The 141,689-nt window shown below is 53.3% G+C and overlaps 2 protein-coding genes across 20 annotated transcripts; both read right to left on the reverse strand.

Annotated features, from left to right (window-relative positions):
* Positions 1–14,624: 14,624 nt before the first annotated feature.
* AAR2 (AAR2 splicing factor) lies at positions 14,625–24,376 on the reverse strand. Of its 4 annotated transcripts, none has more exons than XR_010466677.1 (4): positions 23,546–24,376; positions 21,841–22,070; positions 17,523–18,908; positions 14,625–15,029 (listed from the first exon to the last, which is right to left on the reverse strand). XR_010466677.1 is itself a non-coding variant. In XM_005512215.3 (3 exons), exons 1-3 carry the CDS (start codon positions 24,303–24,305, stop codon positions 18,741–18,743), a joined length of 1,158 nt encoding a protein of 385 aa, XP_005512272.2. In that variant the 5' UTR covers positions 24,306–24,375; the 3' UTR covers positions 14,625–18,740. The 4 variants fall into 4 exon arrangements, 1 of the variants encoding a protein (XP_005512272.2); XR_010466675.1 differs by having other exon boundaries at positions 14,625–17,222; XR_010466676.1 differs by having other exon boundaries at positions 15,242–18,908.
* Positions 24,377–25,188: 812 nt separating this feature from the next.
* EPB41L1 (erythrocyte membrane protein band 4.1 like 1) lies at positions 25,189–96,703 on the reverse strand. Of its 16 annotated transcripts, none has more exons than XM_065032738.1 (26): positions 96,547–96,703; positions 87,225–87,274; positions 56,416–56,611; positions 55,550–55,714; positions 52,353–52,457; positions 52,232–52,274; positions 51,496–51,571; positions 51,005–51,223; positions 50,812–50,899; positions 50,392–50,544; positions 49,555–49,652; positions 49,231–49,406; positions 48,667–48,809; positions 48,046–48,081; positions 45,967–46,158; positions 44,560–44,658; positions 37,007–39,691; positions 36,339–36,446; positions 34,755–35,153; positions 33,242–33,328; positions 32,732–32,812; positions 32,496–32,558; positions 31,485–31,580; positions 30,417–30,497; positions 29,341–29,457; positions 25,189–28,228 (listed from the first exon to the last, which is right to left on the reverse strand). In XM_065032738.1, exons 3-26 carry the CDS (start codon positions 56,590–56,592, stop codon positions 28,220–28,222), a joined length of 5,496 nt encoding a protein of 1,831 aa, XP_064888810.1. In that variant the 5' UTR covers positions 56,593–56,611; positions 87,225–87,274; positions 96,547–96,703; the 3' UTR covers positions 25,189–28,219. The 16 variants fall into 16 exon arrangements, with proteins under 16 accessions (XP_064888810.1, XP_064888808.1, XP_064888811.1 ...); XM_065032736.1 differs by having other exon boundaries at positions 33,218–33,328; XM_065032739.1 differs by lacking the exon at positions 48,046–48,081 and having other exon boundaries at positions 33,218–33,328.
* Between the last annotated feature and the right edge of the window lie 44,986 nt (positions 96,704–141,689).

Genomic DNA, 141,689 nt, shown 5'->3' on the forward strand with positions numbered 1-141,689 from the left:
CAGGCGTGAGCGTGGGCCTGCATGACTCTTGAGGTCTTTTGCATCCTCTCCTGGGGCAGGAGCTGGCAGCATCAATTCGAGCCTTGCACTTCCATTCAGAGAATGGAAATGAGATTTTCAGGCACTATTCAAGACCACTGGGAGCTACAGGTCCACTCCGTCCTGCATTCAGAGACACAGCACCATATGGTTATTTTGGGTTGACCACCTGCCTTCTCTCTTCAGTAGCAGCATCTCTTTGCCAAAAAGATTGCAATGGAAGGGCTGCAGGTAGAAGGCACCCAGCCAGCACCTCGGTGGAGAAGTGTGCCTGGTGCCCAGGCTAGTGCCGCCTTTGGCCTCCTGTCCCTCCACCTCTGGCTCAGCCCCACCTGCACACTGTGGCACCCCCAAGAAGAGGATGGTCCCCAGGCCTGGGGCAGCAGTTGTCCAGTTGTCCTCTCCTGGGGGCACCAGGAGCTCCAGCCAGAGAGCCAGCTCCTGGCAGCACACAGCAGCGCAAAGAAGCAGAACAGTCATCAGCAGCTTGGACAGCCCTGGGCACTGCACAGACACAGTGCTGGCCAGGACATCAGGATTATCTTTTTCCATTAACTAAAAGCACTATGGGAGTGCTGGCATCCACCTGGAAAACCATCAGGGATGGGCACAAGGAAACCTCATCAAGAAGGGCTGCTGCTGCTGCTCAGCATTTGCTCCTGGGAGTCTTTTTGCCTGGGACCCATGTTTCTCCTTGAAATAACAAGCCTGTTTATATTAAATATCTTTATGCTTAAAAGGAGGGCAGAGGACTTTCAGCTTGGACTGCTCCCAAGAAAGTTCATTTGCATACTTCACCTTGCCTTGGAGTGCTGGAGTGGTGACAGTCCTGACTGCAGAGGGCTCAGACATACAGAGAACAATGTCTGGCAGCAACGAAAGGAGCACAAAGATGCAATAAAATGGACTCAGGCCATCCTGACACAGATGACCCCTTCCAGATGCACCCTTGGGTCCTACCCTGGCACCCTGCAAGAACACTCGAGTGTGTCCACCTGACATTGGTCTACAAGGCTTAGAAACACTCGCTGAGCTGCTGGCATGCTGGTTCCCGCAGCAGCTCACACCACAGAGGACTAAAAATGCCAGCAGCACTGGAAATGCCAGGAGGAGCAAGCAAGCCCTGTGGTGAGCAGGAGGAACATTTCCTGCTCCACCCACAGTGGCTCACGCTGGGGCAGGACTGATTGCAAACCCAACCGCCTGAGTTCCACTGCTCCAGAGACACCCAGGCAGGACTGGGCCTTTCTCCTGCAAGGTGAGCAGCAGGACTGCGTCGGGGCATGAGGGGACAGTCGGCAGCATGGCCAAAGGAAGGGGTGTAGGAGATGTGTGATGCAAAGAAACCTGTTACAGAGCAGAGGTGGCACAGCTGGATGTCGGCTCCAGCCCTCTGGCCACCAGCCCAGTGCTGCCGTGCCTGGGCACTGAGGTGGCACTGGAGCAGGGCACCAATTTGCACCCTTGCCACTGCCCAGCCCACACAGGGTCACACATGTCACTCCTGATGCTATGTCCCCATGGGGCAGCCCTCAGCACCCGCAGGCAGTGCCTCTGCAGAGCTGCTGTCACCAGGCTCCACGGCACAGCCGTACGGGGCTGCGAAGGCTGCGTGGGGAGGGAAGGGTGACCTTGTCCTATATTTTAAAGGTCACTCTTCATCTACAAAAAGCAGCCAAATGAGGGCAGCAGCAGGGAGGACAAGAAATGAGAAATACAAGGCAGCCGCGAGGCAGAGGCAATGCGTCCATGCTCAGCAGCGCTCTCCCCACTCCCTGGCACAGTGGCTGGCTAAAAAGGGGGTGCCCTGCTGAGCCCATCTCTGCTTCCCCTCCTGTCCTGCCCTGCTCCATGAAAGCAAGGGTGTTTGTGGGAAAGGAAGCTGTGGGGTGTGGGCTGTGCCCAAAGGGGCTGAGCAGGGGTGTTTGAGTGCAGACCCATGGCTCTGAGACGGGGTCCCTGAGCGGCCTCAGGCAGGGGTCGGTGCAGCTTCCCCCGCACCCCCTGCCAGTGCCACCGAGTCCTGTGCCAGTCTGCCCACCCTGCACCGTGTCTCAGACAACATGGCAGTTTCAAACACCATTAGCAGTGCGAACCCCAGCACCTCCCATACTCATCCTGCATGTGGCAGTCCTTATTTTTTCAACAAAAGGTAAGAATTCTCTGCAAGATCACAAGGTTGGGCCATCACAGGCCAAATATGTCCCCAACCCTGATTCAAAACATCAGGAGAGAAATGGAGAAACCCAAGGGCATGGTCAGCTTTGCCAGAGAAACACAAACCTGACTGCAACACACAGTCACCTCTCCACCCACTTCCCAAGGGTCCTGGGGGGACATGTGTCCCTGTGAGCAGCGCGAGCCCCAGGCAAGGGGCCGGACTGCGGCCCGGAGAGCAGCGTCCCGCTGTCCCACCTGCTGGCACAGAGCTGGGGAAGGAGAGCTCCTCCGAGCATCTGGTGGGGCTCAGCCTTGTGCTGCAGCTGGGAGATTTCACTCCAGGCTCTGAAAGCACTTCAAGATATTCTTAAGCATTTTGCTGCTTCAGAGCTTTAATAATAGTGCATCACTTGGTTGGCAGGAGCTGAGAGCTTCCCTCCTCACGACCGAGCATTAGCAGAAGAAAGGCAGGCTGTGTTATAGGTTGATGCTTTCCATTCAATCTCCTATTTTCTGGGAGGAAAGATTGCTCAAGTGCATCCATTAAGGAAGGTGGCAGTTCCTGCATTCCAACCCCAAAACTGGAAGGCTTAGTCAGGTTTAAAAAATACAAGTTTCTAGAAAAAAAGGCCAATGTATCTGCAGAGAGGAAAGGACAGGGAAGGTCAGAGCAGGAGTGCTGAGGCGACACAACTGTTTCAACTTTAATGCCTCTGACAGAGGCCAAACATTGCTCTGCGCATTGCCAGCGCCCAACCTCATGCACTGCAGAGCCCTCTCCATGCCTTCACACAGCTTATGTGCAGGTACACAAGTGTGTTAGAAGAGGCAGCTGAGTGTCAGTCTGGCCTGGCCTTCTGCCTTCTTGGTGTGAGGCAACTGGTGCATTATCCTTCACGCAATCCCTCCCTCCTCCATCCATCTCCTCCACACTGCCGACCTGTCCTAAACTTTGATGGTGCCACATCTTGAGACATCTTCTCCCTGGCTGCTGGGAGCCCATGTCACTGGGTATGAGGGAGCCAGAACTGGAGGAATGTTTCCAAAACACCGGAGTGCAGCTCAGCACAGACAGGGAGGTTGGCCCACAGGGCTGTGGCTACTCAGTGGACGAGGCTCCCTGGAGATGCTCTCAGAGAAGGTCTCAGATGCTTTTGCCTCCAGAAGTGGCCACTATTTGAAGCAATTTCCAGAAGGATACTGCCCCCTTGGTGGAACAGCCACCAGGTCTGGGATCAGACCCGGGCTCCACTTCCTTGGAACCAGCTCCTTTAGGATGGACTCAGGGCAGCAACTCATGAAGGTCTGAATGAAGTTGAACACGGGAATAGTGCTTCATTACAGGAGACACCAACCTACTCTTAATGACACAGCATTGACTCCTACAGTGTATTGTGCCAGCTGAGACAATGTGAACAGCGAGTATAAAGTAATATACAGCAGCAGGGTGGGAAAGAGGCATCAGGATAAGCTGGGCCCAAGAGGGAGTAAAAAACAACCAATGAACCAAACAAAAAAAACCAGACCAAAACAAACCACAAAATCTTGGGTACAAAGTGACTTCTGTGAAAATCTACCCCGTGTCTGGAAGGAAAGTTAGGGCAAGGAGTCCTGAGGCTGCGCTGAGCTTCAGAGGTACAGGACAAACTCCAGCATGGCCCTGGAGAGCAGCGAGGAGCCGTTACAGCCACGTTTCATCGGCTCACCCGGCGCTGAGGGAGGAGCTGAGAACCTGAGCGAGACGGAAGAAGGAAGAAGCAGGAAGCAAGTCCTGCTGCCGCTGGTGGGAAAATGAGACCTCCGTGCAGCTGCAGGAGCAGTTTTGTTGTTGGCTGCTTTTACAAGGGGTTAGGCTAAGTTGATCATTAATATTAATGTCTTGGTAAATAATGCATATTATGCATTTGCATGAAGCATCCCCCAGTGATGCTTCCTGCATTGTAAGCCAGCCTCCCCCTGAGCACCAGCAGCCTGCTCACAGACTGAAATGATTCTATGATTCTGTTTTATTCTATTAAGAAAGCAAAACTTAAAACAAAAATGAAAGCACCCTGACACGGGAAGCCAACCCCTTCCTGCCAACAGAGAGCAGGTCTCAGACAGGAGGGGCAAACGAGAACTGTCACCTTCCTGCCTGGCAGACAAAGGAAGGGCTCATCTTCTGTCCTCTCATCCTCTCCCCAGGATGAACAGATCCATAGCCCTGAGCTAAAGGCAACAATCCTATAGCAGATCAGATCTAGTTTTCCCTATCTCCTTCCCACATCTCTCTCATTAGTTCTTTTCTCACAAGAAGCTTGGCTCGTTGAATTCTGCTCCTGTCTCTTGTTACTGCTTGTATGAGCCCAAATTGTATCATCATATCATTATCAAGCCATGCACCTGATTTTCTGGTACACTGTGTCCTCATCAGGAGGCAGCTCCTTGCAGTTCATTGCTTCATCCAGCACAAGCCAGACAGACTGTGTTGCAACGAGTGAAGCAAAACTAGCTCTTACTTGTCATCTGCCACCTGCACAGCACCACACACGTGTGTGGACGAGTGTCTGGACTGGTCACTTCAAGCCTTCACTCTTGAGCCACGGACATAGATTTCCTGCAGTTAGCAGCTCCAGGCGAGCTGCTGGGCCACACACCACCGCAAAGCATCATCCGGAGCTACCAGGGCTGTGGTGCTGAGTTTGCCAAGCAACTGGGAGCAGCAAAGGGAACTCTGCTCCTTCTCCATCCCGTGGTTGCTGTGATTGTGTCCTGTGAGGGAGCAGAGCCAGGACACGCTATATGGAGAGCCAAACCGTTGCTGGGGCACCACATCAGGGCCCTGGAGCTCCCTCCTGCACTACCTGCAACAAGGATGGAGGCACAGACAGCAGGGACCTCTCATGGGTTCTGTCAGTGCTGAGCAGCGACGAACCGCACTGAAAGTCACAGCTTGTCCTCCACCACTCACCCCAATCCTTGAGCCAGCATCAAGTGCCATGCTTTGAGCACCCGCCCTTTAGCCAGTCTCCATCCTCAGCACCATGTTTCCAGATGCTTCATGCAGGTGTCTTTGACAAAGGATATAAAGAGATTATAAAGAAGCAGAAAATGCGAAGAGAAAAGACAATGGACTGAGGCATTTAGAAGAAACTGCTTAGTCCACAGTGGACAAGTCACCTTTGAGAAACAGCCCTCCTGTTCCACCAGCTCCCACAAGCATACCAAGTACGGAGGGACAAGGACTGTCAACCTGCACACCCCAGACTCCTCTCCACCTGGGCGCGCAGCACAGGAATGAGACAGATGTTACGCTTTCCCTGGCCAGCCACATTTGGGATGTTTCCTCAGTCAGAGATTGCAGATATTTGCCCAACTCTCTTTCAAATATCTTTTCATAGTTCTGGTCTTCACAACAGCTCGTCAGAAATTGCTTTACAAGTAAATTGGGGGCTGGGTGGAAGGATGCATTCAAGGTCTTCAGGTACTTCCCAGCAGCTTTATGGAAGCTGTCCTGGGTCTCACCTCACTTCCACATCTCTCTGTTTTCTCAGAGAGGGTGTTCAGCAGTGGCTGTTGTACTTGGGACACAGGCACACCCCCACCATCCCCAAACAGCATTCTGGCACCACCCACAGCTCAGTCACTGCAGAGCAGGTGCACAGACACTAACACCCATTGGGTTCCCTGGGATCCAAGCACGTGCTGCTTGAGTGGGAGACAGACAGACGGACAGCATTAGCTGTCCGGGGTTGCATGGCCAGGTGTGGTCAAGAGAGCTCCGGGAGGACCACAGTCACCCAGAGCTGGAATCCTCCAAGTACTGAGGCCCCTCGAAGGACGGGAGGGGCAGAGAGCCTGGTCCTGCCCACGGTGGAAAGGCCAGCGGAGCAGCCCCAGCAGCAGGCTGAGATGGCCCTGCCCACAGTCACTGGAAAGGAAGGGATGAGTCAGAGTATGAAGGCCACTCATGCATGGTGTGGGTGGAGCAGAGTAGCAATTTCTTCCCCAGGAGATGATATTCTTTGCAGAATTCCTTTTTATTTATTTCTTCTTATGGAGCACAGCAATTAGCTGCTCCTCAACTCCTCCGCACCTGGGGCTGCTACACGTGGGAAGGAGACCTGGCCGCTCCTCTCGCTGTACCAGGCGGGCAGGCATGGACAGCAGCACAACATGCAGCCGGGCCGGGACCTCCTCCCGGGACTGAGGTGACACTGAAGGTCAGGGCTCGGCCACCCAGCCTCACCACTTGGCCACCAGCCGCTCCCATCTGCACCCCCAATGGCACCAGACCTGAGAGCACTTGGGTGCTGCCGCCGTGCCTGTGCTGTGTATCTCGGCACTACCAACCACCGTACCGGCTCTGGAACACGGTACCAGTGTTGCCCGAACAGTCAGATGAAGCCTTGGCTGGGGTTGTATCGTGTTGGAGAAGCAGAGGCAGTCACGAAGATGTTTGGAGAAGCCTTGGGCCTCCTCCCGGCTCTGTCACATTCTTGCTATGTAAGTTGTGATCATGCCCTGCAGTTTCCCCAGGTGAAATTCAAGCATAACTCTTTGCCAGCTGCATAGAAATAGTACTTTTAGTGCTTGGGCCACTTCAAAACACTTTTCAAAACACCCACCTAACAGAGCCCACGAGAGCTGGTGTCAGCTCACTGGATCTACTTGTGGCCCATGAAGGGGAGCAGCCCCCACCAGGCTCTGTAATACCTGTCCTACCCATGCAGAGGTGGCCACCATCTCCTTCCAGCTCTGTCTGGCCTCGGTGTGATGGATGTTTATTTGTTTGTTTATGTAAATAAACAAATGAATGTGTTGTGAAGGCGTTTGCTGAAAGAGCTGTCAGAAGCGGCACTGCTCACAGGCTGTGCTGTCCCTTGGGAAGGGGACCAGACTGAGGACACACCCAACTCATGCTGTGTCTCACAACGCACTAAAATATCACATCTGTCTTTGATCAGCATCACAACGAGAGAGGGCAGCTCCCCTCCAGTGAGCATCTTCAGGCCCTGTCTCTGCTGCAGGAGAACAGAAAATCTGACAGATGTTGCCCACGTGGGATCCGAAAGAAAGCAGGACCATTCCAGGAAAGGTGACCTCAAGGAAAAGCTCCTCCTGCTGTACTCCACCCTAGATCTCCTTGCTTGCAAGGACATGGGGAGCAGGATTATTTCCTGAAGCCTTCACAGCACACATCAGCTGCACAGGGAATTGACAGGCAGAACACTGCCCAGGGGGACTTTGCTACCCAGCAAAAGGGCGATTCAAGTGACAGAAGGGCAGAGGGAAGCATCAATGCTGCCCGTATGCTAAGAGGAGGTACTAACCCCATGGAAGCCTGCATGCCTCAGACCAGTACAGCCATCAGTCTGCAGGACAGGTGGGGTGGTCTTGCTTTTGCATCCATCTCCATCACAGTGCATAGTGGAGTTCAAGACAACACCAAGGTGCCCAGAGCTGCCCCTTGGGCAGGTTGCTGCTTACACACGTTACTCTCCAGCCAGGCAGCTCAGAGGCACACCAAGGTACAGGGCTGGGAGAGAGACGTCCCTGCAGCTCTGCCCCGGCTCTGGACAGGGCTGCACACACAGCAGCACCGGTTCCCAGACACCCCTCATCCTGCTGTCCTTCAGGGGGAAATCCTGCTACTCAAAGTCACCGTCCTACCAGCACATTTCCTACCCGTGTCAAGTAGTGACTGCCAGATGCTGGCTGGCTCACTCCCTGTAGAACTGGGACCTCCCATGGGTACCCACGAGTCTCCATCCCTGCTGTGAGCTGCAGAGACCATCCCCTGGCTCTGGCCCCCACCGAGGTCCCCTCAGAGCAGTCCTGCTGCTGCGGCCCTGCTAGACACAGCGGCCAGCGCTGCCGGCAGCCCGTCAGGGGGATGTGCTGCCCCTGCCCACCCTGCTCCACAGCGAGCGGGCCGGCCGCCCGCACAGCCACGCACCGGCCGAGCAGCAGACCCCTCGCAGCCATGGGGCTGAGTTGCTGAGTTCTTCACCGCTCGGCCCCTGGACCCAGCACATCACAGAGAGGAAGAGCTGCAAGGGGGGAGTGGGGCACAGAACTTCTTCCTCTGTCCCATCTCCCCAGCTCTGTCAGATTTTGTTGTTCTTTCTCATTGTACCAGACATGACCTGTCTCGCTTCCCCCAAATCACATGGTCAGCTATCCATCCTACCTGCAGCACCCCTCATCTTATTCAAATGTCTCCCAAAACTGTGTTCTTAGTGTCTTCCTGCCAAATCCAAGCAAGCATTGACATTTCCATCTCCTAAGACCCACTACTGACTTGTCTCCTGATGACACAGGCCACACAGAGGAAGGTTTTCAGAGCCAGCCACTGCTCTCTCCCCTAAATGCACAGGGGTTCAGCCAACACAGTGCTCTCATGGAAACCCCACCCTGTGTCTTCTCAGACTCAACAGGGCTGCTGGTGCCACACAGGGACTCCAAAGCTAGGAGGGAGCAGGGTATTTCCAGCACTGTCTCGGCCCAGCCCATGGCCCCTCTACTCCTCAGCCCCAAGCACCTCGTCTGACCAGCAGGCTGCTCAGCATCTCCACATCTTCCTCACACTTCCAATGAGCCACATCTTGCCAGATCTAACTGGTGCCCTCATCACTGGTGAAACAACTCAGGCACAGCTTCCATTCCTGCGTTTGACTCTGTTGGTTCTTCAGGGCAAAGAGCTCTTCTACCATATGCTCTGTCGTTGGAGGATCAGCCCCACCATCCTGCTTACACATCAAATGTCCAGCCATGCAGGACAGGTCTAATCTGGCACTACAAGTCCGGACAGCCACCGTGTCCAGCAGGGGCCAGCTCACAGCCAGAGGAAGGGCTGCCCCGCTGCTGGTGCCTCGGGCTTTCATCCCCATTCCCTTCGGGAAGCATCCAGGTCAGGAAGGCTGGAGAGGCATGCAGAGCCTTTTCCCATTAATTCACAGTAGAATCAGGAGTGGTCAGGATAAGCAGCAAAGGGGAAAATCAGTGGTGTGGGGAGGAGGAGAAACAGCATTGAAACCCAGGGCACAGACACAGGACTATGGTGAACAGCAGTCGTCAGGGAGCAGCTGAGCAGGAGATCCCATTTGTATGCTCTTCCCTCACTTCCACTAACTGCAGAACATGCACAGATGCTGCGGGCTTCATTTCATGGACACAAGCCTCTGACCTGGACACCACGGTCAGAGCTGTACAGGCCTGTTCCAGCAGCCGAGCTGGATGCAGCAATCATCCGCTCACATGCCAAACTAACCTCATTGCCTTGCAACAGCTCTTTGATCACCAAGACATCCTCAGGACGTCCCAGGCTTCAGTCTCACTTGCTCCATGGGGCACATGTCACAGTGTAGCCCCAGACCCCCCAGCCGGCAGCTTAAACCACACGCCAATGCTCACCCCTCCCCTGCCCCTGGTGAATCAGGTGAGAATCAGGAATCAAAAGGCAGAACTCATGGGTTGGGATAAGAACAGTTTAACGGAACAGCAAAAACAACCTGAACAAACAGTAACAACAATAATAATGAAAGAATGAGGGACACAGCGCAGCCTCAGCGCGGGGCTGCCGGTGCCACCGGTGGGTTCCTGAGCGCAGCCCATGCGAAACCGCCCCAGACACGACACCGGCACCGACAGAGACACGGCCCCTGCGCAGCCCCTTCAGAGCTGTCCCCCTTCGGCTGATTTTGGGTCAGCTGTCCTGGCTGTGTCACCTCCCCTCTACCCCCCGCTCCCTGTGGAAATTAACCCTCTCTCGGCTGTCCCAGCTCAGCACCTCACACCTGCTTTGTGCCGCTGCACACTCAGCACATTCCGGGAGCGTTCAGAGGACCGAGGGCTGAGCGCAGACCGGGAGCCCTCTCCTGGGCACAGCGCCCTGCAGCACCTCCCGGCCCGCGCTGCAAGAGCAGGAACAGCACAGGCGTAAGCCCCCACATCACCCCCCGTGTGAGAAGAGGGAGAGGGAAGGTTTTGAGAAGCATTGGAAGCAGAGCAGCTACTCACGAGCCCAAACCCACCCAGCTGCCCGGCGACTTCAGGTGTGTCATGCTCACACAGGTAGCTCAGCTCTGCGCATATCCACGCACCTATAACTTCATGTACGCAGCTGGTCGGGCAGCTCTGAGGAACTCTACCTGGTGGCACTAGTAACGCCAGCCAAAAGGTGCTTTTACTGAGCGGTGATCTGAGAGGAACACAGAAAAAAATTGCTTTACTGCTGGTACCAGACAAAATCTGCTGTTTCAGTACTGAAGCATGGGAAGGCTGACGGAGTTAAATCACATTAGAACTGGACTAGGACCCCGACACGACAATAGAAGTTGTCTGGTCTTTCGAAGCAGTAATAAATGTTTTGTCACTGAAGAAGTAAAGGAAGAGGGAGAAAAAAAACGTAAATCAAAGGTAACATCTTCTTTGGGAATTTAAAAGAATCTTGCAGAGAATGGTGGATAATAAAGAAGGCGGAACATCTTCCTGCTAATGCAGGAGAGCTCTTGACCTGCCTCCTTCTGCTGAGTAATAAACTGAATGAGAACCCCAGAAGCAATATTAGATCACACTGGTCATTGGTCTTGTTAAGAAAATAAGTCCATTAAATGAACACACATGGGCAGTGTGAACTTCCAGCAACAAGGAACACGCACAGCCCTCCTCAGTGAAGTCTTGGTAATGAAATAAAGTCATTAAATGGCCCGGAGTGACCACGCCCCACAGCTGGGTAATGTGTTTAACAGGTCCCTGCTGAATTGCACTTGGGACGTCTCTCAGAAGTCTGCAAAGCTCATAGCAATGATCAGCAGATTCTCAAGTGATGCCTTTTAAATCTTGAAGTGGGTGTTTGAAAAAAACAAAACCACCACCAGACAAGAGGCCATGCGTAGCACAAATGGAAGAAGTGAGCCCACGAGGCCACCTAGCACTTCCCCTGCCTGAATCATCTCCTCTCCCCAGCTGCTGCAAGGTCTGACAGCTCATCCCTGCTCCATCGCCTCCTGCCCAGATGCCAGTTCACTTCAGCCAGATGTGCGGCTCTCCCAGGCGCGGTCAGGGGTGTCCTGTGGCAGGAGCAGGGCTGCACCCTGCGCACGGCCCTGCTCCCGACCTGCATGCTGCAGCCCTCCCTCGCAGAACCATCTGCCAATGGGGCCTGGCTTGGGGTCCCCTCAGCACAGCCCTGGGTTGGGGTCACCCACCATCCAACCTGTCTGAGCAGCTCACAGCAGCGTGAAAGGCACAAGGACTTCAGCAGAGAAGGCACAAGCAGCATTGAGTGAATCCTTATTCATGTAGCTACGTAAAATCCTCCAGCAAACCTCACTAAAAGGACAATTTGCCTTCCTGTTACTGGGAATGGTTGACCTCTGCTCGGTGGGAACAACCATCCATGAGGGCAGGTTATTGTACAACTGCGTGGTACAAAGCCTGTTTTGTTGCTCTGTGGAGTAGGCGCTACCGGTGCGGGGCAGCCAGACCCCTTCTGACCAACATGTGACTGCAGGGCCATCACCCTCCCAGCTGGGGCGGCCAGTACGGACTGAGGACACATCTCTAGGGTAGCAGTGATGGGGCAGCGCTCCCAGGGACAGCCACCCACTATAAACAACTCCTTGGACTGACTGGAGCGAGACTTTCTCCAGACAGCTGCATTAGCTGCCGAGTACTTACAAACAAAAGGATGGATCAGGAAAACAAAGTTGTTCTGTAGCACAACCGCATAAACTACAACATCCAATGCCAAACCTGTGAAGATGGAGCCACCCAGAGGCCCTTCTTCTTCACTGAAACCCCTTCTCTGCGAAGGAGCGACTTTCTTGAGCCAAACACATTTTAACTGCAAAGTTTGTTTTAAAACACGCGATGTAACCTGTGCTGCTGCCAGTGATGCTGGAGCCCCCCAGAAAAGGCAAAGCAAGCGTCCCCTACCCCCAGAACACAGGCAAAGGCATTGTGGGGGGGAAGCTGTAAAAACTCACATCGTTAACAGGACTGCTTCAGGAACATCAACTAACAAGCCTCTTACCAGTTTGCTGAAGTTATGAGCAAATTTCACTGCTAACCTTCCAGTTACAGAATTTGCTTGGAGTACCCAGCATAGGCTCCTGAAGCACAATTAACAGGAACTCCCGCTGTTTAAACAGACAGCTTCATAAAAAATGGGTCAGATTCTCAAGGAAATTCATGTCCCTTGGAGATCTTTTCCCAACAGACATGGCCATCTCTTTGCTTGCTCAAGTGCAAGGAGAATCTCAAATATTGTCGAGTCGAAAGAAACAGCACTTGTTTCATGCAACTTCTGATACCTGCAAGACAAGAACAAAACCTCGCCTGCTTCAACAGTGACAGGCAATGTCTTTTCCAAAGGCATCTTCTTCAACAACATCCTCGACGTCCCTCGTTTCCAAACCTCAGCAGCCGGCGCTAAGCCTTCCTGATGCCACCAGCTCTTCCCCACACTTCCAGCTGCTCCCCAGCAGAGGGAGAAATAAGGGATTTTTGAATATAAATCAATGGCCATTTACTTTTTAAAAATTTATTTTAGAAATACCTGTAGATATGAAACTTGCCATCTGTATTAGGGTTTAAATGTATTGCAGTGTATAAAAATAATAGTAATTATCTTTATGCTCCCATCTCATCCAAAAGAATTCAGTCACAGTGATCAGAGCTGGGGGGAGAAGCAACATTTGCTCCTAAAAATCCACTTCTGACATATATGTGGCTAAACCTGCCTTTGGGTAGAAAAAGCAAAACAACAAACAAACAAAAACCAACACAAAACCAAACCAAACAACAGTGCTGAAACCTGCAGCACGGGGTGAAACCGGCTCTCCACCTGCGAGTGCTGCACAGACCCAGGCAAATGCTGGCCCAGCCCAGCGCCAGGTGTGAGCAGCTCCAGCAGCCGCCACCTCCCGCTCCCCGCCCAGCGCCTGCTCTTCTCACCACTCGTCCTTCACCAATACCAGTTATGTCCTGAACTATTTAATAATTATGGGGGGAAGAGACATAATTTTTACAGGCAAAAAGACAACAAGTAAACGGCAAAGGGACACTGCGGGAGCGCTCCTGGTTGTCGGCACCTTCCTCCTACCGGGTCCTTGTGTGGCATCTGTAAGATAGTGACTGAGCTGCAAACTTCCTCACAGAGGGGGAAAACATTCAAGTGTTAGGGCTTCAGCAGTTTGGAGCCTGGGAAACTTCTCTGCACTTCAGTTAATCATCCCTTTTGGTCTCACGCAGGACAGGGAGTCACCACCTGGCAGCCAGGCCGCTCCACAGCCCTGCCGATGGCCGCGGGAGATGAGAAGTTGGCGCTCCCGTTCCCCGCTCCCTCTCACTTCTTGCCTGCAAAGCTGAGACCTGGCAGGGGCTGCCTTGGTTTGCAACCATGGCGTAACGAGCATGAGCGCAGCGTTCTTGTTTCAGATCCGTGGGCCCCTCAAGCCGCTGTGGACCAGTGCCGCTGGAGCAGCAGCTCAGCTCTGCTGGAAGCAGACAAGGTGCAGACCTGGCACTTGCTTGGCCAGGGACGTACCTGGACCCCAGGAAAGGGTCAACTTCTGCTGCACCCTGACAGCAGCCCCGTCCTCATGAACACACAAAGCCCCCCCCAAGCAAGCTAGAACAGACCCGTCTGGGCAGGTGGGGCAGCAAGTTGGACCAACACATCCAGAGCAGCAGCTCTGATAGTTTGCATATATGGATTTTTCCTCCTATTGATTAACCCATTTGGAGTTTATTTGTAGTAAGGCTGCTTGCAGCTCATTAACGCTCTCTTAATGAGGCCCCTGCCCAGTCAATGCCTCCTGTGCATTAATTGTAGGCTCCAGCACAGCCCATGCTTTACGGAGCATCCTCCCACCCCTGCTCCAGCTCCACTGGTGGTTTGTAGAGCACGCACCCCGCAGGCCAGGCTCCTGCACGGCCACAGCCCAGCCCTGCCCAGCACGCAGGCTCGGGGGGCAGGAGGGGGAGCAGAAATAGCTATGAAATAGCTGAGCACATTGGGAAGGAATGACCATTCACGGCACATCCCTTTTATAGTAACGGAGCTGCAGAATAAGCCGCTGTCATAGCTTAATTTGACAATGAACAGCAATACCAGGGGAAGATAATTTCCTTTTTCAGAGAAATGGATCAAGATGTTCCATTTCATCTTTTTCCATATTCCAGGAGCTCAGTGCCAGCTGCTCTGTCTGCAGCAGCTGGCACAATCTATGTCGAGCTCTCAAAGCAGTAGGAGAAATAAACATTGCTCTAAACAAAGATGGTATATGCCTAAGAGATCCTGAAAAATCTCTCATTCCTGTTAGCTGTTAGAGGCACAAATGGCAAATGGATGCCTACTGCTTGTTATTAGAAAGATAAGGGTACTGTTAATGAAATGTTCTTGACCCTAGGTTTCCCACAGCACAGTCTCAGACATCTGTGCTTAAACAAATAATTTAATCAAAAGATAAAATAAAAAACAAAGTGAAAGATACAGCAAAGAAACAGTCTGGACTGGGCACTTCTCAAGGGGAGGGACCCCAAGGCAAAACAGGTTTGAGCTTTAAAACCCTCAGTCTCTGCACTCACTCTTCAAGTGTAATCCATGCGCCTTTTGGCCCAGTGGTAACTCTGGGGCTTCCTTGTGTCTTACTGGACTCTCTCCATCCTCCAGGCAGCTCTTTTGCTGTCCTTATCTTGATGGTTGGCAGACGCTGCTGACGCAGTTGCCATTCTGTCTCCTGGCACTGGTCTTCAAGCCCCACTCGCCACGTCACCAAGCAACCAGGTTAAGATAAGTTCATGACACACAGCCTGGAATGCCAGCAGGCCTGGCCACTCACCTGTTCGAACAGAACAATACAGCTAACAGAATAGAATACAATTTAAAGTCAGTTTGATTAAACTTATTCTGCAACAGTACAATACTAAAAAAAAAACAACACCAAAAAGCCTAATAAAAACAGGAAAAGACTTGAACTGAAACAAGATGCACACAGAAAGGCTAGGGTTACCATAAGAAAATAATGAGCAAATAATCAAAAATTAAACTTACCGTTAAGCAGTAAAAGTGAAAGCACCAAGGTGGTTCAAATAATAAGTAACCCTCAGTTCACTTCAGATTTAAAATCACAACACTAACAAGCTACACAGAGTCACTGATCACTTTCTACGGCTTCCCCACCTGCTCCCATCTGTCTTTAGTTTGCATTTAGAGGGCAAGAACATCTCTACATGTCTGGGTGGCATCTAACAGTGTACAAGGTTGGTGCTGTTCAATCTCTGCAAGCACTGCTGTCACAGGAGCTAAAGCATTGCTGAGAGAGCTGGCACATAAAGCCAACCTGAGCCGCTGAACTACACTTTGGCTGTTCAGTGACGTGAAGTCATCAGCAGCAATTGACCTGAGAAAAGACAGAAGTTGTCCACCTTTTTGGCAGCTGGGGAGGAGGTCATGGGAATCGCAAAGGAAGCTGCATGAACCGGCAGATCAAGACGTGCCATTTCTCTCCCCGACAAAAAAAAGGATGTACTACAACACTGGGATAAGAAGGCAGCTTTCTACAGCCTCAGGCAGCACATTCCACATCTTTAAATTTGCAGGGTTGATGAAACAAAAAGCAAGTCTTTGGTGTGGTGCTGGACAACACAGAGGCCACATACAGGATAAATACCACAGTCTCCAAACTCTGGCTTGGCTAACATTACGGAGCCTATAGGAAAGTGAAAAAAACAACAAAAGAAATAGCAGCTCTCATGTTTGAATACACTGACACTGGGCTTTGCAACGAACAAACAGTGTGCTGTGCATCTCCAGGTGTATCCAGTGGTCGGCTCACGCCACTGCTGATCCCCAAGCGATCACCTCACCGGCGCTGGGCAGGGCCCACGCTCCAACACAATGTGCAGTGAAAGCAGCGAGAGCATTTCGCAGCACAGGAATGATGCCAATTTGCCTCACTTGCACAACTCTGGCATCTGGACAACTCTCCACATAAGCAGGAGGCCAATGTATCTCATGCTTCAGCGCCACTTCACAACGCAGCAAAAGCTGCTTGTCCTGACCTGAATTCACTGCTGAATCAGTGTTGCAAACACATCACATATTACACTTCATTAGCTTGCAGCAATGCGTATTTACACACACGCAATCTCTCTTTTGCTTTCAGATCATTGTATTCATCTTAGCTGGAAGTAAGGGTAGTGTCATCACAGCCATAGCTGGCCTAAGGCTATATAAGGACAAGAAAATACTCCTTCCGTTACACGTTACTGCTTTCCTTTCACACCCTCCTTCCTGATGACTCCAGTGGCAATAACAGCACTCTTCTCCCTCCCAAATTTATAAGCCCTCTCTTGCAAACATCCGACATATATTGCTTCATATGTGACAGGCTCCCTTTTCCCCCAAAGTGCGCAATTGATTCACATAACGGAGTTGAATTCTGCACACATCAACCTGTATTTAGCTAAAAGTTCGCTGCTTTTGTTTCACATCTAACAAAGGCACCGTGTTCCCAAAGGCCTTTTTCTTTCCCACCCATTTTGTGGGTCTGATAAGAGAGATTCTCTCTCTCTGTTATAACCTCACAAAAAGAAAAAAACCACAATCAAAGTACAATTCTATTCTCTTTTCTCAGTTGCTAAAAGTGTAACCCATCATGGGAACCTGACTCTTATGCACTTCAGAAGTTAATTTTCACTTATTGTTTTTGAATTTAACAAAGAGACATTCAAGTGAACCTATTCATCAAACAAGTGGGAGCATTGCCAGGCCAGCCCGCACGGCACCAACTCTGCCAGGCCAGCCTGCTCTGCAGCCGCACAGCGCTCGTCCCTCTTCCAGACACGCGGCTCCCCAGGCTCCGTGCTACCTTCGCTGCTTAAATCGGTGGCTGGTGTTCTGCTCCAAAGCAACAGAACCAGTCATCAGGTTGGCGTAAAGAGCCAACAGACTGAAAAGGCGTCTTTCATCAAAGCTGGGACCATTCATTAGAAGTGACGTGTGCAATCGGCAACTGCAAAGACAGCACTGCCTGGGGGTGCAAACAAAGAGCAAGAGGACAAGAGAAGAGCAGTCAAAGTACAGTACAAAACATCTCGCGGGTGTTAAGGACAAGAAAGCACAGAACAAAACACTTGCCACATTGGAGTAACCTCCCAAAAGGGCCTGTAGTCAATACAGTGTATTCAAAATGGACAAACCGCGACACCAGAGCAACGGAGTGCAGAGCCCTTGAGGAACGGGGAGAAACAGCTCCGAGCTGCAGACAAGGGCTTCTGACAGTCAGTTCCCATGGCAAGTTGTGATTATCTGGAAACACCTCGGCACGTACCTCCTTCCCAGAACACGCTGCACTTTGTGCCATGCCATGTATCATTTTACTGTGAGTTGTCCTTGGATGTCACAGATAACCTTGTGATGTTACTTCTGGGGATACTGGACATCCCGATGAGAAAGAGAGGCCAGTGTCACTGTGCTATCAGCTTTGGCTAAATAACTAAAAAAACTATTCATACAGATGTTTTCTGTTGGAAAGGCTCTCTTGAGATTTATTTTGAACTATACAAGTCTAACAAACAGTGTTAACTTGTTGGACATGTATACAGACAAATTCCTGAAGCAGTCGAACAGTAGCGAGTGGTCAGACCAAGTCCCTGTAAAAGCTCTGAACAAGCACCACAAGTTTTCTTACAGCCGACCTGCGGGAAATGGAGAGAAAGAACTGAAAATACATAAGATTTCAAATTATAACAAAGCAGATGATCCAGTTCATGTGAAGTCTGATCTTCTATCTCTAACAAGACAGCATCTTTTTCAAGACTTGGGTGACCACTGTCCGATAACTCTATTTCTTGTTACCAAGCTGTAAAACTTCCTTTTACATCAGGCTAAACAGTGTCAGCAGTAAATACAAAAGGCTTTAACAGAATGGGAGGAATAAGATACCTCAGTATTAGGGGTATGAAATGGGAGGAATTTTGCTGTGGCTTTGAGTCCTCCTCCACAACAGATCACTGCAACAAATCACAGTAAGCAGCATAAATATCCAATACAGTTTTGAAAGAGTTGTGGTTACACCCCTTGCATTACGCAAGCCTTGGAAGAGCAGAAAGGCTCAGCTCACAGCCTGGGGTCAAGGCTGTCGAAGGTGCAATGCCCAGTCACATGGGCTCACATTCCTTGCTCACGGGGTATCAAACGGGAGCAGCAAAGGCTTCAAGTGTAAAGCCACAGACACTCTCCAAACAGGGTGTCACTTCCAGCCCAGGAGGACGGAAGGGATCAGGGATCTAGAGGTCAGCTGAGTACAGAATGAGGAGAACCTGCAGAACAGCCGGGGCAAAAAACAAGGTGTCCAAAACAGGCGTGTGACAATGCTCAAACTCCTCCAGTAATTCTGGTTCCCTCGAAAAGCTAGGAATCCTCCTCAGTTTTCCACATCTGCTTCTACAGCAGCAAGAGGAGTCAGCTTCAGAAACAGACTCTAGGAAGCTGGCAAGGTTAGGGATGATGTGGAGAGTTATTTTAAAAAGCTGTTACTTTGTTTTGTTTAGTCCACCTGCATGCCCTCAGGAAGTTCCACCACTACAGGAGCGCAGTCATCAGGCTCTGCCTCAAAGTCCCATTTAAATTTCTTCGTTAGGTGAGCCTTGAATTTTTCAGCCTTCTTCCTTAGGGCCCCGTCAACAGCAGCGCTGCATGTGTAGGAAAAAAACACCTAGAAGAACAGAGTACTGGTCAGTGAGAACCCAGCCACGGCCCAAGCTCTGCATCTCTTTCCTATAAGGATGTCATCAACAGGAAAAGTTTCAGGTTAGGCCACTAGTAAGAGATCTACCACCCTGAAAACCAACTCCGGCTTTGGAGCCACCTAAACCAAGCCTTCCCTCCTCCTCTCATCCCAGAGTCAAGACAGACACCCTGCCCTCACACCACCGAGTCAGCGTTAGAAATATTTGCACTGTGGTAATAACCTTGTTTCAAGCAGGAATGTACATGTAATTCAATATGTACTATGGAATTTGAACTACTCTTAAGTGTAAGCAAAGAAAAATATCTGAGCAGAAGGAAAAAAACAAAGAGGACTATCAGTTTTCATCTGCAACATAGCCAATTCTGCAGCATTGTTTTCATGGTTGGATGGACCAGGATACTCCCCAAACTATTTTTGTAATACGGTATCACCAACACCTCTATATTAGGATATAGAGGAAACTTAATAAAATGACCTTGAAGGTAAGCGAAGAAGGGGAGCTCTCTGGAGAAAGTCCAGTTATCCCCAGCACAGCCATTCCCTTGAACACAGGGCACTGAAATCTGGACTGACCTCTAAGGCAGTTCCTCCATCATCCAAACACACACAGACCTACTATCTTTTCACAAATTCACAGCTTCTGTTAGCATTGTGAGACCTAAAGCACCTGTGTATGATTCAACGGGGCATTTAGCCTTAGAACCCATCTCTCATCAGCCTGCTTCTGCTCCTCTTCTGAACTTGCGATCCAGAATTCACTTTCATAGGAAAAAAACTTTTACTTCAAAGCCAAAGAAAAAGAAAAATAATTGCAGGATGCAAATGAAGGAAAAGGCGTCTGGGGAAAAAGCAGGTTGGTGTTTGGGAGAGACCTACTGACAGCCGGATAAACCACTGACAATGAGCAGCAAAGCTCATCGCCTTGTTTATGATAATTTGTCTTTCCCTTGTTCATTCTACTGTGAAACTGCTTCTTTGTAACAGAACTCCCTTACACAGCAAGGCTACTATTAAGAACAAGAAGATCAAAAGCTTATACGTCCCACTCTTCCTCAACGAATTGCACATTAAATTAGTTATTTCATCTTTTTTTTTTTTAAACACTGTTAGGGCTGCATATTCAGTGGAGGTTATGCTGTAATTGTCTTGCCTTAGATCACACTCCAGAAATAAAGCTGCTGTATTGAAAGCTGAGCAAAAGCGAACCCAGATAATACGCCCCCCACACCGTTCTGCACTTGTGCTGCTGCACCTGCCCACGTGCAGTCAGACGGCTCCGCGATGGCTGTGCGCGCAGCCTGGCTGGGAAGGCGCGTCCCTCAGGTTCCTGGCGCTAGTTGAGCACGTCGGGGAAATCCCACAGGAGCACAGAAACAGAGAACTTCTAGCAAGGAAAGGCTCCGTTCAACCATAAGGCAAATTTGTTCTTTGCTACTAGGAATGTGGTGGCTCCTGCTGGGGCTTAACAGTGATCACTGAAGCCAGCACAGCCACCTAAAGGCAGCAGCTTCCACTGCTTAAGTGGGAAAACACAGACTGATGAAATTCAAGGGCATACAAGACTCAGGTATCAAAAAACAGCAAGACAGGTGCTTCCAAAACGCTCCTCAGGTGGAAAGAATGGCATTCTTTGTACTGCTGTAAACCGACAGTTCAAAGTGTCACTGGGAGCATCCTGCAAAGAGGCAGGTTTTCCACCCTGTAATGGGACGGAAAAAAACACCAACAAAAATAAAATAAAAATATCAAGACTTCTATGAATCCAAATTCAAAAAAAGTGAAGAAAGTGACTTGATTAAAGCAATTAAAGCTATACCCAGCAAATTAAAAACAAACATCTTCCCTCTCACCAAATCTACAGCAAGAACTTGTAACTCCAAGTACAGAAATGCAAGTACTCCCTGAGACAGGCGAAGGCATCAGTGATGTGCAGCAAGCAACTGCTGGGACTACGTTTCCATTGCTGAGTTTCACCCGTGTATCTAGTGTGTGGTTTTTTTCTGTTTTTAATTGTAAAGCAAGTTTTGATTGGGCTGTTTGCTGAGCTGTTAGCATGGTTACAATCAGCAGGAGTAACTGGTATTGCTAGTGCTGAATTGCAAGTGTGCCCACGACAGTCTCAGCAGCAGCAGTGTTTTCTGCATTTTGGACTGACCATAAATGCCCTCTGACTAACAACTTGATTACAGAAAATCTTCAGCTTTGCTTAAGGCTAACAGGAATGAAGAAGTTTCTTAAATGCTATCAATGTCCTAAGCTCAATAAGTTTTCACTGCAACTTCTCTGCAATCTTTTATGCCAAAGTTTTGTGTTGTGGTTTTAAGAATTAATGGAATTTGGGAAAAAATAACCTGACAGACATCATCTCGCACTTGCTCAGCCTCTCTCATAGCTGTTCAGCTTAAGGTAGTCAAAAGCCTTAACAATTTTTAGAAGAAGTATGCTGGTACAGTCCAGCCACACTGGATGCGCCACTCCAGAACTCCGGAAGCACGCCGAGGTAGCAGGCTACTTTCAGCACTGTTTGCAAGGAAAGCATAAGAAAAAAGACAGCGTCCCCTCTCTGTGTTGCAGCCATCTTCACCAGCCTTCCCCTTCGCCACCTCGCTTTGCTGGCCTCTCTGCACGTGGCCTAACTCAATTTTAAACTGCATTAGACTCTTCTAGGCACAGCTGGAGCAGATCTAACTCTGCAATGACAAGCAAATGGCATTTCTTTGTAAATAATACAGGGAAAAAGTTTAAGAAAATATGTGTGGGCTTAGATAGGCTCGCTGCCTCCCATGCAGCTCAACAGAAGCTTAATTCCTTTTGCAGCTTCTCCCCAAATTTGCTCTGATGTCCTGTATGCCCTCTTCTCCTGCTCCCATTTTTCAAGAGATAGCCACAAACGTACCTGTAAGGTGCTGGTTAGAAAGTTATCCTGGGAAATAATGTCCACAAAAAAATCAGCTGGGATTTCACCGAGCTGGTGATACAGCACAGAAATGAGATTGATGTAAAGGTCTTGGTACTTTCCTATGGCATCTTCAGATCGGCACAGGATGTTTAAGAGTCTTTTCCAGTGTTCAAATGCATCATACACGTTCCCAATCAGGAAGCAGATGAAAGCAAACTGCAACTCAGCTGTGTGTATTCAGCACAGGAAAACAAAACGAAACACACATAAGACTAAAAACATATCCAAGGTACATGCCCTTTCAAAAACTCTGTAAATGATTGCATAAAACTCTGGGTTTGCCTTTTGCATAAGCAATCTGCCCTCCAGCGATTCTGCTAATAGCAATCAATACTCCAAACACTATTTACTAATGTTCTGCTCTTCAGCTGGAGGAAAAGCAAAGACTAATCCAGGCAGGGCCACCTGTAATGGTAATTTTCATCCTTGGAGAGTGACTTCACTGGCAATCAGAGCACACAGCCACCTAAGGACTTCCCGTGTCATCTGTGTTCTCAAAATGACACTCAAAGAAGTAAGTCAGACGTCGCTGTTACTCTGCAAACACTCACTCCACCTGTGCATGGGTTTCCAACCCCACACAGGAGTGCAAATGCTGCTGCCCTTCAACACAAAGGCTGTGGGAACACTGGGAGAGGTGAGCAGCACATTAACAGATGTTTCTTCCTCGTCAAATTAAGAGCCAGGGATCATCTCACTGGATGTTGAGCATCAGCTATTTTGCCAGAATGATGGCATCATCATTTCTTGAAGTAATTTGGTTTTTGTATATCCTAGAGTTGTCTTTGATAATTTTGATAAAGAATAAATTATATAATATTAATATACAAAAGAAAAAAAAAAAAAGGAAGACAGGAAAACCAAAGGCTTATTCCAAACCTCAGTAGCCTTGAGGCTCCAGCTCAGCTGGGTTGCCAAGCCCTCCATCCTGCCATGAAACTAAACCACACTTCAGGACTGCCACAAATTTCATATTTATTCATATTGGAGGTTGTCAACAAAGGCTGGCAAGTACTAAAAGACCCTGTGACGGGGAGGCACAGCCCTCGCCATGGATGGCAAACCCCAAGCGCTGCCCAGAGCTGAGCTGCCACCGCTCCAGCCAGGGAGGGGACTGGCTCCCACCTCGGGAACTGATTGCAGCGAGATCTCATACCACCTCATCACCAAAATGGGATCAACAATCTGAAAATTAAAATGCTCAGCCCCACTCAATGCTTCCAGGCCTCCATAGCCTCTGTTCTCAGATGTTCACTTAACAGGCAGATTGCCAGCTTGGTGCCAGATGACAGGCCCGATTTGCAGGAGATGCTGTTCGTGGCAACATGCGATTGCTGCTTTTGACTTGATTTGAGGCAATCTGGGCTCTGAGTGCGGCACTCAGGAGCGAGAGGGGCAAACGTGGCAGCTTCGGACACCGAGCATCTCATCCTCACACCAGTGCACCTGAAACAGGCCCGAGAGCTGCTAAAAGCTCAGTCACTAACTCCTGTCCTGCGATTCAGAGAGATGCTCCAGGGTGCCCGGGAACAGGGCCCACAGAACAGGTGCAAGTTTCATCCCCGAGCTCTCGTTTTGCAGAGAAATGCCTTCATTCTCCCCAAGCACCCCAGGGCTCTACCAGGCAACAAACGGGACTCACCGAGCAGATCCAGAGGCTGGCTGGCATATCGCTGCTGAATCACCCTCTCCAGAGCGTAGCTGAGGTCCATGCTGTGCCTGGTTATCTCCTCCGGGGTAGCACCATCGGGGAACATCTGCGTCGGCAGCTCCGTGAACCTGATCTCGGTGCCGGCCCTCGGCTCCATGCGGGGCAGCCGCGCCAGCCCCTCCGCGTAGCTCCGGCACTCGGCGCCCAGGGCCGCGCCGCGCTGCTCCGCCCGGTCGCTGCTGAGCCGCCCCGCCACGACCGGCAGCACCTCCGAGAAGGCGCAGATCTGCCCGCTCTCCGGCTGCAGCTGCTTCACCAGCGCTTCGCTGAGGAAGCTGGTGAGGGAGACCCACTTCTTCAGGGTCTCGTAGGGGTAGGGCCCGAGGAACCGGTCCATGTCCTGCAGGTTCTCTCGCAAGGCCTCGGCCCGCCCCGGGGCCGGCGGCGCCAGCCCCAGCGCCTCGCTGGCGGCGTCCCAGCGCAGCAGCCGCACCTCCCGCCGCCGCAGGCTGAGGAACTGCCCGGTGCGCGGGCCCGTCTCCCGGCGGCCGCCGCCCGCCCGCCCCGCGCTGCAGTGCACGAAGTGGACGCCCGGCGGGATCATCTTGACGCCGCGGAACCTGGGCCCCACGGCCCAGCTGCTGTAGTCGATGCCGAACTCGGTGCCCTCGGGCACACCCAGCACCACGACCGCGGCGCCCTCGAAGAAGAGCTGCCTGGCCAGCTCGGGCTCCAGCCGCGGGCCCGCCATGGCACGGCCGCCACCGGGGCCCTCCTCACCGCCCGGAAGCGCCGCCGAGCCCGCCCGGTCCTCCCCGAAAAGGGCCCGTGTGGCACCGCCGCTCCGCGCACGGCGGTTCCGGACGCGGCCGCATCCCGCCCGCGGCCGATCCGGGGAGCCGCCGGCACTGACAGCCCGGGATGGGTGTGCCGGCCCTCACTGCAGGCCAGCGGGCTGGGGTGCCCTCACCCAAGACCCCAAACCCGGCGGCTGTTCCCCTTCGGCCTCCTGGGGCCGGCAGCATCTCTGCTTTGGGCAGAGCAGAATCCGGTATTTCCATGTGCAGAGACCCTGGTTGCAAGGTCCCCCCTTCACTTCTCCGTCCTCTTGGTAGGAAAGAGTCCACTGAGGCCCCAAGCATGGCTGGCGGCTGCTCCTCTCTGACCCAGCGTCTCTCAAAGACAGTCTCCCCCTCAGCCTGGGCCCCCAGCCCTCCCAGCTGGGGATGGAGAGCCCGGCAGCAGGACAGGTGGACTGAGAGCCCCATAGCGCGACAGACACACAGGGACCCTCACAGCGAGACAGACGTACCGGGCCCTGCGGTGGGAGCTGCCGCCACGGCACCACGTCCTCCCTTCCAGGAGGACAAAGTCAGGGTCCTCGGGGCAGCTGCCGACTCCTGTGTCCCGAGCATCCTCACAACCACCTTCGCTGGCCCACGCGGCCGCACGAGGGTTGGCCGCGGCTGCACGAAGCCGGTCCCAGCTCCAACAGCCACAACACCCGACCCGGCAGCACCTCCGCTTTGGGCAGAGCAGAATCCAGTATTTCCATGTGCAGAGACCCTGGTTGCCAGGTCCCCCCTTCACTTCTCCGTCCTCTTGGTAGGAAAGAGTCCACTGAGGCCCCAAGCTGATTTAGCATCAAACACATTTATTTCACTTTTATTGACTACAAGAACAGTGAGCACACACGCATACACCACCGAGCACTGAAAAAGAGTATGACCAAAGGGGGGAGAGGGAGAACAAGGGAAAAGGAGAGTTAGCGAAGGAACAACAGAGCATTGCAGTTGGTTGGTAAGGTGCTTCTCAAATAAAAATAAATATTATTATTATTTTTATTGTTACTCATGCGATCGCAGGCCAGGTTTGGAATGAATTTGTGGGACTGGGTAAAAACAGGCACTCATGTCTCCCGCCCCTTTCAGCAGAAAGGCCCCTGGAAGAAAACAAGTAGTAATCAGCTATCTGAAACAGAGCGAGGTGATGGGCAGGCTGGGGCTGCTGAGCCCACGGGAGCCTCGGTTGTTGCCGAGCAGCAGAAACCCACACCTCGCCAGGCAAAAAAGGAGTGAGCTTTTTTCTTCACTTTTTTTTTTTTTTCTTTTTTTAATAGTTTTTAAACACTGCCACCCATTAAACACGCTGCAGAAGCCAGATGAGTGAGCCAGATCTGCTCACTCCAAATGTAACTCATCTCAGTCCAAGCACACATCAAGTCTAACTCTGTAAGGCCACTAATTTTAACAGTAACCTTTGATTTCATAACTGTACACAAAGTCAAAAGCAAGTATCTGGTTTCACAGTAGCCTCTGGTGGGTTGTAAAGGTGTCAAAGCCAGGTGGGCTCATCTGAATATGCAGTGGCTGATGAACAGCAGTGCCATCTGCAGATCACAAGTCCTCTGCCCCCCGACCCCGCCACTCTCTCTGAAAATGCCACTGCTGATCGCAGCTGGCTTGGGTCTACTGAAAAAAAGAGAGAAAAGTAGCCTCGTTACAACTGGCTTAATTATTTTTTCAGTTGGGAGTCTGGTTTCTAAAGGTACCTGAAGGTGCTGGGGAGACCCTCACAACTTGGCAGCACCGGCACCAGCCAGCAGCTCTGTCCACTTCCCAAGCAGCCTGTGCTTGTGTCTTTCAGGCTTTCAGGAGAAACCTCTCTGCCAGAGAGAACAGACTTCACAGGGACATAATAGCAAGCAACTGGTGAACCGCAGCTGCCAGGGAGCAGGCTCTCTCCTAGGAGAGCAGAGGCGGTGAGCAGGGTCTGCCCAGAACACCCTCGCAGCGCAGGCTCTCCTGCTCACTGTCATCTTCTGAGTCACTGCAGGACCTGGCAAAATGCACCTATTTCTGGGCACAGTTTGTGTGAGGGGTGGGAGACTAAAGGCAAAATGGTGCAGAATCATGGGCCCTTCTGTTTCTGCAGAGCTAGAGATGATTCCAAGAAGGAAACTTGTTTACTTTCCTTTTCAGTTTTGGTTCCAAGTCTACCCTAACTGCCTGGTTCACAGTGTACAAGGCCCTGGTCCTGGCCCATGATCCCCTTCCAAAGGCAGCTGTAGAGGAAGCCTGTGGCTAATGGCTGAGCTGGGATGAGCTGGGGGAAGGCAGCTCCACGGACATCTCCTCGACACCCACCTTCTTAGGCAGAGGGCCTGGGCTCTCTCGTCCAGCCTGGGACACTCTGCAGGGATGAAGACAGCACAGTCTCTCCACTGTCCATCCCCAGGCAGGTCCTGAAGGAACTGCCATCACCCTGCCACCACTGTCACCAGCCCACAGCGCCTTGGGCAGCCCTTGCCATCACACCCTGGGCTGCAGGGCAGCCAGGGCAGAAACAACCCCTCTGCCTTTGACCCTACTACAAAGCTCAAGTATCTTCATTACTGGGATCCAGAAACAAAGCAAAACCACCCCAAACACTGACACGGCTCAGTGGGCTGAAGAGGAGCAATGAACGCAGTCCTGTTGCTGCTGCCTTGTTTCCAGATGACTCCCATGTCAGCTGCTGGAGCAACAGCCCCAGCCTCCTTCCCTGCCCCTCCGAGTCACCACTGGCCCTCCAAATACAGCCCCCATACACTGCAGATCAGCCGGCGAGACATCTCCCGTCTCTCGCCCTCTCCCTTTCCCTCCCAAACAACGGCGGCTGAAACCCTCCCCATTCTCCTCTTGCAGGACTGAGAGTCCCACGTGTGATCTAAGAGTCTCAAAATACACCAACCACAGTCAATCAAAGAGTTAATAATTTAAAAATGTCGTCTTCATATTTACCAGCACTGTTGAATTATTTCAGTATATTGTTCCCTCCCTCCCCCCTTGTTATATATAATAATATACATAACTTAAATGCACATCCATATGAAACCCCTACAGTCTGCTTTTTTATAAATGAGAAACCATATACATATCGTTTGTTTTATCTGAAATGAAATCCATTCTTAAATACCTTCAGAGAACAAGAGGCTGGACAAATGCACAGAGAAGAAGATAGGGAACAGACAGGGAAGAGTTAACAAAACCCCAAAAGATGCAAAAGAACCAGCATGGAATGAGAAAGGCAAAATGACACTTGTGAATCGGAAAATAACTCTACGGTAATATAGTCAATATTTTTGTCTCTTCTTTCCAGAAGTGGGGAATGGTTTTGCTTCTGCTTGTGGTTTTTTATTTCAGTTTGCTTATTTCTTGCTTTGTTGCAAAGCAGTTTTCCTTTCCATTCAGTGTGCAACAAATGAACTCACGATTGTGTATGCTTTAATGTAACATGCAAGATGGTGGCTTATTGTATTACTAACAATATTATTGTTATTATGACTTTTTAAAATCTTATTTTATCACCAATCCAGTAAATTCTTCAATTTAACTGCAGAGGGTTGGCTTTGTATGTTGGTGGTGTTGTTTGCTATTCATTTCCAGCATATAGCAGCAGTGCAAGGATGCATTTTGTTTCCTGGTTTTTTAATATATATATATATATATGTACGTATATATATATATAATATATTTGCTATTCCTTTTTTTTAAAAAAATTTGTCTCTTGCCATGAACATTGCAGCCAGGATGTCTATGTCTTGCTGACAAATCCAGCATGAAGGCTCCTTCTCCGCTGTTCTCCAGGTGTGAATGCAGATGCTGACTTCCATGAACATGTTGGTCAAGATTCCTGTACAAGGCAGATAGAAATGACCAGTCATGGGGGATTGATTTCTTTGGCTACAAAAGGGTGTCCTCTTTGTAGGATGGCACTGGGCAGTAAATTTGCAAACACTTGGGGCCACAGTTTGCACTTAATTACCAGGACCTTGGTTATTAGCAGAACTCTTAATTTACTGGGCTGGTGTTGGTGTACGGGGGAGACACCAGGGAGTCACTGCTTCCTCACTTTAATACATTCAGTGAAAATGGGGTGGCTCCCGAAGTGATGCAGAAGTGTCTGAGCTTGCTTGTTTGTACTGTGCCATAGAAGGTCAGACTAAGCAGATGCAAGAGCCTCCTCTGACCTTCCGAGTGGCCTCTCGAAATGCACCTGCAGCCTGGTTGGTGCCAGAGTTCCTCATACCTTTTCCAGCAGTGCGGCTGCATTTAGAAGCTCCCCCTCTCCTCTCCACTGTGCTCCTGCCCTCCAGCTGTCCTGCACGGAGCTCTGTTGGGCTGTGCCACCACGGCAGAGCTGCAGCAACCCAGCTGATGGGGGAGCAACGGGGTCAGAGCAGGGCAGGATTCCTCAAGCCAGCTTTGCCCTGAGGGAAAATGTCTGGGGCTGTGACTGCTTTGGTGCATCTGCAGGGGGGTGCAAACTTTGTGTGCTGCTGCCTGCACCTGCACGTGTGTAAAAAGCCAACCTGGGGATCTGACTGGAACTAAAGAAACCTCTTGTTTTGCAGACACTGTTCTGATACTTTGGACCAGCTCTGCCGAACCTGTAGCCATGTTTCTCAGCCCATCCACAAAATTGGTATCACCTCCTTCCCTCCCTGCCCTGGGGGGAAGCAGGTCCTTTCTTCTTTACATGCAAATGACTCTGACCCCTCTGCCAAGCAGGACAGCAAGGTGACATCTGCAGGTGGCATGGCACTGGCTTTCTAACCAGAATCAGGTGGGCATGCCCAGAGCCACCATCACATGAGCACTGCTGGCCAAGACCTGCCGCTCAGTGCTGAGGAGCAGCAACACCTACCAGCACCTGCAGCTGCTGGGGATCAGAGACACTTCCCCAGCTACATCCACCCCCTCACACAACAGGTATAAATCACACCTGGTACCTTCTCCACCTACCTGAGGTTTCTTGTCCCTTTCCTCTGGAGAAGGTTCTGTTTCTCTGTATACCACAGCTTTGGTTACCAGCATGTCAGGATGCTGTAGTTTTGCCTCTTTGATTGCTAAAGCCAGTGCCTAGAAACCAGAAGGATGAAAGCATTTATCATCACTTCCCTGAAATCTGGTACATTGCTCTCAGCCAGGCAGAACCAGTGGAGAGAAAGCAGCTGAAGATGAGTAGTATTTCAGGAGGAAACGGATACAGAGGTTCAAGCTGAACCTGCAGGAGCCTGGCAGAAGAGGCTGGAGCCCACCACTGATCCAGGTTCTGTACACCATTGGGACATCTCTTACACTGCCTTTCTCTTGCTGTTTTTTTTTTCCATAGAGACGCGCTATGTCCCAGGTTCCCTACTGAAACCCAAGCAAAGGAACAGCAGCAATTATACCTGCAGCAAAACCCTAGAAAGTCTACAAAATAATCTAATTAAATTTGTTATTCTAATTCTAAAAATATATAAAAATTATTTTACAGCCTTTTAAATGCTTTAGTTCTTTATTTTTTCTTCTTAAGCAACGAATCCCAAATGGTTAGGTCACAGGAAAGTGACTTGGTAGCCCTAGAGACTTGTGTCAATCTGTTATTTCATCGAAAATTTGTTACTTTCTGTTCCTCTGTCGTGGAGGCAGATACAAAACACCATCACTTGGAGTGAGTTAACCTGTAGTAAGACTGTGCTGGAAATAGAGAAAGAACCTGCATCGCTTTGGAGTATTTCAACAGAAAAGGGGCAACTGGAAACCTGTTTTAAGGAAATAAAAAGGTGACACCACCACTGGACTCTGTGCTGAGGTTTCACCTTTGCCACTGTTCCAGTGCTGCAGCGGGTGCTGATGGGAGCTGGGCTGGGGCTTCACGTGGGTGCCACTGCACCCCACGGGGACCTGCACTGCAGACACAGCTCATAGGTTTGGGAACTTGGGGTCAGTTTTTGGAGCAAAGGAGTAAACAGGTATGAGCCAGACCCAGCAGCATGCAGTGCTGTAGCTGGCGGCAGCCAGAGCTGGGCAAAGCCAGGGCCTGCTGCTCCTACCTGGTCCTGGTCCACATCTTCATCTCCTGTGATAATGATGCGCTTCTCTATTCGGGTCTCAGAAAAACCTCCTTTCACAGTCTGTACAACAAGAAGGAAAGCACTCACCCACAGCTGTCTGACAAGCAGCTCCCAGCAGATGTAGCTCTGCCCATGGGAGCATCACCTTAGGAACTCCCCCTGTAATTTAGTGTATCATCTCCCACTACCCTTGACTCAGTGCATGGTTAGAACTGGCAAGATACAGCTGGCCACAGGTGGGGAGGAAAGGAAAAAGGCTGAGTGGCAGGTACTGAGCACCCCTCCTTCTTGTTCAGGTCCCTCACTGAGCTTCTGCTTTCATTTATGTGCACTTAATTTGGGAATTAAATGGCCATGGATGAGAGGTCCTCTAATGCATCCTTGTCTTCTTCATTTCCTACCATCAATCCTCCTTGCCTGGACCACTCCAGCTCTAATAAACCAAATACACCCCACGCTTACACGGCTCCCACAGCTGACACAAGGTGAGATGCATGATGCCATGGGCTTCTTGGGCCAGGGGACCTGGGGTCTGGCTCTTAGGTACCTCTGGGAACACTCAGCCCAGTTGCACGAGCAGGAACTCACAAGCACATTGCTGGCAGCCTAATTTGGAGTCCCTTCCACCCTGCAGTTGGCTTCAGGAGGTCAGTGACACTGCACGCTGCTCTTCCCTTTCACCCCACTGACTCCCTGCCCTCCCAAAGAGGAGAGGTGGGCACAGGAGAGGTGCGAACACTCGCAGTCTCCGTGGGTGGTACACAGGTGACAAACACCCGATGCCTGGCTGCCCTTGCCTGCAGCCCCCCGTGGTCACACCTGGCTGGGTGGGACAGGCAGCACAGCAGAGCTGAGCCAGGCATGGGGTGCTCAGAGCAAGGCATGGGGTGCTGTGCTGACTTGCCATCCCTGACAGGACAGCATACACTTTTTAAGCTTGTAAGGAGGAGAGGAGCTGTACCAACCACAATATAAATCCACCCATCCTCAAATTCCAGTGGCTTGCATCAGGAACCCCCCAGCTGTCCCCTTTGGAGATGCTCTTACCTTGGTAACATGGGTAGTGGTGGAAGTGGAGAGGGTTTCTGCGGTGGCACTGAATATGCTGGTGAGCACATCCTTCCCAGCAGAGCTGCTGGTGATCTGCCAGATAGAGAGCAGCAGCATCAGTGGGGCCACCACAGAGGAGTCCCCAGTGCTGGCTCCAGAAGAGCTGGGACCTCCCATAGGGGGGCACCTACTCAGCCAAGCACAGGAGGGGAGAGAGTGGCAAGGGAAAAAAGAGACACTGCACCGTGCTTCCACCCGGACCAAGGTTTTTTTGAGAAGCCAGGGAGGTTTTCACAGCCACCCCAAGTCCAGAGGTGCAAGAAAGGGCATCTGCAGTGGGGAGATGATTCCATGGCTGTGTTCTGCTCTTCCCCACCCATCCTCAGGGCCACCTTAAGTGCAGAGTTCTCAGGCCACCTCTAGTTCTGTCCATCCTGCTTTGCATGGCGAGGGCTGGGCAGGCTGCGCTGGTGGCCCAGCCACAGAGTGCTGGGTATGTTCTCTGAGCTGTGCAAAGTGACAAGCCTGGGGCAGCACGTGGCGTTTGGCCAGGCTTGACTCCATTGAAATGAGGCAATTGAGTAAGAAATCACTCTATTCAGGAAGACCTGCTGCTGAGGGTTGTTGATGGCCCTCACCTCCACTGGAAGTCTGGAGACTTTGTGTGTGGCCTTGTGTGGCCAGGCAGGACACCCAGGCCTGAAGATACCTCAGCCTGCTAGGAGACTTCACCAGGAACTAGGCTATTTTTTTAGGAATTCTCCTCCTCCAGCTCAAAGCATTTGTCTGGCACAAGAGAAAGGCCACAGGAGAAAGGCCATGGGCAGTGGGGCCTCTGTCACCTTGTTCCCCAACCTTCTGTTCTTCCCAGTACCAACACATCAACCCAGGGTGTCAGTGCTGGGAACACAGGACGGGGCTCTGTACGACCAACCCCAGCCCCACAGGGCTGCCTCCCCCTCTCCCCACCACTTGGCCTGGCTGGTGGTGCCACGTCCCCCCCCTCACCGGTGAGAGGGAGCGAAGGTCCGTCACGGGAACAGCCCCTTTCCCGGCCTTGGTGCTGTGATCCTGAAAGAAGAGCAGACGAGCATGTTGGCTCCGACACAACACGGTGGCAAACACAGCAGGTTGCCCTCCACAGACATCCCTGTGAGGCAGGGTCCCCCCCTGCCACAGCACACCCTCTCTGGAGCAGAGGGACTGCAGGGGACAGCAGTTTCCCCAGGGCCAGCCCTACTTACTGAGGCCAGCAGTGCTGTCTCTGCGGTGCCAGCGTGAGCAGTGGCTGCGGTGTCCCTGCTGCCTGGGGTGCCTCCTTCCACCTGCCAGGGCAAAGGGACCTGGTGAGCCTGGAGGTGACAGGGAGGGGGTGACACTCACAGGGACAGTGTGGCTATCCTTGCTGCCAGGGGAAGCTGGGGACGGCCATGAAGCCACAGACACACATGACGCAGCATGTGTGGTGGCTGTCACCCTATGGAGATATCCCATGTGCCAGCATTGCCCAGCAACATGGCAGACGGGGCCAGGGATGCACACAGAATAGCTCTGGGTGGGCTTTGATGTTCTGGGGACTCCAGCAAAACAAGGGTGAGCAGAGGCCCCTGACTGCCCTGCTCAGCCACCTGCCCTCCCAGCGCTGCTGCCTGGGGACAGCTTCTGCTGGACAGGGGCTCAGCAGGGCCACTGGGGAGCAGGGCCACAGGAGGGTGGAACCACCACGTCACCTGGGCTGCGTCTGTGGTGCTGACCCGGTGGGGAGCAGAGCCGTCTGCTTCAGGCTTCTTCATGCCTGGCCCCAGGCCAACGGTGACAGCATCCGTTTTCGGGGCTGGTGACTGCAGAAGAAACACGGCAAGTCAGGCACTGGGGCATGATGCCAACAGCCTTGAGTGCTCCTTGTGCACCAGCCTCCATGCGCAGAGCATCCCCACCCCACTCCTCTGCCAGTGCCACACACACAGAACGTCCTGCGGGCATCACACTGAGCCCTGCGTGGGCAAAGAGCAGAGGCCAGGCTGCTGCCCTGGGCGGATGGCCACCATGCAAAATGCCCTGGGTGACTGACACACCCCAAATCAGACCCGATGCTCTGTCCCCAGGGTCTTCAGGGATTTTTTTTTATAGATTTATAGACATCATGGGTTAGGTCAAACTCGTATTCAAAAGGTGGCTGAGAACCACCAAATCCATTTCTCTCACTCCCTGAAGCAGGTTTATGACCTGCACCAGCTCCTGATGGCTGTGGTTACACCCGAGGTGTCAGAACCTTGAGGGGATGGAGACAGGTATCCAGCACTCCCCTGATACAGGGAACTGGAGCTGCCAAGGGCTCCTGCACAGCGGATGCTTATCCAGTGTTCAGCATTCCTGAGCCAACAGTCTCCCTGCCCGGCGCCAGCCATGGGGCACCGTGGAGATGATCACCCCTGCCCATGGCACCGCTGTGACGCTGGAGCTCATGGTGTCAGACGTTCCACACAAGCGTTTCCAGGCTGGGTCAGAGAAAGATCCCTCTAATTCCACAGCTTTTTCCTGGCTCCAGGTCTGGACTCACCCTGGCAGCTCCAGGCAGCATTGGGCACTTACCTGCCAGGGCTGGAGTGCTGCCCCGGTGCTGATGGGGCAGGAGACGGCCCTGGCCCAGCACAGACACAAGGCTACATTTTGTCCAAGCTGGGGCTGGCTCTACCGTCCTCTCCCTGTGGCACATACTCAATTCCACCTGCATGCTGCATGCATTTTTCTTAGCCGTGTTATAATTACTCCCAGCATAGCAGTGACCCTCCACGAGCTTTGCAGTGGCTCCCACAAGCTACTCTGCAAATCCCTCCCAGCCCTGGCATGACCAGAGAGGTTAGTTGGCAGCACATTCCTCATCATTACACAAACTGGTCACTGACTTCATGCAAAACACAAGGACAGAGCTGCTGGTTAGTGACACGTGCCCTTCCCAGCTGCTGACATGCTGTAGTGGTGTGAGGGGCAGGGTAGGCAGCCAAACGCAAGGGATTAAGATGTGACAATGACTTCTCCTGGCTAGCAGATGCACGAAACACATGACAGAGCCATGCAACAGGTGACAGGGTGCACTGCGGGAAAACTGCTACAGTGGACAAGAACCTGGGCATGTTTGAAAGCTAGCATGTTCTTCCAAACCAACATGGGAGCGCACACCAACAAGGCAATACTGGGCAGCAGGACAAGGGACACAGAAGCGTGATGGCACTGAGACAGTCTTGGTGGAAAGGCGTCCCTGTGTACCTCTAGCTGGGAGACATCTGGGCTGGGCTGAGAGATCTTCTCCCTGCCTTTGACATCCTCTTCCAGTCCAGGAACCACTTTGTCAGTGTGCTGGAAGGGAACCAGGGCCTCGTCTTCCATTTCACTCTTGTCCTTGTCCAGCTCGGGCAGGCTCCGGGAGATGTCCTCAAAGGCTGTGCCATGGAAGTCACCGATCACTGTGAAATCCACCTCTGCTTCCAGGCTGGAGGTCGAACTGACCGTGATGCTGGAGCACTTGCGCTCGATGGCCAGGTGGTTGTCCTTCAGAAAGACTGAGTCCTTCTCTTGGTCCTGCTCCTCATCGCCGGTGTCGCTCTCGGGAGCCCTGTGCCGAGGTGGCTTAGCTTTCTCCTCGGTGCCCTCCCTCAAGCCCGCTCTCTGAATGAGACACAATGGCGGAGAGAGACGGAGACAGTGAGCACCACATGGTGCGGCCGCGCTGGCAGTGCCGACGGGGGAGAGGGCAGGAAGAGGAGGAGGAGGAAGAATGCTACAGCCAGCATCACAGAGTCGAGTCAAACATAGCTCAAGCATGGAGACTGAAACCTTTCTGACAGCAGCGACTTTGCAGGAGTGAGGTGGGGGGAGAAGGGTTATTCAATCTGATTTTGCCAGAAGTCTTTCGGTAATTAACCATCTCAAGAAAGGGTCACTCACACAGAAAAGCTTGGCCAGCTTGGGAACACGTCAGTGCACCCAGTGGAAGCAGACGTATGCAAAACATGTCTGTTAAGACATTCAGAAACAGCTCAGACACCAGTGCTATGGTATGTCAGTAAGGCTGGGCACTCAAAAACAAACAAACAAAGAGAAAGAAAGAGAGAAGAGTTTGAAAGAAAAGGGTCCCATCAGCCACGCGTGGTGAAGGAGAAGCAAAGGACTGTGCCAATTCCACTGAGCATCTGCGTGGGCCCTGCAGAGCAGCTCCCCGCCAGGGCCGCCCACCAGCCTGCACGCCGGGGGTGGAGCTGCCCCCCAACACAACACTCCCATCCAGAGGCCTCACACAGCTGGGGGTGAGTCTTAGGGATGACCCCATTGAGCGTTTGATCAGTGTAATTGACAGCAACGTCAGAGCCAAGGGATGACCTCCCTCTGTTAGCCCTTCTCCAGACACAGACATACCTCTCAACTCCACCATCAGAGGGTACATTTCCCCTCGATATGTTTTGCCATGAAGCCATGGGAAATCTAAACCCATGCTGGACTTTGCATCTCGCTCTAGGCAGTTCTCCCTCCCTAAGCCCACTGATGGCAGAAGAAACCCACCTCCTGGACTCTGGTTCAAGCACTGGCAGCCAGAGCCATGCCCACAACGGGCCAGGCTGTGCCGGCAAAACCTTCCCTTGGCACTGCCGGGAGGTTGAGAGGTATGAGAAACAGGGTGTCAAACAAACTCAAGAGGAACACACCTGCATACATGTTTGTGTGTGTGTGTGTATGTATAAATATATACATAACAGCTCTGCAATGGGGAGAGGAGCTGGAAGCACACAGCCCTCAGCTGGTTAAGGTGAGCTTTCACACTACAGTAAGAAGCAGTTAGTAAAACAGCACTGAGACCTGGAAGACCACTGGAACAGCAGTCTTTAAATTCTCTTCTTTCAGGCTGGATTTTACTGATGCGTCAGATAAATCCTTTTCTTCCCCACTTGGTTCCTGAGATTTGCTCTGGATTAGAGAAAATGGTTAGTTGTAAGGAAATGAACTCTACAGGAGCTGATCTAGCACTTACAAGAGCAAAGAAAGCTATTTCATCATCCAGCCACCAGCTTGCTGAAGACAAGGGTAGGGGGGTGAGGCCGGCGAGCTAAGCAAGAAGGGATATCAACATAAGAAATGCAAGGGCGAAGCTGGAAGCATGGGCACGCTGCTGCTAGGTGTGTGTGCGTGTCCGTGACAGAGTTGCAGCTCCTTCAGCCACCCCCCCGTCTCCCTTTCTTGCTCCTGGACATGAAGCTTGGGTGCCCACTCTCAGATTTAGTGAGCAGCATTCTCCAGGGAGCCAAAATGTCGGGGTGGTATCACAAAACAAAAGCTGATGAACCAACTGGCCAGTGGGTCTGCATTCAGCAAATAAGCCTGACCACACACACATACATAAAAGGACAGGGGATGCAAAGCGACTGCTGTCAGTCAACAGATGTGTGAGGAGCCACTGAACATGATAATAAAGAGCCACACAACATGCACATGAACTTTCCATCCGGACAGTTCATTGGGACAGTTACCACGGCTTCTGCCAGTGTGAGTTCGCAGCCAGAGTCAGGGGAGGCCAGGTCAGCACTGTCTTCTCCTTCGTGCTCCAGGTCAACAGAAACATCACCCTTCAGAGAGCGAGGCTGGGAGGTGTTTCCTGAACCAGCCCCCTGCCCGAGGGCCAAGGAGCCCACACAGGACGCAGGTCCCACTGGAGTGACCGGCACCGCTGGTGATGAGGCAAGGCCTGTGTTCAAAAGCATGTCCTGTGCCAGACCTGTCTTCCCTTTTGATTTTGCTGATGTCTCAGCTTCAGGCACGCATTCTTGTCCTTCCTGGGCTGCCCTTCGCCTCGTTTCGCTTTGCTCGAACATCTTAATTTTAGAGGCCACTGAGGTTTTCCTGTAGCTCTTGCTTTCCTGCCAGCTACCTGGGGCCACAGTGACATCTCCATGCTCCTGGGACACAGCTCCTGTCCTCCCAGCAACACCTGTCAACAACCCAGACTCTATTTGATGTGTCCCACTGCTCACTTGCAGCTCTTCCCCACCCTCATAGATCGAGGCAGAGAGCTGGTACGTCTTGCTTCCTTGACACAATCCCGCTACAGGGGAGTGGGATTGCAGGACATTGTCAGCTTCTTTGGGAGGAGACTTATCCTGCAGTGGCTGCTCCAAAGCAAGATCACTATCCCTGGTGGTTTCTCCTATTGTAGGGCTCATGCCCTGCAGATCTTGTCCCACACTAATCTCCAGGTCCCAGGGTGGCTCTTGCGCTTTGGGATCTGCAGTGTGGAGCAGCCCTCCAGCCCTGAGACTCTCTTGGGGCACATCTCTTATTATGGCCTCAGTCTGTTTTTCTGGTTCTTCTGGCTTGGGAGATAGCTCTTCCATGCATGGGCTTTTGACATGGGACAATTCTTCCATCCCACAGTCTTCATCTCTGGTCAGCTTCCCTGATGTGGGCCTTATGTCCTGGGAGAGCTCTTTTATGATGGGCTTCTCCCTCTGGAGCAGCTCTTCCGTGGCAGGGACTTTGCTCTGGGCTGCTCTCACCGTGACAGAGTCCACGCCCTGGGCCACCCCTCCTGTGGCCAGGTCTCTGACCTGGATTGGCCCTCCCACAGAATCTGTGTTTTGGGGTGGTCCTTCTGCAACAGGACTTGCATATTGATGTGGTTTCCACATAGCAAAGCCCATGTCTTGGGGTTGTTCGTCAGATTCAGGATTGGTGCCCTGGGTTATTGCCACATCTGCTACAGGGATCACATCTTTGGCTGCTCTTTTGCCTCCTACAGGGCTTGCCTCCTTGCGTGCCACCTCCGCTGAGGGGTTTACGTCCTTGGGTGAGCCCACATGTTGTACAGGGCTGGGGCCCCTGGATGGGTCTCTGCCCTCAGGCTCAGTGCCTGGAGCCAGCTCTGCAGGGACAGTGCTGGATTGCTGTGGACAGGGCGTATGAGCAAGAGTGCTGGGTTTATCCCCTATCGACCCCGCGGTGGTGTGAGGGTGGCCTTGCTGAGACACAGCTGATGGAGGTGACTTGGCCTGTATCTCTTCCATCTGAAGAACCACTCTGGCACTTTCCTTCTTGTTGCTGTCTGCTCCAGTCCCCCCCGAGAGCCCCTCCATTGTCATAGAGATGTCTGGGCTCTGTACTGGCTTCCCTCTGTGCTCCTCAGCCCCATGGCCATCTCCTGCCAGGCCACGCAACTTCAAGCCTCCCACTGGGCTTTGCAGCTCCATCTCATTTGGTCCCACCTCTCTGGAACCTACCTTGGCTTCTTCACAGTCTGTCAACCCAGCAGATGTCTTCTCTTGCTGTAGGGGCAGCCAACCCTCCGGCCTCAAGATGGGACGTCCCACCACGCTGGTCCCATCACAGCCTGCTCCAGGCTGCTCCAGTGCTTCAGCAGATTTTCCATACACTGTCTTCTGTTGCTGGCTTGCTGAGGAAGGGGCTTGGAACCCTTCTGCCACAGGTGCCACATGCCCAGATCTCTCCTCGGATGTGTTTGTGGTGGCTGCTGGTCTCTCCTCCAAGCCAAGCTGCCCACCAGTCTCCAAGAGCAGGTGTGCTTTACTGTCCTTCTCCTCTCCCTCTGGATCTCCTAAGTAGATGATCCTCTGGGTTGCAGAAGTCTCTGAGCTGTCGTCACTAGCCTTCACTTTAATTTTAACAAGGTCTGTGGCTGGCACTCTGGCCTCCTGCATCCTGGGGGCTGCAGAAGCATGCTCCTTGGAGACCGCTTTGCTTTCTCCCTGGGGAGGCTCTGGCCTCAAAATCTTGGCCCTTTGCCTCTCTTCAGGCTGCTGACATGGCTTGGGCAGACCTGGCTCACTGGCAGTTGCTTCCTCACTCTGCTCTTGGGGCTCTTTCTCTGAGCTCTCAGCTGGCAGGCACTCTGCCTCCTGGCTGGGCTCCCCCCTGGTTTCCTTCTCATAGATCTCATCCTCCCAGACAGACTCAAAATCCTCTGGACTAGCGATCATTTTTGCTCTCGTCCGGGTATCCAGGGCTGCATCTGCTGGCTCTTGCTGGCCTGCCACTTCCTTGGCTTTACCTACTGCCACCTCCACTTTCGATATGCTCGCACTCATTTCCACCTCTGAGGTACCTGCACGTGCTTCTTCTTTCTTGACTCCCAGAACTTTCTTTAGAGCTACCACTTCCAGCCTAGGACTTTCTCTCTCTATAAATACCCAGTGCTCCGAGCCCTGCATTGCAATTGGAGCAAGAAGAGTTAGAATCAAACATTACCTAACTGCTGATGACTGCTGTCATGAGTAACAGAAAGCTGACCTGCCTCAGACAGGGCTGACTAAATTATTATTATTACTCGAGCAAAAGCTGAGACAGGGTCTATACAAAGAGCCAGGCAACTCACTGATGGAGAGAAGGGACTGAAAATAAGGGGCCTGATGCCGTAACAGGGACTGAGTCCCTCTGTTCTCTCCAGGGACCATGTTTTACTCTGGGCGGTGGCTCACTGACGTACCTGCAACATTGCAGCTTTCTTGGAAATACAGAAGTGGGAGCAATAATCCCAGCAGACACACTAACAGCCATCAGGGCATCTCTCATGAGGCTGGGGAACACAGCTGGTTAAACCCACCTGGGACTCCTCGTCTGACTCCTGTTTTAAGCTGCCCCAAGCAATCTCTATGAGCAAAGGGTGAGGTTTCATTGTAGGCAACAGCCTGTGTTTTGAGTAGCTTCACTCTTCAGCTTCATCCACATCCCCTAAGACTATGTCAGACTGCTGAGAGCATGATCAAGGAAAGAAACCACCTTTAGGCATCAGGAAGGCGCTTTCCCCTTCCTACCAGACGCTGCAGCTCAGTTTCACTCCAAAGCCCATCCTTCCTGTCCAGCTCTCCAGGGAAATCTCATCAGAAGCAATTATTTAGCAGAGGTTTCTAGCAATGCTGAAACCAAGCAGTTCAGAAAATGTAACCTGTGAAAGGTTACCTGTGAAATGCAAGAGAAGACCACAGGCTTGGCAGCTGAGACAGCTATGGGCACTGCATTAAGGACCAAGCAAAGGTGGCTGAGCATCCTGCAGCAAGGACACAGTGGGTCTGCGATATTCCACACAGTGTCTCTGTGCTGCTGCGCAGGGAAGGATCCGACATTACTGTTACTACATACACTTTGTACATTCACATGTTTGTCCTGCAAGACAGCTAAAGACTTTCCAAGTGTCAAGAACAAAGCACTGCTAAAATTCAAGAACTTCTGGAACAGAAGGTAGAAAATCACCTATGAGAAGATGGCAGCAGGAAAACATTTTCACCCAAGAGGAAGCCCAGCAGCCTCCCCAGGCATCCTACTGCAGGCAGCACACACCAAAGGGGGATGCTCGGGCACGGTCCTGCAGGTTCCCAAGGGGCTGGCTCTGCCCTAGCACAGGCTGGCTGCGCACCAGCCGGGCGCAGGGGCTGTGTCACTTCTGCAGCCTGGGCAAGACTGACCTTGTGTGGCACCAGGATGCACTCCAGCCCCAGACGATGCACTCCCGCTCCCCACTCAAACTAGGAAAAATAATCCCTGAAAATGTGAGCCATGCCTCACATGGGGGTGTCAAGGTGAATGTTTGCAGCAGTTGCACCTGAAATGGAAACCTAATAATTGAGATTGAATAAGGGGAAACAGGGGCAGAGAGAAGCAGAGTGAGAGGGAAAGGAAAAGAAGATGAAATTAGAGGAAAGAAGGAAAACCAATCACTAGTGTAAAGGCTTCCACAAGGAGGAGAAATCGGTGAAAACCCCTGTCAGAAAAATGCCACCTCCCAGCTCCTGCCTTCTTCACCAGGTGCCAAAGAAAGCAAAGCCGCCCCGGCACAGTGCCCCAGGCCTTGCCCTGGCAGCACCCAGGCAGGCAGCAGACCTCCCGCCTGCTCCCCTTCCCCAGGCTCTGGCAAAAGGGTGGCTGCCTCCTGAAAAACCCTGAGGGCAGAGATAGGCGCAGGCTCTTGGCACTGCCAGGACAGCCCCTAGGGTGGCACACGGGCATTGCAAGCCATGCCACACTCATGGCAGTAAGGGCACCATCCTCCACAGATAGAAGTCGGATCCTTGCCAGGGATCTGCCGCGGCACCTGCACCCTGCCGCAGCCAGGCAGGCCTGCGCAGCCGCGCTGGAGGAGCCAGGTCTTCAGGAGACCTATCCCATGCCAGCTCCCTACAGCATCGCTCGCACACGCCTCTCCAGTATCCCTTTTCCCTGCACTCGTATGCACCATCTCCTCTCCAGGCCCCTTCCTCCGCACTTGCCTCCGATGCAGGTTTTATTTCTTCCTAGTCCACAGAAATCACAACAGAGGCAGTCAGTGACTGCCAGGAGCCCCAATTGCACCTCGGTCTTTCACAGCTGGGTTTGACCCATGGAAGCAACATTATCACTAACTCAGCAGCTGTGCTGGGCTTGTAGCAAGCCCAGGTTGACCTCTGCATTCCTTCAACACCAGTCTTCCCGTTCAGTAGCGATGCTTGTGAGCAATTCAACCAGGAGATTGCTTAGGTTCCTGAGGGTACAGCAGCTTCACTTCTGCTCCTACACTGCAGTCTCATTGCTGAACCCTTTCTGCAGCCAAGTCAAGGATGGACAGGTTGTGAGCACATGTACAAATCTCTTCAGTAAGGCCCTCTCATTCCCCTTCTCTGGCTGCAAACCAGAATCCTTCCAAGGAGACATTCCCTGCACAAAAATAAAGAGTTTCTTCAGGCTCCTTCTCTGAGTTAAGGCTTGAGATATATGTTGTAGTTTAAAAAGCCTTATGACAAGTCTTCTGAAGCCTGGAATAATGTGTTCACCCATGGCAGCACTTCTTAACCAGCAAGGAAAACCCAAAAGCTCTGGATTTACTTCCAATCCAGCTTCCTTCTCCACAAACTTTGTTGGGATGAGCACAGCCCACTCCAAGGGAACAGCCAGCTACGCTGTGATGTGATCTGAACTCTGCTCCCAAGGGCTCAACGCCAGCTCTGGCCACGGCTCTGCTTCCACAGCTCACAGCAGCACTTGTGTGTCCACAGCCTGAGGACTCTCAGGGATGTTTGGAGTAAATATCTGGATATTTGGGTATGTCCTGCAGGAAAGAATTTCTGGAGCTCTGGAGGTCAGAAGACCAGCAGGACAGACTGGCAGGACAGACTGGCAGGACAGGCTCCAAGGCAGGAGCTGAGTCTAAGAAGTGATGATGCTGGGAAGGGTCTGTCCATGGAGCAACTTTGACTTCCTAAGGCACAGCTCCCTTTCAGGCCTCTCCCCTCAACACATCTGCTCTAGGAACAGAAGCATTTGGGAAGCTGATTCTCACTGTGGCCTACATAAGACAAGTGAGAGCAAGCTGGTAGAAAGAAAAGAAATGAGAGCACGGAGCAGAGGCAGCCTCCTGCCCCTGCCAACAAAGCCCGTAACCTCGGCAGAGCCCAGGGCAGGCAGGAGGTTTCTCCCTTTGGCATCCTCCAGGGTCCCTGCCATTCTTCTTTGTTCCTCGGGGAGACACAGCCCACAGCTCACCTGAGAGGAAAGCATGAGCCTCACGACAAGGAGGGGAGAATGAGTGATCCGTGACTTTGAGACAACACACCAGGTTGCTTTTCCACTCAAAGCTGTAGAGACTCCCAGCACATTCCAGCCCTGCATTTCTGGTCCTCCAGCAGGAGCGAGGACCGAGGGATGGAGCAGTGGGCAGAGATGCGAATAGCTGGGGATGACAGATAACACAACCTTAGTGTGTCTGAAGCCCATGGACACTGAGGGACTTTCTAGCTGAGCGTGATGATACAAGCTCTGCAGATGTGCTGTCCACATGCCATTACACCCTTGGGGCTACAAATTCCTCATGGTGACCAAAGGCCAGGAGAGGACAAGTTCCCACCTATCAACTGCTGAGTCTCAGCCACTAATGCCTGGAGAGAAATCACCAGCAAGGCCAACTTAGCACCCGCACCTGAGTGCAACCCTGGCACCCCGAGGTCTCCAGAGGGCGGAGAACAAGAATCGGAACCAATAGACATGTGTGTACCTCATTTCTGCTCTTTCTGTCCACTAGCTCCTAGACAGTGCCAGCGTGGACCAGGAGATGCTGCTGCAGAGCCCAAGCTTCCCTGAAGGTGCCTGTACCCTTGTTGGAGCCCAAGGCTGTGCCCAGGCTCTCACACCCATAGTGCCTCCTGGGACACGTGCTCCAGCCAGCCCAGGCTCAGGGCACAGCCTGCCAGCGCTAGCAACTTCTGCGCTGACTGACGGAGACGCCGAAGAGTGAGAGTGGGACTGGCCTCATACCTGCCACTGCCTCGCCTGCCCCCCTGCCTGACGCTGCTCCTGCTCCGCTGCCTTCCCTGGGGGCACTTGGGCAGGACGTGCACCCCAGCACCACCGGGCACCACGCTGCAGCCTGGCTGGCACCAACCACACCAGCAGCAGATCTCAAAGACAAGTTCTCTTCTGCTCAATGGTTTCTTCTCTTGGCTATCCCGGGAAACAGCCACCGTCATGTGAGACAAAAACTGCATGCAGGCAGCACTGAGAGCCTGCATTCCTCATCCATGGGCACTGTGCAAGTACAGTGAGGGCAGCACGACCCTGCTTTGCACAGGCATAAGTCCAACATTTCTGATGCCTCCAGACATGACCTACTTCAGGGTGCCTGGGCCTGGGGAACTGTAACTGTACCCAAAGTAAAAGGAAAGCACATGGGATTGCTAAAGACAGCTTGTAGCTGCCTGCCTGCCTGCACCTGGAGCAGACACCCCCGGAATGCCTCTGCACCAGCACCGGCCTCCAGCACGGCGCCCTCACCCCCAGCGCCAGCCCGGGGGGCACAGCAGGGCTCCACTGGAAGGTCTCTCCCAGAACCCTGTCTCACAGCCCTGAAGAAACAGTCAGGGGAGCAGATTTCACCAACAGCCCTGTCCTGGTGAGTGATCCTGCCCGTCGCCAGAGAGGGGACCCACCCAATGGGGCCAGCAAACAGCTCTGCTCAGAGGGCAGGAGCCACCTCGGCAGGCTGGAGGGCCCCATGGGGGCAAAACTGTGATGGGGGGTGGGGTGGGGAGAGAAGTAGGATGGTGAGAACCTCAGGAGAAGAGACAAGGCTTTTCTGCGTGAAAGACTCCATGCTTAGGGAAGCTCCATGCTCAGATGCAAAATCGTCTAGGGTGTCCTCTTCCATCGTCTGTGCCAGCACGGAAACCCCAGCACCCACAGGGAAAGAGAGAAAGAGACAGAAAGACACAGAGAGAGAGAGAGAGCACATGAGAAGGAATGAAAGAACAAAAGGTGGGCAGGTGGGTGGGTGGATCGAAGGATGGATGGAAGAACAGAGGTCACAGCTATGCCAGCTCTAGATGCTCCATTTACGTCTGCCCTTTATATATTTGCTGGTAAAAGAGATGTGGGGTGAGGTCCCTCTTCCCAGCTCAGTGCTTTGGTGCAGGGCTGTGAGCTCACCTCTGCCCGAGCCACCCTGCAGCCTCAGGTCCGCGGTCAGTGCGGGACCAGCAGCACACGGGCACATCACAAACCCCCGCAGACAGCACGTGGCCCAGCCGCCTCATGGCCCAGCCCCACGTCCTCACGTGCTCTGCAAGACTCTCCCAGGAGGGAGCCAGGGCAAAGCGAGCCCCACGTGTGGCACCCCCCCTGCCTGCAGCCGTGGCCACCAGTGTGGGCACAGGACTGGCTTCAGAGCCTCCTTGGGGCAGAGAACATCATGGAGGGGAGAGCGAGCCGGGGGGTCCCTGGCAGGGAGAGGGCACCCAGGCTGGCAGCGGGGATGCCCTTGCCACGCACTGCCTTTACCAAGCCAGCCAGGAATCCGGGACCACAGAGCACCTAGTGGTGCCACGTCCATGCCCCTCACACAGCTCCAGGGATTCTCCACATCCTGGCACCCCCAGTTCCAGCTCTCCAAGCACCTTCCTTTCACACTCGCTGTCCCACTGCAAAGCCAGCAGGCAAAACGCCAGGAGAAAAGGACATGCATGCAGGATGCCACTGTGGCACTACTCACCCCTTCGCCTACTCCCACCACCCAGATCCTGGGACACCTCTGCACAGGCGCCTGGTTCTGCTCTGCTGAGGACACCCCTCTGGCAAGAGCTGACCAGGCACCACCATGCAGCAGCTCTGCTGGTACAAGGGGAGAGGAAAGCCCCATCTCATGGACCGACAGAGCCACAGCCCAGCTCTCGGGTACTCCCAGAACACAGCGCTCTGGAGAAGGATGAGGAGTTCAACCCCATGCAGTGCCTGGGCACACGGGGAGATCACTACCAGCAGCGTGCACGTGGTTAGCTCATTACAAAACTTCGAGATGCTGGCCTGGTCAAAGGCCTCCTCCTTCCACCCCACATCCTCTTCATTTAATTTCCACAAGGTTCCCCAGGGTGGCACAGGATGCAGAGATTCAGAGCCCAACAGCTGAGGAACACCTCCCCGTGAACAACCTGATCCCCTCTATAAGAGAAGCAGTAGAACAAACCTCGCTGGCCTTTTCTGGGGTTCCCTTTGGTGTTTCATCCTCATGCTTGGGTGAGGAAGAGGCTGGTGAAGAAGGCAGCCTCCTGTCCCGGTCCCTGTGAACCAGCTTGCTGTTGGGCTCCTTCAGGGTCCGTTTCAGCTCATTGATGCTGGCCTGATGCTTCAGTAAAACATCTTCTGGCTTGTCTAAAAACTTGGGGAAGGAGAGAGGAAGATAATGATGATTAAAGCACTAGTCGAAGCAAGAGATGAGCAGGGGCACTGGGAGGGTTCGCTTCACAAAGGGCTTGAGTTCAAGGTCTCAAGAGCCCAATGAATGGTGTGTCAGAGCACCCTGGTCTGCAGTTCTCACTAGGACCGTTGCAGGCAGCAGCAAAAAGGCAGCACATGGCTGAACATGTGTGTCAGGCTTCCCCCGTGAAGGGTACAGCATGCCCTTTGGGCATCTCCAGCAGGGACTGCTGGGGACAAGCTAAGCCACCCAAAGGAAGAGAGTGGGCTCTCCCTTGGGATCAGCAAGGGATCGGGCCCCACTGGAAATAACCAGCAGCTTCCTCTGCTGCTCTCTCGTGCCTGAGCCTCTGTCCCAGCAGGGTGGGAAACAGGCGCTTCCAATGGAGCTCATTCCCAGAGTAAAAGGGCAGGAGGTCAAGGGCTGGTCAGAGATGTCCAGCACGGATCCAAGCCCGGACCACTACGGACCAGCCTGATGCCACCAGCAGCCTGGGATGGGGTGGGGTCGGCCTGCTGTGGAGAGAGGACAGCTCAGAATGCTCAAGTGCAAGGTGGGGTTTAGGCATTAGAGCATCACCTTGTGATGATGCAGGCACGAGGGTGGCTCCCCTTGTCCTGCCACAGAGGTGGGCAAACTGGCTCAGAGCAAGAACCAGCAAGAGCAAGAACCCTGGCTTCTGCTTCAACCTCAAACTCAAACCTACTTGGAGGTTCGAAAAGAGTCACCTAAAATACCTCCCCAGTATTTCTCCTCAGCAACAGCTCAGAGACCCAAGAGGCCCGTGAAAAACTCTACCAAATTTTCCAGATCCTGATGACTCAGTGCAGCTCATGGAAAAAGTCCCCCCATAGACTCATGTGTCTGAGCAGTGGAGAAGTGCTTCATGGTTTGCCCACCTCTGGGTTCAGGGTGTGCCAGGAGAGCAGCACATGCACATGCAGTGGGGAAGCAATGAGGTGGGTGGGGGGCACCAGAGCTCAACTCCCCAGTGGGGTCTGCCCTGCAGTGCCGAGCGGGGCGGTGAAGTGCTGTTTGGCGACAGTGTGGCAAACCCCATCGCCTGGCCACGTTTGTCCCCTTTGACAGCTCCAGCAAGGATCTACATCCCACTGCAGGTGGAGGCAAAATCCCAGGGAGCAGCTGTGAATGCGATGAATCGCTCCTGATGCAGACACAGCAGTTCGTGCAGGGGAGAGCACAGCCTCCCTCTTCTCTCTGACAGCTCTTAGGCCGGGCAGGTGCAGGGGTGGGTGCCAGTGCTGCCCCACAGGCAGCTGAGCGGGCGCTGAAGGCAGCTCAGAGACTCGCTCCCCCTGCAAGGAGCTCCAGCGCGGCTCTGGGTGGAGGGGAGCCCTGCTGTGGGAGCAGGGGCTGCGGGGGAGCAGAGCTCTTTGGCAGGGGACAGAGGCAGCTCAGGTCAGGCCAAAGCAGAGCATGGGTCGAGGTGCCAGCGGGAGCGAAGGGACCAGTCTCCACAGGAGAGCTGGGCTGCAGGGCTGGATGGAGAGGAGACGCGAGGCGAGGACATGGCAGAGTCAGTAACATGAGCAGAAGCCAGGTCTTCCCAACGGGCCAAGGACTCGGCATGGGGGCCTGCCCATTGTGCCTTGGGAGAGCTCTTGCTCACATGTATGATTACGACTACCTTACTTAGTGGGATAGAAGATGCTGTGTGAGTGCTGGAGCAGATCCCCAGCTGTCTGACCATCGGGCTTCTCTAGCATCCAACCCCCCGCCCTGGTGCATCTTGTATTCCAGTAAATAGGGTGACACACAGTGTTGCTTTGGGAAGGATGGACAATATGATGCACTGATGAGGACTAAGATACTCCAGACAGAGAATACCTCCTGCTTGTGCCTGGGGGTTGTTTCGTGCTCCGGCTGGCAGCAAAGAGAGGGTTAAAAGTAACCAGCAGGGTCAGTTGAGGGAACTTGTCACAAACATCACAGTTAAGCTGATGGACTGGTAGGGCACAGAAAGATGGGACCCCCCCTCCCCTCACATTGTGGGGCTGAAATGGGCTGGGGTGTCTCTGGGCCAAGCCTGGGGGACAGGGGTAGGGAGTGGATGGGCTGCGCCTAGGGAGTGGTGGGCACGAGTGGGCACTGGTGTGCCTGTCCTGTCCCCATCCCAATCCCTGTCCTGGAGCAGGGCTGCTCCTCCCAGGTCCAGCCCCGCCTGGGGATGGGCCTTGGGACCACCTGGAGGGTGCTGGGGAATCAGAGTTGAGCCACACCCCTGTGACAGCCCCACTTCCACCGGTGAGGCCAAGAGCCATGTCCCAGGGTCCCACCAGCCTGGGGCACATCTGGCAGAGAAAGGGCTGCAGGCGACCGTACCCTCAGGTGACCCTTCCTGCCTGCAGCCCAGCCCTGCTGCCCATGCCCGGTCCCCTGCTTGCTCTCTCCAGGTGTGAGCCAGCCTACACATCCACCTCTGCCTTCCTCTGCCCGCCTCGTCTGTACCTTCAGCTCCTTGATTTTCGTCGGGGTGGTCACCTCCTCATCCTCTATCTCGGACCGTCTCCTGCTGCCAAACTCACCATCCTCATCCTGCTTCTCACCCTCAGCGTCGTGGTTCTCGCTGACGGAGGCTGGGCGCGAGAACTCTGCCCATGGGGGAGAGCCTGGGTCACCCCAGCCCTGCCACTCCCAACCCCCCAACCCTCATCTCCTGCCCCCCACCCTGTCTGTGCAGACCTGGGGAGAGAGGAACCCTGAACACGCTGCAGCAGGGACAGCTGCTCCCAGGGGACCCAAGGCACAGGGAGCCAGGGGGAGCCTCATCCCCAGTCCGCCTGACCCAGCCCTGCCACATCCCCCTGCCCACGCACAGTCTGAGCTATCACTTGAGGTGGAGACAGACCCTCTGCCACGGGGACGTGGGTGGGGACAGCCTCTGGAAGGAAGCCTGACGGCTGCTGTAACCCTGCCAAATGAGCCAAACAGCTTGCAGAGATGAGCCGAACAGCATCCCCTTGCACCCGCCAGCAGACCAATCTCCCCCCCTCTCCCCAATTTGGGGCATACCTCCGTCAAGGCTGCGAGACATGGTGTACCGTTTGCTGGAGGAGCGCTCAAAGAAGGGAGCCGGGCGGTCGATGAGGGCGCTGGCCTGCCGTGTCTGCGCCTGCGTCCGCCCGCTGTAGCGAAACTTGGAGCCCATCACCAGGAAGCCCTTGGGCGGTGGCTCTGGGGACACCAGCCTAGGGGTGAGAGAGATGGAGTGCCACCAGTGAGCCTCAGCCGTGTCCCCTGGCACTGCCTCCCACATGTACGCACTGCAACAGATGCAGGAGCGTGTCCTCCTCCGAGAAGGAAGGCCTGAAGAAGGTCTAGAGAAGGTCTACTCACCTGAAGAAGGTGTGATGCTCTATGCAGACCTTCCAGAGACGCTTGGCAGAGCGGTGGTTGGGCAGCTTGAAGCCAATGGTGCTCTCAAACTGTTCGTACTTGGGGGAGACAGAAACATGCTGTTACAGGCACATCCTGCCCTGGAGGACGTGATGGGATGCAACCTGCTTTGCCAAGGTCCTCAGGTTCCCCCAGCAGGAGCCATGACCATGCAAAAAAAATTCTTCAAAGCAGTGCTGGAAAGGTCTGTGTCCAGCACCACTGGGTGGTGGGATCACACCCCCACACTTTTGGCCTAAACACTTTCCTCAACTGTAAATGGCTTTTCAGTGCAAGATAAATTCCCTCGAGAAACAAAAACCTTTCACAGCTCATTTTTAGTTGCACTGTCCTTGCCCTCCTGCCTGCTGGAAGATGTGGGTGGAAATGCGTTCTCCCATCAGTGCACATAAAAGTGAAAAGAGAGAAAATAAAGTTGGAAAACGAACAAAAAAGACTCCTTTTTTTTGTGAAGCATGGAAGACACATCAAAAATGGCCCTCAACCCCGCTTCCTGGGTGACAGCCCTACGCCAGCAGAGTCACAGCATCTGACTGGTGTGAAAAGGAGTCTGGGGTGTCCCCAGCCTGCTGTAGTCACATTGCCAGTTAGAAAATGAGAGCACAGACATGAACACATTTTCGGGAAGCCTCCATATGCATCAGGAGACATGCTCATTAACTCTGGACCCTCGGGGCAGAAGCTGGAGCGAGGCAGCACCTCCCCGCCAGCGAGCCCCAGTCCAGCAGGGCAGGCACCCTGCCATGCCCTGGGGCCACGCTGGTGCATGGCACCCACCTCACCCGGGCGAATCTTGATGTAGAAGTTGCTCCTCTTATAGGAAATTTTGAGGATCTTGGGCCAGGCAAAGCGGTTGATCCTCAGCCGGTCCCTGTAGATGAGGAGGCCATTGGCGCAGACACCCAGCATGATGTCGATACCCTCTGAGTCCTGGAGGAGGCAAGAGGGACAAGAAGGTACTGCTCAGCTGCCCAGTAAGAACCTGCCCGGCCAGCAGTGCCATGCTCCCTCCTGCTCAGTGCTCTGCCACGGGGCACTGGCTGACAGGGACATCACTGAATCACAGAGCGGCTGAGGTTGCATCTCTGGAGGTCCTCTGGTCCAACAAGGGCCACCTAGAGCCAGCTGGGCAGGGAGGGTGTGCAGGCAGCAGGGGGCCGCACTGGCCATCGCTCTGGCAGCCCCACGGCTCCATACCTTGGCATGGTGCAGGTCTACCCCATACATAGAGAGCTTCTTGGCATTCTCCAGGAAGTGGATCTCCGCTTCTCCGGGGGTCATTCCCCTGCAGAGAGACAGAGAGGGGGGCACATGGAGAGGTGCCGCAGTGGGCATGGGCCAGCTGTCTGGCGCCTTCTTCGTCAGCAGCCCGTCCTCTCCTGGGGCTCACCGGTAGGTCTTGTGCAACTCCATGATGCGCTCCTCCAGTTCGCGCGTCTGGTTGGGGGCGAAGCGGAGCTCGCTGACGTAGTTGCCCACATGCTCCTCAGCATCATAGTCACCCAGCTCAGCCTGCACAGCGTAGGAGCCCAGCAGGGCATGTGTGACAAAGGAGCATGGCAGGCGCCCCGTGATGATGTCTGCACGGAGCTGCAGGCACAGGTAGTATCTGCAGGAGGGGGCAGAGGGTGAGAGCAGGGCAGAGGCCTGTGCCCCCCGGAGCAGGCTGAGGCTCCCTGGGAGTGTGCACCCCATCTTGCACTGATCTCCGCAGGGACTGCCACCTCCCATGGCCACCTTCCTGGCCCCGCTCTGCATGATTTAGACACGTCACATGCAGCAGGAGGGCAGTGAACCCCCAGACAACCCCCAGCTGCCCATGTCATGCCTGAGCCCTGCCCCTCCACACACTCCCAGATGGTCCCATGAGGGGGTCCTCACCTTGTGATGTCCTCCGTGAGCTGGGCAGGGTCTGGAGGGTAAAACTTCACAGTGAAGGCAAAGTTCCAGGGCCCGCCTAGGGAAAGGAGAGAGCAGCAAGGGCAGCACACACGCCAGCTGCACGCAGGTGTGCATGAGGGTGTACACTGAGGGGTACAGGTGTACACTGAGGGTCACACGACTCCCCCAAGCCCAGCACAAGGCAAAGACAAGGGGGGTCCAGAAGCTGCCAAGAGAACAGCCATTGAGACAGCAGCACGACTCGGGGAGAGAAAAGCATCACAACATCAGGAGCCATCAGCTCAGTGTGACTACCAGTGTTACAACAAAAGCTTCACATGTACCAGAAGGAGACACCTTGGGCAGCATAGCTTCTGCTGCCCCAGCAAAGCAACATCACGGGCAAAGCCATCTGAGGACCTTTCCCAGAAAGTCCCCTATCCCTGTCCTCGCTGTTCAGGGCAGGTAGTGATGGTGCCCAGACAGGCACCAGGTCTCAGTCAGCTCTCTTGTGGCACAGACAGTGTCCTTAGCCCCCCCCACCTCTCAGGTTTAAGAGGAGAGGGGGTAACAGGCAGCCAAACAAATAGAATCCCTGTCCTCAGGCCAGGTGCCAAAGGTCCCCTCCAGGGCAGGTGGGGAGGGGACCTGCTGGAGGACAGCCACAGCTGAGCCATCCAGAAGCTCCAGGAGACACACCAGGGCTGGGAAGGATGGACCTTGCCTGGGCACTTACTGCGGATCTGCTTCTTGATCTCCTTGGAGGGGTCCAGCCAGTTCTGCAATGAGGAGACAGCAAGTCAGGGAGGTTCCCCCTCCACGAAGGGGACAGCTGCAGAGGGACCCCCCATGCTCACCTTCTGGCTGTCTGAGTCGCAGAAGGTGAGGCCAAAGTAGTCCTTCTCCAGGAGGTTGAGGTGCTCACACACCAGGTCAAAGAGGACCTGGCCTCGAGCATGCTTCTGTGGGGGAGACACAGAGAGGCTGATGGTCGGCTCCCCTGTGTTCCTGGGGACATGGCAGGCACAGGCAGGGAGCACTGGGGAGGATCAGGGCAGCCCTGGCCTTCAGGCAACCACCAAAAGGTGCTGGGCTGCCTTTGAGCACAGCCCTCTCACTCAGCAGCACAGCTTTGGGGACACCCAGGTGGCCCCAGGGCTGCGGGGACAGGGTACAGTTGAGCCGAGCCAGTGTGGTTCAGGCAGCAGGTCCCATGGGCCAGAGGTACCCAGTGCTCACCTGGCTCATCCCCCATCACACCAGGAAGCAGTGATGCCAAACCAGAGAAAAGTCCAGCCAGCCCAGGCACCTCCAGCCCAGAGCAGCAACCTGGGACAAATGAGCTCCAGAGCTCACAGTGGCCGCTGCTGCCCGTGGGACAAGCTCCTTCCCAACACCCTCCCTGCTGGTGGATGTGGCAGCTGGGTCTGGAAGCACAGCATGACAAATGAGAGCCACAAAAAGCCCAAGCCACGTGCAGGGATGGAGAACTGCCTCATTATCTGGTCCTTTGAGTGCCCCTGAATTTCCCTTCGTGACTGGTGGCAGCGAGGCCCGGGCTCACCCATGGCGATGGAAGAACAACCCCTCCCATTTGTGTTTTGCTGCTATTTACAGCCTTGCTGCCTGGCAGCTCCCATCTCCCTTCTCCATGGCATCCATTTACCGGTGCAACCTCCCCACGGCAGCCCAGGACACCAAGCGGCACAGCCCCGGCACCTTGCTGCCTCCAGCTGCAACCCTGGGCTACTGCTGCCCTGCGGAGCTTTCCCAGCAGCTGCAGTCACTCTTCCTGGGTCTCCTCCCTCCTACCGACCCAGGTTTTGAAGGCACCTGCCACAGTGTCCCACTGAACAGTTGGACTCCCTTTTTTGATTTTTACTGAATTAAGCTTTAATTAAGTATGCAGGCAAGGAACAACTATTCCTACGGGGCCTGTGAGAAAGAAAGAAAAAATGTAGCACCAGACTTTCTACACTAAACCCTCCACCCTATGCCCCAGGTGGCTTTTTTAGAGAGCTGCAGCTCTCTAAAACGTCGACCCCATCCTCTGCACCACAACAGAAACCTCAACCTTACCCATGCCCAGTGAGAGGTATCGGTCTGCTGACGAAGCTGCCAGCGAGCCTGCAGCCGGATTTGTGCCTGCAGCCAGGTTTATGCCCACAGCCGGGTTTGTGCCTGCATGCTGGGTTTATGCCCACAGCCGGGTTTGTGCCTGCATGCCGGGTTTATGCCCACAGACGGGTTTATGCCCACAGCCAGGTTTGTGCCCACAGACGGATTTGTGCCCCCAGCTGGGTTTGTGCCCACAGCCGGGTTTATGCCTGCATGCCAGGTTTGTGCCCACAGACGGGTTTATGCCCACAGCTGGGTTTGTGCCCGCAGATGGGTTTATGCCCGCAGCCAGGTTTGTGCCCACAGCTGGGTTTATGCCCGCAGCCGGCTTTGTGCCTGTGTGCTGGTTTTGCTTGGCCAACACTACAGGAAGAACAACCCTGCTGGGGCCTGTGCAAGCCACTCCTGTGGCCCATGAACCCCTGCAGTCCTTGGGGTTCTCTGCTCTTTTTCTTCTTTGGGAGGGCATTCATCTTTGTGACAACCCATCTTTCCACAGCTTTGTGACAAATTTTGCTTCTAAAGCGACAGTCAGGGCTGCAGGAGCATAGAGATCAAAGGTCCTGCTGCCTGTGCCATGGGCAGGGGGTCAGACCCCACCGACAGCTGCCTCGGTGTGTACACTCATCCAGGCAGCCATACTCTTTATGGTCATCAGTCCTGCACAGCCAAGACCCAGGGAGGCAGGACCTGGGGCCACCCTGCACAGACAGCTCTGAGCTGATGCCAACAAAAACCCATCTGCCCACTCACCAGCAGCAAGTGTAAAGGTCACCCTGGCAAAGGCTCCAGGATTTCTGCCTTTAAACAACCTAAAAATTTGCATTTTTAAGCAAAGTTGCCAGTCCTTGAAACTGTCCCTCCCACCAGGACAATGCCAGTGCCACAGGTCAGAGCAGTGCTGCCTTCCCCAGCCTGCAGCCAGGAGACGGCAGCGAGTGCTGGGGACAGAAACAGGCACTCCGGCAAGAACTTCTCCTCCCAGCTGCCTGTGCCCCTGTAGCAGGGCCACAGGATCCTTTCACAAAAAGCAGCCTCGACTTCTGATTTCATCCTGGGTGTCCCCCAGTCTGCCCTAGAAGAGAGAGGTCCCTGTGCTGACGGTGGCTGAAGCAGCCCTGCAGCATCTCCCAGCTCCAAGGCAGCCACTGGCAGGCACCAGTCCCCTCTGCACTCCCCTGCAGTGACAGCTCCCTGGCGCACACCCACGTGCACCCGTGCACACCCGCGCCACACGCTTGTGACGCTGCACGAATAGCAGGTGGCCCACACCCCCAGAGCAGGGTGCAGAACCACCCTGCCTGCACACAGGAGGATGCAGCTACAAGGATGTGGACGTGTATCACCCTATGTACAAATGCGCACACACACCTCGCTGCCAGGCTCTGATGCCTCCCCATACAGTCCCTGGCCCGATGGCTTTATGGGGAGGGACAGCAAGGGATGAGAAGATGAACACAGAGAGGGTGGATGCAAACCTGCCCGGGGAAGCCGAGAGGCTCCACGTGTGTCAGCCTCTTCACACCAACATGTGCACACAAATCCTGCGCCTTAGCACACGGGACACCTGCGCTCCTGAGGTGTTGGCAGACAGGCTGGCACATGGATGTGTCATGTACACATTGTGAGGCAGCTCTATCCCCCATGCATGAAGCTTCTGCTTTTTAGGCACTGTTTTCTACTGTGAGTAGCTGCCAAATTTGGATTCCCTGGGCTGAAATTCCATGAGAGGGTCTGTCTTTCCAGGTTTTTTCCTTATTTTGAAATTTCAACTTAAATGTCTATTTCTCTGGATCCTTTTCCCTAGGAGGGAGATACAACAAAGCTGTCCTTGGAAGAGCCCTGACATCGAGGACTTGCTGGGCTGGGCAGGGTCTCCGGGCTGGGACACATCCCCTCCTTGGTGCCAGCACAGCCCCCTGAAGCTGGGACTCACCTCCACCTCACATTCGTACTCAGAAGCATCAAGCAGGGTCACTCTGCAGAGAGCACTCTTCACTTTCTTGGTGGTTTTCTGGGGTGACTTCTGGGTCTTGCTGGGGGTTGTTTTGTCAGAGAGCCCGTCCGTCTCACTGTAGTCCTTCTCCTCCATCTCTGTGCCCTGGAGCGAGGAGACACACAGGATCAGCGGGCACCACTGCCAGGACGGATAGACAGACAGCTGGAAAAAGCCCTCCAACAGCAGGCAGAAGAGGGAAGCTGATGGAGAAAAGGCTGATGACCACTTGGGAGTTCATAGTCAAGCCCAGCTGCTCCACCCCACACCACTGGCACAACCAGGGTCCCTGGAAAATGGATGCCTTGTGAGCCTGAGGTCAGTTCAGCACCCACAACCTCCCTGGTCAGGCAGGGTCAGGGCAGAACGGTGCTGGCCCGCAGCAGCACAGCTTCCGGGCTGCTCCAAGGCTCACACTGGGGTATAGCCACTGCTCCCAGCCCTGCCAGGAGTACCCCAGCCCTGGAACACAGGGACACCTGCTTCCTCCCCGGGCCCTGGCCAGCAGCCATGGCAGTGCTGTTTCCAGCACAGTTGACACTTCAGGCTGCCGGACTGTTCCTTCTGTCTGTCCTGCCCACAAGGACCGCAGGCCGCTGGGCGGCAACCGGCAGAGCCCATCGCTGCCCTGGTTGCAGGGGGCTCCGCTCCAGGATGTTCCCCCAGAGCTGCCCACCTCGCCAGGCTCCCTGCAGCTCCCATGCTGCAGCAAGGACACAGCAATGGGCAGCAGAGAGCAGTGGCAAGTCCCCAGCTGTGCCTTCCTCTCTGCCACGTCTCACGACACTCAGCCATCACCAACTCACCGGCTCCGTATTTCGGGCATCGGACTGTGCCCCAGCCTTCTGGTTGGCCTCAGCGTCCCGGCCGGCGGGGCTGGCAGCTGCGGCGGTGGGACCGTGTGCGGCCGCCTCCAGCTGCTGCTGCGGAGCCTCCTCCTGCGCGTTCTTCACCTCCGAACCAGGGCCTGTCTCCGTCGTCATGGCCGCTGGTCACCTTGCTCTACGACATACAAGAAGAGACAGGTGTCACCCAAGCATACGAGGATGGAGGACGCCAGCCGGGCAGCCAGGGATGCCCCAGCTGCATGGGCCAGTGTGGGACCTGCTGGTCTCTGCCCCACTGCCTGCATATGCAGATCTGCTGCCAGATACACAGCTCCCTGGCCACACCAGGGAGTGGCTTTGCAAAGGGCCAGTGGCACAGATTGTCAGGATTTCATACCAGTTGAACCAGATAAGAACCAGCAGTGGGGAGGGACAGCAGTGGCAGGGACCCAGTGGAGTCAGGGCACTGCACTCAGAGCAGGGAGCAGCGCTGGTCACAGCCCCCTGAGCACCGGGGCCCTTGGTACCTTCACTAGTATTTTTTATGAGTGGAAGGGTTTATTCTGGCAGGATAAACCAAGCTGTGAGTCGGGTCAAAGGCTGCACTGACAGGAAATTGCAAACATGGACAACTGTACATATTGCATCCGGGATGGCTTTTTTTCCCCTCTCTGGATGTCCCAGCAGCAGCAGCACACTGGGTTCCCACAGCTGGTGCAGCTGGACCCTGCGCAGCAGCAGAACAAAACCTGCCTCCAGCTCCAGCTGCCTGTCCTGTGCAAGGTGCAAAAACAAACCTTGGGTTCAGAACAGGGGAGGGGAAGGCACTCTCTGTGCCGGGCTGCTCAGTAACATGCTTTGCAACCTTTCTGGTTTTGAAACCTTTATGCTAATGCTGTGTGGGGCTGGCAGGGCTCCTGGGACGGTCCACACACACACAGGTCATTGAGCAGCGTTTGTGACTGTCACCCACCCACCACTCGGGCTGCTCAGGCCCACCACTGGGCTCCCGTTGCACGGGATCAGCTGGGATCGCTGGTGCCAGAGCATCTGAGGGCTGCGGCTGGATGAGCTGGCCCTGTTGACAGCATCTGCCCACGGTTGCAACACCCACCTTGCTCACACAGAAGCCACATAAGCAGCCCTGAGTAATGCCTGCAACACCAGAAAAACTGCACTTCTACGGAGTATGGAAGCCCATACAGGATATTTCTGACCCCCATTTCTGGAATGACAGCCCACATGGCATGGGCAAGGGGCTGGATTCTCCCTGAGCTGCCAAACTGCTTTGCCGCAGCCCTGGCACCACTAATGAAGGTTTGAGGTCACAGCACAGCTCCAGGCCATGGACCTGACCTGGCTACCCTGGGGCTAGAGGAGTTGCTTGGTGACATCCCACCACCATCACCTCCTGTAAGTCCCAGCTACCTAAAGACAGATATGGGAGAGCAAGAGCCCCATCAGGACCGTGACCTAAGGGAGGCAGGGAAAGTCCACTTTTAGAACGACAGAATTATTTGGGTTGGAAGGGACCTTCAAAGACCACCTAGTCCAAGTCTTACTCAATCAGGTTGCACAAAGCCCCATCCAACCTGACCTTGAACATTTCCAGGGATGAGATATCCACAGCTCCTCTGGGTAAACTGGATCACTGTCTCACTATCTTTATCACAAAACATTTCTTCCTTATGTCCAGCCTAACCCCACCCTCTTTCGGTTTAAAACCATTGCCCCTGATCTGGTCACTACAGGCCTTAGTAAAAAGTCTTTCTCCACCTTTCTTATGGGCCCCCTTTAAGTCTGGAAAGGCCGCACTAAGGTCCCCCTGGAGCTTCTCTTCTCCAGCTGCACACCCCAGCTCTCCCAGCCTGTCCCCCAGCAGAGCTGTTCCAGCCTCGCATCATTCCTGTGGCTCCTCTGGCCCCTCTGCAGCAGGTCCATGTGTGTCCCGTGCTGAGGAGCCAGAGCTGGACCAGCACTGCAGGGGGGTCTCACAGAGCGGGGCAGAGGGGCAGGATCCCCCCAAACCTGCTGCCCACGAGGCTGGGGATGCTGCCCAGGATACAATTCACCTTCTGGGCTGCAAATGCACATTGCCAGCTCATGTCCAGATTTTCATCCACCGGTGTCCCCAAGCCTTTCTCTGCAGGGCTGCTCCTAACACATCCATCCCCGGGTCTTTGCTGGTACTGCCCCAACCCAGGTGCAGGACCTTGCACTTGCCCTTTTTGAACCTCATGAGGTTCACATGGACTCATTCCTCCAGCCTGACAAGGTCTCTTGCTGGATCCTGTCCCTCTGGCATGTCAACTGCACCACTTGGCTGAGTGTCATCTGCAAACCTGCTGACTTCCTTTTACAAAGAAAACGTATCTCACACCACAGCTCATGTCCCACCTATGCCGGTGTCCTCAGTGCAACAGGGAGATGTGAAACCTTACCCAGAAAAACTGCCAAAACTGGATCCCAGGGGTGGGAGGGGACAGAGAGGAGACAAGAGAAGGAACGGATAGAGAAGACAGAGCGAGTCTGCCCGCTGAGCCTCCCGCAGCCGGGCTCAGCCTGCCCGGATCAGCCCCCGCCCCGGCCCGTGGGCTGTGCAAGCGCCATGTGGTCACCGCAGAGGGACTTGGTTCACGCCAAAAGAGCCAGGATTTCACACCCTGCCCCAGGACTATGCTCTCCTGGCCAGAACAGGCAGGACAACTTCTCCCAGCAGACCCCGGCACTCAGGGGAGGGCACGAGAAGATTTCAAAGGTCACCAGCGGTTTATTTTTTCCACAGCGGAAACAGGGCTGCTGCTTTTCCACTGCAAATTCAAGCGATTGCATACTCCCAGCTCCAGACCCTGTGCGGATCTTTCCCAACCACTTCCGTTTGGTTCTCAGTGTGTGAATTTTTTCTCTAAAATCTGAAATCTCTAAAATGACAGCTGTCACTTTGGGGCAAAAACAAACTGAGGTTTTCACTCTAGGTTTCTAAACTGTCTTCCAAACTCTCTTTTCCCTGCACAAAGCAGCACTGATCCCTGACAAAATTATGGGGATTATTTAAGGATGGCAGGCTAGGCATTAATCCCATCTCTCCCAGCCAGCTCTACTCTTGCATATTAAGCTCCAGGTCAAACCTTGTGATGACGGGCAAGGAGCCTGATCCAGGGACCCTAACTTCCAGCTGAAACAGGTGAGAGCTGACACAGGAGTGCCGTGGTGGCAGAGCCCCAGCAAAGGGGTCTGACGAGCCCCCAGGGGCCATCTCTCTGCTCCTGTCGTGGCCTGGCTTCTCCTGCCACTCTGTTTTGGGATCGCAGCCAGTGCCCCCTTTCCCTGCGCCCAGTATGACCCAGCCCCACTGCACACTCTCTCTCCTGCCCCAGCACCGCTGGTCCCCACACCTCAGCAGGGAGACAGGGCTCAGCACGGGCACAGAGAAAATCTGAGCATCGATGCGCCCTGTCCCAGCAAGGGCCCATTGAGCCCATCCCTTAGTTATTGCTCCTGCCCCAGCAGCATAGAACACGGAGGAGGAGGAACAAGCCTCTCCATGCTCCCAGGGCAGGACAGGCTTGGGGAGGAGCAGGAACCCCCGGGTCTCTTGGCTTGAAGCCGTACTGGGAAGGCTCCAGTCTCCCACGTGTAAATTCAAACTCACTGCCAGGGTAAAAAGGGTCCAGGAGATGCCTGGAATGAGATGGGGCTGGCAAGGAAGCCAGTGATGCCAGGGGTACAGCACCACTGCAGATGAGCACTGCAGATGCACACAGTCAGTGCAGGCGGGGGGCCGCGCTGGCACCGCCATGCTCCCAGGCACAGCCACAACAGCCACATCCAGGAGCTAGTGGGGCGTTGGTGCCACGTCCATACGGGCAGTGCTGCTACCTGGGCTTCTCTGCTCACAGTGGGGCTGAGCAGAGGCAGGAGCATGGGGCAGCGCTCCCCCAGAGCTGCTCACAGCAGCATGTGCAGCGGGGACGGAGTGCTCAGGGCTGGCTGGGCACCCAGGGTCAGCCTGAGCCTGGCAGCACCCAGCCCCTGGGCACGGTGGCACCCAGCGCCCGGGGCTCAGGCCAGCAGTGCAATGCTGACACCCTCCACCGCAGCCTGGTCATCTGCACCCAGGGCTGCTGCAGGCCCAGCCCTGGGACAAGGCCACCGAGGCCAGCGTGATCGCCCACACCCCAACCATTCCCTCTGCCAGGCTGGGGGTGCTCAGTGCCCTGGGCGGACCCACAGCACCCCGCAGGGACCGGGGCAGCACTCACAGGGAAGCAGCCAGCACCACCTGTTTCAGCTCTGGCAGTGGGGTTGGACTGGATGATCTTTCAAGGTCCCTTCCAATCCCTGACATTCTGGGATTCTGTGATCGCCCCCAGGACTAGATTTTCCTGTGGCCTTTCCTCCAGCACTCAAGAGGTTCCAAAGCAAGATGACGTTTATTATGGGAGCATCTCTGTGCCTTAAGCAGGAACTACTGCTGATTTAAAGGTGGAAAGTATACTTTTATAGAGCGAGAAAGAAGCCAGCCGTGGGGAGCACTTGCCATCACACAGCAGTTTCCAGATGCAAAACTCAGCTCCTGCTGCCCCACCTTGCAGGACAGCCCCCCCAAGACGTGAGGGCCCACGGGCTGAGAAAGGACATGGCTACATGCTACCAAAGGGACAGTTTAATGGACATATCTGCCATCACAAAGCTTTAGAAGAGGTTTAGACCACAACTGAGGCAAATTTGATCGAGATTGGTGGAAATACTGTCTCAAATAATTTCATTTGTTTCTAAATATTACCCCCAGCAGGAGCAGTACTCAAGCCTGCAGGACAGGCAGCCTACCCAGGCTGTCCCAGCCCTTCCCAGCACCCAGCCTTGCTCATGTATGCTCCCTTGGGAGCGAAGCCAGGGCCAGCGCAGCTCCGCGCCAAGGCTGGTAGCTGCCAAGGCAGCGGCTGCCAGCAGCAGGACCAGCGAGCACCATTGCCCCAGACCCTTCCTCCGTGCTGGGCACTGGCTGAACGACTTCTCCACAGCCACGGCCTCCAGTGCCACATGCTAAGCACAGCCCTGGTTTTCAGCAAGGGCTGGCTCGCTGCTGCTGCAGCTAGACCCAAAATGGGCTGGGGGACACTCTCCTCAGGGCAGACATCAGGTGAAATGGTTGGAGCTGGCTGGAACTCCAGGCTATTGAAACAGGCCTGTGAGAAGGGTGACTGTAAGGAAAGCTTTAGCAGGATCAGAGGTAGACCTGCTTGTCATGCCTATAATCCCCTCCCATCATCTCCCCGCCTGCTCCTCCTTCCCTTGGTGTTTTCCTCTTCCCCCCACTTCAAGCTGGAGTGGGGATTTCACGGCTTTCCCAGACACTCTGCCCCCGCACTTCCCCAGTACATCCCAACTCCAGCCTCCGCAGCACACCCCTCCCTTAGCTTTTACTTCCCTGCTACCTCCAAATGGTGTTATACCCGAGCATGCTTTCACCCTCCCCCTGACCATTCACTCCCTGCTGCTGGGCTGGTTTTCAAGGCTGAGCATCCCCCTTTGCTCCTGGGTTCTGCTTTGCCCTCTCGCTCCCTGCTGAGGATGCTGCCCATGCATGATGCTGCAGAAGACACAAGCAGGCGGGAGTCTGCAAAGCCCCATGCTGAGTGCCTGAACAAGTCTCCATGGGTCCTAGTGCCACTGGGGTGCACAGAGCTGGGTAACAACCAAGCGCTTCCTTCATTGTTACCGCGCTCAGCAGCTGCTGAGAGCCCCGTGGGACCGATCCTGGCAGCAAAGCCCACCCCCGCACTGCGGGACAGATGGCTGCCACGGAGACAGCCAGAGATGGGGAGCAAGCTGGGCACAGGGAGCACCCTGTGGGGGTGGCAGTGGCTGCATGACACTGGGCAGGGGGCCCAGGCACTTGCCAGCCCCCAAGAACGACGGAGGAGCTCATCAAGGCTGTGGCAACCAGCAGCTCTGCAATGGGGCTGAGCTGGCGGGGGACAGGCAGGACAAGAGCACAGGCAACATAGGCAGTGCCTTGCAGCCATCCTGGAAACATGAGACAAGTCCCAGTGGGAAGTCCTGAGTATCCTTCAGGGACACCAAAAAATGAACAAGGAAAGTGGTCCCTGAAACCTCAGTGACACGCAGCACCCGAGCCCCGCTCTCACCCAGCCCTCACCCCTGGCACTGGGGGACATGCAAATCCCCAAACCGCTCCGCAGTGCAGTGGGCAGACTGGGGAGCCCTCCTGTGTTGTTCAGCAGCAACACCAAAAAAATCACATGAGCTGCCCTGTTTAGGGTAAAGGGGGAAGATCAGAAACACAGGGTGTCCCCAGCTCCTGGAGACTGCAAACCGCTCCTCCTCACTAGGGCAGAGATCTGCACTGCCCCAAACTATTTATTCCCCCTCTGAAAAAGTGCCTCATCCCCTCCACCCGGGCTCCAGGACCCACATCCCACCCAGGCTGGTGCTCTCAGAGCACTTGCTGCCAGCTAAAGCCCAGAGCATCCTGTGGGCAGCCAGCAGCACCGCAGAGCATCCTTCTCCATGGCGGGGCCAGCCCTACCTTGGTGCCAGCTCCCCATGCCTCCAGCACCGCTCGCCGCTGCCGCCGCTCCGAGGCAGAGCTTTCTGCAGAGCCGCCTCTTCCCCAGCCCCAACGCCCCCACGCAGTGATTGATGTGCGCCGCAGCTGAGCCGGGATCTGGGCTGCCTTCCCATCCCAGCGCCAGGCTCCCCCCTCGCCGGGAGCTCTGTGCTCGCACTGCAGCCCATTGGTGTGGCGGGAGGTCCCACGTGGATGCTGGTGGCAGCCCCATCCGCCCCCTTGCCTGTAAACACCTGACTCATCCCAGGCCAGGCACAGGAGAGCTGGCGAAGGCTGCGACCCTGCCAGGATGCTGCCCCGCGCACGCACTGCTGGGGCAGGAAGGAGCTCAGCTCCTGCACTGGCTGCTCAGCAAGCAGCTGGACCCCCTATACAACTTCATCCCAAATTAATCTGGCATTTCCATGCATCACCTTTCTCCATGTCTTACACGGGTCCTAGGGCAGCAAACACTGCACCACTTCCAAAACACACTAATGTCACTAGTCATCTTGGAGATGTAGCAGGAGAAAGAGCTGAAAAGAAGCCCTTTCTTTGTCCTTGTCCACAGAAAAGTTCAGAGCGGGACACCCAGAGCGTCCCTGCCTACAGGGCACATGGCTCCTTGTCCCCTCCTTGTCCCCTGGGAGGGACAACACCACAGACCAAAGACTAGAGCTAGGTACCGCGCCTCACGTGTGCCTTGTACCCCTGTAGCACAACAGCACAAAGTGCCTGTAAAGCACAGGGACGGATCCTGCCTTCAGCGAGCACAGGCAGGGGCACCCGCAGAGCAGCTGCAGGCTGGCAGCAGGTGCTGCCCACACCCCATACCCAGGCAGCCCAGCGGTGCCCAGGCAGGGCTGGCTGAGGCTGGGCAGGCAGGCGGGCAGCTTGCAGGCAGGGGCTAGGTAATATTTACCAGGTGTAGGCAGCCTGCCAGGTGAAGCAGTGTTCAGGCAGCACTCACCGGTTTGGGCATGTGCTGCTGAAAACTCCAGAGCATGCCAAGCCATCAGGAGCCCCAAGTGAAGAAGCACAAGCCAAGCAATGATTGGTGACTTGCTGTCAGGCTCCCACTACCAGGGTGCAGGTACCCACCCATGTGGTCCAGCCACACAGAGCCTGACCACGCTGGATACACAGGGAGAAAACCCACCAGCTCAGCGCCAACTGCCCATTGGTCACCAGTATGAGTTCTCCAAATGGCACCTGTGGGTTTGGATGCCCACAGACCATCCCCACACCCATGAACATCAGCTCAGATGAACTGGCAGGGCAGGGACCAGGCCAAAGCCCTGACACCCCTCCCCACGAGCCCCCTGTGGAGCTGGGAACCACTCAGCCAGGCTGGCACTGGCCACGCCAGCAGGCAATGAGCTCAGCCTCGCACAGGGACTGCTGAGACGCTGGAGAGGGACAGCCTGGGGCAAGTCTCACTCAAGCGAAATACAAAAGCCTGTGGCAATAGAAAACCAGTCATCCCACACTTCCCAGCAATCCCCCCTCTTCCACAATCTTTGCCTGGTCTGTTTGCACCCTAAGTGGACACTCTGGCAGCACAATCCTCACAGGTTTAGCTGGGCCTGGGACCAGCCAGGCTCACAGGTTCTGTGGGTCCCGGTGGGGAGCAGCACAGACTCAGCAGCCCCATGCACAAGGGGGTCTCGGCCTGGGCAGCTTCAGTATCATCAGTGGCATTTCCAGTCTTGAACCCCCGCTTTGCTCGCACCCTGGGGGTTTGCAGCCGTGGGGTGTGAAGCCAGTGGCCACCATTTCTCATCTCTCTGCACCCATCCCACTGTGGTCAGAGCTGGCATCACCAATCTCTAAGCACCCACAACTGTAAAACCTCCTTGTCTGCCACATGAACAAGGAGGAGGAGACACTCAAAGCAAAGGGAAGAGTCAGCCCAGAGCCAAGAGCGGAGACGAAACACAGACAGGAAAAGGAGGGGCAAAGGGAGAGACAGCGGCAGACAAAGACCCCCAAGACCCAAGCCATGTCTCAGATTGGACCTGACACATGATGGGGAAGACCTAATCTACCATGTTCTGTGCAACTCCCCCAACTCAGCCAAACTCCCCTGCCCCGGGGAGCGCTGCCCAAAGCAGGAGGGAGGCAGTAGGAGCTGCTGCTGTGCCACGCCTTGTTGCTCCAGCGGAACGAGCAAGCCGGCCGGGGGGGGATACAACGACCACGGGACATCTCCCCTCCCTGATCAGCACTGAACCCCGTGAAACATCCCTGCACTGGCTCCACAGGGTAGCCTAAGGAAAACAAGAGCAGAAAGGTTCTTCCCTCCAGCCCTGACACAATGCAATGATGCACCCAGCCGGAGGTGCTTGGGCCCAGGATGTGGGGCTGGAAGGAACACACTGTGTGCCCACTGCCCACTAAGAGGGATGGAGATGCCTGTGGAAATGCTCTTCTCCCTGGCCCAAAAATCTGCAGGGTGCACAAGGCAGCAACAGCACAGCTTTCAAATGTGGTCCTGCCTTGGTCCCCATGGCATCAGTGCCTGCCCTGCACCCTGTCGAGGACCCCACTGCACTCTGCTGAACCCCATGCATGCTGCCCAGGCTAGAGGTGGCTGCTGCATGGAGCAGTTCTATCTATTATACAAGCTGATTGAAGGTTTCCTTCAATCCCAGATTTAGCCTCTGATTCAAGCATCAAAATGTTTCTGACTAATTTGGTAGAAATTAAACTTGGGATGGGGGAGGAAGGACTGGCAAAGCCAATCCCTGCCCTGGAAATGCTGGAAAATCCATTTAAAAACTTCACCTAAACTTGCATTAAAAAAAAAAAAAAAAAAAAAAAAAAAAAAGTACCTTTTGATGGGCACTATCGATGGGCACATCCCTCACGTACCGAAGGCTCGCGGGGGACAACCCTCCCTGTGTTCCAGCACACGCTCGTCTGCCCGCAGGGCTGGAGGGGAGCGCTGGGGCGCAGCCAGGGTGCCCGGGCTGCTGTACCGCCCACCCGGGAAGGGGCTGCCCGGGCGCCTCGCAGTCCCGGCTGCAGAAAGGGACATCCCTTGGGGCCGGTGTGAATGGCTGTCTAGAGCAGTGGAAACATGGTGCTGAGCCCCAGGCTGCACCAAGCCCACACTCCAGGCTGGCTCTCCAGCCCACAGGGGCACGATGGCTTTCCCTGTTTGGGAAGGGGAGTGTGGGGACATGGGGGCTGCAGTGATCAGGAGACTTGCCAAGCAGTTCTGCAGCACCAGCCCCTTGCCTCATGCTGGAGCGAAAGCACTTCACCCCTGTGCTGAGTTCCCCAGGGCTGCCCCACCATGAGGTTCATTCCATCCCCCCCTGCCCAAAGCCCCAACACTGAGGCAATGTGGCCCCCACCATGGCAGGAAGGTCAGGCAAGGAGGGGAGGGCGGCAGAGCTGTGCGACCACCTTGCTGCTGCGCTTTCTGCACATACCGCCAGTACCCTCCTCAGACTGGGAGCTTGCCCAGCTTCCGGCAGGGGAAACTGAGGCACGCGTGGCTTGATCACACAGCAGCCACAGTAATGCTCTCTCCCAGCCTCCCGCACTGGTGGGGATGTAGGCATTTGGGACTCACCTCATCCTGCAACCATTGCCCTGCCCAGAGCCTGTACCCAGCTGCCAGCTCAGCCCAGCCACCCCCCTAAGAGAGGCAGGGAAGGGTGGGCATAGGAGAAAACACAACATTAATCCTCAGAGTGCTTTAAATCCAGGTGAGGTGTAATCATTACTTGTAACCTCCAGCCATCAGGGGCACCTGCAGGCACTCCACGGCTGGTCACCCTGTGCAGGGACACCATACCCACACCTGCCCCTGCTGCCTTCCACAGCCTGAGCAGGAAGGAGGACTTGGGACAGGGGCCACAGTGCAGCATGTCTGCTTCATGCCCAAAACAGTCTTTTTGCAAAACACCCCACCGGAATCACCTGTCCCTGTCAGTTAAGCTCTGTGCTCGTATTAGCAAGAAAGAGTTGAGCACCTACCTCGTAGGTCAGAGGCTGAAGCGAGCACTGGAGGGGCTGTTATTAGAATATTTGTGGGGTTTAACACGATTACCTTGCTTTCGGGATGCCTAGCTCTTGCTTTCTGAATGCCTAAAGACACCAGCGCAGGCTTCACTCCCGTTTCTCCCCATCTGACCCTCTTCCAACCGCAAGGAACATATATCCAGGAGGGAGGAGCAACGGCACCCCTGTGGCTGCACAGGCATGAACCATATTCCCACCAGTAACAGCAAATTGAAGCAGGATCAGGACCCTAAGAAACCACAGAACATCACCAAATAAGACTAAATAACAAGAGCATGCACAGCACAGCCCCCTGCCCACCTCAGGGTTCAACATCCTGCTAACGAGCCAGACAGGCGCAGCTCCCTGGGCAGCACCAGCCGGGCGGGAGCAGCCTGTCCGCGGGTGCAGACAGCCCCAGCGAGGAGCGGCCGGGCAGAGGAAGAATCCTCTCCTGTGCACGGAAATATCCCCCCACGGTCCCCATGGTGCAGTGGCTTTCTGGGCTGCTGCAGAGGACACGCACGCTCTGTGGGCACCCAGGCACAGGAGAAAAGAGTTCTTCAGCATTTTCCACAGCAAAGACAGCTCTGAGACCTTGAAGATCTTCAAGTCTTGCAGGCAATTATCAAAGGTAAGAGACAAATGTTTCAAAGGCCAGAAGGGACGGAAGAGGGATAACAGAGGGTGGAGAGAAGAAAAAGCAAGTCAGCTCAGAGCTGCAGTGGGGTGTGGAGCAGCACAGCAGCTTCTTTCATCAGCTCTGACCTTCCACATGGGGGACATCATGGGACATGGTGGGACACAGCAGGGACTCAGGCCATGTGGGCAGATCTGGGGCTACTGCAGAGAAAAAGAATGGTCCCAAGAAGAAGGTGCCTTGGTGGTGCCCCGGGCCTGCAGCTGCTCCGCGGGGCGCTCCCCAGCCCAGTACAGACCCCCCAGTGCTGCCCACACCGGTCCTGCCGCTCCCACCACCCCAGAGCGCGGGGCACGCTGTGCCGTGTCCGTGGGTCACCATGAGGCTGTGCTTGTCTGGGAAGCCTCCAGGGGCCTCCCACACCAGCCAGGCTCGCTCCCATCTGTCCTCACATTTTCCAGTTTGTCTGGGACAGTGTCCCAATGTGCGAGGTTCCCAAAGACCCCACTGAGCACCCCCAGCCCTGATGCAAAGCTTGCCAGGAGATGTGCTGGATGGATCCAGGGCTCTGGCAGGCACCCACTGGAGGGAGCACCCAACTTCACTAGCCTGGGGCTTGGTTACATAGGGTGAGTCTCGAGGGCAAGGAGCAAAGTGGCCTCCAGCCCTCCCCACCTGCCACAAAGGAGACAGGGAGGGGACAGGCCACATCACCAAGCCTGGAGGAGAAGGCGTGGAGCTGCCCCAGCCCCTGTGCTGCCCCACACCCACCTTCATGAGCTCCACATGCTCCTCTCCCATCGGCTCCCCACCAGCTCACACCACCCAGGAGCTGGGACGCCGTCTCCCCAGAGACCTGCAGCACAGCACCACAAGTGCCCACACACCAGACAACCAGTTCTTGGGAACGGATTTACTCCAATTCCCTCCTGCTTAATACCTTTTTTCTGTCCCCATTTGTCTTTCAGCAGCAATTGGCTCTGCCCAGGATGCTTACCGTGCCTGCTTTTCATTCAGCACGTCTATATAACATATGTGTTATATGTATTACTGCAACATCATCACCACGCAGTGCACCATCACTTCAGAAGGTCTGAGTCCCAAAGCCATCCTGATGCTGGTCCCCAGCCATGCCCATGGAGACAGGCCCTGCAGTGCCCGCTCCTGCACCCCAATCCTAAAATATAAGTGCAGCATAGCTGGATTCCAGCTGCTGCAGGGAAACCTGTAACTTGGAAATTTCCATGCTCCGAAGCATTTCACAGATACACAAAAGTACCAACAAGGCGTCAAAGGAGCTTAAACAAGTCACAGGGCTGAGCAGAAGACCGAAATAGCAACCAGGAGCCTTCGTTACATACACTGGGAAGGACCGCGGCGTGGGCAGCCAGATACCCCGCACCGAGCTGCCCCATGGCAGAAAGCAACCTCCAAATGGCTGCATCAATGGAGATGGATAGCAGGAGGTTCTGGCCTTGAACAACTTTCTTACCTGGCTCTGACTCTGCAAAAAAAACACTTCACTAGTCTCACTTAAATACGTATTTGTAAGCAACAGCATTTGTCTCCCTGTAAAGCTGAGGAAAATCCATCCTTTAGCATCTGAATACTCGGACACTATGGACACCCAAACCAGGGACAAACGGAACAAATCATCAATGACTTGTAAAGTGCAACCAAAAAACCATCACCATGAGGCTTCAGCTGGCAGCAAGGCATCTGGTCTGCAAAAATCCTTCAGGAGGAAAACAGAGGCTGGAGAGCACCGACCTGGACAAAACGCACAGAGGACACAGCTCTGACTGCAGCACTGGAGACAGGGCCAAGCCTCCCAAGAGGATTACACCTGTGGGCAGTTCTGACAGTTTACATCTCAGGTTGAGGGTATCTGAGCCTAGAAAGGACACGGAAAGATGCCCAAACGATATTTTTGAAGCATAACAATGGTACTTGTCTGTCATCCTCAAGCTGGTTCAGAATAGCTCAATGCATTTACAGTTGTACCAGATGTGCTGAGGATCACCTGCCCCCCACCAGGAAGAGGGAGGCAGGTGATCCCTGCTTTTAATCTGAATTACAGAAACACCTGCTCAGCAAGGAGTGCTGCAGTGCAGCTTGCAGGGACCAGAGATGCCTCCCCATGCACATACAGGGAGGAGGAAGGTCACCATCCCCCGTGCTGGGTCGTGGGAGGGCAGGGGCTGCCTGCAACACAAGCAGCATGCCAGGAGGTCCAGCCAAGCCGGGGACTGCGCTCTCGGGTTAGGACAATGATGGCTCGATAAAGCTACCAGCTCACCAAGGTGCCAGGGCACCAAACCCTGTGCCCTGGCTGCTGCCAGCAAGGGAACCGAAAGGCGCTCCCTTTGCAAGCAGAGCACATCTCTTCACTCCAGCTCACTGCTGGTGTACCTCGCAGCCAGGCTTGGGAAATGCTGATAAGATGAAGTAAAATACCTTTCTTTCCCTCCTCTCGTGCTGCCCTCCTTCCAGACAATTAATTTCCGCCCCGCGCCAGCCCGTGGCTGTCTCGCAGCGCTGCTGTGAATCACCGGCAGTGAAACGATGACTCACAGAGGTGAGGCTCCAGATGCGGCTGACGTGGGAGCTCTAGTCCTCACAGCCTCCTGCAAGCTCACTCCCGACAACCGTCCTTCAGGTCCCCACGCCGCCTCTGTGAGCCACAGCAGCCCCTGTTGCAGCGCAGAGATGGTGCTTCAAGAGGTGGTTTAATTCCACCGGCTCCACACAGGGAGCAGCTCCATCCATACCGGCCCAACAAGCCTTTAATAGTCTCCTGCGGTGGAAACTCCTCTCCCTGCACCCCCACCCTTGCCAGGGCTTTATCCTCATGCCATTAGAGAGGTATTCTCCAGCATCTCATTTGATCTCCTTCCCTGAAGTTTTGGGCTGTGGTTGTCCTTGTCCTGAAGAGCCAAGGCTGAGCTCCTTCTGTCTTTGCATTGTTTCAAGCTCTGCAGCTCCCCACCATCCCCAGGCCACCATGACCACTCCATAGGAGCAGCCCTGCAGGGAGCTCAAGCCAGCAGCTCAGCCCTGCACAGAGGAGAAGGCAACACCGGTGGCAGCTCACTCAGCCCAGGGACAGCAGCCCCTGTGGCCACCATTCCACCCCAATGGGAAAGTGTCTTCTCAGGTCCATCAGGTTCCAGCCTTGGTCCTTCCCAGAGGTGATCTGGAGGGCCTCAGAGAGCAGCAGGTCCACAGAGCCACTGAGCCAAGGCAAAGGCAGCTGCCCAGGGAGGTCCCTGCAGAACCACCAGCCCCATGAGCACCTCTCTGCTCTACCCAGAAAGAGCAGCAAACAGCTGGTAGAGGCACAGGCAGCTGGGCACTGAGCACTGCTGGGTCCAAACCAAAAGCATTCAGTTCGTCCTCCTGCCATCAGGGTCTTGGCTGTGCCGTGAGGGCCTAGTACAAGTGCCCTTGCTGCCTATAGTTGGATGGACCTTGGGGTTCATCTCTCGTCTCTTTCCTGGTTCCTGCAGATCCCTATTAGCTGAGACAGCAAGGTTTTGTGATTGCTGCTCTGAGATTTGCCATCTGGTGTGCAACCACAGCTTTCTAAGACCCCTCATGCCCACAAACTTGTCTCAAGCCCCCTCTCTATGTTCTCTCTTCATGTCCCACTATTTCCTCTCTGTTACTTGGCTCAGTCACACAGATGGATGTTTTACCATCCAAGTCTTATTTCCAGAAAAACACACTCTCTTCTGATGTTCTCCATTTACAGTAAAGCAGTTCCCTCCTCACCTCACAGCAAAGGCATCCTCCAGTTCCCAATGACCCGGCTCCCCTACCCAGCAAACACAGGTGCACACAACAGGCAGGTCTGGAGCACCAGAGCAAGGGCACCGCATCCCATGGGCACCCCGTGCAGCAGGCCACTGGGGTGCTGGGAGAAGCTTTATTGCTCACCCACCCTCTGCCACCATGCACCCAAGCACCTCATCCAGTCCTCCCTGCAACCATGAGGTGCTTGCAGGTTTTGTCCCTCCATCCACCCCTGAGCCTTGCACCCCACGTCTATCCGTGTCACCGAATACACATGTAGTCTCAGACACATTGCCCATAACTCATTTTTTTCTCCATCACCTCCAAGCTTGTTCCCTCTCACCCACTTGCCAGAAGCTCTTAGAAAGGAGATGTCAGACCAACACAGCATGACACTGTCCTGCCCAGCACGATAGTGTGAGCTCAAGTAGGTCACACTAGGAACATGAAGGATAGAATCACAGAATAGTTTGGGTTGGAACAGACCTTCAAAGCTCACCTAGTCCAACCGCCCCGCAATGAGCAGGGACATCTTCACCCCGACCAGGTTGCTCAGAGCCCCATCCAGCCTGGCCTGGGATGTCTCCAGGGATTGCGTGAGGATTCCCTCTTCACCTCAGATGCCTTTCTCACCAACCTGTGAGCAGATCTCACACTGGTCCAGCTGAGCTCTGCTGCCCTGTCCTGCTAGCCAGACCAACACTGGTCCACCACACAGCAGCACAGGAGGACCTGGCCCTACCACAGCTCCTGCCTTCAGGTAGGGAAGAGCAATGAGGTTGAACCTGCTGGTGGAGAAGATTACCATCAACTAACAACAGGAGGCTGCTCCCAGCAAAAGTGCAGGGACACATCATCTTCTGTCCCTCCAGGTCAGAGCCTGTCTGGTGACGGAGGGCAGGAAGGTCTCATCAAGGTTGCCTGGACTAGCCCCTTCCTGAAGACAGGTCCAAGCTCGTCTTATCAGCAGGCCTTAAATCAATGTAGGGCTTTGATGGCTACTACAGACACCTTTGTCAGGAAAGGTGGTTGCCTTCCAGCCCTAAGCAAGCCAGGCAAGCTTGGGCTGTTGAGTTGGCATGCTCTGTAACTGCTGACCTTACCTGGAGTTCTTGAGGGATGGTGAGGAAAAATGCTGGGGAAAAGAAGTCAAACCCACGGCTGAGGCAGCCACCGAACACCATGATGAGAAGTTCTTCACCAACAGGGTGCACAACGGCCACACTGAAGCTGCCAAGCAATTAATTGGGTCAAGTGGGGAAAAACATGAGAGCAAAGGCAGCGAAGATGAGATGATGCTGTGGCAATACACTCATGTGAGGGCAATGATCCTGTGTAACACCTCCAGAAGCTTTGGGGTCCACCACGTGGAAGGATCCCATGGCATGGGACTCTCCCACCTCTCTGAATGGGACTGGCAAAGCTGCTGTTCTGCATCAAGCTCAGACTTAATTGACATGTTGAATCTGTGTTTGGGCAATTATGTATTTATATTATGTCAGCAGTTGCCAAGAGCCCAGACATCTGCTCGCTCATCATGTGCGAGCCAGGCAGCGCAGAGACATTTGACCCCAGAGCAGGATGCTGGGCTTTCGCAAACACAGCTCACGGGCAGAAAAGTGTCTCCCCCACCACAGGCTGCACTGTCCTCCGCTGGCATTGCCCTGGGACACAGGCAGCAACCTGCTGCCCATGGCAGCAGCCTCCTGCTCCAGGGTTAATAAAGCAGCCTGAGCTTATTTCATCAAACTATGCTCTGGAAGCCAGGCTCAGCTCCCCTGCAGCTCCAAAGGCACCATGTCATGGGTCAAAAATGAATCATGAGAAAGTTAGGGGGAAAAAATAACGGCGCCAAGAAGTTCAGAGGGAGAGGGCAGGGCTGTCCCCCAAGGCAGCCATGAGTTAGACAGCGATGGCAACTCACGGCCTCCCTGGCTGAGCTGCCGGCATCCAGAGCAGCCGGGGCAGGGTCCGTCCTGAGAAGCCAAACCCTCCTTCCCACTTGTGCACTCCATTGCCTTGGTCCCACCCCTTTTGGCACCAGAATAAAAACAGGGAAGAGGAGCGTGGCCTCTGCTGGGTTCCTGGAGAGGGGGAAGGGGACAGAGGCACCTCCTCTTCCAAGCCTGCCAGGACGCAACAGCAGCACATCCTCCTCCCTGCTGCCCTTCTCCCACCATGCACAGCGGCACACAATCATTTTGCTACACCTGGGAAATTTCAGGCCATTTTAAATAAGATTTCACTCCTACCCTTTCGAATGACGCCCCCCAGCTGAAAAAATAAGTTCAGGAATAAATTGCTGTGACCCCTCGCAGCAGTCAGCTCAGGAAGCCAAGAAACACCATCCACACAATGTCATTAACATGCAAATGAAGATCTCTCAACTGGTGGGTCAGCCCTAGCAAAAATACCCTGCACTTCTCCAGATGAAAGTGCAGCCCAGACACCGTCCATCAGTGAGACGAAAGCACTGGCGCAGAATGCAACCCCCAGGCACCCCTCATCCCCGGTTTGCTCTCCCTGCTCCCGGAGGCCCACGTGAGCCTGTGAGATGGGACGGGCAGCACCAGCCCCAGCACAGCACGTGGCACCGCTGAGCTCAGACACTGCAGCATCATCTTCCCGGTAGACCACGACCCACCTGCCTACTGCTCTGGGGATTTCTTTGCTTTCCTCAGCACACCTGTGGGTCCCTTCAATCTCACACATTTTCCCCTCCAAAAGTCAAGTCCAATCAATGTCCTTGGCCACACCAGAGCCCTGCCTGCACCTGCCCTGCCCAGACCAGCCAGGGCAGCAGCTCCACAGTCCCGTAGCCTTTGGAGATGCCAAAGGGCCAACGCTAACCCAGAGCTCTCTGGTTTCAGCCGGGCTCCCTCACACTTCAGCTCCCTTCCCCAAATGACAGCCGCTCGGTAGCACAAGCAGAAACACCAACCTATCATCAGACGGCTGAAAACCATCCCCTGCTCCCCCGCTGCTCGCCGAGAGCCATCCCTGCTGCCCACTGGCCACCCACCCCAAAGCACCTGCAATGCAGCTGCGCAGGCAGACGCAGGCAGGCCGCCATGGCCGCCTTGCAGCCTCCTTTGGCAGAGCCTGGCAGCAAGGCTGCACCGCGCCAGCACCGGCACTGGCTCTCAGAGACAGGGGCATGTCTCAGCAAGGAACAGGTTGCCGGTCCCCTCCCTGACAGGGGATGACCACACTGCTATGCAGCACCTATGTGACAGCACAGCCACACCAGCCACAGGCTTACAGGGGACACCAAAGCTCAGCCTACACGCAGCCCAGAGCACAGGCTCCCACAGCAGCTCAGCCACTCAGAGCAACAGGCACAGTGAGGACAGATCCTCATGCCAGGATCCAGCTGCAAACCAGGCAGCTCCTGTGCCAGAAACTGCACAGCCACCAGCAACCCCAGCCCGCGTCCTCCTCTGCTGGCTGCTGCATCCTGCCTGCTGCCCCAGGAAAGAGCCCAGGGCTGTCTGGAAGTTCATTAAGGCTTCTTGCAAAACCAAAGGCTGCCCAGCTTGCCCCCTCTGTCACAACAGGCAGCTCTGTAAAGCCAGGAATGTGCCTCTTCCAGGCAAATGCCTTTTAAAAGGCATGCTTGTGCTGTCAGTAAAGTTCAGAGCACACTAGGAGCAGGGAGACAGGAGATTTATGATACGACAGTGCACTCAGGCATTCAGCTCTCCCAGCAAAGGTCCAGCAAGAAGCACTGGCTATGGGCAGGAATATTACAGGAGAGGACAGGGAGAAAGCAGGTTGCTTAACATTCAGCACACAACATTCTCCAGCGCGATGGCACATGGCAAACCAGGCCTGTGGATGCACTGAAGGGTTTAAGCCACCACCCAGAGCAACATCTGCATCCTCCAGCCCCTGAACAGTCATTGATACAGCTCCTTCTCACACTGCACAATGTCATTTGATCCAAACACTTTCCAAGTGCCTTACAAACACCCAGCCTTGGGAAGGTCATAAAGAAAAGGGACCCAAGGCCACAGCTTACCCAGGCAGGGTTGCGGTTGCCCTGAGTAGGGACACCTGAGCAGCACAGCCACCGATTCCTCCCCAAACCCTTCTGCACCACCCAGCCTTCCCATACCACCCTGACCATCCCTGTCTCAACACAGCCAACCCCTAAGAAGGACCAAAGGTGCCCAGGCTCCATTGGCACAATTGTCCCAGAGGGGAAATATGCTCTCATAGCATTTCACAGCCAGCCCACCCCGCATCCACAGCCCCCAGCCCAGACAAGGGGCTGTACATGAGCCACAGGGTGCAGGAGTCTTGGGGCTCCGTGCTTTTTGCCCTGTTTTGGTGCAAAACAGCAGACCAGGGCAGGGAAGCAGCACTGAGGTAGAAGCCCCAAACAAAAGGGTCAACAGAGTTTCAAGACAACTTCCTTCCCTAGGATGGTGTCAGTGATCCTGGGCAGAGAAACTCCAAATCAGGGTTCAGTGATGCCCAGAGACACCCTGGGATGCCCCCCTGCCCCTGGACAGTGTGCTGTGGCCGGCCCAACCTCCCACTGTGCTGCCTGGCGAGGATGCAGGCAACGCCAGAGCAGACAGGCAGCGGCACTGGGGATGGTACCCAGAAAGCTCCACCTCTGCCGGTTTCTTAGCAACCAGCATCCCGCAGGAGCCACCTCGCCTGCACATCCCTGCCAGCAGCACCAGCTCTGCTGCAATGGCTCTGGCAGCAGAGGTGAGACCAGAAACCTCCACCTGGTATTCGCCAGCCTCCCCCTTCCTGCTGAAGCACCAGGGCCTGGCTACGCCGGGGATGGGCTCTGCTGCAATCTGTCCTCACACCCCGGCAGCCCCCAGCCTTGCTCCAACCCAGTGCCTACAGGAAAGGGAGCAATACCTCCAGATGAGACAGACCTCCCATCCCATGTCCAGCTGCTGTCTTCAGAGGCTGATAAATGCTAGATAGGGAAAGGAAAAGAACAAATGGAAACCACTTCAGGCTGTCTGAGCCCCCCTCAAGCAGCCAGCCTGGCTGACTGGGAACAAGCATCTCCCACAGCACCACACAACCCGCTTTCCCAGGGACACTGATGCGTCTGAGCCCCCGCCCCCTGCTCTAGTGAGCATCATCCTTCACAGCTTGGCTCCCTCCCAAGCTGTAAAGGGCAAATGACAAGCCTCAGCATCATTGTTGCTTCCCAACTGATAGAGGCCAATCTCCTTGGGAAGATCCCTCCAAACATCCCAAAATTCCTTCGCCGGGAAGGAAATGCTACATGTTTGCAGGAAGAAGCGCAGTAGATCAAAAAGTGAAACAGCCAGGAGCTGGAGCTTAAGGAAGAGAATTGTTCTTGCAAATGTCTTTTTGGACACAGCCTGCAATTTATACTGCAGTCCATCTCACTTCTGAGTGAAGACAGATCAGCTAGCTGGAAAGAGGAACAGGAAATTGCTGTATTAACCATAGAAAATCAAGACTGGAAAATAGACCTCATGGGGCTTCCTTAAACTATTCCCAGCACCAGTGTCTCTAGCAGATGTCTGACCTCTCATGGTTCAGAGCTACAGCGCAAACCAAACTTCTCCTTTCACTTGGCACCTGAAAATCCAATTAATCATCAGTGCTGCAAGAAATTAATGCAACTGCAAGCACGTTGCTCCAAAGTCTCATTAAAAAAGCTGAGAGGCTTCCACAAGCTTTCAACCCTGCAGTAACAGCCACCTTGCAGCTTGGCACAGCAGGTCCCATGCCTTAAAGTAGCCCAAGATACCTGCAGTTGGGTCTCCTGAGGCAGCTGTCCCAAAGGTCCCCACCTCCCCTTGCACCCCCACTCAGGCCCATGCCGGATGGCAGGGGAGATGCTACTCGCTGCAGTGGCCCGGCATCCCACACCCAGCTCGCTTATGGGCATCATCAAAGGTTTCTGAGTGAAGTGGAGCAGAACATATTAGGTAGATTGGGTTTTTTCTAAGATATCTAAAAGAGATACTTTATGCAACAAAATGCCTACTACTATGTTTAGAATCACAGAATAGAAACATAGTATCATCATTTCAGTTGGAAGAGACCCTCAGGATCATTGAGTCCATCCGTAACCTAACCGGAACACTAAACCATGTCCCTAAGAACCTCGCCTAAATGCCTTTTAAACCCCTCCAGGGATGGCGACTCCACCACTGCCCTGGGCAGCCTGTTCAATGTCTGACCATCCTTTCTGTGAAGATTTTTTTTCCTGATATCCAATCTAAACCTCCTCTGGTGAAATTTGAGGCCATTTCCTGTTGTCCTATCACTTGCTACTTGGGAGAAGAGACCAACCCTCTCCATGCTCCAAGCTCCTTTCAGGCAGTTCAGAGATCAGAAGGTCTCCCCTCAGCTCCTGTTCTCCAGCTGAACCCCCAGGTCCCTCAGCCGCTCCATCACACTTGTGCTCCAGCCCCTCACCAGCTCCGTTCCCTTCCCTCCACTCACTCAAGCACCTCAAGGCCTTTCTTGGCATGAGGGGCCCAAAACTGCCCCCGGGATTTGAGGTTTGGCCTCCCCAGTGCCCAGCACAAGGACGGTTACTGCCATGGACCTGCTGGCCACACTGTTCTTGATGCACATGGTGCTGGTGGCCTTTTTGGCCACCTGGGCACACGCTGGCTCATGTTCAGCCGCTGTCACCAACACCCCCAGGTCCTTTTCCAGCTGCTCTTCCCCAACCTGGAACGTTCATGGGGTTGTTGTGACCCAAGTGCAGGACCCAGCACTTGGCCTTGTTGAACCTCAGACAATTGGCCTCAGCCCATCGATCCAGCCGGTTCAGGTCCCTCTGCAGAGCCTTCCCACCCTCCAGCACATCAACACTGCACCCAACTGGGTGCCATCTGCAAACTTACTGAGGGTGCACTCGATCCCCCCCTCCAGATCACTGATAAAGAGATTAAACAGACCTGGCCCCGGAACTGAGCCCTGGGGACACCACTCGTGACCGGCCACCAACTGGATTTGGCTCCGTTCACCATTTCTCTGAGTTTTTTTTAAACAAATAAAAAATTAAAACAAATAGCCTTTCTTCTTTGAATGCAGGTTTAATAAGGCACAGAGGACTAGTCAAAGGGCCCAGGTGCTCTGCTAAGGCGCACACCATGCTCCCCCATGCACGCAGGCAGCTCCTGCTAGAGATTAATCTGCTGACACCTCTCCAAGCACTGGCTTGATCTGGTCCCAAGAGTACAAACAATGCCATCGCTTGGGATTAATTCCCAAATACAAAGATTAAAATACTTTTTTTGTTTTTTGCCCTCTTCACCTGAAAGATGAAGTTCAGTTTACCCCTCAGGTGCAGGCAGGTCTCTGCCCATCACGGGCAGCAGCTCCCAGTGCACACAGGCAGCTGGGTGGGTGCAGCTCTGCTCCCACAGCCCCAACTCTCATCTGCCCATGCTGCACCCACAGACACCACAGAGGAATCCAGCCCAGGTATGACATCAAGTTTGCTACTTTATTTTAACCCTTTTCAGCCCAGGCAGTGCTCCTCCACTTCCACATGACCAGATGCCAACTCTGTCAGAGAGGTGGCAGGAATCACAGTCAATTAGATGATGCACAGATATAAACCTGATGGACTAACCCATGCCAAGGTCAAAACCAGGAGACATGCATGGAGACTCCCAGCTCCCACTGCAGGACTGCTCCAGCCCAGTGCTCCCCCATCCAGCATCCTCCAGGTCTCACCCCAGGAGGGGACCCAAGACACCAGCCGGCCTCCCAGGCACGAGGCAGAGATCTTCTGGTAAGCAGAAACTGGTGGTTTGCCCTCGCTCTCCACCAGCCCTTCCATTTCACCTCTTGGACAACCCTGAGCAGTTGTTTTTCACCAGCTGCCAGCGGATGTACACTTAACACCTGCAGAAGCTCATCTAGCTTTGATGTGTCTCAAATTCTGCCTCCAGGCAGGTGACGGTTATTCAAGGAACTTGGACAATTAAACGACAACAGAAGGAAGGGCTGGAGAAGTTTAAAAACAAATAAATAAAAAAGAGGGGAAAAAAGGCAAACTCAAATGAAGCCTCTCCTCCCCACCACACGCAAGGGTAGAGCCCAAGGTGGGCAGAGCATGTGGTAACCACGAGTGCCTCCTGCTCTCATGCGTGGAGAGGAAGGTCCCAGTCTAGACTCCTGGGGCACAAAACCCTGCTCCCAGCACAGGTGGGTGCTGCACCCAGCCCAAACACAAGGAGCAGGGACCCCACCACCACAGCCCAGCTGGCCCCACCATGGCACAACCAAAGAGATAAATTTGTCTCCAGGAGGTCCTGGACACAAGTGGCTGGCAGAGGTGCAGCACTCCCCAGCACACCACTTGTCCCAAACAGAGCTGGGCACAGGCTGGCACAGCTCCTGCCCTCCCAGCTAAAGCCGGGCAGCCTCAGCCAGGACTGGGGACACAAATTCAGTGGCAGCTCCCAGACAGATCCAGGCTCAGCCCGGCCCACCCCAGCCTGACCCCTCTGTCCCACACCGCCCAGCCTGGCAGCAGGGCTGCTGGGCACGGAGCAGTGACACCATGGCTGCCACAAGCATGAGGCTCCAGTGATCTCCACCGCAACATGAGGGGAACAAGACAGAGATGCCTCTTATACCTGGCAGCTGTCCCCAATGGGTTTGTTACTTCCCACTGTGGCCTCCCAACATTAGCAGGACACCCGTCACGCAGCTGGGAAGTAGGTGTGTGTGGAGAACAGCGCCAGCAACTGCTGCAGGATGCTCAGGGCTGGGCATGCAGGCAGAAGGCACTGGGGTCTTGCCTGGAAGAGGTGTTGGATGGATGACAGCCATGAGGGGCTGCAGGCAGGGCTGCAGCCCCAGCAGAGCACCAACATGCTGCACCCACCCCAGGCTGGCATAGCACCGTGTGCCTCTGCTCATTGATCCCAGGTCACTCAGGGACATGAAGGTGGCCCATGACAGGTGCCCTCTAGAAGAGAAGTCTAGGCTTTCCAAGAGATGGAGTTGCCCATCTGGATCATCAGGTGGATGAGCCAAGCAGGGGCAAGGCCACCTGCCACCCCAGACAGACCCCCACCCGCCACCAGCATCATCCAACTGTGGCCAGCACAAGGGACTCACTTTGTGGCTCTGAAGCATTGGCCCAATCTATGCCAGAAGCATCACATTCATCCAGCTCTCCCCAGCCTGCCCCAACTTTGGGGTGTCCATCCAGGGCACTGGTGCAGCCACAGCCACCAGCAGCCACTGATGTGAGGGCTCCATCATCAACACCTCAGGATGAGGCAGCACACACACCGCTCAGCACTCCGTCCCCTGCAAGACCATCAGGGACAGCCACTGAGGTTGTCCCTGGTGGCAGCAAAGGGCCAGAACAGCAATCTGCCCGGCATGGCCGCAGCATCCACCACATCTGAATGTCTCTGTCTCCCCAGCAACCAGAGTACCAGTGCCTTGCTGCAGCTGAGCTGTCTTGTGCAGCAAAAGCCGTGCTGAATCTGTAGCAGGATTATGGCAGCCCCCTCCTTCCCTCACTCTCCTGCCCTTTCCATCCAAAATTCATCATTAAAACATAAACCTGTGATGAGGAACAAGAAGCATCATGCCAGGGTCACAGGGAGCAGCAGCACTCCCACTCATCCCGCCAGCCATCACCACAGGGTTTACCGGGTGCAACTGGGCTTTCAATTGGAGGAAAGTGGGACCTGTGAAGCAGCCACATGCAGAGTGATGGATGCCATCTCAGTGCGGGCTACCCCGAATAGCCTGAACCCTTATGTGCACATGGGAGCAGGATGAGCATCTTCCAGGTGACACCAGTGGTAAGGAGACCCAACCTCACCCTCCATCCAACACGTTCAGCAGCCTGAGAGGCTCCAAAAGCTCTTCACTGCAGCACAAATCTCCTTTCCATCAGCTTCCCCATCACCCTACGAAGCATCCTGCCTTCTTTGCAGATGGGGAAGGACACAAGCCAAGACCCAAGTCTAAAGGCAGCATGAAGAACTGGCCCCTTTCTAGAGGGCCCTGAGCAGTGTCCCAATAGAGAGAATACCAGCCATACTGAGGACCCTCGCAGCAGGCCAAGGTGCCATACACAGAGGCATGAGAAGCACCCAGCACCCAGAGAAAGAGCATCTCTTTGGCAAGGCACCGCGGAGGCGTGCGAGTCCTGGCACCCTGCACCTGCACCCTGGGTGCAGCTCAGCCTAGCAAGCTGCAATGAGGAGAGCAGATGATGCCCCACAGGACTTGCTGCCTCTCACCCAGCAGCTCTCAGCTCCTGCTTTTGTAGCTGCTGAGGGTGAGAAGTGGCCCAAACATTCCAGTATCCTCCTGAATAAAATATCCAGCATATAGCTGGATAAACACAGTGCAGTGGGTGAGCAATTGGCTGACGGAGCAGGCTCAAAGGGTTCTAGTAAATGGGGTTATGTTGGGCTGGAGACGAGTCACTAGCGGGTTCCACAGGGATCCTTCTTAGAGCCAGCACTCTTCAATGTCTTCGTAAATGACTTAGGCTCAGGACTTGAGGGAGTATTTAGTAAGCTTGCCAATGACACAAAATTGGGGGAAGCTGTTGACACGCTCGAGAGAGAGAGGCCCTGCAGAGGCATCTGGACAAACTGGAGAACTGGGCACTCACCAACCACATGAAGTTCAACAAGGCCAAGTACCAGATTTTGCACCTGGGACACGGTGACCCTGGCTGTACAGACAGACTGGGGGACGAGATGCTGGAACACAGCTCTGCGGAGAGAGATCTGGGGGTTCTGGTCGATGGCAAGTTGAACAGGAGCCAACAGTGTCCCTGGAGCCAAGAGGGACCCGTGTCCCGGTGCACCCAGCACAGCACGGCCAGCCAGGCAGGGGGGGATTGTCCCGCTCTGCTCTGCCTGGGGCGGCCTCACCTGCAGCATTCACTGTGTGCAGGGCTGGGGACACAGGAGAAAAGGAGATAAAGCTGCTGGAGAGTGTCCAGAGGAGGGACAGCAAGTTGGGAAAGGGTTTGGAAAGGAAGCCGTATCAGGAGCGGCTAAAGTCACTTGGTTTGTTCAGCCTGGAGGAGACTGAGAGAGTGGTGGTTACATAGCGGTTACAGCTTCATCACAAGGGGAGGAGGAAGGGTTGGAACCGATCACTTTAGTGACCAGTGACAGAACCCAGGGAATGGCAGAAGATGTGCCAGGGAGGGTCAGTTGGCCATGAGGAAAAGGTTCTTCCCCAGAGGTGCTGGACACTGAACAGGCTCCCCAGGGAGGTGTCACGGCCCCAACCTGACAGTGTTCAAGAGACTGGACAACGTCCTCAGACACACGGGGTGACCTGTGGGGTGTCCTGTGCAGGGACAGGAGTTGGATTCCATGAGCCTTGGGGGTCCCTTCCCGCTCAGGACATTCTATGATTCTAAGAAACACCGTTTAATTTAACTATTTAATTAACAGGAAGGAAAGTCAAGAAAGAAAATTCAAAACCCCTCTGTTCCAGAATAAAGGAGGAAGCAGCAAGGGCTGTGGGGAAACTGATCTGGAAGCAGCCCGGAGAGCTGCCACCACCAGCACCCACCTGTTGGAAAATGATGCCCCAGGGCATGCCCTTGCCAGGGCCTGGTGCTCTCCTGCACGTGGTCCAGCCTCCACACCCACCCTTGGGAGCAAGTCCTGCAGATCCCCACCCCACGGTGTGTCTGCTCAGACACTGCCTATAGCTTCGCATCCCTTGGGCCCTGCTGTGCCACAAAAGCTGCTGAAACTCCAGTCCCAGGTGGCAAGTACTCCTCCGCAGGGATCTGAGAACAAACAGCTCTTGCTTTCTACCCAGCTCTGGTGGGTTCACCAGTTTACAAGGCAGGAGCCCTTCATACCATTGGCCAAAAGCAGGGGTGAGGGTGCTACACCATGTGGGAACAGAGTTCTCCATCACGCCAAGACCTGGGTGTCCACATGGCCATCAAAACAGCAAAGTTGCATCTTCCAAGGAAATCCCCATGTCCTGTTGCCTGAGAAAACAGGGCCACATGTCAAGGTAGAGCAAGATCACAGCCCCAGCATGGCCCTCAGGCAGAGAAGCCTTCAACAGCCAGGCAGAGAGGGCACAGATGAATGGGCAACCCAGCTGGAACACAGCACAGGGGGCTTCTAAACAACCCAGTGCAGAAGAGGTTAAAAGTATCAGCCAAAGCAAGCAGAGTGTTCAGCCAGAAACCAGGCTTTCCCAACCAAGTTTGAGGGAGCTGGCAGCTCTCACCAGCCTTCGGGGCACACATTGCCACATACCACAAACGTGTTTACTCAGCCCAGGCCAAAGCAGCTGGGATGGCACGGAGCAAGCTTCATTGACCAAGGCATGTCTCGCAGCAAGGATGGGCACCAAATCAAGAGGAAGGTGCACCAGCAGACCCGAGCCAGGGCCGGGGGAGCATGCAGCGCTGCCCCAGCCCCCGCAGGCAGTGCTGCCACCGAGGAACAGCCACCCCACAGCGGCAGTGCCAGCTGCCGCCGGCTGTGCCAGGGGCTGCCAGCACTGCCTGCCCAGCCAGGGTGCCACTGCTGCACGGGGTGAAGGGCAAGGAGGAAGAACAGCTTCACCTTCCTAAATACTCTCTAGAACAGACTGGCAGCATTTCTCAGGCAAAGGGTGATCCGTGCACCATCCTGGGCCAATTCTTATTATAAGGGGGAGACTTCAGCAGCCCCTCTGTGCTCATCTGTGCTTTGCAGACATTACAAACCGCCTGCAAGCAGTTACGGAGCTAAACCATCTCAGTGCCACATCTGGACAGCTCAGGGGGCTCTGCCCAGGGGATGGGGCTGCCCTGCTGCAGAGCCAGATGTGCCCTTCTGGCCCTGTGCACATTTTTGGACGGGGAAGGGGCTGCCCAAGAGGTGTCACAGAGAAATGGAGCAGTCAGCCCAGGCAGGGACAAGGGTCCCCAGGGAGACACTGGGGCCACCAGCACTGCAGCCATCCTTCCCCTCCTACTCAACCCTCATGTAGAGACAGCACCGGAGTGGAGCCTGGGGCTGTTCTGGTGCAGCAGAGGGAGACTGAACCAAAGACTCTTATGGTAACAACCAGTGCTCTTCAAACCCAGTCTGCCCAGCTGCAGATATGCCCTGTGGCTAACCATTGCAGAGCACCAGCAAGGCACCTCAGAAGCAGGCAGGGGTGTTGTGAACCATGTGGAACACCCATCACTAGGGAACACTCTTCTTCTGCTGGTGATGGCGGCAAGCAGCTCCTGTCCCCACTCCAGGTCACCTGCTGCCTCTGTAGCAATCACAGTTCATGCACAAAAGCAAGCAGAGGAAGGTAGGGACCACAGGTTCAGCCGTCTTGCGCTGGGAGGTAGCGGGCAGAGATCAGCTGCCGTATGTGCAAGAACACAGGACCAGACACCCTGGAAGCCACAAGGGTGTAAAGCAGGGTGTGTTGGAAGAGGAGAGGGGCTTGAGTAGGTGAAAAGCATCTAGAGCAAGGGGAGCTGTGGAAGGGAGCCCAGCTCAGACACATGCTCAGCCCTGCCTTCTCCCATCTTCTCTTTCCTTCCAAAGGAAGGCCCAAGCTCTCTGCCTACAGTCATTGTCCTCAGATCTGCAGCCCCAGAAGAGCTCTGTTTGGAATCTAATGCAGTAGCTACAAAGTGCCATTGTCCCCAAGGCAATAGTCATGTCTTGTGTACAACTTCTGAGGAGGATGGTAGTTCAGCTGGAAGGGACCTACACTAATCGTCTAGTCCGACTGATGGATAACCATCTCCTTCAAGCAAGCTCCTAAGGAGACAAGTCCATTCCCTTCACCGTTGCCTACCACATCCCAGGAACAAGCCATTCATGACATCCAGGAGGTAGGATATTACATGAGTGGTAAGGGAGCTGTAGAATACAGACAAATGTGAAGCTCATCACCAGCACGATGATTGTCCTGTGATGGGACTGTCACCAACCCTTCTAGAAGCAGGGGGACGCCTCCCTTAGCACAAGGCGGTAGCTGGCCCAGACTGTGCCAGCAAGACTTCGTTTGCCCAGACTTGCCAGAGAGCTGGGACCCGCAGGCAACCAGCACACTGAGTGAGCCTGCCCAGAGTGCAAAGCCGTATGCAGTTCTGCTGTACAAGTGCTTGTCCAAGTCCCTGGTGCTGGCACATGAGTCACAGCTGAAAGAAGGAATCATGAAACCAAAGACACCCAGACCTGGTTCACCAACATCCAGCTGCACCCGGGACACTGAGACCAGCAGCAGAAGTGAAGGGTTGGCCAGGTGGTGTGTGTCCTCCTGCTCCCTGTGCCACCCCAGCACAGGGAAGCCCTACAGGGACTCACGGCCCTGTGCATGGCCAGAGCTTCCCGCCAGGCATTGCCCAGGAGCAGAATGCTCCCACATCAGCGGTGGCCGGTGCACACCTTCCCAAGGAGCCTTCCTCACGCAGAACCCCAGAGTGGAAGCACACAGGCACCTCACCCCGTGCTGCAAGGAAAGCGAGGCACGCAGCGATGCAGGATAAAGTGCAATCCACCACTGAAGCTGAGTCTGCACCTCTAGCCCACCAATTCCAAAACTAGTCTTCCAGCACCTGAACTCATCAGCATACAGAGATGGGACAAGAAACCCTGTCACTCTGCTCACTTTCCCTACATACATACGTCCCAGAACACGCGCAGAGCTGGCACCTTGCCAGACCCACAGAGAGCCCTCCTGGAGGGACAATCTTGTAGCACCACTGGCGAGAAACTGCTCATAAAAATTAATGAGCTACCCTATTCAGAGCCAGAGACACCTCTAGCCCCAGGGAGCACACCGCCACAGCGCACCACAGCCCTCCGCAAAGACACGGATCCCCTGCCTGCATCCAGGGTGCTGCCCACATCTGCGCCCTTTGCCTCGCGTGGGATGGAGCCCGGGCGGGCGACAGGGTTCCGCAGAGGCAGCGAGCCCCACGATGCACGCTGCCACGTGCCACTGCCACCTGGGAAAGAGCCAGCACAGTGAGGTGCTGACATGGAGCTCCTTGCCTCCAGTTTTCACCCGACAACACCTTCCTCCCACCTTGGACACAGAATGAGGGTAATGCTGCTGCACTGCTCACTTGCGGGTCAGGGACCTTGTCCTCCCAGCCACCCCTGGCCACATGCTGCCTGCAGGATGTGCAGAAGCAGCTCATGACTGGTTTCACAGGGATGTGCAAACCTGCTGTGCACCGGGGCCCTGGAGTGGAGCAGCCCACCCAGCCGGAGGGACCCCAGGGGTCTCTTAGGAGGCCTGGACACAAGCCCTTGACTCTTTCAGGCATCCCAGCAAATTTAATTCTGCAGCTCAGACCCATCACTGTCCCCTCCCACCCTCTGCTCCCAGCCCCCATGAGCCTGGGGACCTACACCCTGAGCTCAGGCCCACACCCAACAAAACGCAATAGCTGGTTTGCCAACACACCACCTTCCTCAGGTCCTCTGCACGAAAGAGGGCAAGGAAACACAGCATTAAGTGTGACATCCCAAGCTGCTCTGTCAGCAGGCAAAGACTCGGGCAGCCGGTAGGAGCCTTTCTGTTGACAACGGAGCTGTTGTCCAGCTCCTAAATCAGGAAAATATCCCAACATATAAAGAAAAGAACATGCCCAAGCCCAGCAGTTTTCTGCTTTGGTGGTAGCAGGCCAGATTTCCAGTCTTGCTGGGGGTTTCTGGCAGACAAGCCTCCCTGCTCAACTGGCTCCTTCCACACTATAAAACCCACTCAGCCTTATGTGGGATCTGGAAAGCAGAACAAAAGCTTTTAGGATAAACTCACGCTGCTTTCGGGGGCTGCTGTCAGCACTCTGCTCAGGCACAATTCAGAACCTGCAAAGAAGAAAAGAGATTTCGTTAAAAAGAAAAAGAAAACAAAACAAAACAAACAAAAACCCAAGCAACCAACCAACCAAACCTTCCTGGGGATGACGGCAAGTGCACAGAAGGACGTTAGCCAGGCACTTCATCACAAGATGGTGCCCACACAGCTCGAGCACTGCGTTTAGATTCCATGTAAATCTGCTTGCTGGCGAACGCAAGCTCCAGATTACGTTTGATACCACTTTACTTTAAAAAGACTGATATAAAAAAAGCACCTTCTCACACAGTCAGTCTGCCCACTGTGTGCATTGCGGGCCAGCTCTGCTCCTTTGAAGAATAAAAGCAAATATTTACTACAGGCAGTGCCACAGAACCAACACACCTCTGAGGGTGAAACAGATACCCTCCTGGCTCGCACCATTGGGTGCTATACAAGTTCTCCTTTCAAGGCCATCTGTGCCATGCCATTGTCACCCATCCCTCCAGCTCACCAGTGCGATCCCTGCAGTAAAGCCAAGGGCAACATCTGGTCAGCAGGACTCTCACCCCGGTTAATGATGCAGGTCAGTGACGCAGGAGCAACGGCAGCCAGCCCTGCTCACCCGCCCACGGAGTGACCAGCAGCTCCGGCACACCAGGAATAAAAACAGCAGTTTCAAGAGGAACACCCCAAATTCTGCAAAAGCATTTTCAGGGCCACTTTTTAGATGACAACTGCATCTAATGGGGTAGGAAAACCTGCCTAGCAGGCACTACAGTTCCGTGAAGGAGGAAGCAGAGTACCACAGCACAGCAAGGATATCCTCTGCTTTTCCACAGATCAACTTTCAAACACGCCTTCAACAGGAAAGGACCATCCTCCCATAAGCACAGAAGCAAAGCAGGCGGGATGACCTGCCTATGCAAAGCACCCACCTCTCCTGTGGATTCAGCATAAACCTTTCACTCCCAGCAAGCAAACATCAGCTGCATTTAGCCTGACAGAGCTTTCCAAAGAACTCTCTGGGGACACAAAAGCTGCTCCACTCCCATTTGGACAGTGTCCCCAAGCAGCGCAGTGACACACAGCAACTGATCCGCAGCTAGGCAGCTACTGTGTGGGGCTCTGGTCATTCCCTCCCAAACAAGGACAGGACCCGCTGCTGTCCCCCAGGCAGAAAACCTGATGCAATAAGGCCAGGAGCTTCAGCACCTCTGAGGGAAAAAAATCACCTTTGAGCAGGGAGAAATTGCACCCCCAAAATGATTTGTATGAGAGATACGGCAAGAGTTACAGTCACCACTGCGTGCGCGGTCCTGTCCCAGCTCTCTGCCACTGCCGCACAAGGAGAAGCACAACAGGATGTCATTGCGCGCTGGCGCTGGGCACGCTCTCGTGCACTGCTGCCCATCAGGGACAGATTCCTTTGTAGCCACCACGTAGAGTGGTGTTACTCGCTCAGCTGTCTCACTGCCTGGGGAGCAGGGTTGTGGTGCAACATGGGGTGTCCCACATGGGCTGTGCCTGTGCCCAGCCAGCCGGGACCAGCTCGGGCTGCACCCACAGCCCCCGGCGCCCCCACCCACACGCACTGCCAGGCCGGTGTCACCGGGCTTGACACCTCCATGCTGGCACGCTGGTGCACGGCCCATGCAATCCCAGAAGTGGAAATGGCATTTTCCTGACCCACTCGCAATTACGCACAGAGCCCACGCTGTCCACAGACCAAGGATGCCACTGATGGCTGCAGGCTACTGTCCCCATGCCATTACCTACACGTCCACACTCCACGATTCCAGAGTCCATGACAAACCTCTCTTTCACCTGGCTCCTGTTTTCATGCTGATGCCACTGCCCAGAGTCCAGTGACACATCAGGAGAAGAGCTCTGCCCTCTCCCAGCAGCAGGACACACGAGTGCTCCAACAGGCCAAGCTGATCCATGGAAGACTCCAATACCAGCAGGTCCTGCTCCCACCCATAGGAGGTCACACAAAGCCACAGGGATCAGTGGGGCTCTCTCCTCTCTTCAAAGCATCCTCTGTGGCCCTGTTCTTATTCTGCCAAGCACAGCAATTTATGGGGGGGGTGGCCTGTGCTGCTCCCAGGTTCGTACACTTGGCTTCTCCCACGCCAGCTCAAGGGCGAGTCAAGAGATGCACAGCAGAGATGGGCAGGCAGATGCAGAGTCAGGCACGAGAGCAAACAGCTTTCGACAGACCCAGATGAAAGGGTATCGTGCCAGCAGTCCCAGCACCCAGGGCTCGTCAGGGCGTCACCTACAAGGGAGGATGGAGGATGCAGTCCCCAAAGGCAGAGCAGTGGCACTCAGTGCTCCCCAAGTTGCCTGTGTTACCACTGCCAAACCAAGCCCCTGGCCTCTTCATCAGACACCGGCCACCCCTCCTTCCCATCTTGCTTCTGTGTGAAGCAGTATTCACTGGGGTTGGCTGCATCACAGCAGGCTCTGAGCTACAGACATTTTGGGATCTGAGCTACTGCATCAATTAGTATCATATTAATGAAGTGTTCTATGAATACAGGCAGCAGGAACAAGACCCTCCTCCAACCCTGCTCAGTTTTGCCTGCAAACAAGCAGCTCCCCATAACACTCCTGCTAGCAAAAACCCATGTGAGACTGCATCACAATCTCCTGCCATGCAGGTCTCCCTGGCACTGTGCCGGTGCACACACCATCTCAGCCACAGACAGTGCCTCGGGCTTGAAAACATCCCACAGTGACCCACATTGTCACAACATCATCATCACAATCATCCAGCCTGACTCTGATGGGGCAAGCACGAGCGCAGGCTGTGGAAGCAGACACTGGGACACCACCAGCAGCCACACGAAGGCCATGGCCCGTGCAAGGGGCAGACCCCAGCCAGTGCCACTGTCAGGCTCAGCCACTGGCTGGGGTTGGGAGGGAGGCATATGCTGACCCAGCTCACTCAAATCTAGGCCAGCGTGCTGCAAAAATGCTGATGGATCCAATAAAGGGCAAGGAAACGGTCAAGGATTCATATTGGCCCCGTTCACTTGTCCACCAGAACAGGAACATAAACAGGGCAGGGCAGCACATCAGCCCCAGGGTAGCTTAATCCAGTACGAAGCACAACCAGGGAGAGGTCCAGCTGTGCACAGCTTCACTCTGAGCTGGGGTCACATCAGCTCTGGCGAGCCAAGAAGGAACAGCCCCACCAGCACTCAGCAGGAGATGACCATGGACCACAACACCACGGACCTTCCAGGTTGCGCTGCCTACATACGCCGCAGGCAGCAGCACCGCGCCGGCGCGGGACTGAGCTCTGAAGCTCTTGCAGCAGCACAGAAGTGGCCAGACGGGCTTACAGCAATGGTGGAAGCTGCCACCAAAACACAGCACGGACTGCTGCATTTTCTCTATAATCCTGTAGTACTTCCAACAGTCACCCTAAAGCCAGCTGGATTTCTTACGGATGTATCACACAAAAGACCAAGGTGACCAACAGGGATTTACTCACACCATACTAACAGAAGGCACATTTGGCTCCCTGGAGAAAAGCCCCAGTGAATTTGCAGAGGTAATGGCCTCTGTCTCATGTAGGCATGTGTATACCCAGTGCTACATCAGACCTCAAAGTAAGTTTCTCTTGTTCTGGCCAGTTCACTCTGCAGGACCTTCATCTATCAGGAATTGTAGTACATCTCCTGAAAGGCAACACTACTGAGAATTCAGGCTGGAACTTTCCCACCCCAAAGCTCACCATCAATTTTGGGTATCCTTGTCAAAAATTGCACCTTCCCATAGCGAGCAGCAGACACAGCTGTATGACCCCCCTTACACCTTAACACAGCACCGCACTTCTGCATTGAAACCTTTGCCACACACCTCTCAGCACCAGCAAAACAGAGACCCAAAGCTTTGTCAGGTGTCACACCATCCCATGCTCAGCAGGAGCTCCTGCCAGCAGAAAAACTGTCAGATCAATAGTGCACCTAATTAGAACATTTAATTACTTCTCTCATACATAGAGGTACTGCTTCCCCAACAGAACCATCAGGGAGAAAAACCTGCAGGACCCCTCCCAGCACTGCAGCCCATCACACGTGGCCGCCTGGGTGCCAGTCCTGTGCAGATGGGCAGGAGGAGGATGAGCAGGGCTGGTCCATCCCGGGCCCAGCCAGCATGGCTTCCTGCGGGCCCCCACCCAGCCAGTACGATGAAGCTGATTACAAAGGGGAAAGTGTCATTTAAAACGCACCGTCAGATTTCCGTCATTTAAAACGCACCATCGGATTTCCCACCCCGTCTGCCCATAACAAAATGTCTCGTGAAATGGTTCATTCTGTTCTCCGATAGAAACATGTTTCCCTTCAAAAGCCTGATATGGGGGTGGGGAGGGGGGAAGACAAGGCAAAGCTAAAAATATCTTCCGAAAGATACCATGACAGCAACAGATTCACAGGAAAATGAGGTGGGAAGGGGGCTGTGAATGTGTTAAGATCCTGTTTAATCTCTCCCCAGCCACGTAAAAAACCCACCAAAGGCAGAAACGATACCTCAACATTTCCTTTGTGCAAGAGACGACTCCACCCTGTGTTTTCCTCTCCATCTGATTCTCGGGAAGGATAGATACCAGCACACATCCCAGCTCTGCTGCCAGGCAGCGAGCGGGGCCCCAGCAGCGGGTTAGTAGGAGTAGAGGGAGAAAGAAGCTGGTGGGTGGAACCTGGCAGCAGGACCACGCTGTGTGTGAATCCTCATTCAGTATCACCTCAAACACAGGATGCATTTTACACTAGCACAGCACCTGGTCCTGGTTTCCACCTCATCGCCAATACCTTGCAAAGAAGCATCAGTCTTTAGGGCCAAGAAGGGGTCAGGGACAGCAAAGCCCAATGACATGGCCACAGGGTCCATTTACAGCTGGTGGGCAGAGGGCTGAAAGAGTTTCTGAAAGGGAGATGAAGCAGATACTAACTAGACTGTTACTACATTTCATCTCCACAAAGAGGCCAAGTGCCCAAGTAAAACTGCTGACCAGCTGGCAACTGCAGATCTGCAGCTTCAGCCTCATTTGTCTCATGTTTTGAGCACAATAGGGTCAGCCCAGTCTCCTCTCTGCGCTGTGATAACACCGGACCTGGGAATGCTGCTTAACCAGACCTGGCTGCTCACAGCAGCCCCTGCACAGGGCAGACCAGCCCTGAGCACCGCTAAGCCCCCAGGGCTAGTATTGCTTTCTGGAGGGCAAAAGACAGACCATCAGAGAACACAGAAAGGAATTCCTCTTCCAGAGTACTATCATCCAGATTTTAAGGCTGTCTGTTACTCCCACCCCCCGCAACAGCAAACCTGGGAGTGTGCATAAGCATGCACATGGGCACGCACATACTATAGGCAGGGTACTGAGTGACTCTCAGCCTCAATTCAAAGCACTCTCAGCTGTGTACCGGACAAGCAGACGTGAAGTATTTGTACCAAATCACCCACCTAGGGCTCTGGGATGACTGCCCCTTTCCACACAGTCCCACAGCTCCCTGTCTAGCACAAGGAGAACAAACCTTGGCTTCTGCCCCAGTTGCACAAACGCTCAGTTCAACAGCTCTTGGTTCACGTGCCTCCATGCACCCCCAAACAGTTTATCTCCTTGGGGAAAGGCAGGGCAGAGGGAGCAACTGTCTAACTAACTATCTAACAAAAGACATCCATGGGGCCTGAGCTCAGCATCCCTCTCCGCACCCAGGGCATGCTGTGCAGACAGGAAAGCTGCTGCAGGAAGTAGCCACTGCTTCCACGGTGGAAGAAGAGGTTGCCCAGATCTCCTCCTCTCCCCTTAGGTCCTGGACAACCCACAAGCTTCCACCCAAGGGCTGGGAGGAGAGGAAAGATGGATCTGCAGCCACAAGGAAATACTGCAACACATGCCATTAAAGACAGGCTCCTCCCACCATGCTTCCCAGCTCTTGTAATCCAGACAAGGTGATGTGCATGAGAAAGGCTGGTCCACTCCGCTGGCAGTAGTGATGCTCAAGTTTAGAGACCCAAATGGAACAGGGCACATGCTGGAAAGGAGCTCCAAAGGGAGACTGTCCTCCAGCTCCCACAGATACATACAACTCCTTCCAGGCTCTAGTGACAGCACGAGCCAACAGTAAGCATGAGTCCAGGCTCAAGCCCAATGCCCCCAAGCAGAAGGAGACAGTCAGGGCCAGCCCCTCCACTCAGCACCACAGAACCTCACAGGTCTCTCCAGTGCAATCGCTCCAGCTGTGACAAATGCAAACCTGCTGACTCAGAGCCACCCGACTGCTCTAATGAGAACAATAAGCCACACAGCCATCACTGTCACAGCCTCAGTGCAAGCACATTTTCAGATGCCGTATACGAGAGTCATGTGTTGTAGCTGCACAAGACTCTCTGCACAGGAGCTTCCAGCAGCTGGGGACTCAGGAATCTCCACTGTTTTTTCTTTTGCAGCTATGCTTAAAACAGAGCTTCAGACTCGGCTCAGACCTCCAAGTGACAGGCACCACATGAAAGTCTACTAAATAGCTAAACACAGGCCTTACAGACGCCCACACTGATCTGCTGCAAAGCTTACACCCATACTCAGCCCATCTCCTCACACACGCTTGCTTCCCCGTTGGTATCCCAGCTGTCACTCAGGCCATGGTGCTGTTCCCAAAGTGACAGGGAAATATCCCCAGTCTGTAGCCAAATAAAATTAAGGCAAAGGACATTCAAGTGATGTCTGTGAGACTGGGCAGGAAACTCAGAGCAAGCCTGGGAACAGCCAAGCCCACCCCTTGCCCTCTAACCGACAGGTCATTCTCTGTGACTTCCTAATTTAGAAATCCTAATTAGCTACGGGAAAGATTTTTTTAGGAACAAAATTAACCAGGCATCTGACTGGTCTGTCTCTGAAAACCTCCTCTAGTAATGCAGAAGTCATCAGCAGTGCTAGGGCAAGGAGGAACGCAGAGTGACGCTGGAGTCATACGTGGGACAAGCACTCAGTGCTGCCAGCAGAAAGTGTGAAAGGTTATTCTGTAAATCTATGAGAGATGCAGCTCCTCACCAGGACCAAGGGTCATCAACCAGAGCTGAACACGGGGCTCAACTGCCTGAGGGAAAAAAACTGATTTTTAAGGTTTTCGCTATTCTACACTGCAGTGACTTCTCCAGCTGACCCAGCTGCCACTCCTGGCCACCCATAAACTACATGCCAGAAGACATTTACGCTGGAAGGTTGTTGTGGTGGTGGCAACCACAGCAGCATCCCAGAAAAGGGGGCCCAGCAAGCTCCATGCCTGCACTGCATAGGAAAGGTACTAAAACCTTCACTTTCTATGCACGAAGAACACAGGCTCTCTTCTACACTCATGCTTTTTCACCATAACTACAACACTGGACTTCAAAACCCTTTTTCAGAAGCTTCCTCCAGAACAAAACATCTCCCCTGAGAGTTTTGGAAAAATGCTGATTTCTCAAAAATTGGTTAAAATAAAAATTCTGGACAGTTCTAGGTACAACATCAATAAGCAACTGAAACAGCATAAGAACACACCACCTGCAGCCAGAAGCCAGCCGACCGTCAGCACAAACACACAGGCTGTGCAGGTCACCCAGAGCTGCATCACACTCCCAGACACCTGCACCCCAAGCCAGGGCTCTGCCATTCCTGGTGAGGTCTGGTTTAATGACTGCATCACCATCTGAACTTGCAGCTAAAGCAATCAACACAGCACAAGGATGGCGCAAGGAGGAAAGGAGATGTGAATACTCCACTGTAGGTGGGGAGGCAGTTCGCACCCCCCAGGGATGGGTACATCATGGTCCTTTGACACCAATCACGGAGGTTATCCCCAAGGAGGGACCTGCCATACACTACAACAGTCAGGGTCTGCCACAGTTTCCAGAACATGCCCTGCATCTCCACACACAGCAGAGCCTGGGGTCCTCATAGATCTCAGCTCTGAGCACCCTGGGAGGCCTCCACAGACAGGCTCCATGCCTACCAAATCAGACTCCAAAAAATATAATTAAAGAGCAATTATCTTCTTGCAAGGATCACTGCTCAAACGCAGCCTTCCCTCAGCTCCAAACTTGCTTGATGGGCATACAACTGAAGACCACCAGAACAGCTCTCCAGCCTGTGCAGCCATGGTTAAAGGCACACACAGAGTCCTCCAGTGGGCTGCAAAGGATGTAGAGATCTGCAAGGCAGCCCCAAGAAGCAGACCTTGGTAACAATGTGCTTCCTACATCTCGAGTTGTTTGGAAGCAAACAATCACTCTGGACAAGCCTAGCATGAGAAAGCTGGAGGAAAAGTGACAGTGAAGTGCAGGAAGGAGCCTGATGCATGGGCTGGTCTCCCTAGGGATGCTGGAGAAGCCACACCTCATCCACAGCAGTGGAGAGAGGGCTGATCAGGAGTCACCTCACACCATCTACAGCTGAATCAAAACGCAGCTTTTCCATCGCCTGCTCTTGCAACACATTGTGAATACTCAACCAGGCATACCCAGACCATTGTTTGTTCACAGAAGGGTCGCCACCATAACATGCTGAAGGCTGGACATGTCAAAAGGAAACAATAGCACCGTGGAAATAGCAAGAGAAACAGCATTTTATACAAAAACCACTGATAGAGAAAAGGGACACACAGGTCCCCTAGTACAATCTCCTGGGTAACCAGCCTATGGAGAAAATGCTGAGCTCAAGGATACCTCCAGAGCCCACCTCCTGCCATATGACGATACTCCAAAAATAACCACAGAAATATGCGAGGACCCATTCCAAGTTGTTCCTGGCTCTCTCCACATTCTCCCTCTAATGTAAATCGTCTCCCTGAAATCACAGCCCAGCAGTTAAACGCTATTACGCCAACCCACAACTCGAGGCTACGGATCCCTGGAGCTGGCCCATCCCGTTGCAGGGATCCGACTGACGCTGCTGCCTCCCCGCACTCTGCTTTGCTCCTTCGTGGGTGGGAATCGCGGTGTAGCCCCCCCGCGCCCGGATGGACCCCCGTAGGGAGCTGCGCCCCGACCTCTTCATCTGCCCCGCACGGCAGGACACGATGTGGGATGCGGTGGGATGCGGTGGGATGCGATGTGATGCGCTGTCTTCCCTCCCTCCCTCCCTCCGCTGCTGAGAACGGGAAGCCCGGCTTGGAAAAGCGTTCCCAGCGGCGGGGCTGCTCCTCCCTGCGGCGCTGCCTGCCGCCTGCCGCTCCCTTGCAGGCAGCGCACCCGGGGCGGCCGGCGCTGCCCGACCCCGCGCTCCCCCATCCTCCCTCACCCGGGCGCTCACCTCAGCCCGCTCCACCGCCACCGCCTCCCGGGCGCGGCCCCACGCCGCAGCGGCCGCTGCCCGCCCGGCCGCCGCCCGCAAGCTGCCTGCCCGCTGTCTGCCGGCCGCCGTGCGGCGGGAGCGCGGGGCGGGGCGCGGCGCTGCGGAGGGGGAGCGGCCGTCCCGCCCCGCCCCGCGCTGCGTGGGAGCCGCCCACGGGCTGCGCCGGGGGCTGCGCGGGGGACGGAGCGGGGGGGCAACGGGGGGGCTGGGCTGGGCTGGGCTGGGCTGGGCTGGGCTCGGCTCGGCTCGGCTCGGCTCGGCCCGGCCCGGCCCGGCCCGGCCCGGCCCCGAGGGAACCGGGGGGCGGCCGCGGCTGTTTTCAGGCAGCTCCCATGTGATGCGCCCCCGCGGGACCTCAATCTCCGCGCAGCCCCTCTCAGCTCTCACGGCTGCACCCGCCGCTTTCCCCGCCGCCCTCCCATCCCTGCAGAGCCTCCTCCTGCCACCTCCCTGCAGAGAACTGCAGCCCCGGGATGAGGTTTTCTTCCTCAACGAAGGAGCTGTGCCTCGGTGGGACATGTCAGGTTTTGCAGCTCCCAAGCAGTGGCTGACCCTTACTGGAGCCCTGGAGTGCCTGGGGTTGCCCACCCAGTGCCCACAGCCCCAGAACACTGCGTGAGGTGTTTGCATGGGACACGTGTAAGCCAGTACCAAGAGATCTCCACATCAGCAAGTGACCCGACTTGTGTATGGGTATGTCAGGATAAGCAGCCCCATCCAGGAGATGCAGGTGAGAAGGGGTGGCACCACACGTGTGCAGCCACAGTGTGGATACACCAGGTGTATGGGTGCACTGGATGGGGTGAGGGATAGCATAGATGCACTGGGTGCAGTGGCGCACAAGGTGCAGGGATGCACTGGATGGACAATATGGATGCAATGTGTCAGGGATGTACTGGGTGCAGGTAAGCACAGCATGGATGCACCAGGCACATGGAGGCACCAGATGCACAGCATGGCTGCAATGCCCGCTATGGCCATTAGCAAAACCTTTGTGGAAGTTGCACCCGATGCCCACTAGCACTTGTTGCATCACACAGGTCTCCAAGCAGCATGTTGTACTCCTGGACTTCCCTGTGGGGCCTTTGCTTGGCTCTGTTATCTAGTAGAGCATCTGCTATCAGTTACTATACTGGCCCACTGAAGTAAGAAGGGTGCAGCTCTGCGCGGGACCCTGACAAAGGCAGGTCTCTAGCACCAAGGAGGAGGCCTGGGCACTCTGCCCAGCAGGGAAGGTCTGACCTGGCTGCCTGTGCTCGTCCTCTGCCAGCCAGGGCTGGCCTGAGGAGGCTCTTCAGGGAGTGGCAGCACACAGTCACCTGCCTGGCAGCAGCGGGTGCCCGGGCACTGCGCCAGTTGCCTCTGGGTGCTGCTCCTCAGCTTCCGCCTCACCAGCCTTCGGGAAACCTGCTGTTTGCACTCACTCAGGGAGCCTGACCCCTACAGCACCATGACGAGGACAAAGCGCTGGAACAAGGCAGGCTTTTTTTTAACCACTTCATAAAATATCTCCTTTATTAGTCACACTGAGGCTTTTTTTCCTGACAAACCACATACTAGCAGAGTACCAGGAACAAAATGAAGCTGCATGGTCCAGTGGTTCAAGCCAAAGCCGTGATGCCAGCAGGATTGTGGGCTCTAAGCCCCTGCTGAGCTGTTGACTCACTGTACAAACTCAGGCAGGTCCTGCCTCTTTGTGCACTGGAGAAGCCCAGCTGGAAAGTTGGGTAAATAGCAGGAACCTCTTGGGAAAAAAAACAAAACACACCACCACAACAACAACAGCAACAGCAAAACTCCACAGTATCAAAGCCAAGCTTGAGGGAGGGCATTCGATTACAAATAAAAGACATTCCAACTGGCTGCTCAGATTCCCCTTGCAGGCATGGTTTTCACCTCCGACCCCTCACTGCTGTGCACTGTTAAGGGGCGATGGTGAATAGGTGCTTTACCTCCCTGCAGGGGTGGCTGTGCTGCGAGTGACATCAGTCATTTGTCATGCTGCCCTGCATGCGTAGGGAACTCGAACAGGAGAAAAGTTGCATTGTATTGTTGCAAAATTAATTGCAATTGTAGCTCTGTGAACTGTCTTGAGGGCTGTTACTGTCTGTTTTAATCTTTCAGGTCATTCAAAGGAAAAATGGCGATTTCTGCTTAATGGGTCAGGTTCTGTCATACTCCAAAAGAAAATCTAGGAAATTTAAGTGTTAAATTAACTTTTAAGTGAATTTGGGTCAAATAAGTCAGTGGCTAAACACACTGGCAGAATTATGAGCACAGGTATCCTTGGTATAGCTCCCCAGTACCCAGTGCAGGGGCATTCCCCTCACGAAGCCGAGGAACCAGAGAACATGTAGAACAAATGCCTCCGGTGAATCCTTCACTCCCCTTCTTGCGCTGGTGCAAACAGCCCGGCCTGGACTGTCTTACGGCTGCCACCAAGCTAAAACCTGAAACTCTTCAACAGTCCTGAAGACATAGAAAATGCAACCTATGTGCGTACCTGGGCATAGAGCCCTCTGGTTGCTGAAACAAGGAATAGAGCTTAATTTGCAAAGTAACCACCTGTGAGCTGTTGATCACCCCACCATGTGCTGGACCCTCTTCTGGTTATTCAATAACAGACAAATGAGCTTTCCTGCATCCCTGTCAGAGTCCTGCTGCAGTTATGGGAGTGATGGAGATACCCTGTTTCCCTGAAAATAAGACAGGGTCTTATACTAATTTTTGCTCAAAAAAATGCTTACTTTTTTACATGTATAGCTGCCTGGACACTATTTAAATTGACTTTTTTATTAACTGTAACTAGGGCTTATTTTTGGAGTATGGCTTATATTTTGAGCATCCTCAAAAATCCTGAAAAATCATGTTAGGGCTTATTCTTGGGGTAGGTCTTATTTTCAGGGAAACAGGGTACCTGCTCCAGCCACACATTGCAGACAGGGTAGAGGGGAGGGGACAGTGAGACTCTTTTTTTCCCCAGAAAACATCGAGGAAGTGTAAACTTTCTAAAGTTTTCAGACCTTAAATGACAATTTAAAGAACTCAAATAAATGTAAAGGAGCTGAGTTTTGTTCAGTTATTTTTTTCAGATAAATCAAATACATTTCCAGAAGAATTAGTTGTTTTAAACACCAAAACCAGCTCTTATGCAGCTGGGTGGAACTGCCTCTCTGCCTGTTGGACACTGGAGACCTTTGCTGCCCAGCCGCGCACGAGGGAAACGTCGGAGCCTCCCGCAAGGGCGACACGAATGGAGGAGCCTGCCAGCCCTGCTCGCAGCCGGCCAGCAGCCCCATGGGGAACGCTCTCCCGGGAGTCCCGTCATTTTTGCAACCCAAGTCAGGATCTCCTGAACAGATTCCCACTGTCCAGCAGAATCAACTCGAAACAGCAACATGAGAAAACACAAATGCCCATACCAGTATTATTTACTGGCACAAATTGCAAGAGCTTGCAGATGTTTCATGGTTCAATGGTAGGACAGGTTCAGTCACCAGGTTCTTGGCAGATCTTCTTAAGAGCCTCCAAGCTCCTTTATGCCAGCAAGTTTTCCCCTTACAATTTAACTCTGTAGGGACTCTGGCCTGGCTTATGGGATAGAAAGCAAAGAGAATCAGCACATTCTCCCGTAGTGACCCTTGAGCGTATTTCTACATGGAAACCTGCTCTTCATTGAAGAAGACAGATTAGATAGAGGTGCAGCTGTGTCCGGTTTCATAGGTGCAGCTATGAAGAGGAAACCTCCTCCAGGGAAGAGCACATTGGAGCTCTTAGAGCTCTGCCTTCGAAGCACAGAGCAAACGGTTGTTTAGCCCTTGCAATACCGGTGTCAGGGAAGCACACCACCAGTTATTAGTAATCATTGCAAAGTATTCTTCATCAGGCTTACAAACACAAGGATGCAGCAGAAGTTGAAGTGTGGTTGTGTTGTGCCTCTCTCCCATGGGCCGGTGTGCACACACAGGCAGGCACACGTGCGAGCGGGGGCACCGCCAGATCCGCCGGCCCTGGCGGCAGCACCGGCAGCACAGGGCGCCAGCCCTGCCACTGGGGCGGCCCTCAGGCTGCAGCGTCCCACAGAGCTGCGCGCACACAAAACCTTTATTCCATAAAGCCCAGCAGCATGGAAAAAGGGGTATGCATGGCTGTGTGGTTTTGGGAGGAGGTTATTTTGGGAATCCCCGCCTGAGCTGCTGCTAGTGCTGATGCTCTGCGATAACAACCTTTCGTGCCTCTTGCTTGTTTATGCAGGGCATGAAAAGGCCCTTTGTGCAGCTCGGGGAGCTGGCTGCCAGCTGGGATTAGTGAGATGCTCCCTGTGTGCTCCTTGGCTCCATCCTCCCCAGCGAAGTTGTGCCCGCGGGGAAGTGTGGAGGTGCCCGCAGGCGGAGGAGGGCTGGTAGAAATAGCTGCCCTGCAGGAGAGGGAGCACAGCTCCTCATGTTGAGCTCCTTGGCACTTTCTGCCCTTCTCACATTTTAGATGATGGGAACACAGTGGTGGGTTTGGGCAGCTTCACCTCCAGGAGTTCCAGGCAAATGTTTCCATCCAAAGGAAACATTTCCAGCTCTTGGTGCCATCTTCCTTCAGGCTGTTTGAGTGGGTTCTAAAGCTCAGAGAAGTCCCTGGGACTGAAATGTCACCAGAGTCATCAGATCAAACCGTTATTATCTATTATCCCTGCATGTCTGGAGCCCTGAAGTCTTGGGGGATGAGCAGGCTTCCCACTGACTTCATCCTCTGCTTCCCAAGGAACAGGACTTAAGAGGGGCAGGAAATGCATTTTTTAAATTTAAGTCAAAGAGATTCATGACGTATGTAACAGTTATGACACATCCCGTTTTGATGGCTTGCAGGGGTAGGAGGACTGCAGTGGAAAGAATTGCAGCACCCCTAGGAGTTGGGGAAGGAGGAATGTTTGCCCACTTTACAGGCAAGGAACCCAAGAACCAGGGCAGGGTGTGGGTTACCTGATGCCACGCAACAGAGATGCAAAGATGTAACGAGATGCAAAGTCACCGCAGGAAGCACTTGTGCCGTGGCCATCTCAGCCGACCTGTGGAGCAGACAGGGTCCCCAGCGCGTCAGCAATGGGGTTAGCAGCCACCAGCAAAGAGAGTGACAACACTGGACACGGATTACTCCTGTGCTATGGGCTGCAAAGCGAAGGAGGAAGGGCTGGGCAGGTCCTGCTGCCAGCAGCAGCCCCAGCCCTCTGTGCACGTCCTGCCCCACGCAGGCGAGAGCCCTGTGGGGCCCACTCCTTCCTTCGCTGGGCTTTCTGCAGGGACCAGCTGGATGCAGTCCTGGGCTGCAAGTCCCTGAGAACATCAGTCCCATCCTGTTTATGAACGTGGCGAGGCCGAGGCTCTGCCCCAGACTGTGCGACAGGCAGAGCAATGGGATATCCTGTGTCTTTCCATCCTCACGCTGCCAAGGAAGCACAGTTCTCCTGAGAGGAGCGCCTGGCACAGGTCTGACATGCTCTGATTAAAGGGAAGGCTCTGACAGCTTAATTAACTGCCAGCTTGAGGGTGGCAGGGATTGAACGAAGATCAGTCTGACACCATCCTGCGCACTGAGAACAGCTGGGACCCCCAGCAGGGATCTGTGGCACTGAAGAGAGAGAAAGCAGGGGAAGGTGAAGAGCAAGGTTCAAAGAGGGGAGTGGATGCAGTCATGTTTGCTACTTTAACCCACTCTGCCAACCGCTCTGAGGCAGGAAAGATTAGATTGATGTCACAGCATCTCCCAGCCAAGTGTCTCATCCTCTCAGATGGCTCCTGTATCCCTCAGCTGCCCTCATTTGAAGGATGTTCCTTAACACTGACTGTCCTAAATCACCATACTTTGGTGAGCCACAAAGGAGGGCACAATATTAATCACAGTGTTGCAGCAGGTGTGCTGACCTGGGGGACTGCACCAGCAGAAAATAGTATTTCTGCCCAATAACCCGATTTTATACTGCATAGTCTCTCATGCTGCCCAAGATGTTACTTCTCAGTGAAAAAATTTTGAGTCTGTACAGATTCTTTTATTAAGAATCACAGGCGTGAATGGAGTCCCCCCTTCCCTGCCAAGAAAAAATCAAAACCAAACAAAAAACACACCAAACAACAACAACAACAAAAAAACATAAACAAAAAACAAATCTGTTCTGGATTTCAGGTTACCAGTCACAACACGCGGTGTCCCAGCTTGCGGAGCCTGGCGACTCTTGAAAATCTCAGCTTCTAACACTTCTGGGTACAGGAAAGACAGGAAAATGTGAAAGCTAAAGGCTGGAATGGCAGAAAACAAATCAAGAGAGGGTCAAGAATGATCTAAGGATCTGTTTAGGTGGAAAAGACATCAAGCCATGTGGGATGACTACAATGACCTGGCCTGATGCCTTGCAGAGCAAAGCCTAGAGACTGGCCCCACAGCCTCCCACAAGGCCCAGGGCTGGTGGCTGAGCAGGGACATGATCATGGGAGGGACAATCAGCTGAGGAGTGATGGTGAACTGACCACACTCCTAGGAAGTCAGTGACCTCCACTGCATGAGCCGCATCTCAGCCATAATTCAAGTATCCCAGATTTCCAGCCACTAGGTCTTGCTGCACGTACCTGGTTACAGAGCAGTCTGCTACGCACGAGCCTCTCCCCACACTGCTGCCTGGGCTCCTACATGCACCTCTGGATATTCTCCCAGAAAAAGGCAACGAGCTGGAGCTCTTCAGTTTGCTGCTGCCAGGCAGGTTCTTTTGATCCCAGTTGGACTTGCAGCCCAATATGGATCTCTTTCAGCTTTGTGGCAGAATGCAGACCCCCCTCCCTCCCCCTTCCTCCTTCGATATGGAAGGAGTAGACACATCTCCCTCTCTCTCTGCTGTTTCAGGCTGACAGCTTCTTTTGTTTGGCCCCAGAGCATGCACATTTGCACATGTATTTCTCTTCGCAGGATTGCGAGTGTATTATGAATTGACCCTCGCAGAATCGCAAGTGTACACTTTCTGTACTCAATACGAGTACGTGTATCCCTTTGAAATAATTCCACGCTGTGTTCAGGCAAGTGTGGACTCCTCCGGGACCCAGAGGCGGCTCCGGCATTGTTTCTGGTGAAGCCATGTGTACGGACACTGTGGACCTCTTGTTGTATTAGTTGCTGCCCCTTAATAATTTTCCTCAACGGATATCCAAACCTGTATTCAAGTCACTTTTGGAGTGCTAAAACCCTGTTTCTCACCGGTTTAATAAAAGTTGTTTTGGACCCTCTTGTCTTTTAAACCAGCCTCACGGTGCCTCCATGACAAACTCCATACATGATACCAGTAAATGTTTGTGGTTTTAAGACACACTTGAGACACAGTTTCATATAGGAAGGGTCTGGGATGGGTGTAGGAAGAATGACATTTCCTTTATGAAGGGTCCCCAGGAGTCTGTGCTCCATACCTAGGCTGAAGTTAGCTGGGAGGTGGGCACGGGCCCCTTCTCTGCTGATGCAGGGAGGTGGGGAAGCTGTTGTAGGGATGTCAGTCACAAGGAGTAGAGGCTTCCGTCCAGTGTCTTCAGAGCAACTAGTACACCCCATGGTTACTAACAGCATCTTCCTGGGATGTCTTCTGAAGGAAGAGAATCCATGAAAACTTTTCCTTTGGATACAATGACAAAACCACCTGGGCTGAATGATGATTTTGCAAGGGCTGTGCTGCAAGGATTTGCTGGGGACAATGAAGAAGGACTCCAGTCCTGAGATCAGCATGTGGGGAGGGCTGAACAGCTTGCAAGCCCTCTGCTAAAGCCACATTTGGCCCTAAACACTCTGGACTGAGGTCTGGATTTTGGCAAGGTACTCATGAGTTTGAATGCACAATTCACATCGTTTCCATCTCCCACCAAAGATCCCAAGCATATGTGCCAGAAATTCACCCACAGACATGGCACTGATCAGAAGCGGATCTCAGTGCCCCAAATGCAGCTGGAGGATGCTCCAGCATTCCCTAAATAAAAAAAAACTGGTCTCTCTCATTTTCCCAACAGCCAGAGATGCTGCCAGCCACCAGCAGGGCAGCGGGCACTGGGGAGGCCCGAGCGAGCACCTGGGAGCAGTTCTCTGAGCAGAGGAGTGATGTGGTTGGCACTGGCAGCCAGAAGCCAGTTGGTGTAGGGAACCCCTCACCAGCAAGCACTTTACTGGGGCTCTCAGCTTTTCTGCTTACTTGACCCCTATGGAGAAGCCTTGAGACTCACCTTCTTTTCCAGGAGCAGCGCTAAACCGCTTACAGACCCTATGCTGTGGAGGCTGGCATAGAATGGCAAGATTATGTAGGTGGGATTAGGTCAGCTAAAGCCCAAATTTTCTTAGGGAAGAAAGAGGGGATTTATTTCAACTTGATCTACCACTGTCCTGACTGCTCCCACAGCATCTTACAAAATTCCTCGTCCTGAACCTGGAGCACAGAGCAGGATGGATATTGCGAGGCCATTGCCAGTGGGAAGCTGGGCAGGAGCAGATGTGCTTGGGGAACAGGGAAGAACAAACATCTCTGGGCTTCAGTGAGGAGAGACCCTGCATGACCACCCCCCAGGAAGGACCTCCAGGAGAGCGGGGCCATTGGTCCACAGCCTGTCTCACAGGCAGGGAGCGACTAGAACGGATTTGATTGCCTAGCCCTAGGCAACATTATTTGCAAAATGAGTGCTTGGGGCAGTTTCCATCAGGCAGGAGAGGTGGTCCTAATCAGCACCAGAGCCTGCTCTCCTGTCTGCTTGTGATGGAGAGATGGCTGCTGCAGCTGGGGCCTCCTTTGCTTGTTAGCTCCCAGCCTGTGCCATTTACTGTTCTGAGATGGGATCTGTTGAAATCATGAAAGGCTTAGTTTGCTCTGCAGGCCAGAGTTTAGACTGAAACTGGCTCTGCCCTGTCTTGTGTATGTGATTCAAGTCTTATAAGGGCAGGGGGTTGTTGGCTTGCAGGGCAGGCTCTGTCTCCATGGCAGACACCTAACTCAGGCCCCACTGGATCTCAGGCAGTCTCCAAAATGCTGAATTCCTACTGCTTTGTCCCAGCCCTCGGGAATATCAGCCTTTGGTTCATCTCTGACAGAAACTGGAGCTCTGCAGCTCCTGGGACAGGAGACCCTCTCCCTGACAACTGACCAGTGGGAGGGTCAGGGACACCAGGGAGCCTGTCAGCAGCTGGATCCAAACCTGTTTGGATCACAGGTTTCACTGGCACTAACAGTAAATTGCTGGTGCTGGAAGCAGGAACTTTGCCTCCTCCCTCTGTCTACATGCCACCCAGAGCAGGCAGGGAGGCTGCTGGGGGCTGCTGGGGGCTGCTGGGGGCTGGCTGGACCCGCACGGGGAGCTCCTGCCCCCCAGACCTGCCCGCCCCTGGCAGCACTGCCCACTCCTGCACTCCAGCCCATCCCGGCTGCCACCAGTGCCCACAGGCAGCCTGACAGCCCCAGCCATTGCAGCACGGCAAGTGTCCTGCCCAGGCATCAGGGTCCACCACCAGCTGGCAAATTTCCATGTAGACCCAGCATTGCTGTTTTAGGCAGTGGCAGAGGGTCAGAAGCCATGGCCCTTTCCAGCCTCCCAAAACAGGGAAGCACCTGCCTCCTTGCTGCCCTGTCCAAGTGGCTCTGTCCAATGATTATCCTGCCCTGGAGCACAGGGTTCACTCCCCTAGACCCCTGATGAGGGTGCTCCTGTGAACTGAGCCGCAGCACCATCCCACTAACCTGACACCCATCCAGTGCTGCACAGTTCATTCTCCTTCCCCACACCAAATACCCGGGAAGGTTGCAAGAGGGCAGTCCCTCACCCCTGGACATCCTGTCCAGAAGCATCTGGCAGCCTGAGGGAAGTTAATAAAAAAAGGCCGAGCCAATATTGCTAGATTACAGTCATCTCTTCCAGAAAGGATTAGCAGCAAAATCCCCAGTGATAGGCTTGTGACTGTGCCCATGGATGGGAGGGCAGTGCAGGGACCAGACCAGAGTCCAGCACTAGCTGGGGCCAAACTGCTGTCAAAAGCCACTGAGCAGCTCTCCTCCCCTTCCTGTGGTGCTAGAGAGACTGTACCTCACTCCCCCCACACAGCCTCAGTCCCACGGTCCCCAGCCAGGACCATCAGATCTCCTGCGTGTGTCCCATGGGCAGGAGGATGTAGGGAGCTCTGCTCTCTCCCAGGCGCCCTGAGCCGTGGGGTGCCAGACATCTGGGGCTGGTACAGCACTGTGCCATCACCTCCACACTGTGGTACCCACCCTGGGAATCCCTGAGCCTGGCCTGGAGGTGGCCCCTCGGCAGTGTCAGCCCCAGAAAGGCACTGGCTTACCCTCTCCCTTGTGTCTGTCCACCCCAGCCCCTTGCAGGATGCAATCAGTGCCCTGGGATCGTGCTGAGCTCTCCTCTGCAACCCTGGCCAGTGGCTGCTCTCCCCTCAGGGCCCAGGCCCACAAGCTGCACAAGAAGGGGTTTGTCAGATCCTCAGCAAGGCTCCAGTGGGGACACAGGAGCTTTGGCCTCTACCCTACAAATTCCACAGGATGAGAGGAGCATTCTGGGTGGGTGATGCACCCCACTGAAACAGGAGAACACAAGCCCACAGCTAAGCTGATGCAAGAAGTCACAGCTGTGGCAACAAACCCTGTTTTGTCTCAGATTCCTACCTCCTTGGAACCCCAGCAACCTCCACTGCAGCTTCTGGCACGAGCTGCCCCCAACTCAAGGCCAAGGGCACAGAGAGCAACAAGCAGGCTCCCCACTGTGTCCACCAGGACTCGGCCCCTAAATGCTCAAAAAGCCCTTCAAGCACCTACATCGTTAATTTCCCTGGCCCAGGTGCACACAGTGAGATCACAGCCTTATTATTGCTCATCACATACAGGGCCACATATAATATTTGGAAAATAAACATCTCTGCATAACCTGCCCCTGCCAGTGGTGTCCAATACCCAGCTGGAGCCTCTCCCAGCAGCACAGGATGAGGCTTGAAGGTGGTGTCCTCTTTTCAGGGTATTTATTTGCATTTCTGAGACCTCCAGCCCTCTGCCAGCTTCAACTGGTGCTGGTTAATGGAACAGCTCTCCCTGGTACCAGCTCTGCTCTCTGGCCAGGGCTCCCATGTTTGCCGTGCAGGGTTTGGTGGAGGCTGCCCCAGCCTGACGGGATGAGGGCCAAGCACAGGCTCAGGGAGGAAAGCAGGGGGCTGCTGGGGAAGGACACGGAGTCTTCCTGCTGCTGGCTGGTCCCTGTCTGAGGCACACTGCTGGCAGGAGCAAAGGGGACACATGGCCATGGTGCAGGGTGCACTGGGAAGGTGCAGGAGGAATCTCTCCTGATCCTTGGCCCTGCCCCAAATGCCTTGGGTGACAGGCTGGGGACCCCAGTGCTGGTGATGGCCACAGAGGCCCTTGGCTCAGTGGCACATTCCAGTTAGCCCATCCGAGGGACAAACATGGGTATTCAGCCTTGTCTGGATCAGGGCCTTGCTGATTGCTCTTCTGAGATTCTGGAGCTTGGTGACAAGCCCATCTGGGTGGCAGAGCTGCCGCTGCACCTGAGTGGCACAGGGACCACCAGCCAGGGCTAACATCTGAGGGCGGGGTGCTTTTAGGGACATGCTCTCGCCTTTCACGATGAGAAGGGCTGGACATCCCCAGTGCTAATGGTCAGCTGGGGCCCAGGGAACCTGCTCCTCCCTTTGCATATCTCCCCTGCCAAGCCAGCATTTGAAAGGTGTCAGCCACATCAGGCAATATAGCAGGTCCCCATCTCCTCCCTTAGGATTTACTTTGTTTGTAATGCAGCCTATCAGGGTCCTGGCTTAGGGCCTTGTCATCCTCAACACGTGTGCTGTCCTTTCCCTGTCCCAGAGGGGACTAGTGCAGGTACCAGCTTCTTTTTTTCAGGACTGGGTATAGGAAGATGGCAGTTAATGGCCTTTGTGAATGGGCAGCACTGGCAGGCTTTGTGCTGAAGGTGCTCACGTGGACAAGTCCAGATCACTGACGTCAGTCAGAGTCAAATTTTTGAAAGTCCTGGCATGCTAAAACTGTTATGTATGAGACCTGGACCAGACCTAAGCACCAACACAAAAATCCCAGTGATCTCTTTGCATAGACTGGCTTGTGAGAGCACTGGGGAATTCATCCTGGCCCCTCAGCTTTGGTACTTTGCACATAAGACACATTTTCAGCCCTTGCCTTTCTGTCCACGCATGTGGCAGAAGTGCCGACGCCAGCCCTGCCCGCGCACCAGGGCCGTGTGTCTGGGCACCACTGCAGGCAGCCGCACCAGCCAGACGTGCACTGGTCCCTCTGGCTGACCCAGCAGCCGGATGAGACCCAGACAAACCAGGCTGACGCACTCCTCTGCAACACCATCTGGCTCCTCACTTTCCTGGTCCACCCATCAGCACTGGCTGGCATCGCTCACCAGTTCCAAAGACCTTGCAGACACATTTATTTGCTTGGGCAGAGGAGAAAGGTTAATGGCTGTTGCTACAGAAAGCGATTGGTGAGCTGTGTTGGGTCAAGGAGTGCACTTTGCAGTGCTACAAGGGCTGGAGGAGGCTGTAAGACTCTCTCCCCATTGCTGCAAAACAGAAGAGTATGCCCAGCAAAGGCTCTGCAGGTCTGCCCATGCCCCTGAAGCACAAGCTCCCTGGCAGCAGCTCCAGCATCCCTTCTGTGGAGCCATGCGTGCTCTGCCCTGGGTCCTGCTGAGCCTTCAGGCTACACATGCTAGATGAGAAATGTGGGCTGCCAATGTCTGTAGGCAATGATCACACCCTGGTACATGTATGGTGATGCCTCAGCAGGTCACACTGCACACAACTGCACTTCAGGAGGATTCAGGGATCAAGCATAAGCTGGGACACATGTGTCCAGCTAGACCAGATGCCCTGGAACAGACATTTTCTGGCAAAGGCCCCTTGCAGGCATCCTCAAAAATACCACTCAGAATGTCAGACCTGGAGCACAAGCCCACACTGAGCACGGAACAGCGCCAGGACCTGCCTTCCGAGTCCTGAAAGGACAAAAACCAGATTCATCAGAGTGACTGGCAAGACACCCATCGGTCAGGCAGATGTGAGACAGCCTGTCCCATGGGAGAACAGGGCCTGATTTCTAACAGCTAAGTGCTGTTTTACCCTCCAAAGGGAGAATTTCCTTCAAAAAGCCATGTTAGAATTAGTTCTCATGATCCATGTAAACCTTTCCTTTCTCTCAGCTGCAGAAGGTGGATATTCTCTAGCTGTGTGAGCTGTATGCAGCTGTAATTGCTGGGATAGATATGAGCTGACCATTTCTATTACGCAAAGATTTTTAAACCAAAATTAGCATTATCATCTCTTATCAAATACTGACAACATTTCCCTGGACAGCTTTTCTCCATTACAAGACTCTGAGCAACAAACAAGCAGCTCCCTGCTGTCACATTTGCAGCCCAGGCCCTGCAGCCCAGGAGCAGTGCAAAGGAACTGAAATTAGCTGGAAAATGGCTCTCAACCAGCCTTGCTAAATTGCCATGAAAATTTAACAACCCAAGCGCAAAGCCTCTTTGCCTATCTGCTTTTTCCATCATGGCAGAGAGAACAGAAATCAAGTGATATTTTAACACACCAAAAATTAAGGGACAAGGTGCTGTGCTGCTGCCAGTCACTCCGCTCATATGGTCCGAGGGTCACCACGTGTCAATGGTTTGTGAATGTCCATCAGTGAAATGCAAACAAGACTGCAAAATATTCTACCCCTTTGCACTGTTACTAGCAGAATCTGACCTTCTTTCAAATACATGAACTTCTGAGTAACAGCTCTGCTTTTAGAGACAGTAATTGGAAACCTGTGCACCCATTTTTCTTCCGTGTTGAGGGAGCCGATGGCCAGAGCTGCCTGGGGAGCTCCCAGCACCTGACACCTTAACACCAGCTGCCGGCACACAGCGGGTGTCTTGTGTGGTAAAGGGCTTGGGGTTCCTCTGAGCATATCAGAGTGCCAGCCCCGTTTCCACCCACCTTGCTCCCGGAGAAAGCGATGGACATCATTTTGATTTACAGCCCAATGGGCACATAGCCCTTTTCCTGATGGCAAACAACCATGTTGCTGCAGACCCCCACATGCTCAGTTGCATCTGTAGCCCTCCATCAGACTAAGCTTCTACATGCTCTAAGTGAAACCAAACCCTCCTCAGACCCCCTCCTGTATCAAGACGCTGTGGCTGGCTGCCTACAACCTGCACTGTCTTGCCCTTTTGCTGTTGCACCCGCACGGAGGCATCTGCAAAGTGGGCATTGATTCTACCTGGCATGGAGAGAAGTTCACCACATACCAACTGACTCTTTGCTTTTCTTTAACCAAGATGTTAAAGAAAATGTTGAAGGGCTCCCTGATTGCCAGGAGGAAAACTCCTGAAAGCTAACCATTAACCAGCACCTGATAGAGAAGGAAAGAAACACTTTATAAGGCTGGAAGCTATTTGTCTGTAAAAAAAAAAGAAAGCAGAGAAATTCAGACAGAATTGTCCTCAGAGGCCTTTGAGAAAATGCAGAAAAGAGCCATTTTGCCCCAAAACATGACCCTCAGCACCCAGATGAACAGGCACATGTGGAGATGGTCCCTGGGAAGGAATGCACTTTGCTGACCCCCAGTGCCTGAGAGTCTGTGTAGAGCTGGGGAGGTCCCTACACTGAGAGGCTTCAGAGGGGCCAGGCTGAGCCCAGCACCCTCACCCAGCCCCGCAGCTAACACCTGAGCTTGCACCACCCTGGTGAGACCAGGCCTTCCTTCCCAGCAAACCTAGTGCCTGCGAGGGAGACCATCTGACGGCTAGCCCCAGCCCGCAGGTCTTACAGGCATCCACCCTCCACCAGATGATCCTTCTCAACCACACATCTCTTGTCTTTGCCATTTTGGTGCCTGATTTGGCAAGGGGCTCCCAGGCTGGCCCACAAGGACAGAGATGGCACAGACATGTGTGCCTTGTACCTTCAGAAAAGCAGCCTGCAGACCCGGCAGATCCCCTGGAAACGGGTGACTGCAGAGTGCCCTTTTAGTCGTGAGGGGACGCCAATGGGGAGCACCCAGAGAGTCTCCGGGCGGGACTCACCGTCACTCTCCCTCTGCACTCCGGCCAGAGCTCTGTGCTGCTGTGACCCGCGCTCAGCTCAGCTTGCCAGACAGAGCCGAGGGCACGGGAGCACACTGCCACGCATACAGAGCAGCGGGCTCGCTGGTGACAGCCAGCACCATCCACGTGATGCTAATGAATGTGTGGCCAGGACAGGATGCAGCACCCTGGCTCGGCTCCTGTCCTGGATGGAGTCAGGAAAGCGATTCAAATGGAAATGTTGTGCTGCTGAATTAAAAAGCTGGTGTGAGAAGGAATGGGAATAAAGAGAGAGAGACTAGAAAGGAGGAGCAGAAACAGCTGGAGGGAGGGGGACGATGGAGAGCAGGAGGGGTGCAGCAAAAGCAAGATGAGAGAGGAGATGCAAAACAGAGGCACAGAGAGATGCAAAAGGAAAGGATGGTGTGGCAGAAGGACAGATCAAAAAGGGGAGAACTGGAGATACAGTTATGGAGCTGGTTTTCCTATTCAGTAGTGCAGTTCACCAAAACAGTTTCCGCGCTCTGCCACCGGACAAAGACCTCCTTCTCCCACGGCAGGGAGGCGGGCAGCTGCTCGGGAGCAGGAGCAAGAGCCCCCGCTGCTTCCCCTCTTCCCTGCTTCCTTAACCACAGCGCTGGGTGCTCAGAGATGGCTCTGCACACCTTTCCACCTTGGCCCTGATTTCCTGGGGAGGTCTCCCAAGGGTGCCTGGCACAGCAGGGTCCCTCCAGGGTGCCTCGCACCCCCAAAGGGCAAGTGGCACTACAGGGAGCTGCTCCTTTGGATGCTGATTCGGGACAGCTAGATCCCAGCCAGCCTTTGATGCACCATGATGTGGCCCAAGGAAAATCGCCTTGCAATCCTAATACTACCTTAAATCTCTCTAGGTGCAAATTACACCTGTTACTGTACAAAATATCCTTGGTAGACTTGACAATAAATTATCACTAATGTCTTTCTAGTAATTTCTAGCATTTTAGAAGGCTGTTCTTATATCCTTGCTCTGCGAGACCTAGAGAGTTTCTGTTTGTTCTTCTTGTTCTTGCAGCTCATGTTTTTCAAGCTTCAAACCAATCTTGTAAGCTTCTCCTCTGGACTTTCTCCTGTTTGCTGCATACTCCTTATGATGACCAGCCCAAATCTCTGGCTGAAATTCCTTGCTGACCATGCCCAGCATTGTGCTTGCCTTGCTCACAGCAGCAGAAGGCTGCTGAGCCCGATCAGCACCCACTGCTCAAAGCTCCCCAACAGCACTACTGCTCCCCAGCCGGAGAGCTTCTGCACGGTGTTTGTGTATTACAGGTTGACAGGTTGCCTTCTTTGCATTTGTCTATACTGAGCTGCATTTTATCAATTTCAAGTAATTTATAAGTGATTAAATTTTGTTTCATATTCTGATAACGTCCTTTGAAACAGTTGCAGCCCTTTGGTATTTATCATTATTTCAGTATTTTATAAGTATAATCACCATTTCATCATCCTGGTGGCTAGTGAAAATACTGACCAGGACCTGACCCAAGACAAACCCCACTTAACATGTCTTCCCAGTCTGACAGCATCTGAGAAGCCCCCGCTGTCAGTGTTTTTAACCAGCTGGACATCCACCTCAGCAATGTTTCAATTGCACTCCATTGCCTATGTTTCCTGAAGAACACATCCCATGGGACAGTGCCAAAAACCCATGACAGCCATGACATACAATATCTACTGTATTCTGTTAGCAGCTGGGTTACTTCCCCATCAATGACGGAAATTAGATTGCTTCAACATGTTGTATTATTGGCAAGTTCTTCTTGCCTGTTACTTACCACATATTATCCTTGAGATGCTTAACATGTGATTCTGTAATAATTTCATTCCGTGTCTTTTCAGGCATCAAAGTTAGTCTGACTAGCGTTTCCTTTTCTCCCTTTTTAATGCCACGTGCTATGTTTTGTCCTGCTCCAGTCCACAAGGACCTCACCCATGTTCCGTATGTTTTCTGAGATAATTGTTAATGGGGTCAGAGATTACTGTGGCTACTTCCTTATGTGCTCCAGGGTGAGCTTTATCAGACGTTGGCAATTTAAATATCCCCATGCTATATTCTTCAACCTTGTTATTCTGTTCTTGTTCCTAACCTCTTGTTACTAATAGTAATATGGTCCCAGTTAACCCTTCTGTACGTATTTAAAGCATAAAACATAATGAACAATTCAACCATCTCACATATCATCTGTTATTTCTTACCTGTCCCACTTAGTTAATTTAGACTTTCCTGGACATACAGGTTCTTTTCTTGACTTATACAGCTAGGCAGAATTCATTTTCTGCCTTAGTCTGCTTGATTTTGTCTCTATATGTGTGTTTTCCTCTCTATTCATCTTCAGACATACATCCTTGATTTATTACCCTTTTTCAGGTTCTGATGTACCCAGCCTGTGTTGTTCCACCTAGTCCATGTGATGTTCAGCTCCCAGCTCTTCCATTTTGTCCCCCTTGCTGCTGGTGTTTCTCTGCCCTGCTCGTATCTCAGGACTCTGCACCATGCTCCCTCCTTCAACCCTGTTCAAGCTCCACTGTACCTTCCCATTCTTCCTGGAGGCCTTTATCCAGCTTTTTCATTTCTTCGCCTCGGTGTTTGTCATTAGTCCTTTCAAACAGGAACAAAATCTCTCCTCACTGGACTGGTACACTGGGGTCCTTGGATGCTCCTTCTTTCTTCCATAAGCAGGGTCTACCTCTGGCCAGCCATGCTGTGAAGGGAACCAAGTCCTCCTTTCTGCACCAGTTGCACAAACTGATGCATTTATTTGTGCAGGGATGTGCCTCGAGCTCAGAGGATGGCCAGACACTGGCACACAAACCCTTTTGGAGTACTGTGTATATGGCATTGCGTGGAGCAGGGGAGGGAGGGCAGCTGGAAGTGTCCAGAAGCCAGCAAAGGCTTGACCTGAGCAGCAGACACATTATCCTTCCTACACAAAACTTCCTATAAGTCAGTTTATCCAGATTTTTTCATGAAGTAGAACACTTCAAAGAACAAAATGAAAGTGTCACTTCTGGAAAATGAAAGCAGGCGGGTTGAGGTTTTTTGATGTGTAGTCAGCAAGTATTACCAAGGTGGAAAGCCCTGTTGTAGTTTGATAAGCAGATCCAAAATATTGAATATGGGTCAGTTCAATGTGACACCTCTGTTTCTCTCTGGTGCGCTGTTGCCTCACTGGTGATGGGGCTCAGAAGCCAGGCATCTTCAGGTCACACCTGAAGTTGTACTCCAGACTGCATCTCCTGGGGCCACTGGCTGGTGCAGAGGGGACATGCCAGAGATGCCAGGCAGAGAGCTTAGCTGTGGCTCTCAGGAAGGTGGCAATAACTGCTGCAGCAGAGTGGAGAGATGAGTACACAGGCTCTTACAGGTCATCAACCCTACCAGGTAACACCAAAATCAGGGATGCCATAAAGCACCAGTGAAAATCCTCTCTGGGGAGATGAGCAGTTTGGCAGGAATTGCTCCTGCAGGTCATGCCAGCTGCCATCAGGGTTTTGCTTATCCTCAGGGATTGTTATCCCTTTGGATTTGTACATGGAACATGTATTGCTGCTGTTGCTGTCAGGTCAGTTTTGAAGTGATGTTGTAAGAGAACTTTGAAATCTAGCTGGCAGAGAGGAAGGTGAGTACCCCATTGTACTCCCTGGGCGCCCCAGGAGCCCCAGGCTGCTGGCGTTGTTGGGAGACCCACTGTGCTGAGGGGATGGGTGGCTGGGCAGTGATTCAGACTGGTAGGCAGTGCTCTGCCAGCAGGAGGAGGAAGAAGCACTGATTATTGTTCAAGGATCTTATTCTGGAGGCCCCATATGCCAACATGCTGCCTGCAGCCTGCTTGGGTCGCTGGGCAGGACTAGGGCAAAAAGCAGTGCCAGGGAGCAAGTGTGCCTTCCTGCAGAGCATCCAGGGCTCAGGCAAGACCTTGGCTCTGGAACAGGCCTGCTCAGTATGGCCCTTAATTTCATCAAGGCACCAGCAGGAAATTGTGCAGATAACAGGCAGGGAAGGCAGAGCATGTAGCATCTGATAGCTATGTTCTTCAGCTGCTGTTGGCACATCCAGAAACCCTGCCCTTGGGCTACAGCACTCGTCTCTGCCTGGGCTGAAGCTACAAGGAGGGCTCATGGGAAAGGACCTGAACCAGAGCCTGTGCCTGGTTCCATTGTGGCTGAATCGATGGAGCAGGAGGTACATCTTCTCCTTGGCTGTGTCTCTGGCAGTGCTGGGAATGGGTTCATGCTGGGGCCAAGGAGGGGTGACAGAACCACAGGCTGCATTGGTGGCTCTGGGAGCTGGTGCAGTGCTGGGGGGTGGGTGAATGGAGGAGACCACGAGCTCCTCTGTCAGCTAAGGGGGGTCCAACTGGACCTAGGGCTTGAGGGTGAGTCACACTGAGCGCAGGGACACGAGGAGCAATCTCCATGACTGTCTCTTGGAAGGCTGGTGATGTGGGTGGGAGCTCTAAGGCTGTCAGAGTTAGAACCTGCTCTTTTGCAGTTGGCAATGCTTTTTTGGTTTTGGTTTTTGGGTTTTGGGTTGTTTTGTGTTTGTTTGTTTGGGTTTTTTTTCTGACATGATTGCACTGTCAAGGCAACACTGAAGAGGCTTTGTTTTGACAGTGCTTCCTGCTTGTGCTTAAGGCTCTCCACCCCCTCATTGCAGATGGGTTTAGGCTACACGGAAACGAGCAGGATGCTTGAGAGGAATCCCTGAAAGTGCTGCACTGTGCCTGCCAGCCCCAAACCTGCAACACCCCATCCCTGCAGTGACAGCACAAAGGCACAGAAGAGGTTTCTACAGGTCCTTTTGTCCTCGACACCCGGAGGAATGACTATATTTTTAGTCCAACTCTTTCAGCTCCTGGTCCTTCTCTCTGCTTCTTGTTGCTTCCCAGCAGTGCTGCTCAGCCCAGATCCTGCCACATCTGCATGCTGAGATGGCTTCAGGTCCTGGTTCATGTGCTTGGCTCTGCTGCAGTAACCTGGCACACAGGAGCTTTCCCAGCATTGCTAGACTCAGGATACCCAAAGGTTGCCTGTTCTGTGGAGGCACCCTGATGCACCACAATGCGCATGAGGTCCAGCAACTGGGGAAAAACGTGTCTGTAAGGCCCCAGGGCAGCCTTGCTGTTTATCAGGTGGGCAAGCAAAGGCTGCTCTGCTCATGGCACCAGCCCAGCAACGCCACACAGAGGACTGATCTCCCACAGCCAGACCTTCTGGCACGTGAGCACAGCGGGGGCTGCTGCCCAAATGGAGTGGGACATATTTCCTGCTCCCCAATAAATGAGTAGGACCGATACGGGGAAGTAGCAAACCCATTCCCACTGCACCACTCACCAGCTGGACTCCTGCAGGCTGCAGAACGCAGGTTCCATCCCTTGCTGCTCTCCGGAGGGCTAAGCTTTGTCATGTACCATGGATGGCAAATAACTGCGGAGCCACTGCTAGGGTGGAGAGGAAAGGTCTCGTCTGGGAAGTGGGGAAGGACCCCCAACCCTCGGGAAGGCTGTGCCAGGCTAGTGATGCCAGAAAGTTGCTCACTGGCCCAGCCTGGGCTGCAGATCCTCAGGTCTTGGCTCTTGAGTTTTGGGGACACTTGAGTCTGGGTGAACACCTGAGCTGTGCAGCTCCAGCCTGCTTCCCAGCTGTGTGAGTCAGGAGAGGAAGCAATTAGCTCTGCAGCTGGATGTCTGATGAGTCATTGCTTCTGCAGGCTCCTCTCCAGATCCACTGCAGGCAGCTGTGACATTCAGGGCGTAGGGAGCAGGGACAGGTGTCAGGGCATCTAAGACATCCAAAGGGAGGTGGCAGCGCAGGTATAGCCAGCATAACAGACGTTAGGAGGCATGTCAGACCTTCCCAGCTCACCCCTTTGCTGCTATCCCTCATCCTTCACTTCTCTCAGGATGCAGAGGCTGTGTCCCCACACTAACACTGCAGCCCCCTCCCAGCCCAGAGAACTCCCATGGGTAGATATATCTGCCTGGTCAGACTGATGATACATCATCTGCTACACATCATGTCTGGCTCAGCAGGATCTGGAACAGGAGATATGAAACAGCAGAGCCTTGCCAAGGAACTGTGCCAGATACTGGGCTGAGAAGTGGTATGAAAATGGGTAAGGATGGCAGAATCTGGCCAAAAGATTGTCTGCTTGTATTGAGTTTGTGTGGCAAGAGTTTGGTAGCCGGGGGCTCCCAGGAGTGGCTTCTTTGAGAATCTGCTAGAAGCTTCCACTATGTCCAATACAGCCAGTGCCAGCGGACTCCAAGACGGACCCACCACTAGCCAAGGCTGAGCCCATCAGTGACAGTGGTAGCTCCTCTGTGATAACATATTTAAGAAGGCGGGAAAAATCGTAAAACTGCAGCCGAAGAGAGGAGTGAGGATATGGGGGAGAAATAACTTTGCAGACACCCAGGTCAGTGAAGAAGGAGGGTGAGGTGCTCCAGGCACCAGAGCAGAGATTCTCCTGCAGCCCATGGTAAGGCTGGCTGTCCCCTGCAGCCCACGGAGGTCCACAAAGGAGCAGAGATCCACCTGCAGCCCATGGAGAACCCCGTGTCAGAGCAGGAGGACACCCAAAAGGAGGCTGCGACTGTGTGGGAAGCCCGTGCTGGAGCAGGCTCCTGGCAGGACCTGTGGACCCACGCAGAGAGGAGCCCAGGCTGGAGCAGGTTTGCTGGCAGGACTTCTGAGCCCTTCTACCCATGCTGTAGCAGTCTGCTCCTGAAGGACTGCACCCTGTGGAAAGGACCCATGCTGGAGCAGCTCATGAAGAACTGCAGCCCATGGGAAGAACCCACATTGGAGAAGTTCATGAAGGACTGTCCCTGTGGGAGGGATCCCACGCTGGAGCATGGAAAGAGTGTCAGGAATTCTCCTGAGGAGGGAGGAACAGCAGAGACAATGTGTGATGAACTGACAATAATGCCCATTCCCCATCCCCATTTGCCTCTTTGGGAAAGGAGGCAGATAATTCATAGAATCATCGTTTTGGCTGGAAGCGACCCTCAAGATCATTGAGTCCAACCATAACCTAACTCTAGCACTAACCCATGTCCCCATGTTCCCCACGGGGAATGACCTATTAGAGAGCAGTGTAGGGGAAAGGGACCTGGGGGTCCTGGGGACAGCAGGGTGACCATGAGCCAGCACTGGGCCCTTGTGGCCAGGAAGCCAGTGGTACCTGGGGTGGGTTAGAAGGGGGTGGTCAGTAGGTCAGAGAGGTTCTCCTGCCCCTCTGCTCTGCCCTGGGGAGACCACACCTGGAATATTGTGTCCAGCTGTGGCCCCTCAGTTCCAGCAGGACAGGGAACTGCTGGAGAGAGTCCAGCGCAGCCACCAAGATGCTGAAGGGAGTGGAGCATCTCCCGTGTGAGGAAAGGCTGAGGGAGCTGGGGCTCTGGAGCTGGACAAGAGGACACTGAGGGGTGACCTCATTAATGTTTACAGATATATAAAGGGGGAGTGTCAGGAGGATGGAGCCAGGCTCTTCTCGGTAACAACCAGTGACAGGACAAGGGGTAATGGGTACAAACTGCAACACAAGAGGTTCCACTTAAATCTGAGAAGAAACTTGTTCCTGGTGAGGGTGGCAGAGCCTGGCCCAGGCTGCCCAGGGGGTTGTGGAGTCTCCTTCTGTGCAGACATTCCAACCCGCCTGGACACCTTCCTGTGTAACCTCATCTGGGTGTTCCTGCTCCATGGGGGGATTGCACTGGATGAGCTTTCCAGGTCACTTCCAGCCCCTGACATTCTGGGATTCTGTGATTTCCTAAGAACCTTGCCTAAGTGCCTTTTAAACCCCTCCAGGGATGGTGACTCCACCACTGCCCTGGGCAGCCTGTTCCAATGCCTGACAGCTCTTTCTGTGAAGAACTTTTTCCTAACATCCAATCTAGACCTTCCTTGGCGCAACTTGAGGCCGTTTCCTCTGCTCCTGGCGCTTGTTCCTGGGGAGCAGAGCCCGACCCCCCTGGCTCCAAGCTCCTTTCAGGCAGTTCAGAGATCAGAAGGTCTCCCCTCAGCTCCTGTTCTCCAGCTGAACCCCCCAGGTCCCTCAGCCGCTCCATCACACTTGTGCTCCAGCCCCTCACCAGCTCCGTTCCCTTCTCTCCACTCGCTCCAGCACCTCCACGTCCTTCTTACGGTGAAGGGCCTAAAACTGACCCCAGGATTCAAGGTGGGGCCTCCCCAGTACTGAGTACAGTAGCACAATCACTTCTCTGGTTCTGCTGGCCACACTATCCCTGATACAAGCCAGGATGCTATTCAGGAATAAAGTTAACCCTGGAAAGAAGGGAGAGGTGGGGGAAAGTGCTTTAAGATTTAATTTTTATTTCTCATTACCCTACTCTGATTTGATTGGTAATAAATCAAATTAATTTCCCCAAGTCGAGACTGTTTTGCCCATGACGGTAATTGGTGAATGATCTCTCCCTGTCTTTATCATGACCCATGAGCCTTTCATTATATTTTCTCTCCCTTGTCCAGTTCAGGATGAGGATTGATAAAGCAGCTTTAGTGGGTACCTGGTGTTCAGACAGGGTCAACCCATCGCACTGCTCCAGAGTTCAAATGCTCAAGTTGAAACATCTTGGGTCAAACTTTCTAAAAGGTCATGGCCAAGGGCTCAGTGCCTGTAAGAGAGACCAGATTTTGCAGAATGCAGTTCTCCCACCAGGCTGACACTGCAAAGTCAATGGCAACTTACAGCCTCTGCAAAGCCCAGCCCAAGAACCAATGCTTGTGCCTATAGAACAGGTTTCTAACCTTCAGGATGACAGTTGCCCAGATACCTTTCCAACGGCAGTGCTTCCTCAGCTGGCAAAATAAATCCGTGATACAAAATCAGATTTTGCTTGTATCTAAAAGCAGCTCATGAGGAAATACAGAGCTTGCAGTGGAGTAAAACAGTAAATACTGGGGATTCCACTTAGCACACAACAAATGACAAAACAACACTGAACTTTTGAGGCTAGAAAACCAGAAAGCTATTCCTAGACTGAAATGAAATCTGTAGATGGGATGCAGAGGCAGAATTCAGGCTGAGTGCTGGCACTCTGTGTTTCTCTGGAGATGCAGGATTCTGCTTACAGGAACCTGCATCTGCTTTTCTCATGAGTCCTGTAACCACACGGTATTCTCCGTTCTGGCTTCCTCCCAAGTGTACCAAGCTATTCTTGATTTCTGCTGTTTCCTCCAATCACCACCAGAAATCCTGGAGTTGATATAGAAATAACAAATGAAACATTTGCTTGTGATTTTTGTGGGTTTAATGTTTAAGCATTTGTTCTTATGTAGTGTCTCCTAGTTTGGGTTGTACTTAGCAGTCTTGCTGCTAAGATAAAAAATCCTTTATGTGGGAATTTTCTAGGTTTAGAGAAACGCAAACTCTGCAATACATGAAAGACAGGCTGAGAAGAGTGCTGGGTGTCTTGGCTGGAGGCTTCCATGGTCAGTTCCCATTCTGCTTGCCTCCTTGCCTACCTCCAGCAGCTCTCTCCTCATTGCCTGTTCTCTTGGTCCTGCCTCAGCCCCCTGCTCATCCCTTTCCTCCTTGGTTTTCTGTTTTTTCTGTCACCAGTTTTGGCCTAAGCTGGTAGCTGAGGGCATAGGAAAAAAAAGTAAATATCAGCCTTGTACTTGAATCAAAGCGTGTTTTGCTAAAGCTCTCAGAGCAAAAAAAGGCAATTTCCTTAGAAATCTGGATCCTTCCTCCTCTCTGCAATACTCCCAAGAAGTGCTGGCTCCTGGTGGCTCCTTCCAGAGCCATACTCACCAAGGTCCCCACACCCACCAAGGTCCCCACACCCACCAAGGTCCCCACACCCACCACTGGCTCCTGCTTCTGCTGCTGCAACCAGCAAACCCCCCAGGCTCTGGGGATCTCAGCTGCAGAGGCTGAGCTCAGGAAATGTAAGATCAAGGACCTGCATCCACGAGCCCTTTCTGGACCACAGTGACTGGGGACTGCAGGTATTCATCAATATCAGCATCCAGAAAGCCCTCTGCTTCTCACTCTAAATGTCCCATTCCCTCCCCCAGGACCCTTTCCAGACACAGGCACAGGAGTTTCTCCCCACAGTTCCTCATGTGGAAGGAGGAACCACCTCCTCCTTCTCACTGTCACCTTCTCTTCTTACCCTGGTCCCTGCAGCAGCACTGGCGGCGCCTGCTTTTGTGAAATCGGAGCTTTCCAGGTTCATGGAGGTCATGCTATGTGAGGGTAGAAACATGCAGGAGCAGTTTGTGGAGTCCAGCAAAAGCTGGGCTAAATACCTACTGAACTTGAAGGGGGAGGAGTGTTCTCTGGCATGCTCAAGAACTTGTTTTAGACACCCTGACCAGTAAGAAACATCAAGAAAATTATTGGAATGGTGACAAGTGAGGAACACCCCAAACCAACTCATCTTGACATCCCTCATCAGATTTCATAGGAAATACAGTTCTTTCTCCTTTTGGCTTGGACCTTGCTCTGCTGTGCCTTGGATGGACCCTCCACCCTCAGCACCAGGCTAAGGCAGGACAAAGAGAGCAGCTAAGGCAGTGGGATGTCTACATGGGGCTAAGGAAAACCACATCTTGTGTAGAAGCCCTGGAGCTCTGCCACACAGCTCTCTATTACTCATCAGTGCTGAAGGCAAGTGGCGGAAGGAGGATTGCCCTTGTCCCCAGAGGATGCTCATTAACAGGGACAAGTGGCTATAGTCCCTCAGTTTGACAGCTGGTGACCTTTGTTGTGGTGACTAATGTGTGGCTCCTCAGAGCCCAGGCTGGTCTCTGCATGGCTCACTCTCTCCCTGCCTTGAGTGTGGTTCCAGTTTTCTTCTTCGTGGCAGAAGGAGACGCTGGTTATATCTTCAGGGCTGAATTTCTCACCCTAAGCTGTCAGATCAATGCAAGTAACTTTCCATGGCCTGGAATGCCCAGTGTCCCTGGCTAACAGCAAGGATGGAGAGGGGCCACAGCCCCACCGAACACCCTGCTCTCTCCACCTGCCCCTCACACTAGCAGCAGAATAAGAGGTTGTAGTTAACTTGCAGGAAACAGCAGCTTGTGGTTTTTTCTCTCATGTAGCCCAGCAGGTCCTACAAGTCTGAGCAGTGCATGGTCATGACATAACAAAATGGGACATCACAACTGGGATCTGGCAGAGCGATCCCAAACAGAAAGCCCAGGATCTCCTCACACAGCAGCACAGGCCGGGACAGATCCTGGCTGCTGAGCTCTAGACCAAGCACCTGGGCTGTGTGGGTCTGCTGGGGGCTGGGAACCAGTGACCTGGTGGACGGCCTAGCCAAATCGCTTCCCTGGTTTGTACATGTACTGTTTCCACGAGTGCAAAGAAACAGGAGACGTAACCCTGACTTCCTTTTAAAATACCAGTGAAAACACCTTGTCTGAGCAGAGTAAACATGAAACATAAATACAAACAGAGTTCACAGACCATATCTTGAGAGGGGAAAACATATGGCCCTTTCTCTTCTCAGAGCAGTTACTCAAAGTAGGTGTTGTACGTGCCTGGGGAAGGCCGACCTGGGCAGGGGTGACATCCCCAGCTGTGCCACTGGAAGCAGCGCAGCGCAGCATCCTCTGCATAAAGCTGCATCCTGCTTGGAGAAGGCAGAATCTGGCAGGAATATGCAGGCGTTATATGAGCAGACATGACATTTGGAACAGAGCTGTATTTCACCATCTAGCAAAACTGCCAGAAAACAAGGGAAGAGTTAAATATAAGACATGAATGAGAGTCCAGAGAAAGAGAGAAAACAGAGGGAGATGTGAGAGAAACTGAGAGCCAGACATCAGCTGTCAGAGTTGATTCCTTTGCAATGTGAAATGCGATTGCATGCTCAAATAGAGATGGCTAGAAAGGTAGGAAGGTCCAGTGCTGGAGATGGGAAATGCTAGGCTGAAGGTTAGCTGCACCCCTTGGCACTTTGACACATTTTTAGTGATACTCATGAACTTTTTTTCCATAAACACCTGACTCATTCCATGGATCGAGAGGACTCCCCTGGTGTCTTAGCACCTAGAAGAAACCAAGGACAGGGAATTGCCCTTTGTATGAAGGAGCATCAGGAATGCATGGAGCTCTGCCCTGGGATGGACAATGAGCCACTCAAGAGTGGCTTCCAACTCCAGGTCGGAAGGCAAACTGATGTGGGTGACATAGCTGTGGGTGTCTGCTACAGACTTCCTGATCAGGAAGCAGAAGATGAGGCCTTCTTCAGACAACTGGAAAAGCCTCAGGTTCGCAGACCATGGTCCTCCCTGTGATATCTGCTGAAGGGACAGCACAGTAGGGCAACAACTTCCTAACACAGGTGAACAAGGAGCTAAGGAGGGAAGACAACCTGATGGCTCTGATACCTATAAACACAGAAGAACTAGTCAGGGATGTGAAGGATGAGGGCAGCCTGGGCTGGAGAGCATGGCCTGGTGGAGTTCAGAGTCCTGAGAGAAGGGAGTAGAGCAAAGTGCAGGGTCACACACCTGGACTCAAGAGAGCAGAGTTTGGCTTCTTATCAGGATCTGCTTGAAACAGTCCCTTGGGATGCAGCCCTGGAGAGAAAAAGTGTGCAAGAAACATGATTCATTTTCAAGGATCAGCTCCTCCAGTCTACCATGACAAGCAGGGAATCAAGTAAATACAACAGTCTGTCTTCAAGTGTCTTCAACACTAATGATGGACTTGGGCCCCCCCATAACTCTGGGCTAAAAAACCATGGCTGCGAGAGTGATAAACTCCTAATCAAACCAGAACTTGTACGGGATTTGCTACTCCAGCTGGATCCCTACAAGTTGATGGGGCCTGATGGGATTCATCCAACAGTGCTCAAAGAGCTGGTGGTGCCATAGAAGACTTCTCTCCATGAATTTTCAATGCTTCTGGGAATCTGGAGAGGTCCTGGGTGACTGGAAGCCAGCAAATGCCCCAGTCTACAAGAAGGGCAACAGGGATGGCCCTGGCAACTACAGGCCTGTCAGCCTCATTTCTGTGCCTGGCAAAATCACGGAGAAGATTGTTCTGGAAGTTATTGAAAAACATCTGAATGACAACACAGTCATTGGTCCAGCCAGTACAGGTTCATGAAGGGAAAGTCTCGCTTAACAAACTTAATTTCATTCTATGACAAGGTTACCCACCCAACTGACCAAGGGAAGGCTGTTGATGTGATCTTTTTGGATTTCGGTAAAGCCTTTGATAGTGTCTCCCACACTCTCCGGTAAACACATAGTGCAGTGGGTGAGCAATTGGCTGACGGAGCAGGCTCAAAGGGTTCTAGTAAATGGGGTTATGTCGGGCTGGAGACGAGTCACTAGCAGGTTCCACAGGGATCCTTCTTAGAGGCAGCACTCTTCAATGTCTTCGTAGATGACTTAGGCTCAGGACTTGAGGGAGTATTTAGTAAGCTTGCCAATGACACAAAATTGGGGGAAGCTGTTGACACGCTCGAGAGAGAGAGGCCCTGCAGAGGCATCTGGACAAACTGGAGAACTGGGCGCTCACCAACCACATGAAGTTCAACAAGGCCAAGTACCGGATTTTGCACCTGGGACACGGTGACCCTGGCTGTACAGACAGGAGTAGATTGCCCAGAAATGTTGTAGAAGCTCCATCACCGGAGCTACTCAAAGCCCAACTGGACATGGCCCTGACCAACCTGCTCCCCTTGACTGTGCTTTGAGCAGGGGGGTGAATGAGACACCTCCACCATTGCCTTCCAACCTCAGTAATTCTGAGGATCTTTGTTCAGTCAAGTAATTTTTTTAACATCACCAGATGTTTAAAGAAAGGTCCGTCTGATCCTCTGCAATATGGGAAAAGACCATACTCCTCTGGTGGTGTTTTCAGATGCAGACTCCATTCCTTCAGCTCTGCAGACAGACAGCTGCGGTATGCAGGATCCCAACTTCAGCCTCCACGGAGAGATGCACACACATCCTGTGACCAACACGGCCCGCAGCTCAGCCCTGTTGGATACACATGCAGAAGATCACCTCTTTCCAACCAGGCCACTCCTCCTGCTGCAGGGGAGCCTCCCTGCCACACGCCGCTCTGACTCCTCTGCACAGATGCAAGCTACAGCAGCATTTCTAAAGGCTTGTTTCAAGGTTTTAGGCTGCCGTCAGCTGAGCAACTCTGGAAGTGTTTTCTTTTTCTCTTTCCTGCTCCAGGACCCATTTTTCTGGATTGAAAACACCCCCAGAACACCACAGTAAGATTCAAGGGGTGTGAAGGGAGCGCAGACCAGATATGTCATATAAGTAACTTGTGTTCAATTAAAACAGCAAAAGTGTTGAACAGGATCATGAGTGCAGCTGGGTGTGTGGAAGGTAAAGGATTTTGTTCTCCGAAAGGAAGGTCAGCTGAGAAATAGGGGCCAGTGCTCGCAAGGAGGGAAAGGGGCTGACATGCCTCCCTGTGCACTGAAGTGCACAGACTCCCAGGCTGAAGCGGAGCTCAGCCCTGGGGAGCTGCTCTGCACCTCAGGGAGGCGCTCGGGGAGCGGCCCCGCAGGGAGATGGGCTGGCTGGTGCTCCGGCTGATGCGGCAAGGACGGTTGTGCTGGGTCAGCTGAGACAAGGTTAATTTGCACAGGTAGCCTGTGGTGACACACTCAGGACAGCTGACCCAGAACCATCCAAAGGGGGATCCCACACTACAGGAGGTCATGCTCAGCTATTAAGGGGGCTGGCCAAGGGGCTGCGTCTCTTGCTGCTGGGAGCAGGGTGGTCAGGGCTGTTCAGCTGTCCAGGACGGGGAGATTTCAGTGTGGGCTATGACCGGGAATCCACTTGCTGCTTTGAAGGAGGCAAACTGTAGCCATGTGGTTAGGTTGTGCTGTGTGTTCATTGCTTTGTACTTTCATTATTATTGTTGTTCTTGTTAGTTTGGCTTTTTTTTGCTGTTCCGTTAAACTTGTTCTTATCTCAACCCACGAGTTTTGCCTTTTGTTTCCTGATTCTCATCCCCATCCCACCGTGCTGGGGAGGGCTGAGCAAGTGGCACGTGGTTTTAGCTGCTGGATGGTGGGGACTGAGGCTGAACTACCGCAACAGTGTGGATGGAAGTGAAGGGACAACAACAGAGCCAAGCCTGCTCAGATGTGCCAGACCTCCAGGCTAGGAGAAGAGGAAACGTATAGGTAATTAAGGTGTCTAAAAGAACATCCAAAAAGCCAAATCCATGTTAAGTGAGGGCAAAGGGGGTTAACTGCAGTCATTAATGGGAATACTGATGAGAAAACCAGGGAACTTTAGACTGTTCTGATCTCGGTTCTGCTAATACAGGAGTTTTAATCGTTATGTGTAAATGAGATCTGCTTAGCCAGCATCCCTGAGCGCAATGGCAATGTATACCAACAACAGAGCAGTGATACAGCAATGTTTCACACACAGGGAAACTGAGGCAAAGCAAGAGGCTGTGCATGCTTTGCATGGTGCTGGTACAAACATGGGTCGTTCTCCATCTCCCAGGAACAAGCCCGTCTGCAAGGTCCTGGTGCAAAAGGGTTCAATAGAAGCAGTTCCCTTGCATTTGATTTCTTCATGTGTCACTGGGGCACTGGCCAGATAATAGAGGATGGCACGGTGACTGGAGCAGCCCAGTGACTGTCAGCACTACCCAGCTCCGTCAGGGAAGGGGTGCAGGAGGTGCCCGTCTCCTCCCACCTTTTTGGGTTGATTTAAGATGATCCTTCTCTGCAGAGCTCTGCATCCTGCCAAGGCCCCTCCTGTGCAGACAAGGGCCACCATGCGGTAGTTTCTCCCAACCTAGAACTGGGGAGATCCCATGCTCCTATAGCCCTGGGCATGATGACCTGGAGACACAAATAAAACAAGTATTCAGCTGTGACACCAGAGAGCAAGGAACCAGAACACACATTAATGTTTTTGACATCCTTACAGAGTTTACTGGACTGTTGCTCTTCCAGCTGCCACGCTCCAGAGGCACACTGCATGGCTTTGGGGTTGTACGGCCCCAAGCATGCACATGGCAGGGCCTTAACCCCAGTTTCCTGCCCTCCTGGCACACAAGGTGCCCCCACTTGTGTTGGCTTTTGACACGGTGGGGGAATATTCACAGCAGCACTCAGGGCCAGCAGCCTCCACCAAGACACCCCAGACAGAGCCAGCAAGCCCAGGCTGCTGCTGCAGCTTCCACGGTACCCTGGAGATTTTGGTGTTGTGGCCCCAGCAGATGTTTTAGAAGTTACGGCACTGAAACAAAGAAATAAACTGAACAGGAGAGTTAATTATACTGTTAAGCGGCATTCTTTCATTGACAGTGCTAGAGAGTTCTGGGGATCATCATCCATAAGTGCTCCCAAGACTGGATACTCTCGCATTGCTTGTATTCACATAATTCTTACATGTGCATTACAATTTAAAAACGAAAATTGACATACAGTACATCTATACTAAGAAATAATTGATGATGATAGTTACAATTGTTTAGTTTCTTACTTATGATACATCTATTAATTATTAGTTAAATATAAACTAAGCACACTGCTTCTAAACAACGTGTTACTCAACCTTCTGTCTCCCTCCTGTCATGCAGAAAGATCTAAAACTTGAAAAATATCCCCTCGTTTTGCAGGTGGTCAGAAAGCATTTACCTCATGTCAATTGGTTAATGATGGGTATGTCTTTTGTAACTTAATCACAGTATACATTAACTTGGCAGCTTCTCTTCAATTCCTCCCTTTTCAATATACTTGCAAATTCTTTTGCAATATAGATCTACAAAATATTATAATCTCATGTTGCAGTACAGCATAGTTATTTGTTAAATTCACTATTGTCAAGAGCATAATTGTCACTAGTAACGCCAACAAGGGATATGCTTCAGTTTCAGATTCAACCTGTGCAGACTTTTCTTTTAGTTCATTTTGGGCTATGATAGTTTCCAGTAAAGATTCATATAAAAGCTAAATAGGAATAAAAGCATTTTTAACTGCATTTATACTTTTAGAGACACTAAGATCACCATTGAGAGAACTGTGAAGCGGTAGGTGTACTGGTTATGATGTCTGGTTTTTGTCTGGTGCTTCCTTCACTCTTGAATAGTGAATCCAGGCAGGTTGTTCTTTAATCTTGATGGCAGTAAAGGTGTCAGCAACACCCGGAATGGTCCATTCCACTTCTCTTCTAAAGGTGGATGTGAAAAAGCTTTAACACAAACTTAATATCTTGGCTTGAAAGAAAAGGCTCAAGTTTTCTTTGGCTCGAGGCTTCACTCTAATTCTGAGCAGCACTACAGGTACTGCTTGATTCCACTTCAAATAAGCTTCTTGACAAATTTTATTTAACTGCTGTTTGATTATATGATTCATTTTCTTTTCTACCTTCCCACTTGCTTAAGGCTTGTAGGGAGCGCACACCTGCCAACTCATCTCTAATGCTTCACTGACTTGCTGCACCACCTGCGCAACACGACGTGGCCTCTAACGGAGGACACTGCAGCGCTACCCCGGCTCAGGGTACGAGCTCATTTCACCAAGCTTTGGTTACTTTTCTGACTTTACTAGTTCGGCAGGGGACTGTTCTGGCCAACCTGAGAAGGGATCTGTTAATACCAGCGAATACTGATAGCCCCCTTCTTTACGAAATTCAGAAAAATGTATTTGCCAATACTGTTCTAATACATTTCCCTTTTCCGATTGTTCTTATTTATTATTATCTATGTTCTTATTATTCTTATTATCATGTTCTTATTATTATTATCTATTTAAAGTATTAAGATTGTTTTCCAGACATATTTCACATTGCTGGGTCACTTGTTTCTACATAGGATATAAATTCAGCACCTTCCAGGTCGGTCTCAGTGACATCCTGAGCACTGTCCTCCAGCAGCACCCGGGCTGGTCCCAGCCAGGGGTGCGCCAGCAGCGACCGCCCCTCAGGGCCAGCTGAGCTAAAGGGGAGGACGATCTCCCAGCATGCAAGGAGAGGGTGTTTCAGTTCACCTGAGCCCAGGCTGAGCCAGCCAGTTCTGGCAAAACCATCCGCTTTTACAGCCAGACAAGGCTGCTCGCAGTGCTTCCAGCTTTCAAGATCAGGGTCCAGACCCTCAAAAATATGACTTGTTTTGAACTGAGAAGCTTGGGGATTTTCTTTATTCCTTCTTCTCATTTCTAAGCCTGCAATTTTCAATCACCCTGAAAGTTCAAGACCACGAGTGCTGGATTAGCTTTTTCTAAGGTAAAAATATCAAGGTGAAGTTGTGTTCTCTATTCCAGCAACACAATCCTGGGGAAAAACAGCAGACATCATCAGCTGGAAATGTGACTCTTGCTTCTCTCTTGTTTGGAGATTCATCTGTGTTCACAACCAAAGCCACTTCACCTAGCCCCAGTTTTGAGAGGTGATGTGGTGATAAACCACCTCTCCTGCACAAGGCCACCAAAAGCCGAGCCGGTGCCACCAAGAGCCCTGCGCAGCTGCAGTCCAATAGAGGATGGCTGATGAAAGCAGTCAAGCTGGTTGGAAGACTAACTCCTTTTGACAGTATCACATCAATCTACATAATGGATCCCAGTTTGCTTGCTAATTGCCTCCATTAAGGATGATTGTGAGTCACTTGGCTAGTCAAAGCATAGGTTTTGATGTGGAAGAGGAGTGTGTGTTGTACACAGAAACAGCTCCAATGTCAAAATCAACAACCAACAGCTTGAAATTGCTGGGTTTTGCATCCTTGGGGCTCTCAGGTTCAGGAGGGAACAGGTACCCCTCTGCACATTGAATGGAACCCTCTACAGGAGGGCTGGACAATTCAGGGTGCACTAAGATAATCCATGTACAGGGAAACTTATCCTAACACCAGGTCAGCAAATGGCCCCCTAGGCCTGTCCATGCTGTAGGGGGAAGCCAGTGGTCCCACACAGGGGGCAGTGACACCGCAGGACACAGGGTGACAATGCTCTGCAAAGGGGCCATTTCAGCTCTGCAAAGCCTGTCGGCTGCACTCTGTTGTGACAGATGTGCTCCATGCTGGGTGCTGCTATGTCTGCCTTCTGCTCTAAGCAGGATGGTGAAGAGGAAGGAAAGGCCAAATTTGTTTTGCCATTTTTCGGTTGAATTCTATTCTAAACAAGAAACTGAGTAAAACACTAGAAGAGTAGGATGTTAATTTTGTGGTGAAATTTTGCAAGGGCGAAGGCAGTGCACAAAATCACAGTGAACATAACTGCTCCTTGAGAGGGTTGGGTTAATGAGGTGGTGTTCACTAAAGTGTTTGAAAGTATTAATCGTTCTTAAAAGCTAAATGTTGTTCTTACTCCCTCTGCTTTCCCTGGCAGTAGGGTTGCCATTGTGTTTGTGCTTATCCTCTGGTAACTGATCCCTGTGATGTCCATAGCTCAAAAGGAGACCTAAAGTTGGATGCAGGTTTTCCCCATCAGTTAATTTAGGGTGCCCACAGCTTCCTCTGGAGAACCTGATGATGGCCAGTGTCAGCATCACATTACTGGGCTTTCCAGAGCCAGGAACCGAATTTGTGCTCAGACATTGGAGAGACTCATTAGTGCTCTTCCTCACAGCAAAACCCACAGCAGTTTGCCCCTGCAGGGTGGAGAGCCCGAGGAGGTGTGCGCCGTGCTGCCCTGCCTGCCTGCTGCCTGCACCCCCTGCACCCTGAGGAGAAGGGGTTTGGCTGCACCTCAGGCTGAGACTGATGGACGTGTTACCGCTTGAACGGGGCCTTCCGCAAAAGGCAGCAGGTTTAAAACTACACTTCATTTTCATGTCTCCAGGTCACTCTCCAGTACATTTCTGTGCGCCCTGCCTGGGTGTCTGGCAGGCAATTTTCACCCACAGGCAGAGAGCAGGCAGCGCCGCGCCGCCTCGCCAGCACTGTGCACAGTGAAACTGCTGTGGGAAGAACCAGGGGTGTCCACCAGCCTTCCCTCTGCCCGGCAGTGTGCTGGGTGCAGGGGTGCAGGCTTTACTCCATGCTCCAGAATCACTTCTCACCACCCCAGCACTGCCCACCGCAGGCACACTGCCAACTATGGGCAGTACCAGATTCAGAGCTCTCCAGCCCCAAGTTCAACTGGCAGGTGGAAAGAACCTGGTGTGAACTCACCCTATCAGGGAAACCGAGGCAGGAGTGAAGTTACTTGCCCAAGGTGAGACAGGAGGTGGGAGATGCCTGGAGACTCACATCAGGTTTTGTTCACTTGATTTTTTTTCTTCTTTTCTGGCACAGCTCCCCTGAAACACGATGTCTGACTCTAAGTATCAGCCATGCTCACTCTGCAACAAAGCAAGAAGCGCAGGCAAGCACTACTTTGCTCGCTTCAGCACTGCATCAGCACTATCTTTCCCAACAGGTGAGGGGGAAAGGAATCAGTGGGAGCCCTAGAAAGAAGAAAACATGATAAGTAAATCTTGGCCATTAAAATGTGAGGTTTGCTTCGTTTTCCTTCTCTCTCAATCTAGAGGCATTAGCACCAGCCAGATAAGAGACCTGCCAAGGCACTTCCAGCAGCCCTGCTCAGCCTGGTCTTGATTCAGCCTCCAGCCAGGACGATTTCTGAATGCATGGACAGCTCTCTGAAGTAGCCTTCAAGAAAAGGAGGGTCAGAGAGGAAGCTGCTCTGGAAGCTTTTCTTGCAGAAAGAATGGCTTTCCATGAGCAATGCCCTGACAACCGTGTCCCCGTCTTACCTGGGAGCGCTGCCAGCAGCTTGATATTTACACAGCTCTTCAAACTCTGACAGGCTTCCACCAAACACAGAGAAGGGCGCAGCATGGTCCCCGTCCCAGGCGCCCCGGCTCACAACGTGCCGCAGCCCTGTGCCCGCAGGACAGGATGGCTCAGGGCAGCCGTGCTCTCCTGGGGTGCAGATGAGGAGATGGTGCAAAAAGCAATCTTGAGTGCTGAAAACGAGCTGTTTGGGCTCTCAGAACATGCACACTTCGTTCTCAGCTAATAAAGAGGGTTCTTTTCCCAGGGATGCTGCCCTTAGCTCTCTGGGCTCTCATCAGCCTTTATAGCCTGCCTCTGCCATGGCAAGCAGAGGAAACATTTTGCTCTTGGATGAAAGTTTGTCAGAATAGGGGACCAAAGGCTCTTTTTTCTGTTTCTTTATCTTACAACTGCTGCTTTGAAGAGCAGGAGCATGGCTGTTGATGAAGTTCTGAACTCCACCAGCTCACCAGGGCCAGAGCAGGGGGTTGGGAAGAGGAACACCGGGCTGTGCAAAGGCAGGCAGGAAGGAGGGGGATGCAGGGAACCACAAGCAGGGGTATAGGTGAGGAGGATTAAGGATGGGAGGCAGAGATGGGTGTTGGCTTTGCCCATGTCTGTACCCCTCCATCCCTTTCTCCAGCTGTACAGTGAGGATAATGCCAAAGTCAGGGAGTCTTGCCAATACCAAAAAATCCTTACTCTCAGCTGTGGAGCCATACAAACACCTTCCTGGGAAATTAAGTATTACTCTAGGGGTTCAGAGCTCCTGAGCTTCTTTTGGGCTGTCCCTGTCCACTCTCAGAGCTGCAGGCTGCCAGGAGCAAAGTCAGCCTTGTGCACACTGCTGCATGCACAGGTTCGGGCTTTCCTCTGTAGGTATAACAGCATCCATCCTTCCCAGCGCCCTGCAGCCCTAAGCAGCTGTATAGGATTTCCAGTGAAGATAATACTGATTTAAATCACAGCTGGCCCCTGCAGAGCAGCCCGGGCTTGGCACCTGGGGCAGGCTCTGTCTGTGTCCCTGGGGCTTCTCCAGAGTCTTCCAGGGATTTCCCTGCTCTCACCGCCCTGCATCTTGTCTGCAAGTGAAGGCAAGACTCATTGTCCCTGTTTCACAAGCCCACGCTTTAAGTAACGCATGAGACTGTGGATACCTCTAGATCTGGGCAGCTAAACTGAAACTCCCATGGGGATACTTTTGTTGAGTTCTTTGCAGATTCAGCAAGGTGTCTGTACCACTGGCTGGGATGGAGGTAAACGCTTAGGAAGGCTTCAGACCTGCCCAGGGCCTAAGCAGCTCCTCCAGGCACCAAAATGCCTTTGCACATTTGGTCCCCTGCATTCAGCATGGTGAACCCCAGCACAGCCTCTACGAGTTGCCAGTCCTGCAGTCCCAGATGGCCCCACCTGTGGGGATCGCTTCTCCAAATGCGGGCAAAACACGCATGTCTGCTGTCAACCCCTGTTCTGTCAGGCATTGCCAGATCAACTCCACAGTGAATTTCAGCATAGCTGCCTTCATCCAGCTCCAAGACAGATGACTACACATCCCAGTTGCCTGTGCTAGGCAGGATCAGGCCCCCATGCTCAGGAGCTCAGCGACTGCAGCTGTCCGGGTTGCTCCGAGTCCCTGCGCCACAAGGCCGGGCTGCCGGCTGGGCCGGGCTGGCGAGCTGCGCACCACGTGGAGCTGCGCTGGGCTGCATGCGCTGCACCACACCAGCAGGTCACGCAGGGTGGGTATTTTGTTCAGGAGCATTTCTGACATCTCAGGAAAAGCCCAGAGACACTTCCCACATCCATTTCACCTCTGCAGGAGATTGGCCTAATTCTGTGTCTTAAGCCTCCCAGCCTGGAAGCCTTTGCTAGTAAGGGTCAACTTGAAACAAAAGGGGCTCTTATGCCTCTTCAATGACAGTATTAATTCTTCATGCTCTATCCCTGGATGTGCTGCACTTCAGCACTGCCCATGGCTGTGGGTCACAGCAAAGGCTTGCACTGGGGATCAGCTGGCTTTCATTTACTTCTCCTGCAGAAGGGGAAACACTTCTTTCTTCCAGTCCAAACCATGGAAATGTAAACCATGGAAATGTAAACCATGATGATATTTTCTTTAGTCTTTATCAAAAAGCCAAGAAATTCTTTATTAAGGAATACTTTGAAGGAATAGAGACTCCATGCCCTCTCTGCAGAGACAGGTCAGTGAAGGTTTGGAGAGCCTTGGCTGCAGAGAAGAGGTGCTTTTAGGATGGTCATAGGTGCCTTTAGGTGATGGTGCTGAGCTGCTTCTGCTCCATTAACTACAAGCCACAAATACTATTTTTCTCCTTCTTCTCTTCTTTAATTTCAGCCTGGCATCCCCCGACAGTCCCCCTCTCAAATGTAACCACAGCCCTTAGATGGAGCCCTTCCCCACGTGAGCCAGGGAGGGGCAAGGGACAGACAGAGGGACGGATGTGGCCTGGCAGGACAGGCAGCAGCAGGCAGCATTGCCTTTTATGTGGCCAGTTTTATCTAACTTGCCTGCCCAAAGCCAAGTGGCAAGGCGCTGCCATGGCGGGAGGAGCAGGAGGGTGTGCTGCCTCCCACAGCAGGGACGCCGCGGCTTTGAGCATTCCTGAAGTGTGGGATGTCCCATTTCTGCAAAGCACTAGTTGCAGAACCGTAAACGCAGACAGCAGCAGCATGAGCAGGGAGGCTGGAAGGAAAACAGAGGCATGTCCAGCTGTCACCCACCACAGGGGAAGCCAAGGGCTGGGGAGCTGTACACCGAGTGCCCACAGCGAGCTCTCAAAGCATGGACAAAACCACGGGAAACAGGGGTGCTCCCAGGGAAAAAGTCCACCAATTGTTCTTCTCTGCTGTTCAACCAGCTTTGCATCAGCCTCTGTTCTGCCTGAACTTACATTGTGTTTCTTCACATTCTGTGCCTTGGTTTCCCCACTTAGAGAAAGGGAACATTGCTGTGTGCTTCCCCAAGGAGCTGGGGGTAATGCCTTTTCTGCTTCTGTTCCCTCTCATTTTATATCCTTCCTTGTAAAGGAAGAAATGTTTTACAAGGAGGGTGGTAAGACACTGGAAGAGGTTGCCCAAATAAGTTTGGGATGGCCAATCCCTGAAGTGTTCAAGGGTTTTGATGGGGAAGTGCTCAAGGGTTTTGCTGGATGGGGTTTTGAGCAACGTGAAAAATGTCCCTGCCCATGGCATTAGGGTTTGACTAAATGATCTTGAAAGGTCCCTTCAAACCCAAACCACTCTGTGACTCCATGTGCTGTCCCAACAGGGACCACCACAGGGAACCCTACGATTCACAAATAGCGTGTCCCACACAGCTGACCTGCTCTCACCCCAGCAGCAGCCACTGGACAGGCAGCACCTGGCAGCTGTCTGGATGGGACGCATGTGTGGCTGTGTTCGCCTTTTCCACCTCTTACTCTGTGTCCAACAAAGCTGACACACACCAGGTGGAATTTTGCCTTGCCAAAGCAAAGCAGTAACCACAGCCGTGCAAGTCAGACATTGAGAGCCGATCCCCAGCAGGGACAGGGCCACCAAAGGGCCGCACTAAATACTGAGGGCTGAGGAGAAAGTTCAGGCAGGAAATAAATCAATAGATTATAATTTTAAAACGAAGTCTCAGTGGGCCAAGCTGCCCGAGAAAGCAAGTGCAGATGGCTTGCCTCATCTGAAATGGAATTTGGTTTTGCTGTGGGATGCTACACTCCTGCAACCTCTGCGGTAGCGCCAGCTTGCATGGCCGTGCAGCTGGTATGCATGCTTGCTGCACTTCTGGTCAGCTTGTCTGAACACAAGACAGCATGTCAGCTCTTTATGCACGCTGGAAGGAGGTTGTGTGGGATAGGATAGTCATTCGCAGCTGAATATACTCATTTGGACTGACTGCCCCCAACAGCAACAGCTTGTAGGCTGGAGGCTTTTTCTCCCTGCCCAGGCAGGAAAAACTGAATTTCACCTTTAAAGCAGGGTGAATCACTCTGATTTAGGAACCCGGATCAAGGTTTACACTGAATGTCTGCAGCATGAATGGATAGCACAAACTGGTGTGCAAAGTGAACCTGTGACATCTTGTCAGAAGAACCTTCACTCAGCACTTGGTGCTATGGGTAAGATGCACCCACAGTTTCAAATGCCTCTTTGGGACAGTAGGTGAATGGTGATCTCTCTCCAAGAAGAAGCACAGGTCCCCTTCCCTTTCCTTTCTTGTTCTGGGCTCTTGTCAAGGGGAGCAGGGATTGTGATACTGAAATACAGTTCTCCATGTCCAAGTTCATATGTCTCATATTAAAGAAGAAACACTCTTTGTCCTGCAGAATGGAAAGTAACTAATGAAAGGTTTAATTGCCATGTCCAGTGACGGAGGGAGAGCAAGAACCACTCACCTCTCTCTCACACACAGTCCCCAGACAGCACCCGGAGTGCAGAGGGACCTTGGGCTCCCTTTGATGTGATAATCTCACCACTTATGAGAGATGCAAACACAGAGTCAGAGGGGCTGAGGAAAAGCAGACTGGTACAGGAAGGGCTGAAAAACCAGTATCATACTTGCTGGTTTCCTCTTCAGCATAAGGGAGGCAGCAGTGACTAATGGGCAAAAGCTTGGATGCTTTTCCCCAGAGGCAGGGACCTACCCTGGCACTCAGAATGTGCTCCTTCAACCCTCACTGCCTCTGTCCCTCATCTGCCACCTTTGGAAACGATGGACATCAGAGACAACACCTGATGTACATCTGCTGATGAGGACTGTGTGCTGCAGAGAGCGTCAGCCAAGAGTCTTGTTGAAATACCCACGGGAGGCAGGTTGTCACCCATGGCAGTGATACTACATCCTCCCCAAAGACTAAACACAATGACAGGCAACCTCTGCACAAGGATCCCGTAACTGGCCTTCGAAGCCTGGCAGATGCTTCCAGCGCCTGGAGAGCCCACACAAGAGAAGCTCAGACATTTCCCACTTGAAGCCAGAGCAGAGAGGAGATCACCAGAGAGAAGGTACACCATTCTTCAGAAAATTCTGACATTTTGAAATTCCTCCTAAGGCAGACAGGTAAAAGAAAAAAAGGTCATGTTCACATTTTCATGCCGAAAGTTATTTTGGAAGTGTCGTATTTCAACAAAGTTGGTACATTTCCTTCTGATACTTGAAAATGTTGCATTATAGCATAATTCACAATATAAAATATGCCCTTGGAATAAAAAAGTGCTTTAAAGGAAGAATTTTTTAAGAATTTTTTTAGAAACCAGAAGTCACTGACATCAACAATTCACACAGAAGGTCTGATTCCAGTGAAACAGCTTCCAGAGAAATGTCCTAGAGGAAAATATTCACCCAGCACTTGTGTGAGCTGGGTCATCTCAGACCATTAGGTGGCTGGTGGGGGCTCTCCCGGCCCCTTAGGTTGGGTGAGGTGGGAGAGGGGCTGCACCTTGCTTTTTGTCGCTGTGGGTGTGCAAATGTGGGTAAGCAGAGGAGGTTACAGCCGCAGAGCGGGTTGTGCTGGGCACTGCTGGATCAGAGGTGCTCTCTGGCACCCGCCAGGTCATCCTTCCATTGGTATAGCGGCATATCCAACCATCAGCAGCTGATGACGTCACATCACTTCTCTGACCATTCATTAACTTTTCCTAATATCAGTGTGCTTTCAGAAACAACCATTTCTCTCCCTGCACAGCACAAAAAGGGCCTATCAGTCTTATTGCAATACGACAAACACCAGTGAAAGGGGTCTCCCTTTCAAAGGGGCAGCAATGAGAAGAGGCGGGGGGTGGCTCGGGACAGAGGCACAGCAGAGCCCGTGGGTTGGGTGGCCGAAGGGGAAGTGACACACAGAGCACAGCGGCAGGGGATGAATGATTTGGCACATATTTGGAGGCCATCAGCTTGCACATATAATGAAAACCAATTAGGCGCATATGACAGATTGTAACCCTCTCGTGTGTTGTTTAAAAAAAAAAACCCATGTTTTGAGCTTGTCTGCCTTTAGAGAGCTTCTCAATAACACAGTTTTACTCTGGCTGAGAAATTACAGGCATCCCGCCCACTCCACATAAAGCCTGACATTTCCAATCACATCATCTTCCTTTTCATTTTTAACAGAAGAAAAAAATAAAAAGAAGAAAATCCAAAACAACCTCAACAAGACTTATCATTTGCAAGTGAAGCCAGATACAGTTTAATCCACAACTGCTGGAGCTGATTAAATGGCATATATAAAATAAATAGCATATTAGAGACTGCCCTATGCAGGCTTCCAAAGCCTGATGGTACATTCAGCAAACCAGTACTGGAAAAGACAGCGACATCATAATTTCTGCCAAGTGTTCATGCAAATAAAGAAGCAAGTTTGATCTTTTGCAAGCTCCAACCTGTGGCTGATTGAAAGCAAGCTCATGTTTTCTTGCAGCGTCACACAGGGCCACCCGGCTGCAGGCAGGTGCAGGGCAGGGTCCCAGGCTGCGCAGGGTGCGTGCAGCGGGCGCTGTGCTGGCTGTGCTGCTCTGAGATGTGTGATAGCCTTTGCTGCCTTTCCCTGGCACAGCCGGACGGACTCACAGCCCTGTAGGCGCAGTCTCTGTGGTTCAGGAGAACCGTGGTGGGGCAGCTGCTCTACCTCCTGCTCACAAATCAATAACAAAACGGTGCCTGTGCTTTACTCACTTTGGTGAACCAGTGTGGACTTGACATCTTGAAATCCCTCCCAGACCCATTTTTCCTGGACCAAGTTTGGGAATCTGGTTTATGAATGTGTTGAACACCCAACACGCCTTGCCTGAGAACAGCCCACAGCAGCACAGCCCCATAAATGCTACACCTGGGAAGAATAGTGCTCCGCATCTTCTCAAAGTGTTCATGATGCCAGATGAGGCAGCAGTGTGGGACCACTTGTCCTCTCACCCCCTGCTGTGCTAGAGACAGGGAAGGACCCCAGTCCAAAGTGCACTGGCTCCGATGGACAGCATTCCCCCTGATGTTGGCAAGGTTGGATTAGGTCCCCAAGCAGAGTGGCGTTTTGGAAGACAGCTGACCTAAGAAAGGTAGGAAATTGTGTACTGGGCAAAGAGAAACCTTCCCGTGTGTGTTTGCAAGAACACCTTCCTAGGGGAGATGCCCACAGTGGATGTGGCTGTCTTGTCCATCAGGGCTGGCAGGGGCTGCTTTGCTGTAGGAGTGAGGGTAGAGGTCCGGAGAGCTCCTCTACATGGTGGCAGCAGCACAGGCGAGCAGGCAGATGGTCAGATACTTCCACGAGAAGCTGCCGAGTGTGAGGAGCCGGCACCCCTGGCAGACTGAGGGTAGGATGGTTCAAACAGCCCTGTCTGTGGGCAGGGGGAGGCAGGAGGCAGCACTGGGGAAGAAGCAGCTCTCTGTCACATCCCCATCCCCAACATCAACACCAAAGGTGTTGCTGCTCCAGCACCCAGAGGAACACGAGGAGCTGCCGAGGCAGCTCCTCAGCATGGGCAAAAGCCCCAAAGGAGAAACTCCCACCCTGTGCAAGTGGTGGATACTTCTCTCGCCAGCATCAGGGAACACGCAGGCTTGCTTCTCTTCATTTTCCATTCAGCTGCTAGTTATAATGCAAAAGGCTTGTGGCTCTTACAGGTCATTAGAGGAAATACACTGAGAAACGGGGAAGGGAGGGATTCACACACAAGCCCCTGGCATGACTGTGTGGCAGTGTGAGCGAGTGCTGGGCTGGCCAGACGATGACTGTAGGTGCTGTAGCAGGTAAGCACTGGCCTTTTAAAACATAAAGGAACAGGAAATTTCTATAGCTCCTTGCAAACCAACACACAAAACCACGCTACCAGAGTGTCTTAAAGGCTTAAAGATAGCAGAAAGAGAAAAGCAGCCTGACACTGTGATCCTTTTCTCAATTTTATTATATTTGAGCCAATTGCATTTTTCCTCTTTTTCCTGACGTATGACTCAGAATTTGAGAAAATTTAATGCTGGCATTACTGGAGAAGAAATATGATGTGAAGATAATTTTAGTTTCCAAAGAGCCTGCTTCAAATGGCTGTGATTTTGCTTTCAGCTAGTACAAAAAGCTGGACTGACACCTTTTGTTGAATAATGCATCTGGGATAACGTCCTCTGCTGCAGGGAGAGGTCTGGCACACAGCCCTGCCCCACTTACACCCTGCTCAAGCGCCATTTAGTGGCTTCCAGGGGATTACAAACAGGGAGTGGGCTTTGACCTGGCTCCCCGCACAGCAAAAGATGTCATTATTCTCCAGGAGACCCTGTCTACAGATGTATATTTGTGTTATTACATGCAAATAAGCTTCATCTGAAAGTACCTGCCGCTTTTACCGTTAAATCTAACGTTCACCTAACAATTGCATCCATTATCTGACAAACCTTAAAAAGAAGGATGGGAGAAAAAAAACGACAAAAAAGCAACCAGAGGGCAGCAGGATGGTTTGTGATGAAGCATTGCCATCCCCTCCTGGCCTCGGCTGACACCCCCCCTGTCTCTGCGGGCCGTGCTGTGGACCAGCGTGCCGAGGTGCTGCCCACAGCTGTGGCAAGACCCTAGAGCCAGCTGCAAGAGCGGCTGCCACCTCGTCCTCGTCAGGCGGCAGCCGGGGAAGCTGGGCTTGCCGTGGTTGTCTTCCCTACCTGCCGTGACAGATGCCATGTGCCAAGCTCTCCCGAAAGGATTTTAAACATGTAATTATCTTGCATCTTCCAACAGAATCAGCTCCAGAAATGTCTGACTTAGCATTCAACATGCAGTAAACAAATCAATATAGGCATGACATCTCATATTTTTTGCCCTACCTAACAGCAATGACAGTGCTTCTCAAGGGGGAATATTAAGTAAATCCCAGCAGCCGCCTGGGGAGGGCAGGTTTAGCAGGAGGGTTGTATTCATGTTGGCAGGTGAAGCAGCTCCCATTGTCCAGCTGCCTTGTGTAAAGCCAAAACTGACCTGCACTGTTGGCAATGGAGTGAGAGCGGCTGCAGGCAGAGCTGGGCACGTGTGCCAGGGCTGTCCCAGGAGGGTAACCAGGGCTCGGGTGGGAGACGCGCACGGGACAGCCTCCTGCCGTGCTGAGAACAGGCCACCAGCGCCCACTGCATTTCTCACGGAGGGTGCTGGGCACCGTCTTTATTTTTTTCACCAGATACTTTGAGATACAGCTGCATACACCTATGCTGCAAATACCCTGTAGCGCTGCTGGGCACCTCGAGACAGCCTCAGCTCTGGCTGTGTGTGGGGAAG

This window comes from Columba livia, chromosome 16, assembly GCF_036013475.1.
Source record: "Columba livia isolate bColLiv1 breed racing homer chromosome 16, bColLiv1.pat.W.v2, whole genome shotgun sequence".
NCBI lineage: Eukaryota > Metazoa > Chordata > Aves > Columbiformes > Columbidae > Columba > Columba livia.

What these genes read in the sequence shown, in the direction of transcription:
- AAR2 (XM_005512215.3), bottom strand. Translation starts at nt 24,305, where the DNA reads ATGGCGGGCCCGCGGCTGGAGCCCGAGCTGGCCAGGCAGCTCTTCTTC. An exon ending in CCAGCCTCTGGATCTGCTCG is followed by an intron (nt 22,071 to 23,545) that starts GTGAGTCCCGTT and finishes GAATACACACAG; the next exon opens with CTGAGTTGCAGTTTGCTTTC. An exon ending in TTCTAACCAGCACCTTACAG is followed by an intron (nt 18,909 to 21,840) that starts GTACGTTTGTGG and finishes CTGTTCTTCTAG; the next exon opens with GTGTTTTTTTCCTACACATG.
- EPB41L1 (XM_065032736.1), bottom strand. Translation starts at nt 56,592, where the DNA reads ATGACGACGGAGACAGGCCCTGGTTCGGAGGTGAAGAACGCGCAGGAG. An exon ending in TCACACTGGCAGAAGCCGTG is followed by an intron (nt 36,447 to 37,006) that starts GTAACTGTCCCA and finishes TCTCTAATCCAG; the next exon opens with AGCAAATCTCAGGAACCAAG. An exon ending in ACCTTCGCTCCCTCTCACCG is followed by an intron (nt 31,581 to 32,495) that starts GTGAGGGGGGGG and finishes TCTATCTGGCAG; the next exon opens with ATCACCAGCAGCTCTGCTGG.